Source organism: Peromyscus eremicus, chromosome 12 (genome assembly GCF_949786415.1).
Source record: "Peromyscus eremicus chromosome 12, PerEre_H2_v1, whole genome shotgun sequence".
Lineage (NCBI taxonomy): Eukaryota > Metazoa > Chordata > Mammalia > Rodentia > Cricetidae > Peromyscus > Peromyscus eremicus.
Genome location: NC_081428.1, coordinates 21,522,459 through 21,666,637, shown reverse-complemented (window position 1 = coordinate 21,666,637; position 144,179 = coordinate 21,522,459). Strand labels below are relative to the sequence as shown.

The following is a 144,179-nucleotide window of genomic DNA, read 5'->3' as shown; positions in this document are numbered from 1 at the left end:
CATCAAGATCATAATGAGGAAACCTACAGAGACAACCAAACCAAGCTAGTGGGAACTCATGAAATTTAGATCAACAGCTATGGAACCTGCATGGGACTGGACCAGGCCCTCTGCATAAGTGAGACAGTCGTGTAGCTTGGTCTGGTTAAGGGGCCCTTGGCAGTGGGATCAGTATCTATCCCTAGTGCATGAGCTGGCTCTCTGGGGCCAAGTTCCTGTGGTGGGACACCTTGCACAGCCTTGATGCAGGGGAAGGGGTTTGGTCCTGCCTCAAACAAATGTACCAAGCTTTGCTGACTCCCCATGGGAAGCCTTACCTTTTCGGAGAAGGGGATGGGGTTGGGTGGTTGGGTAGAGGGGAATAACTGGGGGTAGCAGGAGGAGGGATTAGAGGGGGATCTGTGGTTGGTATGTAAAATGAATAAAAAAAAATTCTTAAAAAAGAAAAGAAAAAAAAAGATATCCCTCACTTAAATTCCCATTGAAACATTGCCTTGCATCTGAGAAAATACTCCATTTTTTAAAAGAGGATTTTAAAGTATGACCCTGTCAAGTGTTCTGCTGAAGTCAGACCAGAGGGTTAATGATTGGATGAGAGCTGGAAAACCTGTGAAAACAGTGCTTAACTGTGTTTTCTTTATCATCTAATGTTACAAAATAAGAAGGAAGAATATCTAACTGAGCATGTGAAAGAAAGGAGCACCTACTCTGTGTGTGTGTGTGTGTGTGTGTGTGTGTGTGTGTGTGTGTGTATGTGTGATAGTTTAATAATGCCTAACTCTCACCACGTTTAGTGGTTTACTTAAATGTGTAACATTTCTTACCTACTCTCCTTTTTTTTTCCTGACATTCCATCAAATGACCGTGCTCTGTGAATACAGCTCACATGTTGGCTGCAGTGGCTACAGTTACACAGTTACACTTCTTGTGGTCGTCTTTTCACAAACCCCGATCCTTCACCAATGTCAGTGCTCACCTCTGCAAGTATTAAAACAGCTCTAAAGAGACTGAGCTAAAAATGTAAAACGGCATTCAAGGACTGTCCAGTTACCAAACAGACTGCTCTCTAACACGATTTAAATATGGGAATTAGAATAATAGTATAGTATGTTAAAAACATTCTTAAGGCTTGCTTCGTATATACTTCTGTTTCACTGTTGACATAAATTTAGGTTACATCATCCCCCTTCTCCTATAGTCCCTACCACCCCCAACAAACCCCAACCCAGGAAATTAAGTGATGGCATTGTCCACTGTTACGTCAGAAAGTGATGGTTTTCATATTTTCTGTATTCGTGTATTCAGAAAAATGTGTTCCATTCTCACTCCACTTCTATGCCCTCTTTGTCTTGCTCCCCTGTTCACTTTCTTTTTCTGCAGCAAACTGTTCTTCTCCATACAGTACTGTGATCTGCATCTTCCACACTAAATTGGCACACCCTCATTCCCGTCATGAGCCTAATGTTTAAATTGATTCAATTTGAAAGCCAAAATTTATACTGCTTCTTTACCGTATAGCGACTTTATGTGCGTCACATTCGTAAACAATTGGTTTCCTTTCAACTCCCTTTACCCACCAGTTACTCAGCAACAAGTGTTCTTTGCCCTTTACTTTGTGCTGCTCTTAAACAGTGGACTCTCAGATAGCTGAAACAGAAATTTGTTTGCTTTTCCTATCTTCTATCATTATCATTTACGCCAGTGATTTTTTATCTGTTGACAATAGATGACTCAGTAAGTGAATGAATGAATGAGGCATGACCTTCAAGAAATTGGTGGGATGTGTTAGCACATATAATAAATGTGTAAAACTACATGAAACTTTTATTGGTCAGATGAGCAGAAAATACACAAGTGGCATACTTAGTGAAAGGGGTTTTCACATAAAGTCTCCAAAGAACCTCTGGGAAATGTGTTAAAATTATCTAGCTAGAAGGAAGTATTATAATTCTTCAGGAGCAATGGAGAGGTAGTTGCATACTGTTTCTCTCCAGCACCAGGGATTTTCCTTAAGGACCTCTACTCACATGTGCTTAGGGTCTGGATTTTTGTGACAGAAAAGAATTTCAGGATGATGCAAAATTGGGATTTATTTAAAAAAAAGAATGGATGGTGCATACCCAAGTGGTTGGCTATGAATATCTCAAGAGAGAGAGAATCTTCATTGTCTTAACATTTAGCGCGCACGCGTGTGTTTGTGTGTGTGTGTGTGTGTGTGTGTGTGTGTATACATGTCCACATAGATGCTTTCCAAGTTATATTCTTCAGAGTGCAACCAGAATGAAAATTAAGCAAAGTTTAAAAATTAGGTTGGGAAATATAAGTTGCTTTACTTGATTCTCTTATGGTAAAAGTTTTCCTTTTTGTGAATGAAATGTTGAGGTGGTTTATGTTGTGTGTTGTTTGTATTGGCAGATGAGAGAAGAGTCCTGATTAAGTTAAAAAAAAAATTGAAGGTCACAGTGTGTAAGATATGTGTTGGCTCGAAGCCAAATCTTGGTTGTCAACTTACCAAACCTGGGGAAAGAAAACCTCAATTTAGAAATTGGCTCCATCAGGTTGGCCTCTGGGCATGTCTGTAAGAGTCTGTTGTTGTTTTTCCCACTTGGTAATTGATGTAGAAGGGCCCACTCTTTTCTGGGCAAAGCCATCCCTAGGCAGGTAGGCTACTCTGTCTAAGAAAGGAAACTGATCAAACCACAGAAAGCAAGCTGGTACACAGAATTCTTCCATGCTCTCTGCTCTGGTTCCTGCCTCCAGGTTCCAGACTTGAGTTCCTGCCTTGGACGTGTACGTATGGGGACAATATGCATGCAAACTGTCTTCCTTTTAGTTTTGCTGAGAACTTAAATCTGAGGAAAATTAATTTTCTAATTTAAAAAGAGTGGATTGCAATAAAAAATTAATATAAGTGATCTAATATTTTAAAATCAAGGGCCAGGGGATTAAGAGTCTTGGATGAGTCCACTGCCAGGACTAATACTCCCTAGTGACAGAGGCTGTGGAAATAAAACTTTAAGGTTCAATGGAGGTTAAGAACAAAGAACATCAAACTATATCTATATCCAGCCCAGTAAGTGGCTCCTACTGTGGTGATTCACTAGATAGAAATACATCTCTGTGTGTTATTAATGGGGTGGTTGAACTGCCCAGGATTTAGGATTCTGATTTGTGTCATATGTATACATTTTCTGGTTCCTATGTGTCTCTCATAGCATGTAGTAGGTGCTCCCACAGACATCTGAAATCATCCTGCCTTCTTATGGACTTGTTGCTAAAGCTGGCCTCAGATTCTGTTCTTGGTAAAAAGTGGAGGTCTGGGGACTTACTTCTTTTATGCCATGCATATGATTCCTATTATTTTGGAATAATATTCTAAGAACTTTTATTTTAGGTTTTCAGAGAAGATTATGGACTCCCTTCACTCTGTTGCTATGAGTCTCAAACGTCATGTTTTGTTACACTTTAGTTCAAGGATGTAGACTCCATTAAAATTTCTTAAGAACTTTGAAAAAGATACAACTCAAATATGAAATAAGATAGTCTTAGACCTAATATGGGCTGGTATTAAAGGCATGAGCCACCACATCTGGCTTCAGCAGCTATTTTTTTAAGCCAGGAGTTTACTCATGATAGTACATGCATTCTCACATGTAAATGAACTTTTCTACATCCCTAAGAGACACTAGTTTGCTGTTTAATTTTTTCCAAGACAACACAAACTTCGAGTCACCTGGGAAGAGGAGATTCAATTTCAGGAACTACCTGCATCAGCTTGGTCTGTGGGATATTTTCATGAATGATTGATGTGGGAGCACCCAGCCACTGTGAGCAGTTTTGCTTCTGGCCTGATGGTCCTGGGTTGTATAAGAAAGCAGGCTGAACAAGCCATGGAAAGGAAGCCAGTTGGCAGCATGGGTCTCTTCTTCAGTTCCTGACTCTAGATTCCTGCCCTGGCTTCTCGTCATGATAGACTGTCAACTGTCTGCTGACATAAACCCCTTATAGTAAGTAGTCCCTAAGTAGTTGTTGGTCAAGGTGTTTATCAAAGTAACAGAAAGCAAACTAGGACAACTAGTCAGAGCAAATATAAACCTTACTCTCTAGGATATACTGACATGCTTTTCAGGGGCTTTAATCATGAAGGAAAGCAAAATCATATGTGTCAGAATGGACATACACAGCCCAGATAGGAACTGAAACTTCACTTCATTTATTTTTAAAGATATTTTAATTTTTATTTTACATGTATATGTAAGTGCCTGCATGGATGGATGTGGACCACAGCGTGTCTGGTGCCTGCAGAGTCTACAAGGCAGTATCAGGTCCTCTTGACCTGGAGTTACAAGCAGTTGTGAGCCACTCACTGTGTGTGCTGAGAACTCAATGTGGGTTCTCTACAGCAGCAAGAGCTCTGGACGGCCAGGCCATCTCTCCAGCACCAACTTCTCTGTTTTAAGGAAACGATGAATGGGTATACATTTTAAACATGAGCTATAACCCTAGCGAAATTCTGGAATGCCTTAAAAAAATCTGACTACATGGTCTTAAGCATGTCCTGATGTCTAAGATGTGCAGTTGCATGATGTGGACTACATGTTCATTTTCTCTCCTTTCAGCAATGGTGCTGAATTTCAGTTAAAAAAAAAGTACTAACATTTTTCTCTAGTTTTTAAGTTTGAAACATATTGTGGTAAGCAATGAATGTTTTTTAAAGGATGTATCTTTATTTTGGGGTGTCTATGGCAATCTTCAGTGTCTATTTTCTACTGGATGAAGAAGACAATTTAACAGCCATCCAAGTATTCACCTCTATGTCTTTATTTAATATTTTCATAATTCCTATTTGTTACCAGCCAGGATCTCAATGGTGTTCCAGGTACATCCAAAGAGCAGTTAAACTAAGGATCATTTCTCTCCTAAAATCTGTGCATATGGTAACATTATTTTATTTTATTTTATTTTTAGATTTCTTTTTTTTGTATGCAGTTAACACTGCATTCAAAATTAGTCTCTCTGAGTTAAATGAGCCATATAGAAAGTTACAGATTTGAAGGGATCATGTATTTATTATTTATGTTTAGTCTTATCAAAAGAGAGAACTGTTTCAATATAACACATTATTTTCATTATTAAGATTTGGTTGCTTTTCGTGACTTTTTGAAAGCTGGAGTTGGCCACTGTATTTTCACAAGTCATCAACTGACAGTGGACAATTAGGTGCCGTGTGAAACTGGACCCCACTGTCTCCCCAGGGAGTCAGCCACAATCCTACTCCACACTGATTGAGGGAGTAGAAGCAGGGACAGTGTTTGGCTACTGTCTCCAAGGAAAATACCTGCAAGATCCCCAGGTCTACCTGTTTTAGTTGTAATTTCTAATCCCTGGAAAGTATTTAGATACTATACCAAGTAAAGTGATTTAGAAACCACAGGGATCCCCGGCCAGTGCCTTCCTTGTTCACCCTGAAATATGTACCCACTTAAATTTGGGGATGCTGTTTGTGTTCCTTTAATACATCCTCCATTGAAGCCTTGCCCTCAAGTCTAGTTCCTAACAGAGGGAATCTCTACTGACTGGAACCAATTAAGTCATTTTGGCATCAATTGAGTCATGTTGTTAATCCTTTCACGTTCATGTTCTTTACTTACAGCCCCCAGCAGAGGGCAGGGAAGGACTACCAAGGCGATGCTTGGATGTCTTGTTTACACAGGTCACTGCTGCAATGAAAATGTCACTTCTTAGAGGGGCACTTTTGTTTTGGTTTTTAGATCAGAATCTAGCTACAGAGTAGATATCTCACAGTGTTCTCCAACACTTGGTGATTTACTATTGGTCTCAATAAATAAACAATATCCGTGCTTTTAGGCAATCAGTGATTGAGCTGGCATAAAAAGGGTGATATGCGGGAGGTAGGAGGGAGATAGAGAAATATGGATGATATAGATATAGATGATATAGATGACTTATATAAGTACAGATGTAGATAGATATAAATACAGATATATACATAGATAGATGTAGGTATAGATATAAATGATATAGGTATAGATAATCCATTCCCAAGTGTATAAAGATGAAGAAATACAGAAAAACAAACAGAAGATATGTGTACTGACATGGTACCTTTGATAAAGAAATGCACAGCCCATTACTCCTTGTCTGTTAATTATAGCACAAAATAAAAAATGAACTACAGATTTCATGCATGTCATTTTTGTGACAAAATGTTTTGCCTTATTTTTCTTTATTGTATTTTAATTTTTCCTACCTGCTTTAGAATAATTTTAGGTCATTATTGCCCAAACTATTGTTCTGGTTTTCACTGGAGGCAGGATTTGGCCATAAATCTTAAAGTTTCTTTTAGAACTTAAACTTTCTAGATCACAACTCCATCCCGTAGCTCTCATATCAGTAGGATGGCTATTTTCAAAAGGCCAAAGCATTAGCAAGGGCTGGGGAGACTGTGAAGAAGGGGAACCCTTGCACCCCAATGGTAGAAATGCCAAATAGTGCAGACGTTATCTAAAACTTGGTGGATTTCCCCAGAAATCCAAACAATGGCTGGCATGTGGTGCGGTCATCTCACTGAAGCACTATGCACACTAGCCAAGAGAGAGAAAGCCACCTGTGTGTCCAGCAGTCGGGGATGAGATAAGAAGGTGTGCGCCACACAGGCATGTTGGGATGTTAACTGGTCCTAAAAACAAGGATATCTTGCATTTACAACAGGGCATTGTTTTACACCGAGGTTTGATAAGGCTCAGAAAGACAAACACTGCATAGTCTACCTGATAGGTGCAGTGCATGATAATTATAGAATCAGAGAATACAAGGTGGTACAAGAGGTCAAGGGATACGAAAGAGGGAAAGGAAAAATGGTGATGTGCTCTGGAGAGCCAATGTGCAGCAAGGGGAATGTCATCAATGGTAATGGAGAGTGCATGTGAAGTTTGCCTAGAGATCAGATATTAAATATTCACACCACACTGGAAAGACACTGGAAAGTGATTGTTATGGTAATTAGCTTAATTGTTGTGATTGCTCTAAAATGTATACATGTGTATATATATATTGTATATATATATATATATATATATTTGTATATATTAAATATCTGTAACTTTCTCAGCTATACATCAACAAATCTGGAATGTTCCAATGTTCCTACAGTTACTAATTAACCAGTTATGTGTAATACAAATCTTAAAAGGTCTTATAATAAAAAACCTACAGCCAGATATCAGGGTGAAAGCTGAAAGATCAGAGAAGCAGAACAGCCAGCCACCAGCTGCTACCTCTACAAAATCCTCAGCCTAAAGAGAGTGAGTTCCTGTTTCCTCATACCTTAAATACCTTTCTCTGCCCAGACATCACTTCCTGAGATTAAAGGCTCCTGTGCTTCCCAGTACTGGGATTAAAGGTGTATGCCACCACTGCCTGGCTCTGTTTCCTGTGTGGCCTTGAACTCACAGAGATCCACACAGATCTCTGGCTCCTGAGTAATAAAATTAAGGGTGTGTGCCACCACTGCCTGACCTCTAAGTCTAATTTAGTGGCTGGCTCTGTCCTCTGATCCTCAGGTAAGCTTTATTGGGGTACACAATATATCATCACAATTATGATTTTTCGAGAATAATAAGGAATATTTCCTGCTTCTTCTCATGTTTTTGCATGGATATTTGTTTTGATCCTTGGTCCTTGAAATCACGTTTTTCTGATAGCTCTAATTGATGAACTTACTTGTCATTTTAAAACATTTCAAATTATCTGGTCTATAGATATATAAATACTTTACAGTTACACAATAATATTTAATCACACTATAAACCATAATAAATCCTTTAAACTTTACATTTTAAATAAACCCTAAATAAACTCCGTCTGTTTAATTTGATAGACTAACATTGAGCCATTTGTAAGACTTCCTGAACTCTGAGGAGCTTTTTCCTCAAAATATTGAAACAAACTACACAGGAGGTCAGCACTTACTCACTGCATTCAATATTTATTGGACTTCTGGGTGTAAGGTAATTGGTTCTAATATAAAATGCATCAGTGAATTTGTCTTTCATCCTAGATCATGCCATTGGGTCTACTAATGCGTCTCTCTCCTGGGATAAAACAGGGCTTTCTATACTAAGAAAGAGTATGTCTTCATCCAAGGAGATTTTAGAAAGAATTTTAGTGTGGAATTCTATAGTAAGGTTTGGAGTGTGATAAGATGAGTATACTAAAACTAATAACATTCTTTACACTGTGCTCACACTTTTCATTTTTATGGTATTTTACTGACTTATTTGTTACATGTTTCCTATATTTGAAGCACCTTTTATTTATTCATTTGCCTATTTCAAAGTCCAGATGTATATAGAAAAAAATGTGAAATGTATTTTCTGTGCTTTCTACAATGACTTTATCCTGGACTGCCCATTAAATGTGATCATAACCAAAATGAGAAGTCCCTTGTCGTTTCTCTCCTCTTCTCGTCGTACAATTTGAACAAAGAACAGAAGATTTGGTGTCTGTCATAGGGCTGGTTGGTTCTGGAAAATTATCAGTGCTGCCTGCCCTTCTGGGAGAAACGGGAAAATAGTCAAGAGTTGTCCAAGGGAACGTAGTACCAACTACCCAATTTTTACCATTTCCTAGTTGAAATGGCAATAACCAACTTGTCATCAGTGTCGAAAGGAAGTTGTCAAGTTGATTGAAGAGCCAAAGACTTAATAGGTACCCATAGTTTATAAAAAACGTTTGATATCCATAAAATTGATGGATTATATGGATGGATTAGTAGAATTCTGCTCTCCAAATTCTTCAACAAATTATTTATGAAGGCTCATAAAAAATGTTTGATGATTTTTAACTGAAATTTAACCAATTATCAACAAGTGAGTATGACTAATAATTTGATTAGCTTTCTAATTCTCATTATTTACAAGGTTCCCTATGGCTAAGACTGCTCTAAGATATTTTGAGCTGCTCATGAGGAGGATCTCTGATCAAAATCAAAAAATTCAGAAAAACAATAATACCTTACTTTAAGACTTTGCATTACGGGGTTATGTTGTTCCAGCCATTTGTTCTGTTCTTAAAGACTGAGATACTGTGAGAATTCAGCAAATTCTTAATCAAGTGTATTGTTTGGTTTGAAACCTGAGATCTTCCAGTGAGTTTTTCCTTAGGTGTAATTAACAATTAGGTTAAACACAATCCTCATAGACCCTCATGTGTCTGAAACCAGTTTCTCCTCATCCTTAGCTTATTTTCATCTCTGAGAAAAATAACTCCTTTCCTTTCTAAATAATATCTCCTTCCTCATAACCTTATGTACTTCTTGATTCTCAGCCTTTAGGAGTAGTGGTTCTCGACCTATGGGTTGCAACCAAGGGTCCTTTTACAGGGGTTGCATATCAGATATTCTGCATGTACGATATTTACATTATGATCCATAACAGTAGCAAAATTACAGATATAAAGTAGCCATGAAAATAATTTTATGGTTGAGGGTCAGTACAACATGAGGAACTGTATTTTCTTTTTTTAGACAGGGTTTCTCTGTGTAGCTTCGGGGCCTTTCCTGGAACTCACTCAGTAGCGCAGGCTGGCCTCAAACTCACATAAGATCTGCCTGGCTCTGCCTCCCGAGTGCTGGGATTAAAGCCATGCAGCACCATCACTCAGAGAGGAACTGTATTAAAGGATCACAGCATTTGGAAGGCTAAGAACCACTGCCTTAGAATCAAGGATTTAAATTTTTCATTTTTCTGTCTCATCATTTCTGATACCTAGCCCCAAATCAAATGTGATTCCTGTGAAATTTTTCTGAGAACTGTTCATGAGCAGCTTTTTAATCTACTAATGTAATACACATATACTTTTTACTCATGATGCTAGCTTTATGTTCTTCATGATTATAATTACTCTTGTTTATATTTTAAGATGACTGTAATTTTTTCTGGGAACACATAAGGAACCTATTTATTTTGTTTTTGTTTAGTGCTTTGGGCTATTTATTTTCACTAGAAAAATTATTGAGTATGTAGTATGTTCATCTAGAACTATAGCATGAAATGAGCATGAATAAGACATCTCTTCTTTCACATTTTACAGCCCAGTGTGTTAAAAACAAAACAACAAGAGCAATCTTGACCAATATTTAAGTAAGCTGTTACAAATGAATAAAAGCAAAAAGGCAACAAAAATCTGGTTCATGTAGGAAGAAAATAAAGAGTCTGGAACAGGACATACTTTTACTTGATCTTGAAAAATAACTAGGAATTGATAAAGCTAAAGATGAGTCCAAGCACAGGCTTCACTTGGTGCATTTGCTATAAACCCTGGGGTAAGAACTGATTAAGATGACTCACAAAGACATCCTCAGTTCCCAGAAGAGACAGCCAGTCCCTCAGAAACTTAACTCTGCCAGTGCTTCCTTTTGATGATTGCATCTTTTACTGCGACATTTACGGATTGTTTCTGAAATGGTTAGGTGCTTGTAATCAAAGAGGTCATGGTGATTAAAAAAAAAACCATAACAATACCATTGCTTCTGATCTGTCAGTAGAGATACTTTGTTATGTTAACGTATAGATGTCCAAGTGAAAGAGGCTATGCGTTTTGTGGTTGTTTGTTGGTCTTCAGAAAGCATTTGATATTAATCAGTGGCAAAATTTGGAGTATGTCACCTTAATACATTCCTTTTGTTTTTAAAATCTTGACTTTAATAGGTTTAATCTTGATAATATCTAGTAGCAAAATGACTGTTATAATGAAATGAACCACGTATCATTTATAATTTTTGCACACAACTTTCTGTATTTCATTGTTTCAATTCCATTTGAAAGATCCCCAGCCTCCCCGCCTAGCATAGCTTAGTTTAGCTGTTTTTGAATAAAAGCCTGAGAGGTACTGAGGAGCTCAGTTAGCCACCTGGCCCCAGAGCGGGGGAACAAAAAGGTCAGAAAAACACCCTGTACCCTAGACAGAAGCTAGGCGTGGGCGAGCTCGGGGAGAAACCACGAGCTGACCTGGGTTGAATCTGGCCTCATATGAATCATCCAATCAGAACTGGCCTCATTTGCATCATCCAATCAAAACCCTGTAACCAGGCTTCTTGCTTCTGTACACGAGCTTCGGCTGCCCCATCCCTATAAAAACCCTCTGCTCCAGCCCGTGGGCGCGCCAGTCCCTTGAGCTTCTCGAGAGTCTGTGTCGCCCCGGGTACCCGTGTTCCTGAATAAAGCCTCTTGCTGTTTGCATCTGATTCGTGGTCTCGGTGTGTTCCTTGGAGGCGAGGGTCTCTCCTGAGGGAAGACTGCCTTCGGGGGTCTTTCACATTAAGGCACAAAGTATATCAGTGTTCAAAATCCGAGGCCACTAATTCTCTCTAGGACAACTGGTTCCCCCTGTTTTGCAAACTCACATCAGGCACTGTTCATGCAGACTAATCATTCAGTACTCAGTGTTCCTTGATGAAACAGTGACTTGGTGGCCATTTTTGAACTTTCAAAAATTCCATTTTAATTTATTTCATGATGAATAAGGCCAAAAAGGAATTTTGCTTTACATGTAGAAAGAAAACAAGTAAATAGAAAATTTTGACATATCTCCACTCTTGTAGTTTCAATAAAAGATCATGCCCCTTAAAATAGTAATTTTTTATTAACATTTTTTTTCCTTTATTTTCCATACAGATCACATTTTCCCCTCTCCCCTCTCCTCTCATCCCCCCCCTTGTCTACCATCTACCCCCATCCCCATCTACCCACTCCTCCTCTGTCTCCATTCAGAAAGGGGTAGGCCTCTCGTGGGCTTGAACATAGCATGGCATATCAAGTTGAGGTAGGACCAAGCGCCTTTCCCTGTATACAGAAGGCTGGGCAAGGCAATCCAGCATGGAGAACAGGTTCCCAAAACCCAGCTAAGTGCCAGGGACAGGTCCTAGTCTCACTGTTAGGAGCCTTACAAACAAAACAAGCTATACAACTGTCACACACATGCACAAGACCTAGGTTGGTCCCATGCGGGCTTCCTAACTGTTGGTCCAGAGTCCATTGTGCTCCCACAAGCTCGGGTTAGCTGTCTCTGGGTTTCTCCATCATGACCTTGACCACCCTCTCCTGCCCAGCTCTACAGGGGACTCCCAGAGCTGAGCCCAGTGCTTGGCTGTGGATCTCTGCATCTGCTTCCATCGGTTACTATGGTGCTATTTTATTTGTGCTGAAATGTGGTGATATTTTATTTTTATGTTAATAAATAAAGCTTGCTTGGAGATCAGGGGCGAAAAGCAGCCATTTTAAGTGAACAAGAAGTCAGACAGAACAGGCCCTTAATCCCAATATTAATCATAGAGGCCTGGAGGTCTGTACAGACAGACAGAAAGTGACATAGCTATGTAGGAAGAGGAAGTGAGGGAGCTGGGCTAAAACAGCCAATGAGAGGGCAGAACAGCAAGGCAATAAAGGCGTGGGTAGACAGGAAGTAAGTTGCATTTGGAAGCTGCAGAGTTGGTGAGGTAAGGTTGGCTGGTGGCTTTTCCTATTTCCCTGATCTAAGACCTTCACCACTATATTTGGCTCCGTGCTTTTTATTTAATAAGACCATTTAGAAATGTGTCTACAAGTTACTGGACAAAGGTTCTGTGATGACAATTAGAGTTGTCATCAATCTGATTACAGGCGATGGCCAATTCAGGCACCCTCTCCACTATTGCTAGGGGGTCTTAGCTGGGTTCATCTTTGTGAATTCCTGGGTGTTTCCCTGGCATCAAGTTTCTCCCTAGCCCTCCCTCCTGCTGCCAAACTGCCTCCTGTACCTAGCCCATCCAACTGGATCCCTCAAGTTCCCATTCCAACCTCCCTCACCCCCACCCCCAGTTTACCCAGGGGATCTCTTCTACTTCTCCATTCCCAGGAAAACCCATGCACCCCTTTTTGAGCACTCATTGTTATCTAGCCTCTCTGGAGCTGTGGATTGTAGGTTGGTTATCCCATACTTTACTCCTAATATCCACTTATGACTGAGTACATACCATGTTTGTCTTTCTGGGTCTGGGTTACCTCACTCAGAATTATTTTTTCTAGTTCTATCCATTTGCCTTCAAAGATCATTGTTTTTTTACTGCTGAGTAATACTCCATTGTGTAAATGTACCATATTTTTTAATCCATTCTTTGGAATGGAGAGATGTGGGTATCCAAATTTTGCAGACAAAATGATGGTCTGAGTATAGGATAATTAAGGTCTTTGCAAAGGTTGAATTTGGGAGAAGATGAATTTGTAGGTGACAAAGAGAAGGCTGACTTTGTCCATTGTTAAAATGGTGGTAAATACTCTTTGTTCACTTTATTCAATACCGCCCCTGCCCCGCAACCTGTGGGTTGGGACTATCACAGCAACATACAAATGACTGCAAGTCACATACATATGCCACATTGATTTCTACATATTTTCCTTATGTTTATCCAATGCTAAATCATGACCTCTTCATTATAGAGACTCTATTTCACTTGTATTTGAGTCTCAAGGGCTAGCATATCACCCAAAATGTAGTCATCTTGAGATACTTGTTGAGTGGAAGGATACAAAATACAAAGAGGCAGTGTCACTTTATACGTATGGGTGATTGACTAAGCCCTTTGATGCACTAAGAGCTTCAAAACAAGATCTGTAAGCACAAAATATGAGCTGAATCAGGCGCCACCCCACAATTCCCCATGTGCAGCTATACATGTCAACTTTAATTTTCACATGGTGATGTATATTCATTAATTTAGCCTCTTAGAGTTGCACTGTTGCCAACAAGACTTGTCCCAATCCTTCTATGTGAGAAAATGGGACATGCTGATTACTGCCTTGGTAATTTAGCTATTATTCTCAATTTCCTATGTGTCAATTTAAAAATGATCACTGGTGTCTGCATGTGTAAGGTTGGCAGCTAAGGCTTTTGTTTAGTATTCTTCAGGCATCAGTGTCAAAGGGAGACCTTTGCAAATCTTTTTCTCATTTCTTACCAAATTCCTTTTTAAAGTAAGCAGTTAAAGGAAAGTAAGCATACTGGTTAGTTTGCACAAGTCACCACACCTAGAAAATCAGGCGGGTTAGGCCTAGGAAATCTCTAGAACATTTTGAGTGTTCCTCTTAGGTTATTATCTGGCCATGCCTTCAAGCAGTATTTAGCCATGGCTCCATGTGCTTTCAGAAAAACACTCTTCCTCTGGGGTTTTCCTGTTCCTTTTTGAGAGTGTGAGTATAAGTTGGGGCCAGAAGCATTGTGTGAGTGGGGCCGGGGCTGTGTACAATAGGGCTGACATCCACCTCCTGATGACCCCTTGTCTGCTGTGGATGTTCACGTAAGAAAGCAGAGCTTTGAACAATCAATAGGGTCCCCGTGAGTTTTGAAAAACTAGGTACCTACAATGTCATGTGCCGCTTTTTAGAAGGGTGGGGAGAGGGTCCTGACCCAAAACTTGGAGCCACAGCTAACCTCACCTCACCAACTCCGCAGCTTCCTGTCTACCCATGTCTATATGCCTTGCTGTTCTGCCATCTGGTTTGCTCTCTCTTTCCAGCTACATCACTTCCTCTTCCTGCCAGCTCTGTCACTTCCTGTCTGTCTGTACAGACCTCCAGACTTCCATGGTTAACTAGTGTTGGAATTTAAGGCATGTTCAACCACACCTGGCTCTGTTCCCAATGTGGCCTTGAACTCACAGAGATCCAGACAGATCCCTGCCTGCCAAGTGATAGGATTAAAGGCGTGTGCTACCATTGCCTGACTACTATATAGTGGCTGGCTTTTTACTCTGATCTCCAGGAAAGTTTTATTTTATTGGGAGACACAGTATATTGGGGGACACAATACATCACCACACATCAGTCTCTCAGAAAGACTTCAGTTAGTATTTATAGATGAACAGGATTTGTTTTAAGTTCATGCTTGTCACAAACAAGTATATGTAATTGCTTTTTCATCAGATAGTCTAAGTGAATGTATGTGCCATAGTGAATTCTTTATAATCTGTTTGAATTATGTTTTGAAAAGTGGTATATTGGTACATACTACTTGTCAAAAAAAATTTTATTTCTTGTTTCCAACTTAAAATTTAATATTATTAATATTGAAATGATGATGCAATTGTCTTATAAGGGGACCAAAAATGGGGATTAAGTTGCCTGTGCTTACATGTTGTAATCTTTCCCAACTTTCTTTAGTTCTAGCAAGCTTCTGAGACAGGCAATATTTTTGTTTCACACACAAAGGAATTTCAGGTTCATAATGTCTGAAGTGAGCCTATTAATCTAAGAACTGGAAAAGGTATTAGAAGCCTTATCTAACAACAAACCCATATGTTTTCCTCAAAATGTTTATAGATTTGGTAATATAGAGGTTCTGCTAATTAATACACAAGTCATAAAATGGGTATATCCAAAGAAATAATGTACAGATATCTTTACTTACTGAGATGTGCCCAAGATAAAAATACTTAGTTTAATTGTATTTATATGTATAAAATAATAATTAAAGTTTTAAAAAAGACAACAAATAATGGTTTGGTTTAAATATTCCATTTATGATAGTACCAGGTACTTCAGAGAAATAAGCAAGAATGTAGATATGAAAATGCTTTGAATTTTTTTTTTAAATTTTGATTCATTTTGAATGAGTGAAAAGTACCTGAACTGAAGGACTTGCACTCTATCTTCTAGTCTTGCAAGAGGTTATCTTATGCTGAGAAATCTATAGATGCTGAGTGAGACTATCCAGTTTCTGTAACCTATAGAACGGAATGCTTGCTTTTCATACTCACATGTTAGTGACTCACATCTGCCGCTGCTTGTTCTCACTGTTGTCTTATAAAGTGGCAGCATGGTCCACATGGGAACATGCTAGAAATTCGAGGACAAAACCAAAATCCTCATTAATTTGCTTCAGGACTTCAGTGAACAAGAAAAAGCTAAGGAAACAAAAAATTAAATAAATAAATATAAATAAAATAAAGCTAAGATACAATCTGCTTGCCAATCTTCAAAGCCCACAAATCACCATATTTCTTGCTACACATTTTTCCTTCATTCCTTCCACTTAAGATGGACACTGAGTTTCTTTCTTTCTAAAGTAAAGAAACAAATACAGGATGTGTTGGATATAAAACAAGCTCGTGGCTTTTAAAAGCAAATTCAATGCTTTGCTGCCTGTTTCTTTGTGTATAAAATAACAGATTAGGTGATTTATAAATTCTCTTCAGGTCTAGAACACAATGAGTTTAACAACTATAGTATCAACATTTTTAGTAATAATACGAAGTGTAAACCCACATAGACCAAATGATAAATATATCAAGCATCTGAAATTCAAGCATCTGAAATATAGTACTGCATGTTGAAAGAGAGAGAAAATATTAAAAAGACAATGGAGAAATTATTTGTGTATGTTTTAAGACATAGAAATTTGATCTTTCCTACTAATTTTATAACTATAATCCTAGGATTTGACATTTGGATTCATAGAATTTTCAAACTCAAGGAAGTGGGTCAATCCTCACCTAATACTTAGAACCCAGGGATGTTGAAAATCCAATATCAGTCTAACATCCTGAAAGGTAGATGTCCCATCATCTCCTGTACAGCTAGCAATGTTTTCTTGTGCCCACCATACTACTGTAATGAGATTCCTAGAACTTCCTAGAAAAGTACTATAAAATGTAAAACTGAGTAACTATTTCAAGTTTCATGAGATGTAACACTATGTCTCAGCATTTTCTACATGAAGTCATATTTATTAACTCACTTTATAGCTTTCCTGGACATAAGGGTCATAGAATATGAAACAAGCTTATAACAAAATGAGAAAGATTTATTTTATTTCTGTACCCAGTCATTGGCTGCCATATTTTTCTTTCAGATATAATCGAGTGGACATTAATTGCTTATAATTTTTACTACCATTTTACTTCTTCGCATATTACAAATATTCCGTTTGTGGATGTATTATAATATGTGATAAATCATTGGAAAGAGGGGTTCATTTTCTTCATCTTTGCCCCTTTGGTAGCACATGCCCAACAGACCAAGCACTCTGTAAATCTTTGTTCACAGCTGTAGTGGCCACAGTACTCCTGGGAGTCAGCAGAGTGATATAAATTGGGAATATTATGAGTGGGTGTATCCTTTTTACCATTTATTTTAAAGGCTACATAAATTATAGGTTGTATAGCATGGGAAAGACAGATCTAAAAGCATGGAGAATGTAAATTCTAGGTTTCATATTTAATTTACTGTGAAATATGAACAAGATGTCATATTGAAGTTGGTGGATTTGCTACTGTTTAAATCCACCTTTCCATGCTTTCCTGGCATTTGAAGAATTTTTTTCTGTCTAGAAGAACTCTCTTTTTAGTCTAACAGAATAAAACTAAGACATTTTTTGAAGATAAGCTAATCAATGTAGGCTATCACTTTACCCTAAGAAATATGGTAGAGCTGTAAGAATGTAATTTAACTTTTTGTCAAATCACCAATCTGGAAGGTGGAAAAGAGAGGTAAATTTTGTTCTAGAAATAGAATACACCTTTTTGAAGTGTAAGTTTCTGGGATTTTGAGTTTTGGGCTGTAAGATAGAACTTAAAGGATTATAAATATCAACCCCAAAAAATTTTCTCACAGAAAGAGGTAGAAGATAGATGGTTGATAGATAAAGAGATACTTACAAATAGATACTTGTACCTTAGAATATAATACAATCATACATTTCAATGGTCTAAAACAACCCAAGAAAGAATAGCTAAGATCCTACTTATCATTCAATGTGATATCCCTGCAGCAATGACCTGGCCCCTGAGCTAACCTAGCCATGTCCCATATTCCTGGCCTTAGAAAAAAAGCTACTCTGGCTTTCTCTACCCATCTGTGTAGTCACGTGACCAAGGGATTTGCCAACAGTACTATCCTTTACATCTCACATTTTGTGATCAAATATGGAAGTTCAAGTATTCTTGTCCAAAATGATTTAAGAATCCTTTCCCCTACCCTTACTCCATCTTTCTCTGTGACAACTCTGGATTTCAGGCAAGTCATTTATCTTCTTTGGGTGGTAATTTCCCTTCTGCAAACTGTGAGTGTGTTTGTCTACTCTCTTTACCTTTTGAGCTCATTTTGCTCTACTGTTTGTACAATGCATGTGAAAGTACACCATACATCACAAATATTTAAATTTAAATATTATTAGAGCCCGGGGCAGAAAGCCTGAAACATCTCCAAATTGAATTGTCATTTTTCTAACCCGTGCTCCCAAACATGTTTTACTAAATTAGTGGAGTTCAATCAGATTCTTTCCTGGAGAGGGTGGGCTAGATGATTGTTCTTAGAAGTACAAATAGCCTGCCCTAGACTTCATAGATGAGTCATTGAAGATCTCCCAATCTAAGTCCTTTTTATATGTAGGAAATCTGAAATTCTAGTAATTTGGGCATTATAATATGTGGTTGGAGAATCTACCTACCTGTGGGGTATTTGCCTTACCATGAAATTTACTAACAGATACTTGAACCTCTGTCCCAGCTAGTTCTAGGTGTGAAGCCTTGGTTTAGGTGACCTTAACCACTCAGTGTCTGTCTTTTAGCTGTAGAGTAAGGAAAATTAGTAACTTCCTAATAGGGTAGGTTTGAGGATTAGGAGTTAATTTATGCATGTGGATAAATTATATGAAGCAAAACAGGTTTGGAGGATTTGCCATTCTGCTTTTTTTGAAATTCATAATAATAACCACATATATGTGAAATTTGGTACAATTATGATTGTAGTGTGCATATGAAGGAAGGAATGCATGTCCATGGCATACATGTAGTGAGAGAACAACTTTTGGGCACCGATTCTCTTTTTCCATCATAGTTTCACAGAATTAAATTTAGGTCATCAGGCTTCTTCAGCAAGCTGGTTTCCCCTCTGAGTCACCTTGCTAGCCTAATATTGTTCTTTTTAAGGCTATACTCTTGTTTTTTATTGACCAGTACGTGGCCCTTCTAGGAAAGAACATCACTCTAATGTCCCAGTAAGAACTTCTCTGTGAAGTTTTTCATTGTTAGATTTTAATTTTATCAGTGCATTACATTTTGGGTGAAATGAAAATAGGGAAAACAATTGGGCTTCCAGGATGTCCTGGGAGCTAACTCATATACTCTCTCATCATAGTTGTACTTTATGACATAAAATCACTCACCATCTTCCTCTCCAGCTCATGTATGAAATCAATCAGGTTAGTCAACTCCAAAACTACACAAAAATACCAAATATTGGGATAAAATGGTAAGTGAGTATTAATATATTACCAGGCTTGCAGGAATACTCTTCAATTTACTTTATTTTAGCTTTTAAAATCCATCTTGTAAAAAGGCTACAGATACTAAAATGGACATAAAATGTGCTTGCTTGTTTCTAATTCTAAGCTGTAAGTTACAATGAAGACATTTAATTTTTAAGTAAGATGGATCTGACTTAGTTTGGAAAACATATCTTCATTAGATTGTCAGCTCCCTTTAGTCAACTCCAGTAGCATAAAGCTAATATAATTGGATTTATGCAAAACAATCCCCATTTCCTAGGATCTATTTGCTATGCAGATATGAATTTAAAAATGAGCTTGGGACCTACAAATTCCTCAATGGTCTAGAACAATTACCAGGTCAGGGTAAATGATATAGAAATGTAAATATGGATTTTTTTCTTGGTCCTGAATTGCTCTGCTTCAAACAAAAAAGAGTAGAGAGATAGAAAACAAAGAATATAGAGTAGGTAAGGGAAATAGTACCAAATTGGCATATATGTGTGTGTGTGTGTGTGCATAACTGGATTTATAAATTATATTGTGACTCTTATTTTATATCCTTGATAGACAATTAAAATGAGAAACTGAACAAATTATGCTAATTATTAAGTTATTTTTTCCCAATTTTCTCCCTGCAGTTGCTCAAACAGAAAGTTGACTGACAAAAGGGAATTCTAGAAAAAAGGGAACCCAAAACTAAATGGTTAGAAGCACAGGGTACAGTCACTAGTAATAACTGATAAAATGGGAAGTTGATAAAGGTTACATGGAAACAAGTACTGCAATATCCAATAGCTCAGAATTGTATAAGGTTAAACTTCAATATAGTATTAGCCATTCAACTTATTACTTTTTGACAGGGTCAGATGTGCCAAGGGTATGTGGGTATTACAATTATGAAAGGGTGGAACTCTAGTCTCTGACTCAATAAGGCACGGAGTCATTCCTTGTTGGTTGCGAGGACCTTGGATTGCTCTTTGTTATGGGCTGCATCTGTCCTGATGTCTACATCTTGTCATCCAGTTCTATGTCTTTAAATATGTCCTCTACATGTAATTATTCCAAATATGTGTCCTGAGTATTGCTCTCTCCTCTGGGGTTAGATGACACTGACATTCTTAGTCCCTTCTTTTCAATGTCTGAAGAATACTCAACTTACATGCTCAAAATAGAACTGTTGATTTCACAGGTTGATGCTGGGTCTGTCTCCTAATAAGAGCTAAAATGTATTAACTTATTTTTTGCATGTACAAGGTATGCATTGATTATTTCCTTAAATCTGTCCTAATATCTTTGATTAAAATCAAGTAGAATGCCACCTTAGCATCTAGACTATCACTTCTAGCTTTCCCCCAGGCTTTCCTAATCATTCATCCATCATCGTCTCTACTTCACAACACATAACTAGTGCAAGGATAACAATTTCAGAATCTTACTCCCTTCATACAAAAATACATTGGTATGTGTTATGCAAGTTTTCCTGAGGTTTTCAGATAAATAGAATAAGATTAATTTTAAATCTTTTACCAGAATAAAATAGCTTGCTTTTTTTAAAAGCCTCAAATAAAACCTGCTATTTACAGCAAAGTTTCAGAGTCCAGTGAAATGTTTTTATGGGGGAAAAAAGGCATTTGTTTTAGAAAAGCTATACTTTCTGTCTAGTGTCCAATAAATTATTGGTTTTTGTTAGTTAAATCTAATTAGGAAGACTTAATTCCCTTTTAACAGTTGGATTCCATAGCATTTTATGTCCAGCTACATTAAGAATTAATTTTTTGGCTTGACACCAATGCTAAATTTGCTTATCCAAACAGAAGCCATGCCAAGAGTTTGAAGGATGATGACAGTAATTAACCCAAATCATACACCAGGAGCTATTCCAAAAACAAAAAGTGCCTATAAAACAGTATCTCTTTCTCTGATGCTGCAGTTGACCTACACACTGTGTGGATCACAGCCTTCAATACATGAATTCTTGGTGTTGGTGCCATAGGGAAGAGAAGAAACAAAGAACATCTCATTACAGTAAATAAAATACGAAAGTAATGAAGTGAGAGCATCTTGTGGTTTGCTGAGACATGCATACAGAAATCAGTTTTCTAAAGAATAGCATGACAGTATATGAAGAAATATAGTAAATATACTTAGACTTAGAATGTGTCCTGCTCCTGCATCTATAGAGAGACATTTACAAAACAGGCACACAGTTTCTTCTTTTCAAAAGTTAAATATTTTATTTAATGATTTAAGTTTTTCAGAGATGAAGCATTAGATACTCTTTCAAACTTGTCCTAAAAATAGTCATATTGAAGCAGAAAAAAATCTGTAAGTGGTATAAAGACTTTGCCAAAACTTTTATAGTAAAATAAAATTTTTCTACATTATAAAATATGTTATATTAAAAAATCTAACTTTATTAAGGAAAAATATCAATGTCCTTTACACATTAAATTGAAACTATCAGGTTAAAAAATGTCCGAAATTACATTAAATACAAGTTGTAGAATAATATTTGTATTTACCAAATACATATGGAACAAAGAAGACAATATTCACAAGCATGTCACAACACCTGGTCTCTGAAATATAGATTGTAAATCTGTGTTCTCTTCCAATTCTTTTTCCTCCTCTGTCTTTCTCTTATCCTTTCTGCCTTTCTCATTTTTCTCTCTTTTCTCCATGTGGTCCTTTCCAAGTATGTATTCAGTAGTGTAGCTCTCAATGATTAGGTGGTGCTATTGACAAGGTCTTGTGGATTGTTCGGAAATGCGCTATGACTGAGTCAGAGGATATACTGGAACTCTTTGTAAAGCCAGAGAAAAGTTGGGAGAAGATAGAAGATTTAAGAGAGGGGGTCGTGGATACTTTGCACTCAGAAAGCACCTAAGAGCAGACTCTGTGTACTCAGACTGGAGTCACTACAAGAATGCCATGAGAAGCCATTGTGTGAAGCTGTGAAGGCAAAGCCTGGTTTGCAGAGGAAGTGTGAGACGTGTATTCCAAGGAAATCAGTATACAGGGAGCAGAACCAGCCCAAGTGAGAGATGTGTGCTGCAGGCAGCAAAGCTGGAGGTGTTGAGCCATCTAAAACCCTTCGATATGAAGCTACACATTTGGTGTTATCCTTGTTGGATTTTCGTTTTCCTTTAGTCTAGTATTTCCTCCTCTTTGCCATGAGAATGTATAGTCTGTGCCACTGTATGCTGGAGGTATGTAATTTGTTTCGGGTTTTAGTTTAACAGGTGTCTTAGTTAAAAGAGCCTAGAATAGACTTTAGAGTTTTGAACATTGTTGAGACTGTTAAAGGCCATGGGAACTTTTGAAGTTGGACTAAATGCATTTTGCATTAGGATACGGCTATTACCATTCTGTCAAGGGCAGATGGTTGTGGTTTGAATGAGAAATGTCCTCTATGCGATCATGTATTTGAACACGTACACACAGAAGCACACATGTACATGAATCAAGTGGATGGATATATGTATGTAAAGCACCCGGTAGAACAGAGATGACAAAAGAAGAAAGGAAATCTGCACTGGTGGGAAAGAACTCGGCTGCTCAGTTTTGAGCACACTTACAGACTGTTCATATATTTTCCTATAACAGACAGTGTTTTGAAAGTTTTACAAGTAGTTTAAACTATCTGTAAGATAATTAAGTTATGCTAGGTAATTTTTATATTCCCTTGATGTTCTAACAGCTTATATATTTGAGGTTCTCTTAGAACATTCTAAAGACACCACAGAGTTTTAAAGATCCATGACAGGTAATCCTAAACTCATCCATAGAATCAGAGTGGACTGGCTTTACCAAAGCTAGGCAGAGCTACCTTCCTGGTCAAGAGAATAGACAAATGTTCAGCAATCACAACAGTTGAATGCTTGCTCTGTGATAGAAAACCAAGGGATTCCAACCACAGAGGAAGAGCCCCATTAAATTTCCTATATATGACCTTCTTTGGCTCACCAAAATGGGAGTTTGGGCACTGGGGAAATGGGTCTTTCTGGAAAGCATTTGCTATGCAAGCATGGAGACCTGAGTTTGGTTTGCCATCATCTACATAAAAAGCTCAGCATGCTCATGTGTGTTTATAATAGCAGTGCTAAGGGTGGTGACAAAAACAGGCTGATGGTTGGGGCTTGCTGGCCAGCCAGCCTGCCTGAAAAACAGAGAGATCCAAGTTCAATGAGAGATCCTATCAGAAAGGAATATGATGGAAAATGTTTCAGGAGCTTACCCAACATCTTCTTGTAGCCTCCACTCATGTGATTACAGGCACATACACATGTTCACACACATGAACACACAGATGTATACACACACGTGAATTAAGAAAACATGCCAGTTTCATATGACTCAAACCAACAAACTAGTTCACTAGACCTAGATTCTGATGAGAAGCTCCTTAAGCTTTGGCATTATACTTAAGCTTTTAGTGTCACCCCTTATAGAATGTGGGTATTGCTAACATCATTATTGTTCAAATATTTGAAATAGATTTATGCTCAGGGTATGTAGAAAAGTTCTGAGTAGAAGGCAGAAGTGTAATGAATGTAGTTATTACTTATCAGCAGTGATAAAGCAAATAAAATGACCAACGACATTTTGGAGTTAGGATTTGACATCCTGTTTGCTTGACTTCCAAGCTATGTCCTTAACTGTTAGGTAAAATTTAAAAAAGGGTTTTAGAGCAAACGGTGTGTCTTCTCCACAAACATAGCTCTGTGGTTTAGCAGGTTTAGGAAACATAAATGTGTTTTTCTATGAGCCTGAAATTTGTATTTCCTTAGTTAAAGGCTTTGGGTATTTTACAGTAAACAAAGCTATTTAATTCTGCTTAGCAAAATGCTTTTCAAATCCATTTGTTGATGTAGATACAGATACATATGTATGGGTGTGTGTCCCATAAATATGTCATTAAATATACTTTGGGAAGCTCAGTGGTGTGATACACTGTCATCAAAATAAGACAAAATTATGCTTTAGAAGAAAACACAAATGAAAATGAAACATGAAGATTTAGGGTTTTTTAAAAAAAAGTTCCATTCTGAAATGATGGCAATATGTGAAAAGCAAAGAAAGTTGAGGGATGACCCACACCTTTAGGTATGGAAACATAATCAAGAGAGGGATGGGGAAAGAAAACAAGTTGCAGAAAATTATGCAAATGCTTGAGAATTAAAGACTAAAGAATAAGTATGTATGATGTGCTTGTGTGGGTGTGTAAAATCCTTTAGAAATGATCCTCAAAAGTATAGTAATATTAAAGAAAAACATAGGTAGAATCATTGCATTGCTGTGAGAACAGGAATGTAAGAAGAGAAAATAATAGAAAACCAATAAAATAACAGAGTCGTCTATATAGATGTTGTAATATCTAAAAACAGTAAGAGAAAAACAGATCAATATGCAACAGAGTAATGCAGAATTTTTTCTCTTTACTATTAGAGTTTCTCTTTGATTTGTTAATGTTTTGTCTGTTTTTATTTTATGTGTATGAGTGTTTTGACTGTGTATGCCTATGTAGCACATGTGTGTGCCTAGGGCCAATGCAGGCCAAAAGAGAGTTATTGGTTACCCTAGAAGTGGAATTTTAGATGGTTATGAGCTGCCATGTGTGTCCTGGAAGCAACTCTCTACATGAGCAATCCATGCTCATAATGGTGAGACGCCTCTCCAGAGCACCCTGTTACAGTTTCTTTTCAGCTAGTCCTAAGTGTTAAGGTGCTATAAGACAGATGAACACAGGTGCACGCGTATTGAATAGAAGTTGTCGTGGAACAGGAGCCTGCATACAGTTATGAAGCTTTCAAGAGATGATTCTGGTTTATATACTAATGGACAAAGAATAGTGAGTTGTGGCAAAGCAAGGAAACTATAGAGTTTCCTTAAGTTGCCTTAAGGATCAGAGTTGTGAGAGGTCTGAGTCTAATTGTCTTGAACTTGACTACCTGACCTTGAGCCGAAGAATCAAGCTGTGCTTCCAGCGGTGGTGGTGGTGTGGGGGACACGACACTGCACTCATCTGATGGGAATTCATCTGCTGCTGTGAAGAAGCAGGACCCTGTGAATACCCTTCTTCTACCTTCTGCTTTCAAGTGCCTGTAGCGTAAAACAGCTAGTATGGCAGAGTGGGGTATTTTTCACTCCTCCACCTACGTTTGGTGACTGAAATTTAAAATCAAAGAATACAAAACTCATTAGAGGTCTTGCTTCTTTGTGTTCATCTCTCATTTCATTTCTTTTCCTTTAAATGTGAGACTGTGGAACCACTGATAAGTGACTTAACATGAAGATAAACCAATACTGTGGGACAGGTGTGTCACTCGGCTGATGTGCCCTGTTGGTTATTAGCATGTGATATGAGGATTATCTGTAATGTGAAAGATGGGGTAAAGGGTGTGTTTGATTTTAGACCATTGAGTCAAATTTATTGACTTCAAGGTTTTTCAGTCCATGTGGAAAAAAAGGTAAAGGTGTATAATGTTTATAGGCAAAGGAATCTTCTTTATACACTTGAATCTGTCTGCTTGCGTCTGTCCCTGCATCCACATGAATCCAATGAATCACTTTAGAACATCAGGATAGATTCACTATCCTTTGAAGAACATTTTAAGTGCACTCTTTACATTACTTATTTGACAGAAGACATGAAAGTTCGGTGCTCAAAATGTTACTGTCAAAACATAAACTCGTATTTTCAATGAAGCAGTGGTGAGCACAGGAAGCATTTGTGACAAAGAGAAGAGATTATGGCCTTACCCAATGGAACATTAGGATTTTGTCCTGTTTGGCTAGCTTTCTGTTTAGTGCGGTTTGCCATCACTAGAATATATACATTTTCTATTTTTTCATTTTTAACTCTTACATTTTAAGTCATTTACATTTTCTTAAGGTTATTTTGTTAAACTCCAATAGAAAATTACATTTCTGTCAATGGACAGTGTTCATAAAATGAAAACATTGAATTTCTGGCTTTTTTTTTTTTCAACAAAATGCAGCTTCGGCCTATGGAACTTGATCCAATGAAAGGCTCATTGGTGTCCTCTTAGCTCAATTTAAAAAGATTAAACATAAAAAATTTAATCATAGGCGGGCCGGTGGTGGCACACACCTTTAATCCCAAGCACTTGGAAAGCAGAGCCAGGTGGATTTCTGTGAGTTCAAAGCCAGACTGGTCTACAGAGTAAGATCCAGGACAGACACCAAACTACACAGAGAAACCCTGTCTTGAAAAACAAAACAAAACAAAGCAAATTTAATCATAAAAACAGTGCTGGCAAGGTAGTTCAGGAGTTAAGAGAGTTATTCTTCTTGCAAAGGACCCAGTTCAATTCCTAGGACCCAAATCAAGAGGCTCACAGCTACCTATAACTCCAGTTCCAGGGTCCTATTTCTCCTTCTCGTCTCTTCAGGTTCCTGCATGAATGAGATGCATGTAAAGTCACAGAGGCATGCGCACATGCACACACACAAAAATAAATAAATAAATAAATAAATAAATAAATAAATAAATAAATAAATCTTTAAAGCTCAAGTGCCACTTTCACATATTAATAGTAGAGGTTTGCTATGAATATCACAGGAGCCTAACATTCAACAAAATTGGACTACTGAAGCAGAAAGCTTTACATTTATATTTTATAACAATAATAAAGATCTCACCTCATTTTCTGAAAAAGAAATAGCCCTGAACATTTTTTTCCCACTGGGTCTCACCTATTTGCGTTTGATTCTCGGGGACAGTCTGCACATCCTAAGCTATTGAGCTTTATGCCTTACCATTAGGAGCTTCCCTTTTCTAGGACAACGTGTAAAATATTGATACCGCATTTTCCAAACTCAGTGTTTAAGGAGTGTGCTTTGCTTCCAGTTTAAAATGACTGAGTGGATCATTTACTTTACTTACCACACAAAAGTCTAGTGAGATGACAGTGGATAAATATAAAAGGGGATGCTTCAGGGCATTTCAGAGTGATAAATATCTATGTAAGCGATTATGTGGTTAGAGAACCAAGGTTAGAAGGATCTGTAGCCAGAAATAAATACTGGAGAAGCTGTCGCAGAAGAAGGAGATGCTTAGTCAAGCAATGGAAAAGTGTGAAGCTCATGGTCACAGCAGCAGAGAGCGGAAATGAAATACATGAAAGTTATCAAAGGAATTCATTGTAATATTTTCTGAGTTTCATGCTTCCCTACAGTGCCCACCCACACCAGGGTATCATTCCACAGTCATAGTAACTGCTCAGTGAAAACTAAAATAAAGGTGTTTCAAGAATAAATCTGGATTTCTAAAATGTCTAATAAATACAAAAGACCTTCTGAAAAATGACAGTCTGCGTGTATGCAAGTGACAGTCTCAATCAATAGAGGTATGCAAGACTTCCAGTAACCTATCTTCTAAGTTAAATGGAGCTTGATGCAAGATCTTCCATTAGAGAAAGAGAAACATTAGGAAAATTAATGTGTGCAATAGCATAAGAATGTCACATGAAATGCCCATATCAATCAACTGTGTTTTCCTCATAGGTTTAAGCTGACAGTGATGAAGTACCTTGCATTTTAATCAAACTAACTCAAAATAAAATTTAATAAGTAAAGTGGGCGAGCCTAGAAGTAAAACAATAATATCTGGAATTAGAAGAGAAATTTAAATCTTCTAATTATTATCTTGAAAGATTAAGAATATTGTGTCCATAAAAAAAGGGAATAGTGTGCTGAAATAAATTCAGACTAAGAACAAGGCACCTCTTTTTTCTTTTTCTTTTTTTTTTGGTTTTTCGAGACAGGGTTTCTCAGTGTACCTTTGCATCTTTCCTGGATCTTGCTCTGTAGACCAGGCTGGCCTCAAACTCTCGAAGATCTGCCTGCCTCTGCCTCCCAAGTGCTGGGATTAAAGGCATGTGCCACCACCGGCTTGGCACCTTTTTTTTTTCATTATTGAAAATAGATTCTTCTTTTCATACAACGTATTCTCATTACAGTTCCCCTCCCTCTACTCCTCCCAGTTCCTTCCCACCTCCCCTTCCCTCCATATCCACTCCCTCCCTGTCTCTCATTAGAAAAGAACAGGATTCTAAGAGATAAGAACAAAACATGGCAAAAGGAAATATAAAAAGATGAAGTAAAAACTTCCATATCAAAGTTGGACACAGCAACCTAACAGAAGGAAAAGAGCAGGTAAAACAGTCAGAAACCCACTCATTTGCACAGTCAAGAGTCCATAAATATAATAAGCTAATGGTATTAATATGTACATAGAGGACCTGCTGTAGACCAGTGTAGGCCCTGTGCTCGCTGTTTCAGCCTCTGTGAACTCATATGTACCTTGCTTAGTTGATTCAGAGGGCCATGTTTTCCTTCCCCTCAGACTCTTGCAAGCTTTTTGCCTCCTCTTCCACAGGATTCCCTGAGCTCTGAGAGGAGGGATTTGATGGAGCACTCCAATTTAAACTCTCTGCATAATGTCTGGCTGTTGGTCTTTGCATCTGTTCCCATCTGCTGATGGAGGAATCCTCTCTGAAGATGGCTGGATAAAGCACTAATCTATGAGTAGCTCTTGAGTGATTTTTAAGAATTTCAAAAAGATTTATAGGTATAAAAAGATATATTCTAAGAAATCAAACCAGAGGTACAATAGCAAAAGCAGACATGAAAAATGATAGATGAGACCAAATTAGAGAAATGGTCCAGAAATTCAAGCAGCATATGAAAAACATTTCAGTAAGCAGAAGAAAAAAAATACTAAGTGCAAAATATTCTAAAACATTTCCCGTAACTGAAGAACACAAATGTCTGCCCCAGCAATCCTTCTAGTTTACAGTAGAAAGACTGAGGATCCCAAGGGCGTACTTAGTGTTTCAGATAGGAAGGAGCAGGAAGAGAGAACCAACAAAACAATATCTGACGACTTTGCTGCAAACAGCCCCAAGGTTGGCCAGCTTATTGGAGTGACTGGAAATTAATTACTAGTCGCTGCATGAAAACAGCTAAGACATGAGAAAATGGTGGGATAAGAAGCGTCATAAATATCATAAACTCCACGAAGAGTAGGTGTTTAGTGATAAAGAGAACACTAAGTGTTTATTTAAGAAGAAAGTTAGCAGGCTGGTTTGGTTAGGGTTAGTGGGAAGAGAGTGATAGAGGGTAGGAGGAAAACCAAGAGATTCAAGTCAGGTATTAGTCACTGGAAGATTATGACGTTGTTCTAAATATAAAGAAACCAAGTGAATGAATTTAAAATAATGAGGATCCACTCTTTTCAATCCACCTCATTTCTAACACCATACTTTCAAAGGAAAATGGATCACATTGAAGTACACTTTGCGGGGATTTTTTTTTAAAGTGTGCAATGCAGTATTTCCAGGCCCATGAACTCATCACTGTAAATGTAGCTGCCTGAACAAAACCTGTCCAAGATCAAGCCAGTCAAAATTCTGATGTGGGTGAAGGAGGTGATTCTGTGGTCCCACTCCTAGCTCAGATCAAGCCAGTCAAAATTCTGATGTGGGTGAAGGAGGTGATTCTGTGGTCCCACTCCTAGCTCAGATGGCTGTTGAAGGACAGTTACTTTTTTTTTTTTTTCAGGATATGGCCAGTGGTGGGTTGAACACGCTTCAGGGAATGGCTCTACATCTGTGCACATAGGAATGACACTAGTTAGACTCAGTGGGTTATGGAGGAGGAGAAGGAGGAGGAGGAGGAGGAGGAGGAGGAGGAGGAGGAGGAGGAGCAGCAGCAGCAGCAGCAGCAGCAGCAGCAGCAGCAACAGGAGGAATGAGGAAACAAAGTTGGGAGGGAGATGGGTTTTGGGTGTGTGGAGGGAGAGTGGAGTTTGAAGGGGGCAATTGAGTGGATACAACCAAAATACATTGCATACATGAATGAATTTTTAAAAGAATGACTAGATTATATGATATTTAAAAGATTTAAAAGCAAACTGGCCTTATTTACTGACACTCAAAATTGAAAACCATAGCTCTTTAAAAAAAAAAAAAAGAAGTAAGTAAGGAGGGAGGCAGGGAGGGAGGGAGGAAGACAGAGAGAGAGAACCATAGCTCTTTCGGCATGTCTAATCTGAAAGTCCAAAGTGTCACAGGCTTCTTCATTTCTCCACTCTGTTTCTTTTCCTCGTTGATATCCTTCTCACACGCTGATGAAATTGTATCTTTCAAAGAACGCCCTTCCACAGACAGCTGTTAAATTTCTCTCATTTGAACAATCTCATCATATATCCATTCTTGAAGCAACCACAGTAACAAATACCTCTTTATCTAGCCCTCCCAGTTTCTCCATTTTGAAACTTTTTTTCATTGTTCTTATTCATTGAAATTCTTTATGGAGTTTTCCTTGTATTTTATTTTGTTAGATGCAACTAGCTCTGTTCTCTCCTCTTCCGATAAAGCTGAATATCTTCTTTTTCCTGCCCAACAAACATGCTCACTCTTCGCTCATACCACATGTGCCCCGGTAGGTTAGGAAAGGAATGTTTCTTATACTAGGAACCATTTTGAAGAAACGACTCATCTACCATTTAAATGTTGATAGGCACTGCTTAATAAAATAAAAACTTCTCATGCAATGAGCACAGGACTCGGTCCCACTGCCTGGATGCCTCCCAAACAGATCAAGCCAATCAACTGTCTCACCCATTCAGAGGGCCTGATCCAATTGGTGACCCCTCGGTCGTTGGTTCATAGTTCATGTGTTTCCATTAGTTTGGCTATTTGTCCCTGTGCTTTTTCCAACCTTGGTCTCAACAATTCTCGCTCATATAAACCCTCCTCATTCTCGCTAACTGGACTCCCAGAGCTCCACCCGGGACCTAGCCATGGATCTCTGCATCCAGATCCCTCAGTCGTTGGATGGGGTTTCTAGCACGACAATTAGGGTGTTTGGCCATCCCATCACCAGAGTAGGTCAGTTCGGGCTGTCTGTTGTGGGGGTATCTTTGTGGATTTCTGTGGGCCTCTCTAGCACTTGGCTTCTTCCTATTCTCATGTGGTCTTCATTTACCATGGTCTCCTATTCCTTGTTCTCCCTCTCTGTTGTTGATCCAGCTGGGATCTCCAGCTCCCCCAAGCTCTCTTTCCCTCGACCCTCGCCCTTCATTACCCCCACTCATGTCCAGGCTGTTCATGTAGATCTCTTCCATTTCTCTGTCATTGGGCGATCCCCCTGTCTTTCTTGGGGTCCTGTTTTCCAGAACCTCCCTGGTCATGTGAGTAGCAGTCCAGTCATCCTTGTTCCACATCTAGTATCCTCCTATGAGTGAGTATATACCATGTTTGTCTTTCTGAGTCTGGGTTACCTCACTTAGGATGATTTTTTTTCTAGATCCATCCATTTGTCTGCAAACCAGGCAGTGGGACCGGGTCCTGTGCTCATTGCATGAGTTGGCCTATGCAGGGTTGCTTGGCTTGGCCTGGGAGGAGGGGACTGGACCTGCCTGGACTGAGTCTACCAGGTTGATCTCAGTCCGTGGGGGAGGCTTTGCCCTGGAGGAGGTGGGAATGGGGGGTGGGCTCGGGGGAAGGTGAGGGGAGCCGGAGGGGTGAGAACAAGGGAATCCGTGGCTGATATGTAGAACTGAATTGTATTGCAAAATAAAAATAAAAAGATTATCACTCAGAAAGAAAAACTTCTGCAGTCCTGGCACCAACAGTTAAATTCTTTAGCTCACCAACCACAAGAGGGCAAGCAAGGGTGCAAACACATCAATTGCTTTAAAACCCAGAGGGCTTGGAACTGTTCAGGTAATAGAACTAGTGATCACTGCATTGTTCTGCAGGACATCCTGTCATTCATACGCTGTGGGAATTCTCTCATCTTCTTTGCATTCTTGTGATCATGAATGCGGAGAGCTCTGCACTGGTGTCATGGAAATGTCAACATCAAGGGCGTCATAGACATCTAACTTTATTTTGATTTATAAAAGTGCACTTTAGAGTCTGATATTTGGGTTTTCAATTTACAAATATGTCATTGTAAACAAACTTGTTTTGAGAACCAAAACATGAAATTTCTTTAAATTTTGATTCTGACCTGGAGGATCCTTTGTGTTTGTGTCTCTTTGTCTGCTCAGGAGCCTATGTACTCACCAGAGGACCCCTGGATGCCTCTGGAACTTTGGAATCTCAGCTGATGGACAATGTGTTGCACCTCCATCCTCAATATTTTGAACCCAAACCAGTCATCAGTCTGTTACCAAGGTATGGAAAACTTTCCATTGTTAAATAGCATGTCTAAAGATGATAATATGTATAGTTGTTATGATATCATTTGTAGAAGTATATTGTTTATAGATATTAGTATAGATTACATAGGCAAAGATTTTAATAATTTTTAGGCCATGTATAATTGATGTATACAAATGTCACATTCCCAAACATATAATTAAGAAAACCTTGAAATGGTTAAAGAAGTCAGAAAATTCAAATTCTTTGATATCTGAATTTCTAATTTTCATATGCATTGAGTTTTACAATCACTGATTTAGAAGAGGAACGAACATAAAATAGAATGCCTCATGGAACTATCTGGACTTTGATGAAACCCTGTCTATAACAAAACTTCAGAAATCACATATGGTGAATGAGGAATGGGTGAAGTTTTCTACCATGCACTTGCTTGCCTTAGAGATTTCCTTACTGTGTTAACTCTGAAGGGCTTACAATTATATTGTACAATAGATAGAGTGCAAACAGAATTAAAATTTTCTTAGTAGCCACAAAAATAAAAAGTCAAAATAATTATGAGAACATGTTATGAAATGTAATATATGTTTACATCACAAATTGTAATCATTATAAAAGTAACAAATCAAAATGAACTAATAAGATCCTTAAATATTGGCTTGTGTTATGTATGTTTAGCAAATTTCAATTGTTACTGGCTTATTTTAAATGTTCACATCACTATATTAGTAATTGTTTCTGCATTAGATAATGTGGGCTTTAATCTTAACATACGTTAATATGACTATGTGTACGTGCAAAAATAGCATGTCTATGATGAAAGTAAAATAATATGAGAATACATATAAAATATATTTCAATTGAATATTGAATTTTGCTAAACTATATTAATACACATAAGATTCTTTGCCAAATTAAAGAATTTTCTAGCAATCCATCATTCCCAATGGTTGCTTCCTACTACGACCTTACTGAGTAATTATCATTTTTCTCCAGTAAGACTTAAAGTGCTTATGTCCATACACCAATGAAACTTCTGCAGGATAAATTCGGAAGCAGTCAAAAAGCTGAATATGGGAATGATAGTTTACACTACTTGGTGTGCAAGACAACCAGGGATACTGCAAAGCAGCACTAAGGTAACGAAAGGTGAAGATGAAGACATGGCTCAAAGGATGTGAATTTGGATCGCAACATCCTCTTAAGGCAGCTCAAAGCCACCTGAAATTCCACCTCTGGAGGATGCAATGCCTCTTTTCTCTGAAGGCACCCACACTCATGTTCACATGAACTTCCCTCGACACACACACACGTACATGCATACACACCATGAAAAAGGAAATGACTTTTTTTTTTACAGTACCATTAAAGTTCCCTATCTACTTTGATACTAGTTTTGTCTCAGACTGACTCATCCTTTTAAGGTTCTGAGACTTTTAGCTCATGGATCTCTTTGGTTAAGCCTTGTACTGCAAACACATTTGAATAATATATATTTTAAAAGTATGGATCAATACTTTCTCATTATCCTTCTCTCTTTCCTATTGTCTTTCACTTTCACTTTTGTGAAAGAAGGTAATTTTTTTTTCAGATCTCTTCTGATAAATCTAACATCCAGCACTTCAGAAATGCACTGGGCAGTCTGCTAGAGGATGAGTGTCATTGGGGTACTAGGAGTATTTCAACAATTTTTGAGTCATAACCAGAATGGAATCCCAATGTTCCAAATACTGGATTTTGAAAATGTAAAGACTGGAGTTATAGATTTTAGATTTTATTTTTTCACACAAAATATTGACTTTAATTGTATAGATTTAATTGATAGAGCATTGTCATTAAAATATATAAATTGCTTCACCATAGACATCTTGTTACTAGAAAAGTCTTTTAATTTTTACAGTTGAGTGTAGGAATAAAATATGCTGGTGTGTGCAAAGACCATGTAGTTAGACTAAAGATCATAAAATTACTATATTGGGTAAGTATTTTGGTTTTGTTTTCTGTTAGACTATATATTTTTTCTTTCTCTCTATCTAAACTGTGAAAAGCATAAACTAAAGTTGCCCACTGGGGGCCATGTCTGGGTCTGTGGTCCTGCTGCAGTGTGGGCTCATATTAATGTCCATGGTCTGTGTCACCAATGAAAGACATGTGGATGTTTGTGGTCTGTGCTTCAGCCTGAAGCCATGTTGATGTACGTGGGCTGTGATACTACCCAGGGCCATGCAGATGTGAGTAGCCTTTGCTGACCATGTTGATGTTCATGGCCAATGCTGCCACTAGGAGATACGTCTGGGTTCATGGTTCTGCTATAGCTAGGAGCCAAGTAACTACAGAAAGCAATGTGGATGTCTTCCCTCTGTGCAGTAGCCTGAAGCCATGTTGATGTCTATGGGCTGGGATGCCGGTGGAGGCCATGCTGAGGTCTGTGGCAGGGGCTGACACTGGAGGCCAGGTGGATATCTACTATCCATGCTGTTGCCAGATACCATGGAGAATTCCCGAACCATGCGCCCGTTGACTGGACAGGACAGGGAAGTTTCTTCTGCAATGATATGGAGAGCTGCAGACTCACAGTTGAGAAAGAGGGACATAGAGGGCTTTTGTGACAATCCCCACCCCACCCCAAAACAAAGTAACAACCTAGACAGAAAGCCATCGAAGAAAACTCTTGAAAACTGTGATAAGGATGCTGAAGTGTAGCTCTTCACAATAGATTGCTACTGGCAGGGGTTGGGGTGGGGAAGGACTCGGTTTTCTTTTGGGTGCTGACTACTAGGAGTTTTACCATGCTCCAGTGATTATGTGGATAACACAAATTGGACTTTTAAAATCTGTTCTTTACAGGAGAGGCCACAAGGGTCAGGAGGGCAGACATTGGAGGAGTGGGAAGTAAGAGTGATTGGGATGTATTATGTGAAATTCCCAAACAATCAATAAAAAATAAAAATGAAAACTATAGAGGCCCAGTATTAATTTTCAGGAAGTACTTATAAATGGTACATGCTTCCGTTCTTATTTAAGGACCTGGTAGAACTGTCCACTGTCCACTGTGGGATCTGCACAATTCTGGTCACTGGGGAATTCTACCATTCTTCGTCATGGGTGTTGTTCCTTTAGTTTACTTCTACCTCATTATGCAGGGAAGTAAGTGAAACTTGAATATTTTTATTTGCCCTAAGCTTTTAAGTCTACAGATTTTAAATCTGATTTTAAGCTGCTTGTTAGTCTGTGTTCTGCAAGAAGCAGAGTCTAATAAGCGATGAGAACATCAGACACTTTCCGGATGAAAGGCATGTAATGATAATGACGAGGGCCCATCCATTGCTGTGTTATGGGACTGAGGCAAATTCATGATAAAAGAGCATATATCATGTAGTGGGGAGAAAAACGTTCATCTCACGGCATCCAGGAAGCGAAGACAGCAAGAGGGCCAGAAATAAGACATTTCCAATATAACTAATTATATCACTAATCACACCCCATCAAAAATTTCCTTCTTCTCCAATGTTGAAAAAATTAAGAATTCATCTATGAATTAATCCATTGATTATATAAGAATCCCCATGACCCGATTACTAGTTGAATTCACCAGCTCAGGGTGAGTTCGTCAATGTGACTGTTGAGAGAGATAGTTCATACCTCAACCCTAGTTAGAGAGGAGACAGAAGGTGGGCTGCCAGAGTTTCACACCATGGTGCAAGTTTGGTTCCTGTGATGGAAAAGTTGGAAGGAAGAACAAGGCAAAAATACTTAAGGAATGCAGGTATGTCCATAAAGATGGTAAAATCAAAGGAAAATCATCAAATCAAACCAAAGTCATCAATTAGAAAGTCTCACTTTTCCCTAAAAATGGTTTTCCACCTGCCTTGCTTACTCATTGCCTTAAAACAAACATATAGAAAGAGTGGTCTCCATGTTCATGCTTCATTTTTCCAGAGCGTCAGCCTCAGGCATTGTCAATTACATACACTTCATGTACCACAAACCTCTATCTTGTGTGTATGTCAGCAGACGTTTCATTTGCCTGCTTACCCGACACAAAACAGAGGCGATATTTATATTATTATATCCCAGTCATCACCACAGATTTTCTGGAAGTGCTAAGTTTGTCTTTCATGATACTTAATGTTCTCTCTTCATGTTAAAATGTCACCAGTCCATTTGACTTCCAAAGTTAATGTCACGGTAAAGCTACAGTAGAAAATAAAATTTCTCAGTGTGAATTTTCAATTAAATATAGAAGTATTCTGAGGCTATCTTCTCAAAAGATGGAAGTTTTTGGAAACTAGTTCTTTCCAAACATTTTAATTCTTTAAATTTATATTGCAATTTAGTCTGCTCAAGACAGAATTACTGGTAATCATCACCTTCTGTGACAATGCTATTATTATTCCTCCAACATAATGTATTTTCTCTCTAAATCTTACTTAACTCTTCATACACTTGGTAATACTCCATTTTTATGTAATTTATTCTTCAAAACAGTGCTAAAAGATCTGACTCCTTACTTGATCTATTATAGGCCTATTGCATTGCTAGTAAACAATATTTTAGAAAAACAAAAACCATCTTTATCGAATCTGTGCATTTTCTTGATATAGAGATCATGTCTCATATTTTTAAAATAGATGTAGATATAAAAGAATGATAATAAGTATTAATATTTTATGATTTAAAATAGGTTGCAAGTACAATTTATTTGGTAATGTCATGGTGATGTTTTTCCACCAGCAGTGGAAAGAAGTTTAATGATCAAACCTCATTGGCAACAATGAGCCAAAGAAGCCCTAAATGTCTGTTCAGGAACCCCGAGTTCTAGTCACCTTCCTGATCCCTGTGTTGGCCATTTCGTGTTCCTTTCTGGGTTTCATTTGTCTCCTCAGCAGAAAAAAAAGACTTGGTTTAGATACATGCTGTTCAATGTGTTTCCAGCCATCCCTCTGCCTACAGAATCAAAGTGGCAGTGTGGGAGCCAGGAGTTGGCATTTTCACAAGGCTTCTGTGTGACTCATCTGAAAGTATGAGAAATGTTGAGCTATGCTAAAGATTCTCGAACTAGATTCCCTCGAGTACGTGTGGAAGTACCCCATAGCTTCCACAGTTCATTTAAATTTCATGAACCCTATACACATGTGTACTACTTATCTTTAGAAAACTGCCTTCCCTTGAATTAGCTACCCTAACGATATGCATCCCCCAAATCATTTCCAAATTACACAACCTATTAGGGATACTTTCATTTTGAAAGCCCTTTATGTTCTCCAGGGCCCTTAGCACCAAGAAAAACCTGGGAACCACAAAATAGTAGTCTGTGTGTAGCTTGTTTAAATTATTCTGTAAGTTTGTCTTACCAAAGAGCCTTTTAAACTTTACATAGATTTCCAGGTCTGGAGATTTTCTTTAAAAATGTGGCAAAATTTGATAACCCCTGCTTTTCAATTCTAGTTGGTCTCAGTTGTCTGGAGTTAATGAATAAAGATTCCATTAACTAGAGGTACTTCCTTCCAGCTCTCCACAGTCCTAAGTAGACCCAGTTGTCCCCAGCCTGAAAAAAAAAAAGGAGAGTAGCATAATTGTAGTCATAGTTGGACATGTGTACTTTAGTGAAGGAAAATGAATATTTGCATAATTGTGTATAAGTGAAAATATTGTATGTACTCTTGGTCCTGTCCCTCATTTGATGTATAGACTTCATGATCATGTTTTCAACAGGTGCCACAGAATTATTTCCATAGGAGGTACTCAATAATTTCATCTGAGAGAACTATCAAAGTGAAAGTTTGCTGAATTATGTTCTGGTTGTTCTTATTGTTCTAATGGAGGATTTACTTAACAAGCCTCTCATCCACTAAGTACCACAGAAATCAGACTCTCACAATTCTGGAGAAGAGAAGTCCAAAATCAAGAGGTGAGCAGGTTCTGGAGGCACTGAGGGAGAATCTGCTTTGTCTAGTCGCTCAGCTTTTGCTGGGCTGTTGTCAATCTCAGGCATCTTCTTGACATGGGGATAAATCTCTTTAATCCCTGTCATTGTGTTCCCATGGCCTTCTCCCTGTGTGTCAGTCTTTTTTTTTTTTTTTTTCTGTTCATTGATACTTAGTATTAGGGATCAATCTAAATCTGTAATGAACTCATCCTGAGAACCTTTCTTATGCCTGCAAAAATCCAATTATTTCCAAATAAAGTCCCATTCATCATAAAAAGCATTAGAACATGCTAGACTTTTTAAGGGTCTTACTCTTTAGCTAACTACACAAGGGTGATCCAGGTTTTTTGTTTGTTTTTTTTTAATCAGCAAAGCAAATTCTGGCTAATCTATCTAATTGCCTCTTCCTGTCTTCTGACTAGATATTCTGTGCTGCAAGCTCTCCACCAGTCCTGCTGTTGTGGGGAGCAATCCTTTCTCCTATCATTTCCCACTTTACTGAGAACTTATGGAGAATATCTATTATTAGAGCATATTGACATCAGAACTTAATCCCTCAAAACAAAGAGATAGTGAATGAGAACATGGTCTGTAATTTTGAACAGATAAGCCACATTAATACATAAAACTCAAGATGAGTCTCTTAGATACGGTCACTGATTTTTTTTTAAGTCAAGGAGAGTCTGGGTAGTTTATTAACTTAAAATATACATTTAAGTCCTAAATATTTTAGTATATATGAAATTATATTGACTTAAATTCATGCAAAAGTGCACATTACTTTGTATGGAAACAAATTTTGAAAGAATAAATAAACTATTATTGAATGTTTATTAGGAGTGCCATAACACTTTTCACTTAAATTTATAATCTCATGTAAAAGGAGAGTGTAAAATTATATATATATATATATATATATATATATATATATATATATATATATATATATATAGTAGCTGGGCACATTTTAGTTTACAGAGAATAATTTTATTATGAATATGTAATGCATCTAATTCTGTAGTAAGTATAATTGGAACAGTGATTGATTTTCGCAGTAGTTTTTTTTTCCTCTCCAGTGTCATCTATCATTTTAGCAAGTGTTCTTTCCTTTTACTTTTTAATTCTGATTGCCTTTTAAAGCCAAATTCTGCAAAGTAAAGTGCATTTTTTTTTATGCAGAAGAATTCTTTAAGCTGTCATCATTGTGACAATGCTCTAGCTGATTGAGTCCTAAATAACTGGGAAAGAAGCAGAAGGCAGTTCTTGGTGTTTATTTTTCAATTTCTTAGAGAAGAGTTTGGACTAAGTGTACCCAAAATTAGGCATCTCTGCAAGTCAGGCACTCATCCCGTTGATTGCAGGTGGCTGTCTTTTGGGCTTGAATTCCTTGGCAGCCTACTGGCCTTCTTTGCTGCACTGGGGCTGGGCTGGCTTGCAGTTCCTTGGACTCAGCAATAGTTGCTTTATCTATGTCCCATACCCCAAATGTAAGTAATAATGATTTTGTGGTACATGGTATGTGTATAACCCAATTAATTAGACACTCATCTCCATTGCTTGTCTGAAATATAGATTGCATTAACCAAATAATGAGAGATAAAGCTGTATTTCCCTGGAGGCTCATTTCTTTTACTTCCTGGATACCAGTAGCTGACTCAGCACTTCAGCTCACAGAAAGAGTAGGCTAATGCCCATGATCAGCCCTAAAGGGCCAGAATGCTCCTGTTGCAGCACAGTTACCAACAACTCCCCTGCTCCCTTAACTACATAGATTTATAGACTGTTTCAAGATTGGGCCTTTCTCCACCAAGACTGGCACATTCATGTCATCTCACCTGAAGAGATAACTTGAGCTCTAGGGACAGTATCTGCTCTGGCTTCTGGCTTGGAAAGATTTTTCCTAGTAAGTTCTACCTTATGTGAATTCAAAAGCAGTAGTGAGATGAATATTCCTGAGCCCCTTTTATAAACAACCAAATACCTTAAAGTGCTCAATTCCACCAGCCATTCATCTAAACCCTTGAGGCTAGTCATGTTTCAGAACTAAGAATTTAGGTGTCTAGAAAATTAATATGGTACATCTGCACATGTAGGGTCTGTAGCAGATACCCATAATCAAATATTAACATTTCTATGTTTCTGATAAAAAATATATTTCTAGTAAAATAATTGTCTTTGGTGGGTTAAATAAAACCTTTAAAGAGCCTCAAATCCATACTGTTCAAGTTAAATGAACCATCAAATAGAATAGTCTCAAATTCAACCAAATAAAAACCCAGGCTGGTAGAGCACTTACAAGCATGTGCCAGGTCTTCAGTTTGGTCCTCAGCACTCAGAAGAAGTCAAATGGTACAGAGAGGGAGCAGGGAATGGTGGAGTCTATAAAATCTGTCCTCTACCAATTCAGGGTAGAATATCCTATGCACAATAACAATTTCTTTGGGTTTTACATTGAGGAAATTGCCTTAATTTAGTCAAAATTATTCAATCTTCACAATTTTTAAGTTAATTTATGTGGTGTTGCCCACACTGACAGTTCCATAGATACATCATCAACATTTGGGAATGAGAAGGACACATAAAATAAATCAGCTTATTTTGTTCATCTTAATTAACTATCAATTAGAAAAGACAAGAGTTAGAATGTTGACAACATATAATATGTAAGTTATCCATATACTTTTGCTTGTATATAACCATTTATTAATAAACCAAATTTTCTTAAAGACAGGCTTGCATATGTAAATTTTTGGAACTGAAAGCATGTGAAATTGAAACAAATGCAATTTCCATTCAAAGAGTATGTGAATTTGAAAATATGGATGATGAAGTAAGTATTTCTGTAGTTTGATTCATTTTTTGAAAATGTGGTATCATTATAGAGTCCAGATTGGCCTGAAATTCACAGATCCTCCTGCATCTGTAACCAACTGTGGGATTACAGGAATGAAAGTGTGTGCTAGCACAGCCAGGAATTCCTAAGTAATCAAGAGATGACAGTGGACTTAAGTGTTGTCACACACCTTGAATTGACAGGTTAAAAGTATATTTTAAATAAAACATACATTCCTAATTTTCTGACATAATATTCAGTATTTCAATGTCAGTCATGAAAGCCAAAATAATTGTAAAATAAACATATTACTGAAAAATTATTATATTAGGACACATACTAAATTATATGTCAATGAATTATTACTACCCTGTTGATGTTGCATAAAACACAATATTATAACTTTGTGCAGATGTTACACTGCAAAAAATTAATATAGTCATCTAATAATTATTAGAATCAGTACAATTTTAATTACACAATTGCTTATATATTTGGCTTTATGTGTACAACATTAACATATAAATGAGTGTATTTTGATTATTTTAATTAACCACAAATAGGGAAAACAAAGAGACTCTTGACAGAGACTCTTATTTAATTTATCTATTTAATATTTAATTTATCTATATCTTTTGCTCATAGGTCAATTCTGTCTCCAACTTCCAATAACTACAGGGCAGATGAAAACAAGCTAGTTAGGGTTTTGTATCTTCCTCAAACCACTTGAGTTATTTTTCTCTTTTGCACAGTAGTCTGAGGAATTGAGAGCTACTGCCAACTAAACAATCTAATACTTCTGTAAAGGGATTGTTGGTGCCATGTGGGCCAGAGTCCAAGGTGTCTGGTTCTTCTCAAACAGAAAATTGGACACCCAGGGAAAAAACTGGTAAAGATACAGAAAAGGAGAAAATGGTGTTTATTGAGGCAGAAAGCAAAGAGCAGAAAGCATCCAGTTAGGAGGGGTGGGTTCTCCAGAGCCTTGTGGACCACCTAGTGGTCTCTGAGCAGGCCTTTTTATGGGGCCCCAGAGCCTTTTCCTTCATTTTTCCCACGTTTCATTTTCTCCTCCTGGACTGAAAATACTCCAAACAGATGGTGTTGTTCAACCCAAACAGTCAGAAAACCACAACTTATTGTCCAAAGAAGGGCCTTGATTTTGACGGATGGTCCTGTGTGATTGATGGCCTTGTTTTCTAAGCCCATTCCATGTGGCGTGCGGGAAAGCGATCGCCTTCTAAGGTGGGAGTGTTATTCTCTTTCCTGTCGGACTGTTATCTTTTTGCCCCCATGTCTCCTGCATGCCTATCCCCTTACTACCTCCTCATTCTTCCCGTATTATTATTTGGTCATAGCTCTCACTGTCTCTCTCGGACCTTACTCTGTTAACCACCTGTTTCATTTCTAACCTTTAAGCATCCCCACCCTTTGCTCCTCCCAGCATGGTAACATGCTGAAATATCCTCTACATAGTCTCCCTTTCACTTAAGTTTTACATATCCCTGCAGATTCTCTCTGGTCTTGCCTTTCCTTATACGTATGAATTTCACAACAATCAGATCATCTTTGTATTCTGCAGTGTCCAAAAATCAGCTCACCCAGTCTATTGGCTATATGGTCTTTGGCAGTAGTATTTTTCAAGACTCAAATCAGGTTACATACAGAGAGATTTTTGTTTATAAAATGTATGTATGCTTTCATTGGACTGTTTTCCATAGTAAGGAATATATATTCTGCTAAAACTATTGATGTGAAAGAGGCAAGTTTATTCAGAAACCGTAGAGCCTCCTTTTCACGTTCACTTTGTAGAAGATTCTGAAAAAAGGTTGTTGTCAATGACTTCCTTTTGCAGTTTTTGGACTCTGTCATTGTTGGACTCTCTCTAACTGGCGTTTGATGTTGCCATTCTACTGGTCATGCCTTATGGAGTTCACAAATGGCCCCCATTCAACCTTCACTTTACCAGACTCGGCATTTGACATTAGCAATCTCTCTTCCACGAAATGCTTTGCCTCATTGCTCAGGCACCTTGCTCTCTTATGTGTTCTTCCACTTTCTGATATTCTGCAGGTCTGCCAGGAAGGCTCCTGTCTTGAGTCCTTGGCACAAGTAGCTAGTTCCCTTTTCACAGAGTGCTTACTTACTAAAATCTACAATGCAGACTCCTTTACCATGTCAAGACTTTTCTAACTAACCTACTGAAAAGAAAACTCTCCTTTCAATAACTTTTCCTCTTTCTGGTCTTCCAAAGCTTACCATTACTGAACACTCTTGTCGCGTCCGCCTCGACCAGCAAGGAAGACTCAACACCAGGCTCTTCTCCAAGCAGTTTATTCAGGAACCTTGAACAATCTTCTGACCCCGGGGAAAGCCATCTTCTCACTCCGGGGAAAGCCAGCCCACGCCCTTTATAGCCACTGGGCAACCAACCCCGTAGTGCCACGTGGACAATGCCGATAGGGTCAGACATAACGCAAGCAAGCCAGATTCCATGTCCAAGCCAAATAAGGAGTTGTTTATCCTAGAGAACACCTGCCATCAGGAAGGTGGAAGCCGGACGCCGGCACCATCTTTGAGGTGCAGCTGTGCACGGCTCTCTACACACTTTGTCTATTTACTTATATGGCTTCTGTCTCATTCTATCTCTCCCCCCTTGGCATGCATATTGTATAAGGGGAAGATTTTTCAATCTGTTTTCTTGAATGATGACCTCTAGTACTTTAAATAACTACAATCATTATAAGCACTACCTAGTGCAGTGGTTTGAATAAGAATGGCCCCCATAGGCTCATGTATTTGAATGCTTGTTTCCAAGTTGGTGGAACTATTTAGGAAGGATTAGGAGGTGTGACCTTGTTGAAGGAGGTGTGTCCCTGGGAGCAGACTTTGTGGTTTCAAGAGCACACGCCAGGCCCATGTTGCACTTGCTCTCTGTGTCCATCTTGTGGATCAGATGTAAACTCTCAGCACCATGCTGCCCTACCTGCCACCACACTTCCCACCAAGATGATCATGGACAAAATCTCTGAAACTGTAAGCAGGCCCTAATTAATGATTTTTTGTTCGTTAAATAAGCTGACTTGGTCATGTTGTCACTTCACAGCATTAGAACAGTCGTGAAGACAGAAATTGGTTCCAGGGAGTTGCATATTGCTATGCTGCCTTTTGAAAAAATTGTAGACTTGGATCTCTTGAAGCAGTTGAATGTCAGAAGTGGGGCTTAATGGGCCTCAGTATTATGAACTTGGAACAGTAGTGCTGAGAGCAATGTAGACTAGGGACTACAAGCTCAAGTAGTCTGAGGGGAATAATATTAGTGATCATTCTTGTGATATTTTAGCAAAGAATGTGGCTGCTTTCTGCCCTTATCCAAAAGAAAACTGCCAGAAGCTAAATTGAATTTTTGGATTAAAATCATTGGCAGAGGAGATTTCAATACTGCCTAGTACTGATTGTGCCATTTGGCCATTAGTGATTACTCCTATGCAGATCTACAATGAAAAGGAAGAAGCTAGACAAAGAGAAATACAAACTAGTTTAAAGAGACAAAGAGCACCAGTGAATGTAGTGTTGTAGCCAAGTACTGTGCTCAAGGAAATCAGAAGTTAAAAGAAAGGCCTGATGCTAAATGGAATAAAGGGAGTGGCGCCTTCAAACAAGATCCTACACAGCCAAGCTTCCAGCTCTTGAAAAGAAAAGCTTATTCAACCAAGGAAACCATCTAAAAGCCAAGGCCTATGTAAATATAAGTCATGGAAAGGGCCACGTTTCAGCCCAAGCATGCAGTAGAACTTATTATGATTTTTTTCCCTAATATGCTGCATCCTCTTTTTTTTTCCCCCTTGAGTGTTATCTTTGCACAGAGATTTTCATGTTTAATTTCTTTATCCTTTCATTTTTAAGTGTATGAGGGTTTTGTTTTTTGTTTTTTGTTTTTTGTTTTTTTTTTTTTCTTGCATGCATGCCTGCAGACCACATCCATGCAGTGCAGTGCCCTTGGAGGGTGTCAGGTCCCTTGGGACCAGAGTTACAGATGGTTGTGAGCTACTCACTGTGTGGGTGTTCAGTCTAACCCAGGTCCAATTGAATTCAGGTCCTTTGGCAGTTGAGTGGGTGATCTTAATGGCTGACCCATTTCATCAGCCTATTTTTTGTTTGTTGTTTGTTTTTGTCTCTTTTATTGACCATTCCATCCCCAGAACCTGGATAATATCTGATATTCAGAACTGACATAACCAACACTTTTGAATAAGAGAATAAATGAAAAAAAATGTGGCCTAAGAATGAGTAACAGTATCTGGAAATTAGAACTGGAAGTGGTTATTATAAAGATGACCATTGGAATTATTTTACTTTTAATTTGGTCAGAGTTGGACAACGGCAGCTGGTCTATCTTGTTTGTGATTTCTTCTTAAAACAAAGTTCTCATTTTAGGTGAAGCAACAGCCTCCACTGATTTTAAGATAAAAACTTGGTGCTGAACACAATCAGGAAATAGTTGTTTTTTTTTTTTTTTTGTTTTTTTTTTTGTTTTTTTTGCTGTACCATCTTGACAATTACTCACAGATTACATCCTATCATTGATTCAGGCAAGTACATTTTCTTTCTTTGTAAAAACAAAACGAAAGGAAACAAAAAAACCCAATTCCTTGGCAGGTTGATATCGAACATATGGAATACACTACTTACCATGGGGCAAGGATTTTTGTTTATGCACAAAATGAAATGTTCTTCCTAAACATATAGAAAACACTTTCCAAAATAATTAGAGGAATATTTTATTGATAAAAGAATGCTAGAAAATTGTTTCCTGCACTAAGTAATATCTGCATTTGGAACCGAAATAATTCATGTGGTAGCTTAAACTTTTCCTTTGGAAAGGTGAGGTGGAAAATCAATTACGGTTTATTCAATTCTATTTTCTTTACATTGCAGGATGGTTGTTCTGGAGTCCAGAATTATGGAATTCAAGGTGCCACAGAATTTGACTCATTGTTAAGGACTTTTCTTTCAAATGACAATAGACACTAGAATAACAATACTCAGGGACAAAGAAATGAGTTGTTTTAGTTGTGTGTTGACTATCCTGAATGAAATTACTGTAGTGCATCAATATTTAAAAATAATGGCAGTGAGAGATGCTCAGAAGCACGTCTCTGGGTTTGAGCTGGTGCATGTACCAGTTAAGTGTCAAACTTCACAGCCATCCTGGTCTCTGCTCAGTCTTCTTAGTTCTGTTCAAACCATCTTTCTTTACATTACTCAAGGTTCCGTCTGCATTCACTTCCTCAATAAACCCGTCCTCTCAACCTCTTACCTGCCTGCGTGATCTAGATGCAACTTTTCTGTGTGCATTCATCCCATGCATATACTTTCATCATGCTTGGACCATACATAGTTTAATTCCTTAAGTTTTAGTTTAATTCCTTAAGTTGATGTCACTTGCTAGAAAAGTACTATTCAAAGTCAAGTGCCTGGTTTCAATCAAACTTGGTATGACATGTTAGCAGCACAGTCTCTGTAGCATGTATTTTGGATTCCTAGGCTGTAAAGACTTATGTACGCATATGTGCTGAGCAACTGTCCAATTTATGAGATGAAAGGGACTCAGAAAAGCCCTTGAGCAGCTTTTATAAAAAGAGGCATTGGCTTGTAATTCTATTCTTACTGAATCTTACTATGTTTAAAATAATGTTTTATATTAATTACTTGCCTTTGAGTAAAACAATATTATATTAACGTTCAGGCTGGATCAACCTCAGGGAGATACTGTCAGTATACATTCGAGAGAAAATTGTTGGCTTGTAATACTTACCATGGTTTGGATATAATATTTTAATAAGCATATTGTTTCTGTGATAAAAGCAACACTGTATGTCTAAAATACTAAAATATGAGGTATTCAAACCCCTATGATATTTTTCTTTCAAGAGTATTTCAAAAATGTTCTCAGTATTTACCAACTTCTCTTTTTTATTTCCCTTCCTCCTTCCTACACAATCTTCTAATATAACTTGGAAGTCAGAGGAGGGTGTTCCAATACTCTGAGACTAAAGTGACAGAAGGCTGTGAGCCACTATGTGGTGCTAGGAATTGAACCAGGTGGTCTGCAAGAGCAACACATATTCTAAATCCATTCAGGCCTCACGGCCTATTTTTAAGATACAATGAAATGAATTTCGTAAGACAAGAAACATGTTTTTTTGTCCAAAAGATTGACACAAACTTTATTAGAAAATTATGAAGTATGAACTGTCAACTGAAAGATGACATATGGTATGCAGATTTATTAACTGTGTGGATCAAGTCAGCACTTGACTCCACTAGTTAAAAGCGATGGCTTGTTAATCAGAGTTCTAAAGAAACTGTTCACAGAAGAACTAGCTCTTCTAAATTAGAAATATGCGGAAAATATAGGAGAAATCCCAGGAGATGTATAGGATGCAGGAAGATGTGATACTTCCGGAATTAGATCACTCTCTACAAAGTCTGTACGCATTGCATCAGCTCTATCTTCTTCTGTATTTATATACATCAAAAATATACTCCACCCCAGTCATGGGTGGAAAATAAACAGTTTAAAAACAAAACTGCAAAATGGTATGCGTTTACAGCAAAATGTGAATTACCTGTACACACATATTTAAGAGGCACAATCTGTTCTATACAGTAACTGTCATACTGAGTTCATATTATACACAGTGGTATTTGTTAAGTTAGTGGTTTGAGTGAAAACACAGTCCCAAAACATGGATACAAAATAAATTACTTATCACTTAGTATTTTTAAAGCTACCTACTTCAAAAAAACAGTAGCCAAATGTACAACTAAAAGGCTCATTTTATGAAAACTGATCTCAGATTTTAACATTTGTACCTTTGAAATAAACTACACTGATATCAAGATTAGGTATACATAACTCTGTCACCTATGACTGAAGACAATTCCCTTCATTTTTTTAACATTGTAACTATACTAGAGAAGAGGATGGAAACTACTTATCCCCAACTCCAACACCACTATTCTATTTTTTCACAGAAATTATTTACCTTCCCATTTTTGTATTATTTATCTGGTCCATTCTGCAAATTGTTCTTGTTCATGTCTTGAGAACCATCAATTATCTGAGATGTTCAAGTTTGCTGTCTATAACCCTACATGGCTTAAGAGAAAGTTGAAAGCGCATATGGAGACTGTAGCATAACTTGAATACTTAGTCTCAAACATGTTCACACAGATACTTTTCAATATAAAATCAAAGATTCGTAGTCTTGAATATTTTCAGAACGCTGTTAAGGGCTTGTCTTTGGCATTTTCTCTACTAGTTCTAAAAGAAAGCACAGAATTTTCTATTTTTCTCTGTACCTAATGCATACTTTTGGTGCATGAAAATGATTGAACAGCAACTTCACTATTGAGCAACACTTTTCTTCATAAAGCTGCAAATAATAACACCTTTCAGCATTATACTCTAGGAAGCTGAAGAGCTTCATCTTGTTGAAATTGTCTCAGTTCTCACAACAGTGTTAACAGGCTACACTTTAGCTTAATAAAATAGCCAGATTATAATTCTTACATGCCTTCATTAAAGCAAAAAATGATCCGTACCTTCCAACACGGCCAGCACAAAAACTGCTGGGTTTCCTTCGCTGGCCCCTGTGTCCATCTGCCTTGCCTTTTCTCTCCTCCGATCACTCCCTACCTCCCTCTCTCCTCTTCCCTTGTTATTCAGAGATAGGGACAGGGTCTCACTAAACTGCCCAGGATGGCCTAGAACTTTCTGGGTAGCCCAGACAGTCCTGGAACTTGGTATGAGCACCCTGCCTTAGTTTCCAGAGTAGTTGGATTATATTCTTGCACTTCTAAGTTTGGCCCTGGGAAAAAAGGAAACAAAACAACATAACCAGATACAAATAACTGCTACAATATTTGATCTGTGCAAAGGTCCTGGATAGCAAAAACCGAGAGGAATGCAGCTTTATTGTGACAATAGCACTTTGAAAAGGCAACTGATAACACCCTACTGTTTTCTTAACAAGCAGAATGGTAAAAATCCAAGCAGAGAATGACACATTGAAGATAAAGGAACTATAATATAAACCGGGAATTTCTACTATCTGGCAGAAAAGATCTGAATAAATCTGTAGCTATTTTAGGAAGAAAAACTGGTCTTTTAAACACTTTAAAATCGGTAGATTAGGAGAATATAACACATAAAAAGTGAATTTTTGAAAGTACAATTTATATGGCAGTCGATGAATACTATCTATGCAGTTTAATAATACTGCTAACTCCCAGCCAATGTAAAGACCTGACATCAACAGTCCTTCAAGTATAGACCAAATTAGGAGTTACATGTAATAACCAAGTAAAGAACTATCAGCCCCTAATAAAATTCAGTAAAAACTGGGGGCCTTACAGTTGGCACTATTTACTGTTTCCAGAATAGTGTGTGTGACTGGTTACCTACTTCCAGAATCCAGAGAAGCATCTAACCTCAACTCTGTCACTTTAGAAATACGATGAGAGTTCTCCAAACACAAACAGGACTCATCTGATCATATTCGATTCTAAAATAAAACTGTATGCAAAATTTTCCTGTATAAATGTCCTCAGGGTAATCTTGTGAGCTGTTTCATGTACTTCTTTTCAGGAGGAGGCTTCACAATGGACAGCATCAAAATCACTAGAGCAGATCACAGTTACCAGCACTCCCCTGAGTTCAGTTGAAATTGGTTTTCTGTAAATGCTTATTGGGAATTTCTAAAGCACTGACTTGGAGAGGCCAAGAGCCGCCGTCAATGCCCGCCTGGATGGCCACTCCCGTCACCACTGCCAGGTCCGGGTCTACAGATGTGTTGGGATCCTTTCCAAAGAACTCTTGGATGACTTGGCGGATCCGGGGAATCCGAGTCGAGCCCCCAACCAGAACCACCTCATCAATTTCCGTCTTGTCTAGGTGGCCTTCTTTTAACACTTGCTGAATGGGCACGAGGATTTTCTGAAAGAGATCTTCGTTGAGGGTGTCGAAGAGCTTGCGTGATACTTCTGTCTCAAACAACACCTGACTTTTTCCACTCTTGCTTTCGGAAAGGCCAGATCTAAACACTCTGTCCACATGGTGACCATCCCCTGGGGTAAGCTGGTCTTTTGGCAGATTAGTGTCACTATCCTGAGGTGCCTGGCTGTCCTTTTCCTCAACAGTGAGTAAAACCGATACCTGGGCGGACTCATGAAGTGTCAAGTTTAATTTGACCATTTCCACAGCTTGTCTTAATCTGTGGATTTCCTCTTTCCTGGAAGGAAGAAAGCCGTATGTTTGATAGATCTGTTTATATAAATACTGAAGAAGCCTCTGATTGAAGTCTTGTCCCCCAAGTTTATTGTTTCCTACAAGAACAATTAAATACTTTGTTATTCATATGTGCACATAAATATGTACTCTGCATGTTAGCATATTTTAAGAATAATAAATCCTGTAATATATTAAGATTTTATTAACATATGTATTGACTAAGAAGAACGATGTTAAAATCATTTTAACTTAAACAGTAAGGACAGCTGTTATCTGCTTCTACAGATCTAGAAGCAATTTTACCTCACTCCCACTGTGTCTATATCCATCATCTACTATTGATAAACAAAGCCAGCAAGGTTGGAAAATCTCAATGATTTAAGAGGAAGCATCTCAATGACATCAAATAATTTTTGACAAGAGAATGATGTCATAGACTGCCTTGTTACACAGCTATCTGAAACACTAACATCACTATTCTCAACAGAAGAAAACGATTTTTAGGGTTAACAGTGAACATACATTTTATCTCATTGTTAATGATTAAAAGCTTAACAGAAATAGTTCTATAGGAAAGAAAAACATAATATAAACTCAATAGGTATCTTGGCTCTAGTGAATCTGGTTAATGTTAGAACAATTATACAATTCAACATAAACACCCTTACATTTATAATCTCAAAAGCACAAAGCAAAAATCTTGAAAAGATTTAAAGGGAAAGAACTTATTTCTTCAGTGACATTAAAATTGCATTTCTGAAGACATTTACTTCATGAAACATAAAACAGATGAACTGATCTGAAACTCTTCACTTTAAAGTTTTCTTCCTCAATGCTCCTTTCACCCTCACAGGAAAGTCCTGAAGGAACTTCCTTATCTTCTGACTTGTTGGAAGTCTAGCCATTTGATTTTGACAGTTAGCTGTGATCTGCACATAGATAGGAGCAACACTACACAGAAAATCACAAAATATTCTCAAAACCAAACCAACCTGCTACATGCTAGGCGTACTAAGGGCCACATGCCTGGCCCTCTTTAATTCTGTCTTTGTCTTACCAGACATTGCTCGTGTTAGAAACATCCCTCCTTGTTTATTCAGCAAGGACACATCAAGAGTTCCTCCACCCAAGTCTATGACGAGCACGTAGAAGACATCGACCTTGTGGAGCCCATAGGCCATTGCTGCTGCCGTCGGCTCGTTTATCACTCTCAAGATCTTCAGTCCTGAAAGACCCCGGAGAGCAAAGCTTTCTACTCAACTTGTAAGAACAACATGCTTGTTTCCCCTTTAACATGCACTTCACCAAGCAGCGACAAGCGCAGTGGGAAAGACAGGGCTATGGAAACAGCAGTTCTTCTCACTAGTGTAATTCAAATTAGTATTACAGAGCACAACAGTAAGAAAAGAAAAGCCCGAGTTTAGTAAGCTGACACTTTATTAACAACTGAAAAAAATCTCTTCCAACCTTTTCTAATATTGATAGTGTACAGGGAAATATAGAGTATGGAACTGTGATAAGCTGATCTTGTGAAAAGATCACGTTACCCTGACTAAGATCCCTGCTTTGAACTAACTCCACCCTTCAAGTGTTCTCTGTGAAATAAGGCATGAACTTCAGGAGCCACATCAACATTTCAAAGTCTAAGAATTCTACCAAGGATTCTATGCCCTTCCCTTTAGTTATAAAACTCAGTAACTCTGCTCTGGTCATGTCAGGGTCCTGTAGTCAAAGACTTAAGTGTCCCTCTTTCAGTGGGGCACACCTGATCGCTCTATAAGGCATCCCTGTGCTGACTACCCTCTGGCCCTTTCTTCTTCCACTCATGTTATTTTCTGTTAAAATCTGCATCAGGAGCTCTGAACAAGACGTGATTTATCCTTGTGTGTGAGTGGGAATGAACGTGGACACTTGACTGCCATCCATCAGGAGCGGGGGATACAGCTACTATTAGTAAAGAGGTAAGGATGAGTATAAGAAGTTCCCAGAGTAAAAAGTGACATTTCGCCGGGCGGTGGTGGCGCACGCCTTTAATCCCAGCACTCGGGAGGCAGAGGCAGGCGGATCTCTGTGAGTTCGAGGCCAGCCTGGGCTACCAAGAGAGTTCCAGGAAAGGCGCAAAGCTACACAGAGAAACCCTGTCTCGAAAAACCAAAAAAAAAAAAAAAAAAACAGTGACATTTCAGGCTTATTCTATGCTTCTTGCTAGTTGAAAACAAGCACCACAAAAACAGATTTTTGTAGGATGGCGTTACATTCTTTTCATCTTGGAAAGTCTGGAAACATAAGTCACCTTAACAACAAAGAGATCATATCTTTTAACAGAAGTATAGAAGTACTCATGTTCTCTCCCAGTCTTTGTCATATACCTCATTAACTTAATTTTTGTTCGTTTGTTTGTTTTCTTATTTTTTTTATTTTTTGAGGATATGTGTGTCCTGGAGGATTTAACCCTGGCCAGGCCTTATCTGCTCTAGAATGTAATCTACGAGAAAGCTACATCCCCATCCCCAGACTGCTTTCCCCCCATAATATAAACATTTAATATTATACTACAGGGTTTATAATTATTATCTGCAAATATATATAAGCAGACAGCTAATTCATCTGTCACGTAGTTTATGTGCCTACAGTTGATTTACAAAATGGTAATTCTTGCTACAGAAGACTTTTGTCCTAACAAAATCCTGAGAGAAATACACATCAGTCAAGGGTGCTATTACCGGCAAGGTTGGCAGCTTGAACTGTTGAATTTCTCTGTTTTAGGTCAAATTCTGCTGGTACAGAAATGACAGCATTGGCAACTGGCATTCCAAGGTACTCCTCTGCCATTTCCTTCAGTTTTAGCAATAATCGAGACCCAACATATTCTGGAGAAACGACGATGGTTTCATTACTTGTTACAGAAAACTCAGCCATTCCATTTTTGTGTAAAACCTGTGAATAAGATTTGGAAAACAAGAATGTCAAGATATACATGTATACACATACATGCATTTACTTTCACATGTACATACTGGATTTATTCAACAAAAACCTTTATGAAGTTATACAATCCACTAGAATCTATCCAGTACGTTTTTCCAGATTAGCGTTTCCTGAATGTTGACACTTAAAACTTTATAAAATAAATCCATGTTATGGCTTTCAGTAATAACCAAATGAAAGTCAAGAATTTAACAGGAACCTAGAACCCTCTCACTACATACTTATTGGAAGAATGAATGACAACATGCAGGAGACTCGCTTTATTGGGAGCTGAATGTTTCAAGACCCTCAGTGGAAACCTTTTCACTTAGCCAAAGCACTTTACAGCTTCTCATCAACATATTCAAATAGCTGTTATCACTAATACTGCACTTAGGGCCATTACTTGGTTAAAAAAAAAATCTCAACAAAAACATTGCAACACCTGATAACCAGGACGGCCGCTAAGTGAGTAAAGGCCAGACAAAATATGCAATGAACAGGTGAATGATACGCAGTCTGGGTAAGAGTAAAAAGAGCAGAGAAAGAGTTCATCACACTCCTCTTAAACAATGTACAGACTGGTGATTCTGGGATAGTGTATTCTGTATTCTTACCTAGTCACTGAGTACAGCAAATTAAAACCACAGGGAAGAAAACTATAGGAAGCAAAGCCACAAAGGAGGCGAGAATTTATTCAGTAAGCTGTGATGATACAACTGTCTGGGGACTCTAATTCATTTGAAATAGCACTTCATAATTTGGAATAAAAGTCCCACACGGGATAAACAAAAACAAATTAAATGTTAAAGAGAAACCACTTACAAATAAATACATAAAAGCATTAAGATGGAAAAGAAAAAGAAAAAAAAAAAAGATCAAACCAGTGAACCAATAGAAAGGATGAAAGTTCCTATTGATTACCATAAGAATCAAGGCCATTCTTCTAAAGTTGAGATTTCATGAATGCCTAATACTTTGACAAGAAACAACAAATTATGCAACATAAAGACAATAAAGTGAAAAAAAAACACGTAAAAACATATTTTATTGTCAATAAAGAAAAATGAAACAAGTCCAAACAGGACAAAACAGAAGAAATGCATCATTAAATAAAATAAAAATACAGGAGGCTGAGGCAGGCAGATCTCTGTGAGTTCTAGGCCAGACAAATCTACAAATTGAGATCCCGCTTCAAAAAAAAAAAAAAAAAAAAAAAAACCCAGTAACAAACAAAACACCATTTTGCTGGAAAACAAAGGAATAACAGTTAATCCAAAAAGCCATTTTTCATTTGAGGATTGGCAAACAAAATAAACTGGGCATGGTGGCACAGGTCTATAGTCTCAAAAGGGTAAGGCTTTCAGGTTCAACAACACCCTGGGTATATAGCAAGACCTACCTCAAAAAGTAAATAAAGTCATACTACCTAACTCCATAAAAAAGAATGGGTAAGAGCATGTAATCTTTCTGGTTTACAGTTAAGGAATATGAATAAAATTCTTTAAACACACACACACACACACACACGCACGCACGCACGCACACGCACACACACACACATCCAACTCATCAATTCTACATGGCAGACAATTTCTGACTTACACAGGTATATCTATATCTTTATCTATCTATATACATATATATCTTACGGAACTTCAAAAGTTAGTATGATACCAGGAAAGTACGATAATGTAAGAGATACTGATGAGTTAGATCAATTATGTAAGAGAAGTCGTAGTTCCATAGTCATTAAAAATAGTGAGGTGTGCTGGGCGGTGGTGGCGCACGCCTTTAATCCCAGCACTCGGGAGGCAGAGCCAGGCGGATCTCTGTGAGTTCGAGGCCAGCCTGGGCTACCAAGTGAGTTCCAGGAAAGGCGCAAAGCTACACAGAGAAACCTTGTCTCGAAAAACCAAAAAAAAAAAAAAAAAAAAAAAAAATAGTGAGGTGCATCCACTTAATGCCTGACACACTGTTGCATTTCAAATATGCCAGAAAACACTAAAACAAGTGTACACAGTTATATGTATACAAATATGTACATAGATAGAAAATCTCCATTCACAGCCTAGGAGGGTTCCTCACCCTTCCTAAAATATCTTGAAAGAACAAACAGGTTATTAGGAGGATGGCAGAACAGGCACACAGCGAGTCCCATTTCCTTGACTGGGACATTATTGAGTTTATCCACCCTGCAGCTGCTGTGAAATTTCTTAGTGAGGGAATACAACTCCCTTACAGCTAAATCCAGTTGAGATACAATGATGTGCAATGTGCAGCCAAAGCATTAACAGAAATCATATGATACACTGACACAGAGTTTAGATTAAATTCATACCTTAAATGGATATCTGCCAATTTCAGCCTCCAACTCTTCCGGGGTGAAAATCTTCCCTATAAACCTTTTAGCATCATATATTGTGTTTTGAGGGTTTGAATCGGCCAGCTCCAGGCTCTCATAGCCCACATGCACATCACCATCAGTAAAGGATACCATGCTGGGTATGCTGATATGCCCATTTTCATCGGGAATCACCTTTACTTTTCCTGTCCCAGGAAAAAAGACACCAACGGAACAATAGGTGGTACCCAGGTCAATGCCAATCACTTTTGGAGTGGGCAATGGTAAATACTGTTGTGCCAAGTAGCCAGCCAAGAGGAGAGTCAACACAGCTGAACCTGAAAACAGACCAAGTCAAAGACACATCTTTATCGAGCTACTACTATGTGCCGTTCCTACAGCAACATCTCTTCAATAACACTCCTGAAGCAAACAAAATATTTTACTTTGTAGGATTAATAACTACTTTTCTAGATATTAAGTCATACATATTTCAATGGGTTATAATTAAAAATAAAACAATCGAAAGCCCCCAAAACTGTATTTCTGTGTATTTCATTGTATGAGAATAAAGGAATAAAATGTAAAGGTATTTCAGTAATAGTTAGGCTGTTGCTGAATGGAAATATAAATATGAAGCAAAAGCTGGCTACAATCCACTTTTCTTGACCTATTGCTATTTAGATTGATAGCTTCATAAAGAGTTTTATCTGTCATTACTAAAATGAAATTCCATTATAAAATTCTCACAGCAAAAGCTTTGGTATTGTAAGGTTAACCTCTTTGATTATCATCTTTACCCACTGAAAAGGATAAAATAAATAAGTTGGATGCACTGATTTTTTAAAATTGTTTAGGTATTACTGTTACCTCCAAACAGAGCTCACTGAGTGCTTTGCATATTTAAGTATGAATTAAGGTCATATTTCTCAAAGAGGTAGTATTTAGATAAGTATACAAGTGCTAACCCTGAGAGCAACAACATGGAAGTTTTCTGAAGACAAGTTTGTTCACAAGTGTGTGTGTTCCACGGCAAGAGCAGAGGCTCAGCAAATATCAATTAACAAACAAACAAACAAAAGATCCAATACAAACGTCATGCATATTGTACCCCAAAGCCAGTAAGGGCATCGCTCTGAATTCGGAATTAATGTCTTACTCGGTTTCACTAGTCTGTGTTATACATCCATTCCCACTCAGTCTCATGCTAAGAATCCAGAACGTCAGTCTGTACTGCTTGCCGTTGGCAATTGCGAGCTCAGTTCAAATCAAAGCCTGGCTCATAGCAGATCAAGAGCCTACCCACTTGTCTCTTCTAACCTAGAGACAAATCTTCAAAGCATTTCACCGCCACTAGCAAGGGAATGCAATCCCCAAACGGTTAAGTTCGGAAAGAGAATCCAGCTACACAGCACAAGGACCAGAATCCCCTCCCAAATCAGCATCCCCGAGTGCAGCCCAAGAGTCTACATCTGGAGATCCGTACCCCCCTCTCAATCCACGACGGGTTCTCGCAGCCTCCAGAGAACCGAATCCAGCTACTAATTCAAGACGGAGGTCTTCTGCAAAGAACTCATTCCTAGGCCCGGGTCCCTCAGAGATGAGGCCGGCGGCAGGACCCCCAAGAGGCCTCCATCAGCCAGACCCCCGGTTCCAGGCGCCCCGCCCCCACCAGCTCAAACAGCCTCAGCCGCCTTTTCAGGTTCCCTTCGGCTGTGTGACCTGGGTTCAGGAGTTGAGACAACCACCTCCTCTGCCCATCCAGACCTCCTCAAACCAACCCTTCGACTGCCACGGCAGCAGGGACCCCGGGACACAGACCTAAAATCGTCATCTCTCCGGCCATCAGTCCCGCCGAACCAGCAGAGAGATGACTGTACCGACGGGAGGCACCGCCCCCTACCCCCCGGCCGTCCCGCAGCCTCCTGGGAAGTGTAGTCCGGCCGGTCCGAGGCAGACGGAGGAACTACGTCTCCCATCACATCAGGGACTCCATCTACCATGAGGCCGCGGGGTGGAGTCTTCGCAGGCCCGTGAGGAAATAGTCGGCCTCCCCACTCACGAAGGCCCAACAAACCAGGCTTCGTTGGGGAGCCGCCTCCAGGAAAGGTCAGAGTTTGTCATTCATTAAACCCCAAACGCCGCGAGCCTACTGGCCTTACCGCAGTTCCCGTAGCCCCTCCTCGCCGCGTTGTATTGTGGGAGTTGTAGTTCTGGACTGCCCAGAGGTTGGAAGGAGAAAGAAGGAAGCTAAAACCTGTAAGAGTCTGAGGTGGGTTGCCTTGCCAGCCTGGCGCGGGATTCAGACCTTAAGTTTTTTTCGTTCCGCCTCCTTTTACGGTTTACTCCTTTGCTCGAAATCGAGATTCTAGATAGCGTTCTCGTAAGCCCTCCAAAGTCCCCTTAGTATTTCTAGAAGAGGCTCTGTAGTGATGCAGTCCTATAAGACTGTCTGGTATACCTGCTCCTTGCACTGTGATTCCTACAACAGATTGAACTGTTGTCAAGTGGAACTTCTTGAATCGCATCTAAGATAGAAACAGATTTAAGCCTCTAGGACCTTAGACGTTCATGAACTTTCCCAATATTAATAGTAAACTCATTTTCAGAAATTCGTTAGATTATATCAAATATTTAGACATACCAGTCTTAAAATCATCGCCAGCTGGGTGCTGTTGTTGACAGTAAATTAATTCAAGTGATGTTCAGGAATGAGGTTTATCCAAGACAGCAAGGGCACATTTTTGAATCTAATACTAACATTCAAATACGCTGTTAAAAACAAATATGAAACAATAAACCCTACTTCTGCTAACTATATCATAAATGGACAGAATTGTCTTCCTGGACAGGTCCTATCACATGTGCTAACTAATCATATTAGTTACTTTTCTCCTTGCTGCTACGACATACGTTATCAAAGCAATTTGAAGAAGGCAGAAGGATTTATTTCGGCTCAAAGTTAAAGGCTACAGTTCATCACATTGAGGAAGTCATGGTAGCAGGACCTTCAGCCAGCTGTTCACATTGTATCCAGAGTCAGAAAGCAGAGAGAGGAAATGTTTCCATGATGATTCTGAATCCTATCAAGTTGAAAAGAGTAACCACAGCTATTGAGGGTACTTGTGGTTTTTAGTGTATAAAACCTGATTTTCACGTCTAATATTTGATATAATCTAATGACTTTCTGAAAATGATTTTACTATTAATATTGGGAAAATTCATGAAGACTTAAGGTCCTAGAGGCGTAAATGAGGTCCTAGAGGTGTAAATCTCTTTCTGTCTTAGATGTGATTCAAGAAGTTCCACTTGAACAGGTCAACCTGTTGTGGGAATAAGCCTGTACTGGCATTCTGCTTGTGTAAAATCTCCTGTTTATCTCTCTGTTATCTGTCTAGCTATCCCCCTGCTTTATCATATTTTAGCCTATCTATCTATCTATCTATCTATCTATCTATCTATCTATCTATCTATCTACCTATCTATCATCTTATCTATCTATCTATTTATGATCTAAATAGACATTATCACATATACATACATTATGGTTTTAAGTCTGAATTATGGCTAACAGAGATCCCTTATAAAACACTTTTGTATTTTTAAACACTTTGTTATGTGAAATATGAAACATGTGAATTTATAAGTACTATTCACCAAAATTCTTATGAAGAAAGCATAATTCAAACATCCAATTGATGATTTTTATGGGTAATGATAGTTTGACAAGTAAGTTTCCTTATTGCGACTTTCCCTTTATATTTTTGATTAACTTTAACAAATTTGTCTCTATTGTATATATACTATAACTTGATAGTTGAACAAGGATGGTTTTTCTAATTGATTTTTTCCTTTGATTATGTATTTTTATATTAATGAGGATAAAATAAGTTGAATTTCTAATACTAAGTACCTGAGAATGTGAATTTATTTGCAAATGGGGTTGTGGAACAGGTAATTAGATATTATGATATAGTTGTCCCTTTAATATTAGTGTCCTCTTTAAAAGAAAATGGCTAAGACATAGGTACAAGAGATTTAATGTAGATGTAACCAACCGTCTTATTAAATAAGAAACACAGAGCCGATTCAGAGAAGAAAGCCAAGAGGTCAGAACTAAGAGCCTTACCCTTCCTGTTTCAGCTATCCTGCTTCAGCCAAGAGAGCTCTCCGAAAAAGGGGCCTACTTCCTGTGTGTATGCCTTTTTATAGTCTAGCTGTTCTGTCTTCTCATTGGTTGTAAACCTAAACACGTGACTGCCTTGTCATTGTCTGTATGTACCGTCCTCCAGGTCCTTAAAGGCCTGCGCCACCACCGCCACGCACTTGTTATGGCTCTAAAACTCTGACCCCCAGGCAACTTTATTTATTAACATACAATTAAAATCACATTTCAGTACAAGTAAAATACCACCACATTTTCATATGATAACCAATGGCGTTAAGCATTGAGTGGCTCATGCCAACGTAACAGTAGAAATGAGGAAGAAAGAATGATCCTATGGGCTTCAGAAGGACCTGAGGCACTGGTGGCATTGACTTTACACTTTTTCTTTATAGTTCTGCAATGATAAGCTTCTCTTATCTTAAATCATATAATTCTGGGCCCTTTATTATAGAAAATCCAGAACAATCTACATGATCTAAAAGGAAAATATTTCAATTACAGTAACCTGTCCTTGTGAGTGGAGTCGCAGCTGTTCACTCAAGGTCTCTAGGGAGTGCATGCAGGAAATGGTCATATTGACTCATGGATGAAGACATAACCTTCCAGTTATTGCCATGATGAGAATAAATGATATTGCTTTGACTCAGGGATGGACAAAAAAGAACAGAATATATGGAACAAGTTTCTGACTTTGGAAAATAGGTAGAAAATGACATTGATGTCTGCATTACCTGACTAGAGGATTTGTTCATTTTCCCCTTATTTGGTGAAGTAAGAGTCACAGTTTGCCTCCTCCGTTCTGCATGCTACTCCGAGACTGAAATGTCTACGTTATCTTCTTTCTTTCTTATTAGAATTGATTGACTACTGTAATGAAAAGGCTTTTAAGAACACTTCAAGAGTAGAATAGCTACCACAATTAATTAACAGTGCCTGCCATGGGATTGGATAGGAAATGTGGCACACCTACTGTTCCTGTGTTTAACTACACTATTTCTTTACTAGTTATAGAGCATGCCCAAGTTGAAGGAGAAAGTAGACTTAAAAATACAGTTGTTTTGTTTTCTATTGTGTCATCATTTCCTAGAGTACGACTAACTTCATTGTGAATGTTTAATATAGTCACAAAAGGAATGAATAGAAATAGTAAATACAAATAAAAGGGTTTACATATAAAAGCATGTTAAGTAAGATCTTTAAGTGTTTGAGTGATGGCTGCTTATAGGATCTAGCATATTTAAGTATTTCCACAGCATGCCCTACTCGCAGATTAGATACTTTTAAATGAGTGATTGAAGGGATGTGTGTTGATGGAGACCATCATAAATGTTTCTAAAAGAGATTTTTTTATATCTATTCTATGTGCTTTTTTCTAATTATCTGTGTTTTCAGACACTGGATTACTTCAATATCAAATTTATGTAAGTGTATGCAAACAAAATGCTTATAATATAAAGATAGCTAAATTTGTTCTTCCATTTCATGTATGACAGCTGCTTTAAAGAAACACTTATTTTGTAAAAAGAGACCTTTTGATATGATGTTAGGTTATGATTTACATACAATTCTTGTGGGATGCATTATTGTATTGGAGGTTGTACCTAGGACCTCACTTATGCTAGGTGAATATTCTAGCACTGAGCTACAACTATCCAGCTCTACTAGATTTGTTAAAGAAAATATTTTATTCTTTTTGAGTTATTTTTACTGTAGCAGGAAAGAGAAATGTAATTGTTAGTGAGTTGATTTCAATATAAGTAAACTACCTTTAACACTACACATTTATTTATTTCATTAAACTTAAATTTAATATTTATATTAAAATATATAATATAATAGTGTTATATCATATATAGATGCTAATAAAAGTAATTGTATTTTTCCTAGAACTTACCTTCAGCACTATTCCAGAGATGATAAGCTTATTTCAGTGCTGTCTACTTAAAGAATTTCAAGTATTAGCAATGAGTTGTATTATTCATGAAGATGATGAGCTCAGAGTACCTAGTAAACTAGACTGATGCCATAGATTTATTCTTTTATTGGTGTGGATTTTTTTCTTCTAAATTTTAGGACAGCTGAAAACATTTATTTAGATAACATATTGTAGAAAGTTTAGACATCACAGTCAAGAAGACTCTGAAACTAACCTGCTTCCCTCTATGTTGTATTTTCTTGATTTTCTTTTTTGTGGCACAGATGTATGTAACATATCTATACAGTTTTATCAACAGTTGTGCTTATAATACATACGATACATATTTTTCTATAGTTTGTCACACTTCTTATGTATTTATTATGTATCTTGTTCAAATTACAGATTTAACATAAGAATATTACAATATATTATGAGATTTATCTTTAAGTTTTCAACAATCTTCTTCAATATTTGCTAGTTATATTAGTATTTATTGATTAGTCTTCCTTTCTTTTTAATTTAATAGCTTATTTTCGATTCATTTCTTATAATACTTTTTGTTTGTTTGTTTTTGCTTTGTTTGTTTGTTTGTTTGTTCGGTCTTGTTTTTGAAACAGTATTTCCCACCCAATCACTCACTTGATCCTCCTACCATAGCATCCACTATGTGTAAACCACCACAACCAACTTCTCACTGATTATTTTTGAATTATTTTTGAGATTATAATATAATTACATTATTTCCCCTTTCCTTTTCCTCCACCTAAAACTCCCCCACAATTCCCTCCTTGTTTTCTTTCAAATTCACAATCTTTTTCTTCCATGAATTATTGTTACATATGTACATGTGCATGCATGTGTGTTCCTAAATAAATACATAACAGTATGTCCAGTCTGCATAATATTACTTGTTATATGTTTTAATGCTACATAGGCCATATATATAATTTCCCTCTGATGGGACAGGCCTGTAATCCTGTGTACTCAGGAATTTGAGACCAAGTTGTGCTATACAGAGTAAGTTCAAAGCCATCCTACATAACTAAGCAGGATTCTATCTCAAAATAAAAAAAAGAAAGAAAGATGCAGCACAGTGGTAAGCTGCTTGCCTCAAAAGGAGGATCCTCTAGGTTCAGTTCTTAAGGGAGAACCAAACTAACACACAAAACCACATACTTAGTCATGCAGACCTTTTCTTGATATTTGTTTCATTTGATTATTGTAGGGCAGTAACATACTGCTTTAATCAGTGGAACTTTATCATAAATACTTACATCTGAATGGATAAAATATGCTTAGTTTTTCTTTTAACGTTTTTCTCTGATTTCATCTATTTTTCTGCATAGCTTACAAATCACTCAGTTCCTTTCCTTCCAAATACTGTTATAATTCCTTTAAAATTTAGAGTAAAACTTGAACTTCCCGTGTTGATTAGAGGAAAATGCACATCTTTACAGTGGTGGAATGTCTGTCTGGGAAAAAGGTGTGTTTCTGCTTTAATGAGGACTTCTAAATACTTTTCTTCAATGGACATTACACACTTTGTTACTTTTATTCCAAGGTACACTAACACTTGGGCTGTTGTGATATAGTGTTTGTTAGAATCACTTTACCAGTTAAAACATTTAAACTATTAAATTCTGATACATGCCTTTAGTTTGCTTCATTGATCAAAATAGCTGTCACCTCTAGATGCTAAGAATTAATTTCTGCTCTGGCATGAGAAAATAATGACAGAACAGCAGCTGTAGATGCTTACACACATTTTTTTTTCCTCTCTGTGTACTATGATGGAAGAGAGTGGGATGGGGGCACTATTCTGTCACATTGCTGGCTATGAGGACCACTGTTATCAAAAACAGAATCTTCTCTAGTTGTGGCTTTAGCACATATGACGGACAAGCTGTTCTGTTATAAACTCAAGGGTAGAAGAACGTGTTCCACTCCTAAATTATGCTGATCACTCTGTGGCTTCCTTCTGCGTCTGCTCGTGTGTCTGCCCTTTGCAGTTTCAGAGGATGGTTTTCTTTTAGAGATGCCTCAGAAAATGGCCGTGCCTTCTGCTCTGCTCACTAGAATTACTGAGATTTTTTTTTTCTTAGACTGTTTTGTTTTCCTTTCGCTCAGTGCTTACATTTGTTTTGCTGCGTGTTTTGTTGATTTTTTTTCTGTTCTGTTGTTGAGACAGTGACTTGACTCCATAGTCCAAGCTGGCCTGAAAAACAGTGCTTACTAGCAGACTGCCTGAAAACTCACTGTAAATGTCCTGGCTCCATGTCCCAGGCTGGGATTACAGGTGTGAGCCACCACTCCAAGTAGCATTTTTATGTTCCTCTTTTATAATATTTTATACATACAAGATTATATACATGGCTTGACTTAGTTAGTTTTAACTGTCAACATGACACAGCATGGAGCCATTTAAAAGAATAAGCCTTCACTGAGGAATTACCTATATAATATTAGCCTTGGGTAGGTTTGTGAGATTTGTCTTGATTATAACTAATTCAGGAGGGCCTAGCTCATTCTGGTTATGCTGGAACCATTCCATGGGCAAGTTGTCTGAGCCATATAAGAAAAGTAGCTAAGCATGAGCCTGAACCGATGAGGGAGCCAACAAGAAGCATTCCTCCATGGTTCCCGCTTCCAAGATCCTGCCCTCAATAATGGGCTATGACTTAGAAGCCTAAGCCAGGAAAATCCTGTCCCCGATAAGTTGTCTTTAGCCATGGTTATTTATCACATGGTTATTTAATCTAGCTGGATTCAGCTAGAACAGAAACTGGGACCAGGAATAGGGCATTGCTGTGGTGGACGTGACCACATTCCTTTTTGTACTTGTATCAGTTACTTTTCTATTGCTGTGAGAAAACACCATGACAAAGGTGATTTATAGAAGAAAGGGTTTATTTGGGCTTATTGTTTCACGGGGAGAGTGCATCATCGGGAGGCCAGGCAACAAGAAATAGGCAAACTTCCAGACCAGGAAGCTGAGGCAGCACATCTTCAGTTACAAAGACACAGAGAGAGCCAAGTGAAAGGCCTTCAAGGTGTGGAAGCCTCCATATCTGTTCCTGTTAGTGCACTTCCTCCATTAATGCTACACCCCCTTATGGCCTCAAACCAGGGGTCAAGCTTTCCAACAGACATTGTGTAGAAACTTGGAAGATAAGAATGCTAAGAGAAATGTGGCCCATTGAAGCTTGACTGGTAAGGTTTCAGAAGCAAGGAAGGACTCTATCAGAATGAGGGTTGGGGTCCTTTGTGTGGTATTTTGCCTAAGAATCTGAGTGTGCCGATCAGCTGGGACTAAAGAATAAGCTGTGGCTGCTAAGACATTAGCACCACTGAAGTGAAACTTTTTGTATATCATTGGGAAAATAGTATTTTCTCAGAGTCATAGCACACAAGTGGTGGGTGGTTTTTTTTTTTGTTTTGTTTTGTCTGTTTGTGAGTTTTGTTTTGGGGGAGTTGCTAGGCTACATTTCAAGCTCACAGCCAAACTTGGTAAATACTATGTAAGGTCACACAGATGGTTTTTTTTTTTTATGTTAAGAAAACATAATATAATATTTAATATTAAGCATGACACATCCAATAAGCAGTATTAATGAAAGATTTTAAAATCTCTTCTTTGCACTAAATATTTTTAAATAATGTTCATTTTATTACATATATTAACTGAATGATTTTTTTTTAATTTTTATTTTGCAATACAATTCAGTTCTACATATCAGCCACGGATTCCCTTGTTCTCCCCCCTCCTGCCCCCCTCACCTTCCCCCCAGCCAGCCCCCCATTCCCATCTCCTCCAGGGCAAAGCCTTCCCTGCAGACTGAGATCAACCTGGTAGACTCAGTCCAGGTAGGTCCAGTCCCCTCCTCCCAGGCCGAGCAAAGCGATCCTGCATAGGCCCGAGGTTTCAAACAGTCAACTCATGCAATGAGCACAGGACCTGGTCCCACTGCCTGGATGCCTCCCAAACAGATCAGGCCAATCAACTGTCTCACCCACTCAGAGGGCCTAATCCAGTTGGTGACCCCTCAGCCATTGGTTCATATTTCATGTGTTTCTGTTCGTTTGGCTATTTGTCCCTGTGCTTTATCCAACCTTGGTCTCAATAATTCTCGCTCATATAAACCCTCCTCATTCTCACTAATTGGACTCCCAGAGCTCCACCCAGGGCCTAGTCATGGATCTCTGCATGCAGATCCCTCAGTAGTTGGATGAGGTTTCTAGCACGACAGTTAGGGTGTTTGGCCATCCCATCACCAGAGTAGGTCAGTTCGGGCTGTCTCTAGACCATTGCCAGCAGTCTGTTGTGGGGGTATCTTTGTGGATTTCTGTGGGCCTCTCTAGCACTTGGCTTCTTCCTATTCTCATGTGGTCTTCATTTACCATGGTCTCCTATTCCTTGTTCTCCCTCTCTGTTGTTGATCCAGCTGGGATCTCCCACTCACCCAAGCTCTCTTTCCCTCGACCCTCGCCCTTCACTACCCCCACTCATGTCCAGGCTGTTCATGTAGATCTCATTCCATTTCTCTGTCATTGGGTGATCCTCTTGTCTTTCTTGGGGTCCTGTTTTCCAGGTAGCCTCCCTGGTGATGTGAGTAGCAGTCCAGTCATCCTTGTTCCACATCTAGTATCCTGCTATGAGTGAGTACATACCATGTTTGTCTTTCTGAGTCTGGTTTACCTCACTCAGGATGATTTTTTCTAGATCCATCCATTTGTCTGCAAACCTCATGATGTCATTGTTTTTCTGTGCTGAGTAGTATTCCATTGTGTATATGTACCACATTTTGTTTATCCATTCTTCAGTTGAAGGGCATCTAGCTTGTTTCCATGTTCTGGCTATTACAAACAATGCTGATATGAACATAGCTGAACAAGTGCTCTTGTGGTATGGTTCAGCATTCCTTGGGTATATGCCCAAGAGTGGTATAGCTGGATCTTGGGGGAGATGGATTCCCAATTTTCTAAGAAAGCGCCATATTGATTCCCAAAGTGGTTGTACAAGCTTGCATTCCCACCAGCAATGGAGGAGAGTTCCCCTAGCTCCACATCCTCTCCAGCATAAGGTGTCTTCAGTTTTTGATCTTAGCCATTCTGACAGGCATAAGGTGGTATCTCAGAGTTGTTTTGATTTGCATTTCCCTGATGATTAGGGATGATGAGCAATTCCTTAAATGTCTTTCAGCCATTTGAGTTTCCTCTGTTGAGAAGTCTCTGTTTAGTTCTATAGCCCATGTCTTAATTGGACTGTTGGGCATTTTGATGTCTAATTTCTTGAGTTCCTTATATATTCTGGATATCAGTCCTCTGTCAGATGTGAGGTTGGTGAAGATCTTTTCCCATTCTGTAGGCTGTTGCTTTGCCTTGTTGACCGTATCCTTTGCTCTACAAAAGCTTCTCAGTTTCAAGAGGTCCCATTGATTGATGTTTTTCTCAGTGTCTGTGCTACTAGTGTTCTATTTAGGAAGTGGTCTCCTATGCCAATGCGTTCAAGACTACTTCCTACTTTCTCTTCTAGCAGGTTCAGAGTAGCTGGATTTATGTTGAGGTCCTTGATCCACCTGTACTTAAGTTTTGTGCACGGTGATAGATATGGATCTATTTGCAGCCTTCTACATGTTGATATCCAGTTTTGCCAGCACCATTTGTTGAAGATGCTTTCTTTTTTCCATTGTGCACTTTTGGCTTCTTTGTCAAAAATTATGTGTTCATAGGTGTGCGGATTAATGTTAGGGTCTTCAATTTGATTCCATTGGTCCACATGTCGGTTTTTATGCCAGTACCAAGCTGTTTTTATTACTGTAGCTCTATAGTAGAGCTTGAAGTCAGGGATCGTGATGCCTCCAGAGGTTGTGTTATTGTACAGGATTCTTTTGGCTATCCTGGGTTTTTTGTTTTTCCATATGAAGTTGAGTATTATTCTTTCCAGGTCTGTGAAGAATTGTGATGGTATTTTGATGGGGATTGCTTTGAATCTGTAGATTGCTTTTGGTAAGATTGCCATTTTTACTATGTTAGTTCTGCCTATCCATGAGCATGGGAGATCTTTCCATTTTCTGACATCTTCTTCAATTTCTTTTTTCATGGACTTAAAGTTCTTGTCATATAGGTCCTTCTTGGTTAGTGTTACCCCAAGGTATTTTATGTCATTTGTGGCTATAGTAAAGGGTGATGTATCTCTGATTTCCTTCTCTGCTTCTTTGTCCATTGTATATAGGAGGGCTACTGATTTTTTTGAGTTGATCTTGTATCCTGCTATGTTGCTGAAGGTGTTTATAAGCTTTATCAGTTCCTCGGTGGAATCTTTGGGGTTGCTCAAGTATACTATCATGTCATCTGCAAATAGGGAAAGCTTGACTTCTTCCTTTCCAATTTGTATCTCCTTAATCTCCTTATGTTGTCTTATTGCTCTGGCTAGAACTTCAAGTACTATATTGAATAAGTATGGGGAGAGCGGACAGCCTTGCCTCGTTCCTGATTTTAGTGGAATTGCTTTGAGTTTCTCTCCATTTAATTTGATGTTGGCTGTTGGCTTGCTGTAAATTGCCTTTATTATGTTTAGGTATGTTCCCTGTATTCCTGATTGCTCCAAGACCTTTACATGAAGGGGTGTTGGATTTTGTCAAATGCCTTTTCTGCATCTAGTGAGATGATCATGTGGTTTTTTTCTTTGAGTTTGTTTATGTGGTGTATTACATTGATGGGCTTTTGTATGTTGAACCACCCTTGCATCCCTGGAATGAATCCTACTTGATCATGGTGGATAATTGTTTTGATGTGTTCTTGGAGTCTGTTTGCCAGTATTTTATTGAGTATTTTTGCATCAATGTTCATGAGGGAGATTGGTCTGTAGTTCTTTCTTTGTTGTATCCTTGTTTGGTTTAGGAATCAGGGTAATTGTAGCCTCATAGAAGGAGTTTGGTAATGTTCCTTCTGTTTCTATTGTGTGGAACAATTTAGAGAGTATTGGTATTAACTCTTCTTTGAAGATCTGGTAGAATTCTGCGCTGAAACCATCTGGTCCTGGGCTTTTTTTGGTTGGGAGACTTTTAATGACTGTTTCTATTTCCTTAGGGGTTATTGGACTATTTAAATAGTTTATCTGGTCTTGATTTAACTTAGGTATGTGGTACCTATCCAGAAAATTATCCATTTCTTTTAGGTTTTCCAGTTTTGTGGAATAGAGGTTTTTGAAGTATGACATGATGATTCTCTGGATTTCCTCAATGTCTGTTGTTATGTCCCCCTTTTCATTTCTGATTTTGTTGATTTGGACTCTCTCTCTCTGTCTTTTGGTTAGTTTGGATAAGGGCTTGTCTATCTTGTTAATTTTCTCAAAGAACCAACTCTTTGTTTCATTAATTTTTTGTATTGTTCTCTTTGTTTCTATTTTATTGATTTCAGCTCTCACTTTGATAATTTCCCGGCGTCTATTCTTCCTGGGAGACTTTGCTTCTTCTTGTTCTAGAGCTTTCAGGTGTGCTGTTAAGTCACTAGTGTGAGATTTCTCCATCTTATTTATGTGGGCATTTAGTGCTATGAATTTCCCTCTTAGTACTGCTTTCATAGTGTCCCATAGGTTTGGATATGTGGTGTCTTCATTTTCGTTGATCTCTAGGAAGTCTTTAATTTCTTTCTTTATTTCTTCCTTAACCCATTGGTGAATCAGTTGGGTATTATTCAGTTTCCATGAGATTGTAGGTTTTCTGTAGTTTTTGTTGTTGTTGAAATCCAACTTTAGACCATGGTGGTCTGATAGAACACAGGAGGTTATTCCAATTGTTTTGTATCTGTTTAGATTTGTTTTGTGGCCAAGTATGTGGTCGATTTTAGAGAAGGTTCCATGGGGTGCTGAGAAGAAGGTATATTCTTTTTTGTTAGGATGGAATGTTCTGTAGATATCGATTAAGTCCATTTGAGTCATGACATCACTTAAGTCCTTTATTTCTCTGTTAATTTTCAATTTGGGAGATCTGTCCAGTGGTGAAAGTGGGGTGTTGAGGTCTCCCACTATTAATGTGTGAGGTTTTATATGTGATTTAAGCTTTAGTAATGTTTCTTTTATGTGGGTGCCCTTGTGTTTGGGGCATAAATGTTCAGGATTGAGACTTCATCTTGGTGGATCTTTCCTGTGATGAGTATGTAATGCCCTTCTTGATCTCTTTTGATTGATTTTAGTTTGAAGTCTATTTTGCTGGATATCAGGATGGCTACACCCGCTTGTTTCTTAAGACCGTTTGATTGGAAAGTCTTTTCCCAGCCTTTTATTTTTAGGTGGTGTCTATATTTGAATTTGAGATGTGTTTCTTGTATGCAGCAGAAAGATGTGTCCTGCTTTCATATCCATTCTGTAAGCCTATGTCTTTTTATAGGTGAATTAAGTCCATTGATATTGAGGGATATTAATGACCAGTGATTGTTCATTCCTGTTATTTTTTGGTGGTGATGTGTGTGTACTTCTCTTCGTTGGGGTTTACTGCTGTGGCTTTATCTATTGCCTGTGTTTTCGAGGGTGTATCTAACTTCCTTAGGTTGGAATTTTCCTTCTAGTGCTTTCTGTAGGGCTGGGTTTATGGATAAGTATTGTTTAAATCTGGCTTTGTCATGGAATGTCTTGTTCACTCCATCTATGATGATTGAAAGTTTTGCTGGGTATATTAGTCTAGGCTGACATGGTCTCTTAGTGTCTGCATTACATCTGTCCAGGTCCTTCTGGCTTTCAAAGTCTCCATTGAGAAATCGGGTGTTATTCTGATAGGTTTGCCTTATATGTCACTTGGCCTTTTTCCTTTGCTGCTCTTAATATTCTTTCTTTATTCTGTACGTTTAATTGTTTAATTATTATGTGGCGAGGGGACTTTTTTTGGGGGTCTAGTCTGTTTGGTGTTCTATAGGCTTCTTGTATCTTCATAGGCATTTCCTTCTTTAAGTTGGGAAAGTTTTCTTCTATGATCTTGTTGAATATATTTTCTGTGCCCTTGAGTTGGTATTCTTCTCCTTCTACCCCTATTATTCGTAGGTTTGGTCTTTTCATGGTGTCCCAAATTTCTTGGACATTTTGGTTCATGACTTTGTTGGCTTTAGTGTTTTCTTTGACTGATGAATCTATTTCTTCTACTGTATCTTCAACGCTAGAGATCCTCTCTTCCATCTCTTGAATTCTGTTGATTATACTTGCATCTGAAGTTCCCAATCGTTTACTCAGATTTTCTATTTCCAGCATTCCTTCTGTTTGTGTCTTCTTCATTTTTTTCTATTTCCCTTTTCAGGTCTTGGACTGTTTCCTTCATTTGTTTCATTGATTTTTCTTGATTTTCTTTCAGTACTTTATTGTTTTCTTCCAGGACTTTATTGATTTCTTCTAATTTGTTTGCCCTTTCCTCTAGTTGTTTACAGCATTCTTCACATTTTTTTGTCTTTTCCTCTACCCAAGCCTCTAGCTTCTTCATGATGTCATTCATAAGGCTATTTTCTTCTGCTTCTTCCAATTTCTGATGTTCAGGTCTAGGTGTTGGAGGAGGGCTAGGGCCTGGTGATGCTGTATTGCTATTCATTTTGTTGTATGTGTTTCTGCCTTGACATCTGCCCATCTCCTTATGGTTCGTTCTTGGCCTTATCTGCACACTTGGTTCAGACAGAGCTGACAGATTCAGGAAGTCTCTCTCTCTTGTCCAGATGGGAGCTCTCTTGTCCAAATTGGAAGTCCGGGGCAGGATGGGAGCTCTTGTCCAGAAGGGAAGTCCGGGACAGGATGGGAGCTCTTCTCTCTCTCTCTCTCTCTCTCTCTCTCTGTGTGTGTGTGTGTGTGTGTGTGTGTGTGTGTGTGTGTGTGTGTGCTCCAGAAGGGAAGTCTGGGGCACGATGGGAGCTGGGGGCCGGCCTCTAAGTCTCAGGAAGAGGCTTGGGCATGGAAGCAGGGCGTGGAGATTGCAGGGTCTGCCAGGGGTAGTGGAGAAGGGGATCCTTCCCGGTGGGGCTAGAAGGGAACCTGCCTGGTGGCCAGAACCTGGGGCCAAGTTGGACAGGTCTTCCCCGGAGTGGCTGGTGCCCAGGGATGGGGTCCAGGGCAAGCTAAGGGACTCACCTGTGCTCCAGAAGGGAAGTCCGGGGCAAGATGGGAGCTGAGGGCCGGCCTCTAAGTCTCAGGAAGAGGCTTGGGGCTCCGGTTTTGAAAGCATGAAGGGGTCATGCAGAATAGTTGAGGCCTGCCCCCATGTGGTAGAGTCAGAACCCCTGTGGAGCAGTGGTGAAGATGCATCCTTGGTTGATGTGGGGACTACAGGATGCTGGAGATGCCAGGAATGTGGGACAATCTCTAGGTGTATAGAGGAACAGGCCTCTTGCCTATAAGTCAAGTTATGTTTGCTGTGGATGGCCAGAAGACTGCCCAGTGAGTGAGTACCACAGCTTTGGGTTTGCTTTGCTTTGGTTTGTTTCTATGCCTAGGTTCTTTTATGGAATAAAAAGTATTTAACTTGTATTTTATTTTATCGGAGCCCAAGGTAAAAAGACTTTGGACCTTTAAAAAGACACTAAACTTTTTAATCACTGGAACTTTTAAAGACTGTGGCACTTTTAAAGGTGTATTATTTTATGCTATTATAATAACATGGGACTGGAGGACAAGGAAGTAAAGTGTACGGTTTAAAGTGGTATGTTTTTGTGTCAAGTTGACATTGACAGCTTTAGCTGTCAACTTGACACAGCCTGGAGTCATCTGAAAGGAGAAACCCCAACAGAACACCATCGTATTCGCCAGTATTTTCTTCTCTCCTGAAAGGAGAATGACGGGTCTCTGTGACATAAATTTGAATTTGCCTAACTTTTAGGGAAAAAAAAGTATTTTTGTGTTTATTTTCTTTTTTCCTTGTCTGTTCATACACATTTGTACAGTTTTCTAATAATTTTCCTTTCCAAATTGTGGCAGCTCTTTATATTTTAAGTACCAGTATTTAACAAACAATATGTGTTGTAAATATCCCAAATATTTTCATGTCTTTTAAGTTTATTTAAATTATTAATTATGTAATGTAGTTGAGTTTATAATTTTTGCCTTTTGTATGTCATTAACTATTTACCTCTACCAAAGTCACCAGGATATTCTTCCATGTTATCTTTTTTCGACTTTCATATTGGGTCTTTAATCATCCTTGGACTGATAGTGTGTTAGGATGCTACTCCTTTTTTCTTTATAGATATTAGCCTAGGACTGTTTACTGAACATAATTCCTGTAGTGTTTTAAATGGCCTTCTTTGTTATCTACCAAGTTGTAGGGTGCATAGGTCTGTTTCTAGCTCTATTCTGTTTTACTACCCAGCTGATCTAATATTTTTATTACAGCTTTGTACTAAAGTTGTGCTGTTTCTCTGGACAAATATATTTGCTTTATTATTTCTAAGACGTTTGTTGTCTGGCTTTATTCTGTTTTGTTTTGTTTTTTAATTCAAAAGGAATGTGAGAGATGATCCAACTTGATGAGGGCAGGAAACTTGGACCCACATCGTCCTTCCCAAGGTCCCAAGGTTTCCACCTAATCTGTGAGTCTTACCATCATCTTCCTTGCCCCTGATCCAAGATCTGATGTGTTGAATTTGACGTTGGCCTTCAGGGCATCTCTGCTTTTGTGAATTCTTTTCGGCTTTCCTCTTGAGTTTCAGAATATTCAATTTTTTAGTTCCTTGGAGATTTTCTTCAACTTCCTAGGAGCTTAGAATTTAGTGCAGCAGGACTTTAAACCTGTCTTTATTTTCTCAATAAGAGGCTTTTTTATTTTATCTAAGATGTGCTTTTCTAGAGGTATAAGTTCCCCCGATGTCGTATGTCACAACCTTAAAACTCGGTCAAATATGCAGTAATTTGGACTACTTGATGATGTGTGAAATATCAGTTCTTATTTATGGGTTAGGATCTGTAAGAGGGATGAGAGGCTTCATGTTCTGCCATTCAAGTCAACTGACTTATCTTCTCTGTATTGCTTTTTATTATAGAAATCATGAAGGATTGTGCACCTGCTTATTATTATAGAAATCATAAAGGATTATGCACCTTTATGATTTCATAAGAAGCTCTCACCCTTTTCCTACTTATTTAGAAGCTATAAATCAGAGATTATTTGCTATACTAATAAGAATATCATCATTATTAATAGTGAAAATCATGAAAAATGAAAGGCAGCCTTGAAAAGTTAGTCAGTGGTTAGTATGAAGTACTGTGGAACTAAGCCAGAATGTAGAGTTATGGGAGTGATACCTCCAAAACGGAGAAGTAACTAAAGCAAGCCTAGAAATGTATCAGACAGTTTGGCTGTTCTTATCTGGTATTCAATGCCAGGCTCCATTGTGTTTCTAGAATGCATAGAATGAATTTTGTAATTGTGAATTGGAACTCTGCCATTTGACTCCTTGGCCAGACTTGGCTATCAGTACTCATGCTTTCCATGATTGGTGCTGGAGAAATTCACCCTCAGTTTGTCACAATATCAATGTGGCTCAAAGTAACTTTTGAGTTTGACATGTGACATTATGCTAATAAATCAAGAACAAGAATCATTGTCTGGGTAGGATGATGCAGGAGACCACAAGCTGTGGGACCAGAAGGACCTGGCTTCACACCCCAATATCCAATAGGAGGGATCTTTCATTCTCTTTCATTGTGAGCCTCAGAGAACTTATTTCCTAAACTGAAGATCGTAATGCTTCGCTGGCCCAGGTATTGTAAGATGAAGTGAGATGGTATGTGTGCTATACCTGAGAACTATAACAGGGATATAATTATATCCCTACACTTCCTAAGGAGATTAGATGAATAAAAGCAGAATGGTGATTGTCCTGTTTTCTTCTATCACAGAGTGAAAAAAGCAGGCAGAAAAGTTTGGGAATCTGTTTTTTTGTTTTGTTTTGTTTTGTTTTTGTTTTTTGGTTAAACTTCTTGTTTAGTTGTCTTCCTCATTTATTATTCATGGAGACACCAAATAAATAATTTAACCATCCTGTAAAATATATAAAGATATATGAAATGCTTTCTTTGTAGATGAATTTTGAATCCAAATATTATTAGCAAAGTTACTCAAGTGGAACCAATCCATATTAGACCACTTATGGTGAATGTTGCTGCCAAACTAATCTTCCTTAAGGACTAAATTTATTAAGTTTCTCTCCTTGAATTTATCAAAACTCATCTTATACTTTAATGCATCAAATATAAATTTTACTGTCAGGATTTCAAGAATTCTTTTCATTGGCCCACTCTTTCAAGCCAAACATTGTAGCTGTAAGTTTTCCTGTGTTTCGGCTGGCCAGCGGTCAGGACAAATCTCTCCCACTCGTGTCCCCCAAGTAAACACACAGAGGCTTATATTAATTATAACTGCTTGGCCAATAGCTCAGGCTTCCTACTGACTAGCTCTTACACTTAAACTCAGCCCATTTCTGTTAATCTATACCTTGCCATGTTTTCCGTGGCTTTACCTGTGTGCCATTACATACTGCTCCCTGGACAGCGGGCTGGTGTTTCCTGACTCAGCCTTCCTCTTCCCAGAATTCTCCTTGTCTGCTTATCCCGCCTATACTTCCTGCCTGGCTACTGGCCAATCAGCGTTTTATTAAACCAGTGTACAAAAGCATTATCCCACAGCAAAACATTTCTTATTAGACCCACAAACCACTCTCTGCTTAAAGATATATACTCCTTACCCACAACATTTTTCGACAACTGTCTCTTTTCTGTAACTCCTAGTGTTTTTTCATAACTCCCCTTCAGTTCCACAGTGAAGATAAGATTCTGGAAATCACATGAAATAAAGTTCCCTAGATGTTCTTCCACACAAATCTAGCTTGTTCTGCTCATGCCAAGAGCTCAGAGCTCATTTCCACTGGGACCATTGCCCCGAGTAGCACAGCACTCATGTAGGAGCTTCTACGTGGCTTTGGTGAATCATCGCTTAATTTAGTTGATAATTAAATACTGACTTTTATTGCACACTATTATTAATGTGAAATAAGTGATATATCCAATTAAAACCTGGGCTCTTTGAAAAGAGAGTTTCTTGTAATTCTTCATCTGTGTGTAAGTGCAGTACTGAACACAATGTGAATAAATACTTTTTAATTGATGAGTTAGTTGATTAAACTAAGCAACTTCACATGTGTACACTATGAATCTAGTCAGGTATATTATCTGACTTACTAGTTCTGTGTGTTGTTCTAGATTGTGAAAAGCAAGTCAGTTTGTTTACTCCCCTTAAAATAGTATAAGATGGACTTTCAGTACTCCTGGGTATTCACAGTTTATATTGCTTTCAAACACAAAAGCTCCTAAACAAGTGACTTCGAAATATTTGTTGTATAATTTTTCATTTTTGTCGACCATGCTGTTACTGTATGCCTCCAGAAATCAAAGCAGTAGCTTCCCCTGTGGTGGGCTGAAGTATGATACACTGTTATATGTCTTCTGGAGGGGTTCTATACAACACAGCTTCGGGAAAATGGAATTAGCATAGTTGTTTAGCTGGCAGAGTCCACTTCCCCTTCATGATGTGGTATAAAAATACATGAAATTCATTTCATTATTATCTTTTTCCTGTGGCTTGCTCCTCATGTTTATGCTTTGAGTTTCCAGGAGATTAAAGACTTTGTGTGGGAGTGTGGTAGGAAGAGCAAAGGATCAAACGTACTTGGGCTTTGAGCAGTGAACTATTTAGTGACCAGCAGGTGTCTCTGTTACACAATGAAGAAGGCTTTCCAACTTGACCCTATTCCACATCTAAGATCCCTTTTCAATTTTCAGCTATTTGTTCTGTTTTTCGTGAAGAATCCTTGTTCCTCTTAAGTCCTTCATATCAAAACTCAGTTTCTTTTAAATGCTGCATCTAAAACTATTTCTTAACATCTAATGTCTTTGTTTATCTTGTATCAACTTTTAGAATGGAAGCTACATCAGGATCTTTATTTAGAAGCCCTAAGAACCGAAAGGATCACAAAATCATATGTGTGCAATTAAATAAAAACAGTGGCGTCCTGTAAAAAAACCAGGAAGCTTGGCAGTTGTTTTTTCCCTTTAGCTAAAACAGCTGAGTAACTAAAATCTTTAACTAAGAGCTAAGTAACTATAGCCCTCTCTCTGTCCCTCCCGCTCACTTTCTGTTGCTTCATGACAGTATCTCACTATATAGTCCAAGCTAACCTTGAACTCAACATCTTTCTGCTTCAATATCCCATAGGCTTGTGTCACCATGCCTGGCAATGGTGGTTTTGTAATATACCAAATATAAATATTTGAGATATATATATATATATTTGGCATATATATGAAAAAAGTCTAGTAATACTATACTCAAGCTTTTTGAAATTTAGTCTTCATTTTGCAGACCATGTAAAGGAGAGGTCTACACTCTAGTTCTTAGTAGCATCAAATACTTGTCTGTAATTGTCCCACAGTTTTCCCATTTTAATGGTTTTCTCCTTCTTTATTGTCATTGTTTGAGGTTTCCCAAGAGACTTACTTCTGCTTATTCTTTGGAGGAGAACAGAGTGTATATGTGTTAAGCAGAGACCTCCTATAATTCTGTTTCCTTTACTTTTGTTCCTGCTTGTATGAACAGATATTCAGGCTGATTTAAGGTATGTGAATTATGCCATGAAAACATGTGAGAATTATTGGATAAGAATCATCATCATCATCAGGTTTGAAGTCACTGAACACTTTGGATAGTTCAAATCTCTGCTTACCTCATAAATTTAAATTGCTTTCTCTATGTGGGAGGAGCTTATTGAATTTCCAAGAATGTATGAAAATAATAACATATGTAGAATGTTTTGCATTTTGCAATTTCCATTACCAATGTTTGATAGTAATAATGAATTTCCATAAATAAAATCGCTGATTTTCCTGCATCTAATTCATAGTCAATATTTTGGAAGTATTATCATTAAAACACATCATGAAAGAGCTTATATGACAATATGTATGGGGTCATGATAAGGCAGTTCAAATTAACACTGCAGTACCTTGGCATCTGAAGGTCAGCTGACTATGCCGATATATGACCTGTAGTTGTCCAGGTGTCTTATTAATAGAAAGTTATTTGTGGAGAATAAATGCAGTTTTTAGCCTTCTTTTTCTCCTGGTGGCTAAGAACGATCCAATTCACGTAAACTTCCTTAGTCCACCAGAATATCTACAGGAAGCATATTTGAACATCATAGCTGAGCGTACTTGGAGGTTGATGAGGTCAACTCCTCAACAATGTTAATGAGGTCAGGGAGATGGGAGCTTTGTTCTCTCCCTATCTCCATGCCCACACCATACAATTAACTCCATTCCTTCATTTGTCAAATGCTGCAAGATAACTAGGCTGAAGTTTGTTTACAAATCAAAGAAATCTAGTACCTATACATGTACACACTCACACCATCTCATATGACAGCCAGAGCTTTGTATGCACCATGCAATCAGTAATTTTGAAATAAATACATCTCTTTTCTAATAAAATGCAATATGAACTAAGGCAGGTGAGAGTGGCATTAGAAAACACTTAAATCTAGGAATCACTTCATATTTGCTGTGCTTTAAAATATTTAAATATTTAAATCAAATTTACTAGTGACTCTTATATCTCTTGGAGGCTGTATCTCTCTCCTTAAGACAAAGTAGAAAATTACTATTCTACATAGTTTTCCTTTCTCTTTAATAATTTTAATTGTATACCCTTTAGAATAGATAAAAGAAACAAGTTCGATTTTCATCTGCTTGCATTCTTTTTCCAGCAGACAGAGACTATTACAGAGAGCTGTGGAAGTGCCAACCATAAGTCACCATGGAGTGCCCATCCCTCAGTGGACATCTACAGCACCACACTTACACCCAAGGGAAAGTCACAGAACAGGGGGCAGAAAGATTGTAAGAGCCAGGGGACTGGGAAGACCGCTGTAAAATAGTGTCTTCTGGGCATGACCGGGATGTTGTGCCCATAACTTTTGAGTAGCATGATTGCTTGTAGAGGAACATACCAGTCAACAACTAGCTTGTATAAGGAAAGGCTCACAAGGCCCCACCCCTGGTTGAAGAGCCATAGGCTGTCAATGGGTGCAGGGAAGGGGAGGAGGAGTTTTCTTCAGGAGTGAGACCCCTTATAGGTTGATCACAACCACAGAGTCAGCCTTATATTACATATGGTCAACACTGTCTAGATTCAATAGGATCTCTCTGTCTCTCTCTTCCTCTGTCTCTGTATCATCTCTCTCTGTGTATATGTGTGTATAAAAAATAATAATAGGGATAGAAAAAAAAGATAGGAATTAAGGAGGGTAAAGTAGAAGATGCAGGAGGATTTGGAATGAAAAGTGTGGTTGTGAAGAGAATACATTATAGTCATGTATAAAATTCTCAAAAATAATAAAAACATTTTAAAATGCCTTTAAAGATGTCAGGTTCTAGTAAATCATAAAATGCATATTTTATTTTGTACTTGAAAACAATTAAACAGAAAATCAGTCATTGAAATAATATGTGACTATGTTTTTATCTCATGCACATAAATTAATGTACATTAAATGAATGAAAATAATCTGCACTTCCACAAGTCTAACTGCAAGAGTAAGATTGTCACAAAAATATTTCAAACACTTTCAATTTTGTATAATTTGAAAGTATTTCATAAATAATTTTTTCAAGTTGTTGGGTTTTGCTGTCATATGGAGTCCCTCCAAATTGTTGTAATGTGCATTCCAATGTGGAAAGCAAATCAGTCTGTATATCACAGTTAAGTGCAGTAAGATGTTTCCATCAGCATACATAAAGAAGAGAACAAAGCATCACATATAATTATTTTGCTCCTGCAAACAAAAATATAATATTTTTAAATACCCAAAGGTTCCTAAAAGGAACAGATTTGCCATAGTGCCAAAAATGAAGAATCAGCTGATCTCCAGGGTGTAAAGTGCATCCATTTACCAGACAATTTTCAGGAGTTTTGTAATTAAGATTGTACTTAAGACTCACCTGGGAACTGGACAGAAAGCCTGGCATCTGACAGGCCTTGGAATAATGAAAATACACAAGCTGAAACCCTTAAAATTCTAGGACTCAGGGAAGTATACAGAAGGAGGAAAACCCGTTTCCAGGATCTAGAAATAATGGAGTTTCCTCTACCTGGGATTGAGTGAAATGTAAAAATGAAACAATAACAATTGTCTTTAGTACACAATTAAAATCCCTGTCTCTGCAATGAATAAGTTACACAGACACAGACACACTTTATTATTAATTCTGAAATGATAGTCAAACTACACATGTTAGTCCTGGCGTGGGAATACCAATGATTCAATAACAGAATTCTTTGCAAAAAACACTGAAATAGAATACATAATCCATGGTTCCATGGAAATATGCCCCTGAAATTGCAAAATATAGGAGGAAGTAGAGAACTTTCAGACAATACACAAACTTGAAAGAACTGTAATGTCATTTTCTTTCTGTAACACAAAAGAAGGGGTTGAAACCACAAGAAAGTAATACTGTTTTAAAAAAAGCAGCCAAATGAAGCTTACAGGAAAAGGCTTGTTTCACCTGTTTCTAAGAATGACAGATAAGGTAAAAGATATTTACAGAGAGATATATCCAGATAACACCAGGATTTTGTTATTCTGTCCTCTGTCTTCCCTTTCTCCCCTTTCATATACCTAACAATTTCACTTTTACATCCATGTCCTTTTTTTTTTTCTCCCCTAGATTCCCTAAACGAGAGAACTTGTGATACTTATCTTTGTGGAACTGCCTTTTTTCAAGTAAAGGCTAATCTCTAGTTCTATTTGTTTCTCTGTAAATGACAAAACTTTACTTTGTGTGTGCGTGGGGGGGTTGGGCGTTCAAGACAGGCTTTCCTTGTGTAGCCCTGGCTGTCCTGGAACTAGCTCTATAGACCAGGCTGGCCTTGAACTCACAGAAATTTGCCTGTCTGTGCTTCCAAGTGCTGGGGTTAAAGACATGTGCCACCACTGCCCTGAAAAATTTTATTCTTTATGGCTTAGTAGAACTCAGGAAATAAGAACAACTACTAACGATGAGCCAGTTAAGAAGCTTCTGTGACACAAGCATATGGTCTCTTCAGCAATTGGGTCTCAATATCAGGTTCTGGATGGTAGCCAAGAGTATTGGTATGCATGTTATGGGAGTAACCAACCATTCTCTGATTGGATCTAAGGCCCTCTACATGAGTTGGAACTCATAGCTAACACTGTTAAAGTGGCCAAGAACCTTTGGCTTCATAGGTTCTAGGCCCTAGAGGAGAACTCAGTACTGTTGTTCTTGTCACTGGATATAGTACGACAGTGACTCCTGATGACTTATTGCTGTACCCACAGATCAGAGAATCTCTCTATCCTCATCAAAGTAGCTTCTCCTTGCAGTTGATGGCAGTTAACACAAAGATACTTAGTGAGTCAATGTGCAGAGAATCAGAGACTGTAGACTGGTCAGCCCTAGATGGGACATACACCTGTCCCCTCATTGCTCAGAGATCTCTACAGAAGAAGTGGCTGTAAAGATTGTAAGAGTCAGAAGTGGAGAAGAATATCAAGGAAACAGGCTTGTTGTTGTTGTTGTTGTTGTTGTTGTCATTTTCTGGACATATCAGGGAAGCTGCACATATGAACTCACAGTAATTGTGTCCACATGCACAAGACCTGTGCAAGCTCAAGGAAGAAAGGTCCCAGGATAGAGGGGTCATGTGGGCATGAAGTCCCACTGCTAGCTGAGGAGCTATGGGAATTTGATAGCGGCTGGAAGAGGGAGAGTCAGTTTCCTTTAATGGTGTGATGTCAGGGTGAGCCCCACTCAGAGGACTAGTTGCGCAATACAAACTGGACTCCACATCCACAAACGAGCACACATGTAATATTTTAAAAGTATGTTTTCAATCATAAACAAATTTTAAAACTACAAATAACTCAATATTATGTAGCTAAGACCACTAATGAAATAAAAATAAGTCTGTAGTACAAAAATGCTATCAAGAAGAGCCGTGTGCAATTGAAAGTTTAAACATATAAATAATTCATTGATTAACAAATCAGAACGTAAATAGAAATAGAAAATGTTTTCTAACAGGTAATAATGAACATGTTGTATAACAAAACCTGGCAGAAGTAAATAGTATAATTAAAGTGTATAGCTTTAAATGCATTTAACGAAAATTTAGAGTGGAGAATAATGTCAGTAGTGCTGAACCGCCTTGTAAATATGTATGGATACGCCCAGAGACAATTACCACTCTCCGCCTTGATGAGAGATGCCTCTCTTTTTAGTATAGTGCAGGACGTATGGCTTCTCAGGATGCTGAAAATAAGTGGCAGTTGAGTGCTCACCCCTAAAGAAGACATTTATATAATTCTTCCCAAGGTTCAGGGAATACTGTTAAAGAGCAAATCAGAAAGATTTTAAGAGCCAGATTATAGAGAGTCGTTGCCTCTTCTGAATAAGACACAGCTGTTGCAATCATGATTCTGAAGGACTACTGTAGAATATTATTTTAAGGTGTGTTACTTTTGTTTATGTTGCATTTGTTTAACTCTGTGAAGCTGTGTGCCTGTCTTAAACACCTGATGGTTTAATAAAGATTTGAATGGCCAATAGTGAGGCAGGAGAAAGGATATGCAAGGCTGGCAGCAGAGAGAATATATAGAAGGAGAAATCTGAGAAGAGAGGGGTAGGAGCCAGAGAAGAAGGAGGACTCCAGACGCCAGCCACCCAGCTACATAGCCAGCCACGGAGTAAGAGTAAGATTTATAGAAGAGAAGGGGAAAAGCCCAGAGGCAAAAGACAGATGGGATAATTTAAAGTTAAGTAAATCTGATTAGAAATAAGCCAAGCTAAGGTTGGGCATTTATAATTAAGAATAAGCCTCTGTGTGTGATTTATTGGGAGCTGGGTGGCAGGCCCCCCAAAAGAGTGAAGAGCCGAAACAACCAACAACAGACTGCCGATGAACACAAGGGGCCTAAACAAGAATGGGCCATCAACAGCCAGGTGTTGATGGAAGAGTGGCTTTTGGGTCTTTACCCCTCATTGCTTAATTGCTTGCTCCTGAGCGGTTCAGGGAAAGGAAGAGTCATTGACTTTAGTTGTGTTTCCATGGTTACTGTACCAGGCTCAAATGCACAGTCACAGCCTAGTGCTCAAACAGGTATGGTTAAACTGAATCAGAAATAAAACTACAAATAGGAATCTGGGAATGTGGCAAGGAGGAGGGAAGATTTGAAAAGATGAGCAAACGATAAGAGAAGGTAAAGGGGGTGAATGAAATAACCAGAACACATATTATTTATGTATGAGATTGTCAAAGAATTAATTAATTAAAAATGCAAAAAAATTTTTACACGTATAAATAATGTAAGGAGCTGTGGTGATTTGAAAGAAAATGGCCTCCAAAGGGACTGGCACTATTGGGAGGTGAAGTTTTGTTGGAGTAGGCATGGCCATGTTGGAGGAAATGTGTCACTGTGTGGGTGGGTTTTAGATTTCCTATACTCAGGATACTGCCCAGTGTCTCAGTGGACTTCCTGTGGCCTGCAAATCAAGATGTAGCCAGCATCATGCCTACCTGCACGCCACCATGATGATGATCAATGGAACCTCTGAAACTGGAAGCCAGCTACCCTAATTAAATATTTTCCTTGTAAGAGTTGCTGTGGTCCTGGTATCTCTTCACAGCAATAAAATCCCTAACTAAGACAGAAGCGTAATAGAAATATAATGGTGTAATAACATTCAGAAAATCCATAAAATGAAACCTTAAAAAGAAAATACAATCAAATGGATCACCAAATGAGCACACTAACTCCTCAGGTTTGCTTTCCCCACTCTAATCTTTTCTGAGGTTTTAATTTTAAGAGATTGCCAGTAAACTCTGATGTCATGAAAACAGCAAACAGCATATCCTCACATCAATACAATGCAAAAGGATTATTTGATAAGTGGTTTTAGAAATTTAAAAGTATCTATGGAAATATAGGTCTAGGTGTGTACATCTTATTTTATATGAAAATACTCTATACAGGAATACTGTTAAAAGCTCCATGTGAAAAATAAAATAGGCATTTTAGAAAAATATACTTAGATTAGTGTTGTAGGAAACAACTTATAAATCAGCTACACACAGAAATTTTAAGAGTGAGATGTAAAAATTTACAAATATTCTCAGGATAATTAGAGGATATAGATGTTGCATAGAACAATGAGAAGCTGGTATTTTTCTAACACTGACTAAAATCTAAAGGACCTGCCAAATCTGGATGTGGGATTTCAGTCACTTCTGTGCTGTTGGGAATGTGACATGTGATACTTTGCAAACATAGTAGCAGTATCTATTCTAAATTAATGCCTATGTTATAGCCAAGAAGATCCATACATTCGGCACTGTCAATCGCAATAAATGTATTAAATTATGATATTTTTATCATTTTAAACCAACTATCCCAGGTATGGTGGCACAAGCCTATAATTCCAGCATTGCATTAAATCCTCCAGTATAAGGAGGATCATAAATTTGAGGGCAGCTTGGGCTAGCTGGTAATACTGAATCTCAAAAACGAAAACTAACTGAAGAATGATCACCAAAATGAAAGTAGATTAGCTATATAAAGAATGAACACCTCTGCTTCCAACCATATGGATGCATCTTACAACATGGAACAAAAGAAATTGGGTACATAAGTAAACGATTGGTTGCTTCTATGACATTTGCTATTGTTCTGATGTGGTGTGAATGTATTACCAACAAAGCTCCTACTAATTATCTTTAGTACAGATGGTTTAAGTTCTCCCCTCAAAAGACAAAGAATGTGTGAATTAAAAATATTTCACTGTATGCAGCCTACAAGAGAATCACACTAATTAAAAAGTGCACAGCTTAGAAGTGAATAGTATAAAAAGATACTTAATGCAAATGATCACTAATTGAAAAGAGAGGGCTAAAACAAAATTCTGATGAGACAAAAGTTACTGGTAATGAGTTAGCAAAAAAATATTATAATTGAAATGTTATATGCCCTAACATCAGATCTTTTAAATACACAAAGCAAATATAAGGAAAAATTGCAATGTAGTAGTATAGTGGACTTTAATACTTTGACAGTGGATGGATCTTTCAGACAGAAAATCAATAAGGAAATGTTGGGTTTTAATAGTAGTTTAGAACAAGCAGACATAACATACAGGCACTGAATATTCTGTTCAACATCAGCATAATGCACCCTCTTCTCAAGCACACACCAACATTCTTTGAGAGAAATGATAAGTTAGGTCATAATGAGTCAATATGTTTAAGAACATAAAATTGTATTAAGCTTATTCTCCAACCACAATGTTATGAAATTGGAAATAGAGTATAGGAGGAAACTTGGAAACTTCATAAATTTGTAAAAAATAGTCAATAACATGCTCTTGGAGAAAAATGATTCATAGAACAAATTCAAAGAGAAAATGTAAAAGCCTTGAGACAAAGGTAGAAATGCAATATACTCAAACCTAGGTTGATGCAACAAGAACTGTCTTTTTTTTTTTTTTTTTTTTTTTTTTTTTTTTTTGGTTTTTCGAGACAGGGTTTCTCTGTGTAGCTTTGCGCCTCTCCTGGAACTCACTTGGTAGCCCCGGCTGGCCTTGAACTCACAGAGATCCTCCTGGCTCTGCCTCCCAAGTGCTGGGATTAAAGGCGTGAGCCACCACCGCCCGGCCAAGAACTGTCTTAAGAGGAAAACTGATACCTGTGTCTAAACAAAGCTGAGAAATATGAACAACCTTACATGTGATAGAATGAAAAAGAATCCAAGGAAAATCAGAGGAAGAAATAAGGTGAGTAGGAAAAAGCATGATTTTCTTCTTGATTAACCTTCTCTGCAAGCACCCATGGTCATGACCAGAGTTGTAGCTCTTAGTGGATTCTGAGTTCAATCAAATTAACCATGAAAGCTGGTCATTGAATCCCTTTCAGTGCAGCACACATCTCATGGCTTTATTCTATAACATTCTTCCACTAGCACCTCAAAAGGCTCGTGGCCATCACATGATACAAAATGCTTTTAGGTCATCTCTAAAAGCCCTGCAAGTCTTCACAGATTGAACGCTGCTCAGAAGCCAGAAGTGCAAGGTCTCTTCTGAGACTCAAAGCTACATGTTAAGTGTGATCCCATATAGAACAGAAGCACAAGTGACATGCTTCCAGGATCCAATAACGTATAAAAAACATTCCTTTTCCAGAAGTGAGGAATGAATGTATAGAAAGAAAAGATTAGACTAAAACAGACTGAAACCCAGAAAGGAAAGCATTCCACCCTGCAGCTCCATTTCCAGACCTAGGGCTCTGGTGGCATAAACTAGGCTCCACAATTTTTGGGTGGCCCTTTCCTTCCAGTTCTGCTGCCTGCAGCACATGTGATCTCTTTCTTAGGCCAGATCAACTGCATGTCTGCAGCTTTCTTTTGTAAATATCTCATGCTTCATATATTTCCAATGTTCTGGAATCTCCCTGACAACTTAGCCCTTGTCTTTATAGATTAATGGAAGGTCTTTTCATGGCCTTCTTGGAAGGAATATGATCCTACTTGTATAGCCTAATTGCTGTTCTGGAACTATGATACAAGTCTCCATGATCCTCTTTCTCTTACATTTTGAATACCAGCAAAGCCAGCACCCTCTGGATGATCCTGAGAAGTTATTTTGCTAGCTCAAGATGTAATTTGTTCCCCTGATAACGCAGTTGAATTGCCCCATGTATCTCCCTTGGTAAACATAAGAATACACTTCTCTAGATTAATCACGGAAGCCCTTCAGTGGCATGTTTAACCCATTCTCTCTCCTTTCAAGTGAGTTTTCACTTGTATAAGCTGGGGCCTTCAATGGGTAGAATTTTACTCCCATAAAGTTTTTCCTATTTTCCCAGTGCAAAGCATGAGGTCTCACCTTACTTGTTCTTATTTCTTAAACATTTACAGTTGCCTCAGTCACCCATCTTGTCCACAGCTTAAACTTGCTCATGCTCTTTTCCACACCAAACTGCACATTTTCATATCGATCTTCTCTATTGCCCCTCGCTTCTTTATAACCCAGAAAAGAGCCCTGAGTGGTAATCAAGACACAACCTGAATCCTGTGCTGTCTTGAAATTTCCTTTGCCAAGAAATTATTCTATTACTTTTAAAATCCAACTTTACAAGTTTTCAGGACAAATCATTCCAGAGGGAGGTTTCATAATGATGGGGGAGGCATGACAGCAGATGGCAAGGGCAGAGAGTTGAGAGATCACATCTGCATCCAATGCAGGAAGCAGAGAGTGAGCTGGAAGTTGGGTGAGGCTATAAACTTTCCAGCCTCACCGCAAGGGATGGATTCCCTTCAGCAAGGCTGTATCTCCTAAACGTTCCATAACTTCCCAAACAGTACTACCAACTGGAGACCCGGTATTCAAAAACATATGCCTACGGGAAACTTTCTTATTCAAGTCATTGCATAGGCCATCCAGTCAATTAAGACACGACAACAGGAGTATACGATTGCTTATGGACATCATTTTGGTGAAAATCAGTAAAATCAGTCATCATGAAGCAGAGAACAGGAAGTTCTGGCACTGGTGCTTCCTCTTTTAATTAGAAATTGAGGCCATTGATATTTAAAGTTATGATTGAAAGGTGTGTGTTCATTGTAGTCATTGTGCTGTTGATTTTTGGTGGTGTTAGTTTTGTTCTCAATAGTACTTTGCTTTTCAGTAATTATACCTTCCTATGTTTAAATTCTGTAGTCTTATGGCTTTGCTCATTCTGAATATCAGCTCCAAAAATTCTCCCTTGTTTTCTTTAGGTTTGGTCTGTTGAGTTTAATAGTTTTAGGTTGTTTATATCCTGGACAGTTTTTCTATCTCCTTCAACTATGGCTGGTAATTTTGAGAGCTGCATTAGTCTAGGTTGACCATCATGGTCTATAGGATTTGGAATGCATTGCTTCAGAGTCTTTGGTCTTTTAAAGTTGCTATTGAGAAGTCAGTTTTTTTTTTTTCTGATGGGTTTTCCTTTATATGAGACTTTTTTCCCTTCTCTAGCTTTCCATACTATTTTGTTGTTTTTCTGTATACTTAATATTTTAACTATGACATGCTGTGGGGAGTTTCTTTTCTGGCCTGACTACCTGGTGTTTGTGTGCTTGTTGTATCTGTTTGGGTATGTCATTCCTTAGTTTGTTGACATTTTCTTCTATGATCTTATTGAAGACCTGGTCTGTGCCACTGACGTGGGAATCTTCTCTCTCATCTATTCCTATAATGTAAAAGTTTGGTCTTTTTATGGTGTTGCACATTTCTTACATTTTCCTTTCATGTGTGTGTGTGTGTGTGTGTGTGTGTGTGTGTGTGTGTGTGTGTGTGTGTTTAATTTTTCATGTTCTTTACTAATTTCGACTAGATCCTCTACCTTATCTTTGGACCCTAATAGTCTATTTTGTGTTTGATTTATTTTACTTATAAGGTGTTCCCATGATTTTTCTCGTTGGGTTATTGAGGTTTTCATCCTATCTTTATTTTATCTACAGTTCTCTTCAATCTTTCTATTTTTTTTGTTGTTGTTGAATAATGTTTTCAAGTCTTGGACTCTCTTCATCATTTCTATCAATCTTGTATGTACTTTCTTGTCTTGGGAATCACTAATATATTTATTAGTGATAATAATTTTTTTCTTTTAAATTATGAGTTCTGAGTTCATCTAGATAATTCATATTGGCATGCATTTCTAAGACTGAGATATTTGGGAGATGGGGAGACATTGCCTTGATCTTTCATATTCTTTGCATTTTTGTGATGGTGTTTAGGTATGTGAACTTCTTTTGCTAGTTCTGCATTTCATATGGACAGAGCAAATTTGGCCTGAAGGTTGGATATGGCTTAGGTGGATTGGGGCCGAGGAGACATGCTAATGCAGAAATGGGAAAAATCTTAGTGGGTTCTACCCCTATACAAAGAACTATGGGCACTAATGACTACTGGGAAATGGAGAATTAGCCTTTTCCAGGCGTAAGCCGCTGGTTGATTTTCCAGACAACAAAATCAGACTCAGCAAGTTGTATTTATTCATTTGTGTATATAGTTGTGTGTGTGTGTATGTTTGTATTTAACAATCATAATTAACAAAAAGAGACTGTCTATTTGAGAGTAGGGGACATAGGGGGCTGGAGGTAAGAAAAGGAAGGGGTAAGTGGTATAATTATATTTTACTTAAAATGTATTTTACAAAAATTAATTAAAATCACCAACAGATATGTGAAAAGTAATTCAATGTATCTAATTCTTAGGGAAATCTAATCAAATCATTATGATATTCCACACCATGCCTATTATAATAGCAATTAATAAAAAAGTAGGAGATAATAGGTGTTGGGGAAACTGTGAAGAGTGAATTCTTATACATTATTATTACAGTCGTCACAAAAGTCTATGTGGAAGTTCCTCACAAACTTAAAAGTGGAACTTTGTTATAACCCTGTAGTTGTCTCTCTAGGCTTATCCAAACTAAGTCAACACAGAGATATTCTTTCCCCCATACTTACTGCCTTGGTATTCATAATAGAAAATCATGTAAACAAACACAGATATTGTGAATAGAAAGGCAAGTTCACAAATCAAGACATATGTTATGGACTATTTGATGTTATACAGAAGGTGGGCCTGCCATTTGAGACTATATGGATTAAAGTGGTAGACCTTATTCTGTGTGAAATAAAACTGGGACAGAAAATTATTTATCTTCCTTACCTGTGGAATCTAAAAATGTGAAACAGATTCAAAAGTATTTTAAACTCCAGTGATAAGGGAGAAGAGAAAAGAGATATAAGGTGAAGTCAAAAGGTACAATGTTATAGTTATATAAGATGAATAAGTATATAGAATGAGTAAATCAAGTCTGTTTTTGAAAATTGTATTACAATTAATAATATTCTATTACATATTCAAAATTTAATGAGAGTAGAATTTAGATCTTTTTTTTTTTTTACAAAATGTATAACTGAGATAATGGGTATGCCAATTTTCTCGACTATAATAGCTATTTTACCATATGTATGTAATAAATCATGTGTCATATCTTAAATAAATACAATAACCGTTTGAAACATGTCACTCTTATAACCAACAAAAGGTGGTAATGTATAAAGAATACAATGTTAATACAAGTAAAAGTTCTCACAAACCGTGCAAGAAAAAAGTAGTCAAAGGACACGGATGAGATCTTATCAGAAAAGAGCTTAATGCCCAGTAGACTGCAAAGCTAGCTACTCAAGCTAACCACTAATTAGGAAGTGCAAATTAAACCAAATTGAAATATCATTTCACACATATCAACTGGACAAAAATAGTCAGGTAATACAAGTCTTGGCCAAATATAATTTTCTAGAAACTCAGAAAAACTACTCATGGGTAGATATACTGATATGCTTGAGATAGTAATTTGAAAGTCCAGGAAAATGTAAGATACACATAGCATTCAAAGGGTTATTTTTCTTTTTTTAAAAAAAACAAGGTTTTTATTTTGTTTTTGTTTTTTTTTTTAGATTTATTTATTATGTATACAATGTTCTGTCTGCAGGCCAAAGAGAGCACCAGATCTCATTACAGATGGTTGTGAGCCACCATGTGGTTGCTGGGAATTGAACTCAGGACCTCAGAAAGAGCAGCCAATGCTCTTAACCGCTGAGCCATCTCTCCAGCTCCCTCAAAGGGTAATTTTATTTCTATGTTTATAACACAGAAATATTTTCCAAAATATTCCCAAGGAAGTATATAAGCTATAATAAAAACGTGGAAAAATTTATACCAATGGAAACAAACTTTTTTATCTTTATAAAATATAATACAATCATCCAGTTAAAATAAATGAAAGTCAACCTCTACCGGCATATATGTTTATCAATCAAAGTATGTAGAAGAAAGATGAAGTAGAGCATGATACTACTTATGTAAATTTAATACAAATATTTATGTACATACACATATATTTACTAAATTGTGAGAATAGTATACATACATTCATGATAGTAAGTCTTTAAAAGAAGACATTGGAATTTCGAAAGTACAGTTTTTTTTAATATAAAACAAAATAAATATGAAAGCTTTTTTGTGGGTTTGTTTTTTTAAGACAGGGTTTCTTTATATAGCCTTGGATGTCCTGGAACTTGCTCTGTGGAGCAGAGATCTGCCTGCCTCTGCTTCCAAATTGCTGGGATTAAAGGTGTGTGCCAACCTTGCCCAGCCTAAGAGCTTTTTAATGCTTCATTTCTTAGCCTGCATGTATGTATGTGTACTGTGTGCAAGCAGAGGTCAGAAGAAGGTGTGGGATTCCCCAGAAATGGAATTACAGATGGTTGTGACATGCCATATTATTGCTTGAAACTGAAACTAGGTCTTGTGTAACAGCAATAATTGTTCTTAACTACAGAGTTGTCTATGCTGGTTAGTGTTGTTGTTGTGTTGTATCTCAACTTGACCCAACTGAGGTAGTCTGAGAAAATGGAGCCCTAGTTGAGAATACTTCTCTGTCATATTGGCCTAAAGACAATCTGTGGGCCACTTTTTGAATGATGATTTTTGTGGAAGGGCCCTGCCCACAGTGGTACCACCCCTGCGTAGGTGGTCTTAGGTTATATGAGAAAACAAGCCACGAGGAGCGAGTCAGTGACCAGTATGTATCCACAGTTTATCCATCAGTTCTTGCCTCAAATTCCTGCCTTGACATCCCTCAGTGACCAACTGTGATTGGGAAGTATAAGCCAAATAATTCCTTCCCTCTCCAAAATGCTTTTGGCCATGGTATTATCACAGCAATAGAAAGCATACCAAGATATCACCTTTATAGCCCTGCTGCAAATTTTTAATTACTAAAAAGAGATAATACCTTGAATTTCGTGTAAAGTTAATTTGTTGGACCTAACTATCAATTTTAGCAATTTTTTTTATAAAAGGTGACAGAATATTAACATTACTATAAGGAAATTTGCATGCCCTGCACTATAATCACCTTTATATATTTTAATAATACAATAGCTTCTTCTTGAGCCAGGATGACAGTGGAGGAACCCAAGCCTTGTGAAGGAGTTAGCTTCTAATCTTAAGTTTTTATTATTCTTGATGAATTACATCCTCAAGGCTTTGGATTCTCTCTTTTATAAAATGATGAGTTCGGACTGCACCAAGGACTTAATTGTGTTCCTTGTAAGTCAAAATATCAAAGCTATAGTTCTAGTGTATAACATTTTCAAATTGTTCATCAGTGTGTGGCTGTATTTGGGGAAAGCCCCTTTCAAGAAGAGATAAATGAGGCTGATGGCATGCACACTAAGCCCTTCCGTCCAGTCTCACTGATGTCTGTATTATAAGAAGGAATTTAGACCAATTAGGGGAACATACCCATAGAGGTCTTTTTGCCCTTTACCTCTTCTCTAATGATTACTGGTGTATTAGTTCCTTTTGTGTCATTTTGATTATAGTACTCCACTAAAAGCATTTATGAAAGCCATGACTCAGTTTGGCTCATAGTTCTCAGGGGTGTTAAGTGTGGCATGGTAGAGTGACTCAGTTAATGGCACAGGAAGTATGTGTGTGGTGGAGGTTGTTCACTTCGTGGCTGGTAAGGAAGCAGTGAGCAGGGCTGTGGTCAGGAACCAGTCTGGTACTTTCTTCATTTCTTTCCTTTTTTATATTTTATTTTTGTTGGACATTTCATTGGCAACGTTGTATTTGATTTTTTAGAATTTTGAAGGTTAGAGTCAAAGACCTGTTACCACCAGCTAAAGTGATATTACTTATTTTTCTCATCTGTGTCACAAAGTTCCTGACAGATTTAGCTTTTATTCAACATTGAGTCCCTGAAGTCCTAACATTCCCAGTACAGTTCAAAATTCCAGCATTCAGTCTTTTCTGAGACACAAGACAACTCTTACCCATAAGCCTGTACTAACTCAAAAGTAAAATTATATTCTTTTATTATAAAGTAGCCCAGGATAAATATTCCCATCCCCAAACAGAAGTGCAGAAAGACAGCAAGGGAAGATTTGACTCAAACGGTACCCAAACCCAGCAGGGCAAGCACTAAGTTCTGTATCTCCACAGTCAGGGTCCACAGCATTTGGTGTCCTGTAGGCTCTAGTGGCTTAGGATGCTCCACCCTTCCAGGATGCTCCACCCTTCTAGGATGCTCCATCCTTCCACTGTTATCATCTGCAGCATGTGGAACCTCTCTCCCCTGAAGTTGCATTTGGGACCTGCACTTTCTTTTGTAGATTTTCTATGTTTCTGGTATCATCAAAATCTTGGGGTCTCCAATGCACTTAATCTGCATCTACCGAGCTTCACCTGTCTTCCTGTTGGGGTCTCCTCATAGGGAATCCGTCTCCATTGCAGACTGCTTGACCTTCCTGGCTTTTCTCAAAACCCACAGAAGCAGCTCCCATAGCCCTCTAATTCTGCTTGCCTATAAAGTCAGTTGTGAATAGAGAGCAGACAGCAAGTAGGCTGCCTGCTGGAATAGCTTGACCCGCTTCATTACTAGACTCATCCAAATTTATCCTGAAAACCCGTCTCCAGAGCCCAAGAACCACATGGTCAAGTTTATTTACGGTAGTAATCCAACTGTGTGTCAGTGTCAGTTTGCATCTCTGTGGCTAAGACACTGAACAGAAACAAACTGAGGAAGGAAAGATGTATTTCCTCTCATCATGGCTGGGAAGGCATGGCGGAGTGGTTCAGGTCATAGTGTGAGGACTGTGGCCAAAGCTATTCATGTCATAGTAGACTAGAAAGCAGAGTGGAAGGATAAAGCCACAATGTGGGGAGTAACTTTCAAAGGCCTCCCCTAAGACACCTCCTTCCATCAGCTAGTTCTCAACTCCTAAAGGATCTATAGTCTCCTAAAAGAATGAGACCAGTGATGGCATCATCTTTCAAAGCATGAGTCTGTTGGGGACATATATTTAAGCCTTAACAACGGGTACCAAAAAAGCCTTTGTAATAAAATCTTTATGTATCATCATTTAATTTCCATGATGTCAGTTTCTTTGGCTTTCCAGTATATTATTACCAGATCATTATCAGTTTTCCTTCTGCATATAATAAATTGTAAGAAATTTCAATGTTTGTTTTATTCTGTGTTAGGTTGTACAGCCAGGATGCTTAAATATATTACATGTTTTCATAAAAACAACTTCATGATAATTAGTAATCCTTAGTGAAATGATTAATTCTAGAATTTGGCAGGAAATATTGAAAATGAGACTAAAGAATACTATAATGCCATGTACATACTGATGTGTACAGGAACCAACTGGAATAGCTGGATTCATTTGAGAAATAATATAACACAGTATTAGATAACAGTGACTTAAGAGCTTTGCCATGACAAATTATTAAGTCAATTAGTCAATCAATTAGAAGCGATATGTCTATTCTAATATAGAATTGTGAATAGTTTATATAGATAATCCTTTCTTAAAGGAATAAAATAATAAACTCTCACTAAAGTGTGAACTGCTCATAATAACTTCTTTCCAAAGGATACAGTACAAGAAATCGAAAGCACACTTTAGAGTGAGCATGCTTGGTGACAGTTATCTTACTACAGTTATCAAAATCACATCAACAGTCATAGATCATATTGTTAGTATACATCTTGACATACTGTGATAAGAGCGGTACTTATGTGATATCTCTATACCCAAACCCAACAAGTTCAGGACAATCATGAGGAAAACACACAATGAATTTCGTTATAGAAATAGCTCATAAAATACCTGGCCAGCACACCTCGAAGCCATCTAAGTCATCAAGTAAAAACCAGGTCCAAGAGCCTGTCACAAGAAACATGGGTGAAAGGTGACAGATCCAACAACCAGTTGTAATATGGTATCTTAGAAATAACTTAGAAGGAAATATAAAATCATATGTTAGGAAAAATCTAGGAAATGTGAGCAAATTAAGAACTTTAGTCATGGCCGGGCGGTGGTGGCGCACGCCTTTAATCCCAGCACTCGGGAGGCAGAGCCAGGTGGATCTCTGTGAGTTCGAGGCCAGCCTGGACTACCAAGTGAGTTCCAGGAAAGGCGCAAAACCACACAGAGAAACCCTGTCTCGAAAAACCACAAAAAAAAAAAAAAAGAACTTTAGTCATTAGCAATGTGTCTATTTTGGTTCATTGATTGTAACATGTGATATTAAAAATTGGACCACTAGGCACAAGACACATCCAAACTTTTATACTGTCATCTGTTTTTCTGTGAATCTAAACTTGTTTTTAAAAATAGTCTATTTTTAAGAAACTGAAATCACAAATCAAGGATTCTAACATTTTGAGCATGCTGCTGATACTAATATGAGATAAGGATTAAAATATTTCTAAAATGTTGTGAGAGATGATGTGAGTGCATACTAATGAATTTTAATTAACTTAAACTTTGGCTTAGTTTTTGAAGCCTATAAGGAAGCTTACTCTGATTCCCTGCATGTTTTTAGGCTTTTCTCCAGCATGATGACTGTATGGGAAATGTAACTTAGTAGGACATTTCACTTTTCTATTACTTCTGTTCTTTGAAATTTGCCATTAGGGAGGTGATTTGATTATTGTTCTGACCTTGCAGACAACAGAACTAGCACAGTCCAGTGAGGTGCTTAATGTCCTAAAGCTAACAGTGTCAAGTCAGACCTGAACCCAGCCCTAAGGCACACAGCCAAAAGTTCTTTTTAACCACCAGAAATCTCCAAATATTGTATTGCATATAATTACCAGAAAAATGTTCTAAGAGACACTTCCACTGTATGTTTACATATTTATAAATTACTGGTATTTATTTCTGAATTAATTTGAGGTACAATATAGTCTGGTAAATTTTAAGATTATTCAATAACAAGTACAATGATTTCTGTTGTTAGCTTGAATACCAGGTAATTATTTATGTGACTTTATTAATAAATTATTTCTGAATATCAACTGTGATTATTAATCTGAGAGGATTTTAAAAATGCATTTATTTATTTTGTTTCAGAATTCATGTGGCAGGTTGGAGGTATGGAACTCAGGTTTGTTAACAAGCACCCTTAACCTGATGAACCCAGCTTGACAGGATTTAGGAACTCCTAGAGACTAAGCTGTGGACATGACTGTGAGTATATTTTAGAAAGTTTTGGTTGAGATAAAACAATTGACCTTGCATGTTGTGGATAGGGTCCGAGACTGACTGAAAGGACAGGACCAACCTGCTGCCCCTAGCGCTTGCTGCCACAACTGATCCTTGCCACCTTCGGTTCCGCTGACAGTAGAATGCACCTTCAAACTCTGGCCCAAAGTGAACAACTCCTCCTTTAAGTTGTAGTAGGAATGAGGAATGTAACTAATATGTGAGCATTCTGATTATTTCTTGACACATAAACTATCTCTAAATAGTATGGTGGCTCTTAAAACCAACACATATTTTCTTAGCATCTCTCACAGATCTCTGATTAGCTGTGTTCAGCTGAGAAGGCCTCACATGTGCTGGGGTCACATGGTGACTTTTGAGTCACTTGATTTCATGCTCATTAGTTCATTGCTCCTGAACTTGGAAGATTCAGAACTCCAATGGCCTTAGGGTCTTTGAAGTTCTTACATGGTAACTCAGAGTTCCCAGCCATATGTGTCCCAAGATAGAGAGAGCTGGGCATGTTTTCTTTGCTCTTTTATCTGACCTAAATCCAGGCAGCATCATGGTTGTTCTTGTTTGTTGAAAGAATTGTTATGTACTCAAGGTGGAGGAACTTGGACTCCTACTTTGTGATGGAAGGAACATCAAAGAACTTACAGGTATATTTTTAAGTTATCAAAGTGAGAATCTGAACTCAATTTTCTTTTATGAAATAAAGACCTTATCTAGCAATCCATTGGTTCAGGGAAATAATCCAAATAGCACCGTGTGTTCCTTATTGTTACCTGCCGTAGCCACATCTATGGACATTCTCCTGTATTTATTAGAGAAGAAAATGTACCAGGCTTTTTCTTTTGGGCCACCAACCAGCTCCCAAATGATGACACAGAGACTTACTAGTTTTGAATGCTTAGCCTAGCTTAGGCACATTTCTGGCTAACTCTTTTAACTTAAACTAACCTGTTTCTCTTCATCTACCTTTTGCCTCGGGGCTTTTTACCTTTCGTACTTCTGGAGATCTTACTTTCGCTGCTTCTCTATATCTCTCTGTTTGGTGTCTGCCGGGCTTCTTGCCCTGAGCACCTCCCTTTCTCTCCTTTTGTTCTTCTTCTTGAGCCTAGATTTCTCCCCCTATTTGTTCTCTCTGTCAGCCAGCCTCACCTATCCCTCTTCTGCCTAGCTATTGGCCATTCAGCTTTTTATTAGACCAATCAGGTGCCATAGGCAAGGTAAAACAGCTTCTCATAATTAAACAAATGCAACATAAGCAAAAGTAACATACCTTTACATGGGTGAAACAATATTCTGCAGCATAAACAAATGTAAAACATCTTTGCCGTGTTAAAATCATATTCTACAACAGGGAAAGAAATCTCTGTCCTCATCTAAGCCTAGGAAGGCCTTCTAGGGCCTTTCCATCCCAACTCTAAGCTGTCTTTACCCTGCACCAAGACTATAAATACTGTCTTGGGTGCTCCCTTTCACTAAGTTTTAATGTTTATTCTTAGTGTTGGATTAATTATGGGCTAATCACCCTTCATCACTCACTCATCATATCCAGGGCATTATTTTCTAGATTGTTTTTGCACTCTCCTAAACCAGAAACAATCTCAACAATAGAAATTTCAGGCAGCCAGGCCATACTGATGCATAGACATAATTCTACCACACATTGTTCTCAGTGATGGTTTATTCCAGGGTGCTGTGGTGTACACCTGCCCTGAGGGTGCTTGGAAGACATAATGAGTATGTTTTCCTCTACTGAAGTTCCATTTTGTTTTTATCTTCTTTGCAATCTTGTGCATCTCTAATAAAATTTGTAATATTGTACATTGTGACAGTTAAAAAATGCCTCATTTTAATAACTAATTTAATCCAGTTTATTCATATGAAAACTTCATATATAGCTAAATACTGTTTTTTTTACTCTGACCAGCTACAATCTAGAAGTCACGTAGAAGGTATAAAGCCCATGTCATTGAGCTCTTCTCTCATACCCTGTTTGCAAAATTTAAAGTACTTATAATATCAACATTTTAATCACTAAAATATTATTTACTATTATTTTCTGTCCACTCTTCATTGTAGTCACTGGAGAATTACCTGATAATTATAAACTCTTTCTGGGGTCTTTTCAGAGATACTTTTATTCTTTGTGCCCCTATCTTCTCTGGACAGTACTACATGGGTGTTGACCTTGGGATGCATTTCCTCTCTCTGCTTCTTTCTCCATTTTTAACCATGTATTTATGGTATGTTCTGGGGAAATTTTTCCACTTCTGTCAATGTGTTTATCTTCCCTTTAGCTTCGGTTATTGAAGTCATATATTAAGGTGATTTTGTTCTTGTTGTTTTGTTTTAAATAATATTTTTGTTAATTCTTTAGGAATTTCACCCAATGAAGTTTTGCATTTGTTTTATTTAGTTTCATAAAACTGGTAATACATTTTCTATAATCTATCCATATTTCTTAGATGAAATATCTACCTGAATCATCTTGAGAGTCTTATATTTTAAGTATCTTTTCTTGTTGTGTAAGCAGTTATTTTTATTCCTTTTGATTTTATTCTCTCCACCCTAGTTTTCATTCAAAACTTATGTGTAGATTTGCGAATTTTTGCTAAACTGTCAGAAGTCAGCCTTGCGGGGAAGGGTAGAACCTGTCAAGGGTGTAGAAGGCACTTGGTTTTCAGTTAGAAAGGGAAGGGGTTAATATCTCAATGCTGGTTTTCAGTTCTAAAATCTGTCCGTCTTTCATGGCCATCATCTATTGGAATTACAACCAAGCTTCTTTGTCCTGAATGGTGTTCATTTCTGGAGACAAACACAACTATAACTGTAGAAGCATCAGTGGTTGGTGAGGGCCATATCAATTAATCTTCTCCGTCTCCCTGTAGTAACCAACCAATATTACCCATAGTAGCAGGCTGGATAATAGGGGGAAGATTTCTCTTAGATTTTTGTTTTTAATTTTATTTGTTTTATGTATATGGATGTTTGTTTGCGTGTGTATGTGTACTATGCAACTGGACTTACAGATGGTTGTGTGATGCCATTTTATTTCTGGGAATTGAACCCTGGTCCTACAGAAGAGCATCCAATGTTCTTAATTGATGAGCCATCTCTCCAGCCCTTACATCTGGCTTTCAGCAGTATATTGAGGACATATTTGGAGTTAACTTCTTGATTCTTTTTGATGGTTGCACATTACTCTATTCTTAAACTGTATTATGATTTAATTACTCCTTGCAGATTTTTGTTTCTAGGATTATAATCTTGAATCATATTTTTACTAAATATTCATAAAACAGAATCTTACAAATTAAATTACTGGATTATAATGTGTGCATATTTAAAATTATTTTGTATCTCCACCACAAATATAAGAGAATATGAAAATACTTATCAGTTTGCAAGCTGATACCTGAATTGTGCTGTGTGGCTGTTCTGACCTGTATTGCTTCTATTATAAATTTTTTATTTTATTTTTCTTTCCAGCATTACTAAAATTGTATTGTATTGTATTGTATTTCATTTATTTATGTATAGATTGATACAAAATCCAATTATTACTTTCCTATGATGACTAATTTTCTTAATTCTGTTTATTGAGTAAAATATTCATTTCCCAGTGATTAGAAATGTCAGATTTATCATTTCTAGATTCTGATATATACTTGTATGATTTCTGAACTTTATTGTGGTCTACTGACTTGCTTGTCTGTTCTTGCATTTAATCCAGACTTTATTTTCACGACAACAAGGAAATCCATTTGAATATCTGACAGGCTGCATAGCTTCTTGTTTTTCTTTTTCAATATTTTGTAGCTTTTGTGCCTCCTTGTCTATTTCAAAAAACAAAAACAACATGTCAAGCTTCTCTTTGGTGTATCATTGGGTTTATTTAAAGCTTGGAAGGGATATTGTATAAATGGAGTTAATTCTTCTTACTTGGGAAAATTATTCTTTTTCTTTTGCAATGCTGTATAGATTTTTCTTAAGAGATTTGATTGTTTTCTTGTTAGTTTCATGCTATCAATGTTTTGCACATGTAAAGTGAATCCTTTCCAACATTCTTATACTTTTTGATTAATAAAAAACTGTTGGTTCCTGTCAAAGAGTTGATGAAGAGTTGATATGACCCTATGAATTTTCCTTTTGATCCTCTATTTTATCACTTCTATTTCACAACTTATTTTATTGAAAATAATTTCATTTTGTCACAAACTCATAAAAGTTACATGATCTGAAAATGATAGTAGCTTGTTTTTTTTTTTCTTTTCTGAGGTTTAATCACTTAGAGAAATCTTTCCCATAATTGTAACATAAACTGAACTCTCCAAACTACTTGGATCACTTGGCTAATTCCTGTCTTCTAGTATTTATTGGAAACTCTCTTAATACATGACTTATTTATTTGTCTGTTTTCTGATCTACATATGTGTGTGTTCCTGTGTTAAAAGCATTTAGAAATATCTGACATATTTCTCTGAAGAACTAGAAATAATCTCACATCTGCTGAGAAAACACATGCGGACTGAATTCTTTTGCGAGGTGACATGGAATTCAGTTTTCCCAAGTGGTCCTCAGTATGATATCTACCACTTAATGTTATTTTGTTGTTACTTTTTACTTTATTCTTATATCTTTAACCAGAGTTCTCCAGATACTGAGACTTTTTCAAATGAGTTCCTTTTGAATGCTTGGTTTTCTTCAAGATTTCACCGAACGCTTTCTGTGGCCATGTGATACTGTGACACTTGTCTCCCGTTCCAATCCTCCATCTGGATCTATGCTCTACTTGGCAACTCTTCTCTGTGGTAGCAGCAGCCTCAGCAGCACTGGGGAGGGAAAGGGAACTTTACATCTTCTTTGGCAGGAGTAAACATTTCCTGCATGGTGTCCAAAATGAAAATAAATTACCCACTGTGCAGAAACATGGAAGTCATGATATTCTCGATGAAATATCATTAAGCAGTCTCCTGGCAATCATGCTTTTGGGTGTTACTGTTTATAATACCATAAAGCTTATATTTCTATGAGGTATAGAATGATTTAACAAATAAATAAAACTTGTTTATTTTGTGAAGTTTAACTTTATTTTATACACTTTATTTACAATTGAACATTTTTTTGAGTGTTCAGGGATGTCATCCAGTATATTTGTGTCTAACTGTCATTTATGGTAGTGGTGGGGCACACAGAATAGAGGTGACTCAGGCATATGTATCAAGTAAGATGCATTGCATATTATCATAGCCATGATTTTCAAGTTAGTTCTTCAAAATGAGACCTTTTCACACTCAAATAAAATTGGATAATTGACATGCCCTTGTGCATTTTCTTTTGCAACAATAAATCCTATTAGTAAGATCATTAATGCATGATTCTTTGTCCTTTGCTTGAAGTATAAGCTGATTCTAAATCTTCTGTCTTCCCTTGACCTTTTGCCTTGCTAGTTATTTTGTTTTTCTTGTAAGTAAGATCACCCTATTCTCACAACCCTTCTTTATTTATTTAACTTTTTAATTTGGTTCCAGCTTCTTGGTGTACTTTAACAAAGAAAACCCAAAGAATACTGAAGGCTTTTAAAATACCAAGTAGGGCAGAAAAATTACCTCACTTGTTTTTATGTGTGATACTTATGAACAATCATCCAATTCAGTATTTGTTTTTCTGGCAGGAATATTCATTATTGACTCATCCTTTCTATTCCCTCCCTTGTAACCTTGAAGGTAATGCACGGTGAATAGAAAATGAAATTTAAAGCATAGAGAAGAGATTGGGGGTCACAAGAAGGTGGTATTATGGTTTCTCAAAATTAGCTTAGCATCTGTGATATTTGTTAGGCAAACAAACTTTAGATATTAAATCAACAGTATATTGACAGTGGTTCAAAATTCAAATGCCACCCAGACACTCTTGTACTTCAGCAGCAATGTAAATAGGATCACATTAAACATTCTTATTGCTGATGTTATCATAATTTTGATTTAGTTCCTACAAACAATTTTATAGCTTTTATCTTTACACTTCAAACTAATCACCTCATGCTGTCGTTTCAGCCTTCTGGGTAAGAGTTCCATATTTGAGTATAGTGTGAATTCAGAGGTTTACATCACTTTACAGTTTATAAAACTATTTCATACACATATTCTCATTTGAATTTTACAGCCTATATGATAGTCATAGAAGAGTTTGTAGATCCATTTTACAGTGAAGCATGGATGATCCAGTGATTTGGGAAGTAGTCTAGAAGGTTGACACATAGTCTAGAGGCTAAATCCTCTGGGCACCCAGGGCCTCGGATGGTACATATGTCCATTGTTTCCTTAGTCTGTTGTTTTATTAAAGTAAAACATGGTAGAAAAAAAGTTCAGTCATACTGTGTCTGTTGGTTTCATTTTTGAACTTTGATTGCAGCACCAGTCAATGGCCGTGTTCAAGACTATATGGAGTGAGTGTGAGCTACAAACCTGAAAAGGGAAGGAATAAGGAGAGTGAAGAGAGGAAGCTGCACGAGCACGATGTGATGCAAATGGCTGGGAGCACCAGAGATGCCATCATCACATGTTGCCACTGCTGTTTTAATAACCAGTTCTGTGGAGGACATTAGCGTTGCTCAAGTAGAAGATAAAAGTAGGGCATACGTGGGTGCCTTTTGTTTCTAAAGCTAATATTCACAGTATGCATGTGCGATTTGTATCTGTAGTGATGACAAGATTGGCCACTGTTATAAGATAACCTTCATCTTGGGGCTGGAGAAGTAGATGGCTTAGAGTTAAGAGTACTTACTGTTCTTACAGAGGACCTGGGTTTGTTACCCAGTACCCACCTCAGGCAGCTAGAAATTACTACATTTCTAGGAGTTAAGATGTCTGGCATCTGAGAAGATCTGCAAGCACATGGTGTCCTGGTACACACAACACAACTTACGCACACACACACACACACACATGCACATATATAAAAATATTTTAAAATGTGTGTTTTTAAATGAAACAATAAAAGCCTTCCCTATAGATGTCAGAAGCCTGCTGTAGAGCCTACTTCTTTGAAAGGGATACGTGGGACTCAGGCACTCACTCTAATAGTACTGTAGGTGCTACAGACTTGGGATTGGCCTGGGCATGGTGCCTCCACAGTGAGCTCTTGCCTCGTAGCTTCGTTGCTATAATGGTAAGCCACTCTATACTGTTTCTTTCCATCTACTTTTGTCAGTGTGAATGTTACAAATTTTTGATAAAAATGAAACACTTGATTCATGTCAAGTATAATTCTTACTTTTGAATGTGGCTATTTGAATTAAATCAAAGAACTAAAATGCAGGGATTTCCTGGAGGTATGTTTAAACTTATATTTTACTCTTATATTTTAGTTTGTAATGATCCTATAAGAATATTGCAGAACTGAAATATAACTAATCTATAACTTTAGTAGTAGCATCTAACTTTGAGTGAGTTATATTTATACTAGTTAGACATTAGTCTAATGCAGAGACTTCTCTTCCCTGTGATGTTCTGGCTTCCACTTCTGGCTTATTGCCACCATCTCCCATGGCCAGGACCCAAAGCCTTGGGAAGAAGGGAGAAGATGCTATCAGTTCTCAACATGCCTACCTTTTGCACCTGAAAAATCACAAGCATGCTAGCAGATGTTTTAGTGAATTGATGAAAGGCGAAAGCCAAATTGCATAGCAATCCTTCTTTAAATGGAATGAGTTCAACTGAACACACCTATATCGGCAAGCACTCTCTAGGTCTGGCACAAAGCGTATGGAAACGAACAATTGTTGGCTTTAGCAGAGGCAATGATAATGGAGGGACATTTGGTTTACTTACGAATAAGTATTCTTCTGAGAAGACCATCATCACCCCAAAGGGAAGATTGCCGCTGCATCTCCACTTGAATTCTCAGTCTTTTGTCATTGTAGGAGGTGGCATAAGGAAGGGCTAAGGTGTTCCTGTACCTCCACTTGGAGTTTTAGCACTTCCTGCAGGTAATGTGGATTTGCCTAACACTCTTCCATTTTGGGGACAGTTGACAGCTAACAGTACTAGGTGTTGTGGAATATTAGTTGAAGATGTATTACATTTGTTTATGCTGTGGAACATTTGTTTCATGATGCAAAGATGTGTTGCATTCTTTTAAGTTGCATTTGTTTAACTCTGTGAAGCTCTGTTATTTGCCTGTCTCAAACACCTGATTGGTCTAATAAAGAGCTGAATGTCCAATAGCAGGGCAGGAGAGAGAAATAAAGAGGAGAAGAGAAGAAGATCTAGGAGCAAGAAAAAGGAGAAGAGGAGGACAGCAGGGGTCAGCCACCCAGCTACATAGCAAGCCACCAAGTAAGAAGTAAAGAAAAGATATACAGAAATAGAGAAAGGTAAAAGCCCAGAGGCAAAAGGTAGATGGGTTCAAGTTAGTCACTGAGAGATGGAAATGAAGAGTTAGGGGAAGATTTAAACACAATGAAGTTACCCATGAAGGAGCTACTAAGGAAGCTACTGTTTGCAATCCAGATGATAATAAAGATGAGATAGCAGAACATGTGTGATATGAAAGAGCAATGGGAGAGAGAATACTGAGAGCCAAGGGACTCAAGCAGGAACAGGGAAAAGGAGGGCTAAAAGGGGGCTAACCAAAATGAAGGATGTCTGAAGTCTTCTGAAGCCTCAGTAGTTTGTAAGCTAACTAAAAATAAAACGTTTTAAAGGAATTTGAACAGAAGTGTCCAACTTTCATGAACAATTCTCTTTTAAGATGACATGGGTTATTAAGTAAAAATCTCAGTGCTAAGCACTGGGTATCTCCCTACAAATTTTTGGTCAAAGTGGCCCCTGTGACACTCAGAACAATACTGGCTATTGCCATTGTTCTTGATTGCCCACCATAACCAGATCATAATACTCTATTACTGAACACACCACAGTCTTTGGTTGCAGGACACAGAAATCAGTCTTGAGCTGATCAGGAAAATATCCTTGCTGGCTAGCTTTCATAATACTGGAAAGTATTATGTAGGCTTCTGTGGGTGAAAAGACATCAGTGGTCATACCAAGTCCTGAATGCTACATAATATAATACTGACCTACTACTGTTATAGTTGCAAGACTTTATAAGGTTAAACCAACCACTCTCTTGATTGGATTTGAGGTCTGCTCTGCAGGAGGGAGTTCATGCCTATTAATATCAACTTGGTTAAAAACCTATTAGAGAAATCATAGGTCCTAGGGATGATCATATATATTAATGTTTTTCTAAATGGCCATGTTGTCAAACTGTCTTTGAAATATTTCTGTTTGAATCCATAAGTTTGTGTTGCTCCCAACCTTGGTCAGAGAAGCTTCTTATTGCAGTGGGAAAGGGCCAATACAGAAGTGCATTGCTGTTTAAACTAATGGGATTAAATGAGTGTGAGGGCTCAGGACTAGATGAGACTAGACTAGAGTAGACTAGATCTACTCTCTTCCCCCAGTGCTCAGGGAACATCATGGAAGAAGGGACAGAAAGTGTTTAAGAGCCAGAGGATGAGGAGGAGTGCTGTGAAATACTGTTCAGAACAGTATTTGTGGACGGCTGTTGGACACATGAACTCACAGCAGCTATGGTTACCTTCCCAAGTTACAGTTAAAGCTAATCAAAATTCAGATATGGATTGAGGAGGAGGCCCCGATGCTGTACTCCTAATGAAGAACTGTTGGCAGTGGGTGGCTGCTGGAGAAAGAAGAGTCACTTTTCACTAGGATTGTGGCTACTGGTAGGTGGTAGATTTCCCATACCCCAGTGGATAAACCCGCACCTATATGCACCTGGGCAGCACTAATTGTATTTGTGAGTTAAAAATAAACTAACAAAAGGAGGGCATGAACTTTGGACATATTATCTAGGGGACTGGAAGGGAATTGGAGGTTGTAACTGAGTGGTAGATATGATCAAGATACATTGTAGACATGTACAACATTTTCAAAGAATAAATAAAAAGAAAATGTTTAAAAGCTCTCATAGACAGATATATTTGCACAGCACTGAACATAATAAGCAGACAGAAAAGTTTCTTAAGATGACATTGTACTATTGAACTACACCAGGGATTTACACAAAAGGGTATTGTAAATAATAACCAATTAATTGTTGCAGAAACTTTAAGTATAAATCAGTGAATAGCAGGCTTACAAATGAGTGATTCCATGAGTCTGTTCCATGCTTATAAACAACTTCTAGGTCCTCTGTTGTCAGGGTTAAAGCTGTATTTGTAGTTCTGCTGGCTAGAGGCCATGGAACATCCTGCCTCCCTGTCCTGCCTACAGTCAGGATACACCAGAAGCACCTACCCTTCCTTCTTTGCTCACAAACAAAGCCTCTAAAACCAGGTTGACAGGAGGTGAGTGCCTCCTCCTTCCGTGTTCGTTTTGCTTGAGGAAACAACCAGAAGCCCCTGGTGAGGAGGTGAAGATCTATTGTCCATGAAGGATCTGAATTTCAGCTTCGTGCTCAGCACTCCTGCAATTTGCCTTCATTTTTACAAGATGCAAATAGCACTCACTGGCTTTGCTGACTTTCTGTTGCCCTTGTCATTCCTGCAGTCATGTTAAGAAGATGACATCTTCACAAAAGGTCAGACATTTGCTGTGTGATAAACTGCATTTCTTTTGCTCAGAATTATTTCAAACTATAAAGTACAAAGTTAGGTTACCCAATCTCTACAGTCCAGATTGTGGGAATCGTAATCAATGCACCCACGGTGTGGACACTTAGAGCTGGTTTCCTGGAGGTGACCTCTTGTTGGATGTTTTCAGGTTTGTTTACACTGTCATCTTTTTGGACCTCTAGTGGGCATTCACAAGTCTCCCATTTGTGAAGATTTTATAGGATATGGCAAAGCATTCATTCAAAAAATAATAAGAGGAAAACTACAGCATCTTCAAGGACATGTGTGGACCTAAGGAAAAAATTTAAGTGTTCAGAATTAGCTACCTCCCTATTCATTTAGAGGACAATATATAGATATTTGCTCTCTTGGTCCATTTAATGTTGTCTATAACAAAATATCTGGCTGGGGTACTTTGTGGAGAAAAGAACTTTGTTGCTGTTATGGAGACTGGGAATTCACCAGCATTATGGTCTAGGGAGGATCTCCTGGCTGTATGACAACAGGGTACAGAAATGAGGAGGACTGGCCTCACTGTAGATGGCCAAGCACATTGTGTGGCTAGCCTTACTTTATAACAACTGAGTCTTAAGAGAGCTAACTTTTTTTTGAAATGACCATCAGTTCCCTCTAAAGGTAATAACTCTAAGCTCTATTCATTTCCACCAGCTCACGTCTTTAAAACTCTATTTTTATTCTTTGACAATTGCGTACATGCATACAATGAACTGAAATTCCTCTCATCTTCTCTTGCCCTATCTAGCCCTCCCTTATTCAAATGCCCTCCTACTCTCGTGCCTGTATCTATGTGTGACCTACTAAATTAAAATGAGGTTTCCTGAATGAGCATGCCTGTGAGGTTATTTACTGGAGCACCAGCAGCTCTTCCGAGGTTACAGCACTAAAGAAAAATGACACCATTTATCTCACCTGTGATTAACTATCAGCAGTCCCTGAGGTAGGGGTGCAAGCTCACAAACCCTTCCGTCTTCCATGATGAAATGCTGACTCGCCCAATCTTGGTCAGGTAACAACAGGTGTGGTGAGTTCATGAGTGTGTTGGCTGGCTCATGTTCAAAAGACCATGCTTTGGAGCAGGCCTCTCCAGTCTCTGTTTCTTACATCATCTCTGCTCCCTTTCTGTGATGTTTCTTGAGCTTTGGGGCATGTGGTAATGATATAGATGTTCGAGTTAGAGCCATGCACTCCAATCGTTTATCCTCTACACTTTGTCAAGTTGTGAGTCTGTAACAACTGCCATCCACTGAAGAATAATCTGTGATGAGGGATGAAATCTGCACTCATCGATGGGTGTAAAGAGAAGTAGTTAGAAGAGCGTTTGATACTGTGTCTATTTAACAAAACAAAGCAGTTGATTTCCCCCACCCCCTGGCACATTTGACTTTCCTAGCTATGGCTTCTTGGCCAGGTTCACAGTAACAAACATGAATTTCACCTGTGAAGCAGAAAGTAATGGGTTACTCCAATAACATTCATGCTGTTATTGTACCAATAGGCTGGTCTCCTCACACAGTCATTATTGTAGATCATAGGGTTCATGACTGGATAAGACTGTTGACTTTTGGTTAATACTCTGGGAGTATTTGTCTCTTTTGGCTTCTGGGAGGAGCATTCTCCTATGTATCCAATACCATTATCCAAACTCTTTTTATTATGATGATATGTATGTTTTTAGTTAGCTTATAAAATAGCAAGTTTTTATATTGCTTTTCAAGCACCCTTGGTGTTAGTTATATCTCCTATAAATCCCTCTGTTTTCTCCTCCCCTTGTAGCTGAAGTTTTCCTGGTCCTTCCCAGCTCCCGAAGCCCTATGGCCACTTGGACCCAAGTAAACACACAGAGGCTTATATTAATTAAAACTGCTTGACCATTAGCTCAGGCCTACCACTGACTAGCTCTTACACTTAAATTAACCCATAATTCTTATATATGTTTAGCCACGTGGCTTGGTACCTTTTCTCAGTTCTGTCTTCACATCTTGCTTCCTCTGTGTCTGGCTGGCGACTCCTGACTCAGCCTTCCTGTTCTCAGAATTCTCCTCTCTGCTTATCCTGCCTATACTATACTTTCTGCCTGGCTACTGGTCAATCAGCGTTTTATTTATCAAGCAAATCAGAGCAACACATTCACAGCGTACAGAAAGACATTCCAAACATCCCCTCCCCCAGTTTAAAACTTCTCCTCCCATTCCTCCCTTTCCCCAGTTTATACCCACTGTGTTCTACTATTCTCCCCCCCCCTTTAACTCCCTCCTCCATAGCCCCTTTGTAGTTTTCTGGCTTCTACAGGTGCTTCAAATTAAACAGACAAATTCTGGAGTCAAAGTTAGGATCTGTTCATGAGAGAAACTATGTGATATTTGTCTGTCTGGATCTGGGCTACCTTACTCAGTACAATTTTCCAAACTTTATCCATTTACCTGCAAATTTCATTTTTCTGTACACATGTATAAAATTCCATTGTGTTTATGTACCACATTTTGATTATTTGTTCATCAGTTGGTTGGCACCTAGATTGTTTCAGTTTCCTAGCTATTGTGAATGCAGCAGTCTCTCTGGAGTAAGATATCAAGTCCTTAGGGTATATGTCCCTGAGAGGTATAGCTGAGATACATCATAGTTCTGTAACCAGCTCCTTTGAGGAGTCTCCATACTGACTTCTGTAGTGGCTACATGAGTTTTCACTCCCACCAATAGGGAATAAGTCTTCACCTTTTCCCACATCCTCACCAGTACTTGTTGTCATTTGTTTTCTTTCTTTTAAATATAATGTTTTAAATTTAGATTATAATACATTACATAATTTCTTCTCTCCCTTTTCTCCCTCCAAATCCTTCCATGTACCTCCCTTCTCTCTTTTAAATTCATAGTATCTTTTTTTGTTATTACACATATCCATGTAATATATAGATATTCCTAATAATATATATTCCTGAATATAGAAATACAACCTGCTGCATCCACATAATGTTAGTTACATGTTTATGTTTACAGAACTGACCATCTTGTGTTGGCTAAACAACTGGCTTGACCTTAGCCATTCTGACTGAGATAAGAGGAACTCTCTCTCACCTACCCTGGTGCACGAACTGGCTTTCTGGAGCCCATTACCTGTGGTGCCACACCTTGCTCGCCCTTGATGCAGGGGGCTTGGTCCTGCCTCAACTGAATGTACCAGGCTTTGCTGACTCCCCATGAAAGGCCTTACCTTTTTGGAGGAGGCGACAGGGAGCGGGTGGGTGGGGAGACTGGGGAGGAGAGAGCCAGAGAGGGGGATCTGTGGTTGGTATGTAAAATGCATTAAAAAATTAAATAAAAAAGAGGAAGTCTCAGGCCAGGCGGTGGTGGCGCTCGCCTTTAATCCCAGCACTCGGGAGGCAGAGCCAGGTGGATCTCTGTGAGTTCGAGGCCAGCCTGGTCTACAAAGCGAGTTCCAGGAAAGGTGCAAAGCTATACAGAGAAACCCTGTCTTGAAAAACAAAAACAAAACAAAACAAAAAAAAAAACCAAAAAAAAAAAAAAAGAAGAAGTCTCAAAGTAATTTTAGTTTGTAGTTTGAATTTCTATGGTGATGAAGGATGTTCTACCCATTGAAAATTTTATTTTGGTCATTTGTATTTCTTTTTTGGGAACTTGTTATTCAGTTCCATTTCTCAGTTTATTTTGTTTTTGTTTTTGTTTTTGTATATGGGTGTTTTTGTCTGTATGTGTATACATGATTCATGTGCATGCAGTAGCCCATGGAAATAAGATGCCATCATATCCCCTGGAGCTGTAGTTATAGACAGTTGTGCAGGTCCTGTGACTCAAACCTGGGTCCTCTGGAAGAGTAGATCCTGCTGATCCATTTCTTCAGCCCTGTAGCCCATTTTTATGAATTGGTTTATTTTCATGATGTTTAGTTTTAGAGTTCTTTAGGTATTCTAGGCCCTAATTTTCTGTAAAATGTATAGCTATGAAAATTTTCTCCCATCCTGTGGGCAACCTCTTCACTCACTTGTCGTTTTCCTTTGCTGTACAGAATCTGGAAAACTTCATGAAGCCCCTCTTGGTGATTGTTTAGCTTCTTCTCCTTTTAAGGCTTTGCTACAAGGCCATGTTGAAGAGCCAGTTTCCACTCTAGGAACTTTGGGAGAAATGATTCAAACCCAAACCATACAGCCCCTGTCAGGGCAAAACACAGTGATTTCAAATAATTTTAAAGTGTTGTTGTATTCATATTCATAATAACAGTTCAGATACATTGAGCATTTCTTACGTTCATTTGATATTCACTGTCTTATTAATGCATTATATGAGGCTGTTGCTCGACCTTTTCTTAAATCCTCGTGTAATTTGCCTATGAATCACTTCACCTTTACTGTCACCGCTGGTCTGGTGATTCTGCCTCCAGGAAACAAGTCTTACAGGGTGCTTGGCCCCACATTCAAGGTCAGCTGGCTAGTTTTGGTAGCTGTCACCATTCGTCTATCCTGCAATAAGCCAGACATGAGCCTGGTCTAGAAAATATGGAGATGTATGTAACTTACTGGGTTGTTTTCTGTTACATTTGTCTTTGTGATCATGTGTTAGTGTCTCTGTCCTTACTAAAATCCGTAATAACAGAAACTATCCCAGGTGTGCTCAGAGGAACACTTCTGATGCTGACTCATGAAAATAGATAGTAAGTTGTTCTTGAATAGAATGACTTAAGATGCCAGAGTGTTAACACAGATACTATGCTCAGGGTTTTATTTTCCATGGTTTTGGTTGCCAGTAATTAATCATGATTCCGAAATATTAAATGGAAAATCCCCTACACAAGCGATCGATGAGTTTTAGGTTTCACATTGTTCCCAGTGCATCATTATTTATTTCCTTTATCATCATGTAGGATGAGTATGGTGCAGTAAGATGCCTTTGAGAAACCATATTCACCTAGCTTTTATTACTGCATTTTATGTGTTTTGCTTTATTATTAATTACTGCTCATCTTTCTTTATGTAACTTGTAAATGAAACTTTATTATGTATCTATATAGGGAACAAAAACCCAATATGTATAGGGTTTGGTTCTGTCTACAGCTCTAGACTATTGTTATACACCTAGGAAACTATCCTCCGCAGGAAAGATGATTTAAAAGATCATGGTCTTTTAAAATAATGCTGCAAAATCCATGTCTGGTTTAATTATTTTAGAATATGTTGGAGATATCTTTAAACCTTAAACAGAGGTAATTTTTTGTAAGAAATACATAAAGTATATTTGGGGAATATTTTATATTGGTGACAAACCTTAAAAAACACTCAGACCTAGCCGGGCGGTGGTGGCGCACGCCTTTAATCCCAGCACTCGGGAGGCAGAGCCAGGCGGATCTCTGTGAGTTCGAGGCCAGCCTGGGCTACCAAGTGAGTTCCAGGAAAGGCACAAAGCTACGCAGAGAAACCCTGTCTCGGAAAAACAAAACAAAACAAAACACTCAGACCTAAAAGTTGAGCACAGAAGAAGCCATCATGAAACTTGTGGATGTGCTTTCCTAGGAAGAGAACTACTAATCATTTTTCGTCCCACCCTCTGCCTCTGCTTATCACATTATCTAAATCTACAGGGTGGAAAAAAAAAAACCACCCCATGATCATAAGACAAAATGATGCCCAATAAAGTTGAAATTTCAAGGAGTTGAATAGCAATTCCCTGTCATAGCAAGAGAAGATTTAAAGGTATGGACTCCTGGCTGTGAATACCCTGTCTTTACAGAGAGGGTCACATGGCCTCTGAGGTTCATGTGCAGTTATGCATCAAAAGGATATTTGAAGGAGACACACAGAAGGGATGATGTGCGGCAGTGGTCTGGCCTTGCCACTGTGAAAAAAAAAATGCTGCCCCAAGGCATTCTTTGTGATTTCTGAGTGAATCTGTCATTCACACTCAAGGAAAGGAAAGTAGTTTTTGAAAATTGCCTGTATTTCTCAAATTATCAATGGTGAGCCAAGCCCTTACTAATGTACCCCAAATGACTCCCAAATTCATTGATAGACCAAAGTAATATGATCAGAAGGTATACTTTCCCCTCAATTTAATGTTAATTAATAGGTTAAATTTTAATATATGATAATTTACAACATTTGGAACATAAGAAACATGTCAAGGTTATTTTAAAAAAGATCTCCACTGAAATTCCATAGCTATTATTTTAATAAACGTATGTGAAGAGGGTATGCATTTCAATATTCACTCATATGTTTACTACGTAACTTAGGAAATGGGAGCTTCATTTTTCTGTGGAAGATGGAATCTCATATAAATGGCAGTGCTTCATTCTGAATAGAGACCCTTTTATCTTTCACTGGATGGGAGAATTGTCATTGGTTCAAATTATACCAAAAGACTACAGGGAGAGCTTGCTTAATGCCAAACTTTTTAGGTATTCCTAGGCTACTGTCTGGCATCAGGGCTCTTGTCTCCATTATGAGACTACATGAACATTTATGAAATTGCTGTAATTCACTTCTACTGCTATTTTGCAACCACAAGACTCTTCTTTATTCCAAATCATATACTTTCCAAACGAAGAGAATGAGACAGAGTTCCAAACAAGGCTGGAATGTGAAGATTTTGGCTCAGCTGCAAAAATGCTGCATTTTCTTTAGAACCATGACGTAGCCCATATTTTTACAAATATGTAACTACCTTGTTGGACTGCCTATTTGTGACAAACTGTTCTTCCTTCAGCCTTCAGAAAATAAAAGAAAAATGGCTATAATAATTTAAAGGTGCATCTCATCAAATTTAATTTGGATGACATAGTTGAGGTTATCTAATTAGCAGTTTTCCTGGGTTGTTACAATAAGGGAACACAGACCAAGTGCCCTAAGTAACAGAAATGTACTCTTACAGTTCTGTAGGCTAAATGTGAAGGATCACAGTATGGTTTATAGATGGATGCTTTTTCTGATCATCCTGTGATCGTCCCACCTTATCAGTGTTCTAATTTCTTTTTCTCATAAGGAGCCTTTAATCCCAGCAGGCTGGATTAGGACTCACCAGTGGGCTTCTTTTAGTTATTTATTTACAGACTGTAATTCTAAATGAAGTTACATTCTGAGGTTTTGGAGGTGAAGAATTCAACACATGACTTTGGGGAAAACTTCAGCGGGATAAGGCATCTTATAAATGGAGTTTCTGGTGTTTGAATGTTGGATGTTTGGCTTCCAAAGTCCAGATTTCCCCCATTCACAGCTCCCTGGACCATTCATTCTTTTCTTTGCTGCTTTCATTCCACCTCATTAAGCGATTTCATTTGCTACCATCCCAAGGTGCTGCTAGTAGCTCGTTTGAAGGAATTAGAGCCCTTTGTCTCTTGAGTAGACAGAGTGGAGGACTGTAAGAGAAAGAAGCAGTAGTCTGCAAGTTAAATTCCTGGAGTAAGAATTATAATGGTTGTGTACACAGTCTGAAAAGTCCATTTATTAAATGAATATGGATGGTTTGAAATTCTCAACTAATGTGCTCTAGCTTAAGGAGACAACAAAATCACCAGGTCCAAGTAGCCATTGCATTATTTGTTCTGCTCTCTAGTCCTCTAGGTAGGGAGGATTTATATTTTATCAGCGTCAAGACAAGGAGTTGAAGCTTGGAGAGTTTGTATGACTTGCTCACGTGGGACTAGGACTGCAAGCTGCTTCTTTTGATTCCGAGTGCCATGATCTTTGCCTGCATTAGCTCTCCCTTCATTCAGTGAGCCTGCAGGATGCTGAGTACAGTTCTGTAGGTAACATGGAGATGCACCACAGGATATGCTCTCAAAGAACTTCCTTTATAAAAGATCAAACAAAGCCACTCCTCACCCCTTCACTCTGTTCCCACTGAAGCCCCAGGGCACAGAGACAGATCTACAGATCCCTACTCACAGAGTCCCTACCTGGTGTCATATTGCTTTCCATTTTCTGCAAGTGAGACTCTTATGTGCTTGTAATGAGCTAATACACAGGGTTATTGGACCATTCCAAAGACAACATCCACCCTGTTATGTATGTATGCTTATGCACTTAGATTTTTACACCTTCTCTTTTCAGTGGATGCTAATGTCATAAATAAAATTGAAGAAAATGATTCTCAGTTGTTGATGTATCTGTTCCTTTCTTTGGAGTAGTGTGAAGTAAATTCTGTGGATCAAATATTTAAAATATAAAGTAAAATAATACAAGCTAAAAGATGAACTGAAAAGAAATAATTTATGAAACTTTTTTCCCTTAATTTTTGGGACCTGCACAGTAGATTCAGATGAAAAGATTTTCTTGTTGGGTGGCAGTGTAAAAAGTGGTTAAGAAACCATTTTTGTAAAGATTAACTATGAGTGGTGGAATATAGTTAAATGAAGGAACACTAGCCTCACCCGTTCAAGACCCTGGGATTCGATCCCTAGTGTCCCCAAAAGAATGGAAAATCTACACTATTTTATTTAACTGAAGATTATTTTGATAATATGATACAAGCCATGTCTCCTCAAGATAAGAGCAGAAAATTCCAGACATATGCTTTGGCTAAAATTTGAAAAGGTGTCGACTACATATGACTACCATCCATGAAGCTCACATTAAGGACACTTGGTCTAGCTAAAATAGCATAACTTCCCTCAAAAGAGAAGAAATGGCCCAAGAGATTATCTCTAATATCTTTCCCCAGTCTTGAAGTACATCAGCCGCAATGTCTTTAGCATTTTCTGGCTAAGAAACAACAAAAGAAGAGAAGAAAAGTCCACCTCATTGGGTTAAAAATGTTTTAACAATAAACTAAAGCTAAGCATACAAGGCTGTGCATACCAAAGCACAGTAACTCTGTGTGGCTTACTTTCAAAAAGACAAGCAAGACAGTAAGCAGCTAACAAGTGAATGACTTAACACTTGTCAGTAGAGTTTCTGCCTATAATAATTAAGACTGGAGTGGAGAGATACACACTAGAAAGGAGGTTGGATAGTTGAGTTATGGCCATTGATTTTGTTTTGATGTTGGGGAAAATTGTTTTATTCGATGAATTGTTATATATTTGGGGTCATGTTTCCTCCACTTCTTTAAACCTGCGTTTTACAGTATTGCAATCACTTCATGAATAGTTATTGATTTGTAATTTTATTTAAATTTTCCAGGATTTATTGAGAAAACAATCATGGCTCAGTCTCAAGGTACTGGCATCAGACTGCCTACACTAAACTCTTTGCATGGTCCATCACTAGATTGAGCACAAGATGCTTGATTGTGCTGACATTAAGTTTCTTCAGCTTTGTGTCTAAATTGAATAAGAGACTGAATTCACCTACATGAATTGGGATATTATGAGAATTGAATAGATTTACTCATGTGAGGACCTCATACACTATCCCTTTTGACGTCCATCTCAGACAGGCAGCATTAAACATCATTTTTATGAAAATGCACAATTATCTGCATCAGGACTATAGACAAAGCTCAAAGGGACAATTCTGCTTCATTCTTCAGCTTCACTAGCTTAGGTCACATTGTGGCAATTAGCTAGAAGATGAGCTAGTTGAGGGATGGCCCCATGACTGTCCTCATATTTGTGATCTTGGTGGCATTGCTGGATGGCTAGAGAGGTTGACCATTGCGCTACAAACTTATTCACCAAGCCCTATCCAGGTAGTTAGGAGACTCCAGGCTCCAAAAGAGTGTTCTAAGGAACACAAGCAGGTGTGGAGAGCTTCTTGGGAGCTCCATCCAGAAATAAACCCAGAAACATTTAAGCTATATTTGGTCAGTCAAGGCAGTCAGGACCCACCCTGATTCTGGAAGGAGCAACAGGCTCCTCCTTGGCATGCAGTAATAGTACAGAATTTATATTTATCTTCAAACTTACACATCTTCCACAATATATAAAAATGGCTTGAGATGTCTAATTCATAATTACTATATCTTTATTTCCCACTTAAAATCTTGTCATAGATTTGTTTCACTTTGTTATGCAAAACTAAACTTTAGTCTTGTCTTTCTTTTATCTAACTTTAAAATGTGGGATGAGTATGTGCATGTAAGTACAAGTGCCCATAGGGGCCAGAAGATGGTATTATATTGCCTGGAGCTGGAGTTACAGGTGGTGGTGGGCCACCCAACGTGAGTGTTAGGACCTGGACTGGGGTCTTCTGCAGAAGCAGCAAGCACTCTTAACACCTGAAGCATCTCTCTGATCCCTTTCCCTAACCTTTTAAATAGCTCTCATCAGTAGGTGTCAGTGGAGATTTAGAGACATGCACACAGTTCTGAAGCCACTAGATTAATTATGTACATGTCCCTCCTTTGATAGCAGCCAGTTTTTTGGGTTTTTTTTTTTAATGCCACAAGATCCACAAAACTCAGTTTCAGTTTCTTCGCTGGTAGCTCATAACCTCATTAATACAGCCTCACAGTTGTGTGAGCATCTTCCCATGAGAACAAGGACAGACAAAAATGGCCACATGTGAGCACATCACATTACAATTCATTTTCCCTGAATCATGTATTTCTTGACTGAAGAGAAATTTGTTGCTTCTTTTTCTCTCCAATACTAGCAAACATCTAAATTAAAAGAGCAGGGCAAATCCACATAAAGTGTTGTGCAAGTTCTCATTTTAAAATGTCTTGTAAAGACCAATATTGGTGTGATATTAATCTAAGAAGACTTTTCTTGTAACCACTTAGGGCCCATAGAAGTCAGCAGCTTAATGGGGTCCCATGTTTATCTCCTGCTTTAGCTGTATTTTTAAACTATTGTTTTGGCTATACTTTTAATCTACTGGTTTGGCTCTATTTTTTATCTGTTGGTTTGGCTGTCTAAGTGAGTATTTATTGTCTTTAGACAAGTCTGTGTATTCTTTTTATTTATTTTTCTCTGAGATTTTGTACTGTCCCAGTGGTACACAAATCTTGGTTTTGGTATGGTCAGGTCATTTAAAAGTGAGTCCCTCCAAAACCAAGCACTTTTGTGACTGGGTCAGCTAGCTCCCTGGACCTATTAAGGCTTTTGAGGTGTACATAAGGAGAAGCAAACTGATAAGCCAGGCAAGGAACTCCTGCAAATGGAGAAATATTGACCATGAAAATGTAGTGTAGTGGTATTTATTTGGGGGAAAATGATGCATTATATCACTTAATTCTTTGTGTAAAAACAAAAACAAAATTTAAAAAAAAACATTATTATGGAAACAATCCCACCCTTTCACCACACCCCACCTACCCAGCAAGCTATGATCTATCAGTTGAAGGAATCTTGTTGTGAGGTCACATTCTCCCAAGCTTCCCAGGATGACTACTCCCTCCTCTCAAACCTGCTTTACTTTGTGTAGCAAGGCCAGTTCAGAAAGGAGTATTTGCTAGTGGGACTATTGATTCAGTAAAAGAGTTGTAATTCAGTTGTGGTGCCAGAAAGCCTATTTTTCCTGTTGAGAATGATCAACATATTTAGATTGTGGATGGTAAAAATGTGAGCATGAAACCACCTGATTATATTTGTGACATTACTTTTGGCTGCTTAGGCAAAGAACTTCTTGGAAGTTCACAGATTTGGATGTTTTAAATACCTTTCTTTCTTTAGAGAAGAAAAAATGCCTTCTTCAAAATTAAAATTGATGTTCCCTGGAGACCACCTGCCATCTTATGTGCAACATCTTTCCCGGCATCGTACTGTGACTCTCACAGACTATCTGAAGCCAAGTTTGGTTAAAGGACCGTTAATTAGGAGCCAGGAGGCCTGGCGTTGATACTTTCTTCTGCTCCTCCATGGTTGCTGACATAGGAGTAATCACTTAACTTTCCTGGGGGTCCTTTTCATCTGTCATTAAAACAAGGGTGTGGAAATACATAGTCGTATTCATCCTTTTCAATTCAGGCAGTCGAAAAAAGCTATACCAAGCTTAAAATGTTGCTCTTTAACATAAATTTAGGAAGGGCAGGATCAAGAAAAAGACTTCAACTCCCCTTACCTTTAATGCATTCCTTAGTGTTCGGCTTTCTTGATGACACACTCTGAGAACCTTTCCTGGGGTGTGAAGATGGAAACTGTTGAGCTGGTTTCCTCCACTCAGCCACCTTTAACCCACACAGCAACATTTCCAATCAGACTGATGTTCACTGTTCTATTTCTGGCAGCAAACTCCTTGGCCACAGGGTCTGTACAATTTCTGCTTTTTCTCAACACAGCACTTTGCTAGTACATGTAAACTCTGTGTTAATTATTTTTGGCTGTTAGCTGAGAAAGAAGAAAAGCTCACATTTGCTAAATAAAGAATGACAGAGTGGATTTAGAAGTGCTCTCTCTACAAAGTGGTTTCCACTGTGGAGCTAATGCAGACTTTTTCTCTTTGCTTCTATGTGCTGCTCACAGTTATCGATTAATCATTTTTCTTTATTAGCTAATGTCTTCTTGGTAGTTTAATGTGTTTGACTTTCCTTCTGGCTCTGGAGAGTGTGATGCTATAAACTTGACATTGTCAGCAAAAGGATTCCAGAGATAATTTCTTCTACTAAAAAGTAAATATTAGAAGGTGATATTTTTCCTTCATGTCCTTTTCAACCATGTGCTGTATGTACATGACCCACCGTAAGGCAGAAGACACTGCTGATATCGTCCCATTTTATTCTGTTCATTATGGTAGCTTCCACAGTGGTCCAAGGATATACTATTCTGTGTCTTTCAAGAAGGGATGGAGACCCATCCTTAGAGCTGTGATGTAGCCAGAGATTTTCCAGTGCTACGTGAAGGAAAGACTCTGGTAGAGGTCTCCCCTTTAACTACCTATGTATGTAAAACTTCTAGGTGATAGTGAAAGAATTGATCTGCTCTTTTGGGTTACATTTCACAAGAATCGTTTTATCAGTGAGAACTCAATAGTTGAAGAAATTTAGTTTATTATAAAAATGGAAATTCCTAGGACAAGGAAGTAAGAAGTTACCCCAGTTGTTACTCCCCCCACCCCCAGTGTCTGTTCCCTAAGGAATCCCTGTGGGATGGAGTATCCTCCCACCAGGTCTTAACCAGTCCCCCAGTAATAAGTGTACTTACCTAACAGGCCTTTATCCATTGTCCTGAACTTTCATGGTGTAAATCCAAAAGTAAAATCAAATACATGTTCCCAATTGATTACTCTATGTACTTGTTATGGTGGGAAGATCCTTTGTGTCAATGTCAGAAGGAAAACTCAAATCTGAACACATGGTCCTATTATCATTTCTTTTAATTTTAGATATAATTTGTTGACTTTTCAGTGTAGAAGAGAGGAATCTTGTTCCTTGTGACATTGAACATCCTTACCACAGAGATACCCAGTGCTAGTCAGCATACCACTCAACATATGGTCCCTTCTCGTACAGCACATTTCCTATGCTCAAGTCATCTATGATTTTGGATAAATTTGCAGTTAATGTTAGAAATACGCTGGTGTTACTTACATACAACTATTCATTAGCCAGAATAGGCTGATCCACATATACAATACCAGAACCATTATGGATTTGGCTCATGCTAACTTTGTTCCACATCTAGGGGTGACGCTACACTCATGCATAGCTTCAGCAGTCCAGAATGTTCTAATATGTGGCTGTCCCAGCATACTACTTATCCCAAAAGGCAAGGAAATAGAGGAAATGAAGGTGAAAATCCAGGAGCTTTTCACTGTATCATACTGGAGGTGACTATCATCTGTTCACACTTATTTGGTTCACACTAGTCACATTGACTTTGCATGTTGTAAGAATGGGATACATAATTCTCAGGTAGAAATAAAAAATGGGGTGGTAGTGATATCTGCCTTATGGGTGATAACTTGCATTAGTTTTGTAATTATTTTATTTTTTTAAATGTTCTGAAGTTCATACAGTGGGTTATTTTCTTTTCTCAAAAATTCCTCTTTATTCCTTAAATGTCTTTCAGCCATTTGAGTTTCCTCTGTTGAGAATTCTCTGTTTAGTTCTATAGCCCATTTCTTAATTGGACTGTTGGGCATTTTGGTGTCTAATTTCTTGAGTTCTTTATATATTCTGGATATCAGTCCTCTGTCAGATGTGGGGTTGGTGAAGACCTTTTCCCATTCTGTAGGCTGTCGCTTTGCCTTGTTGACCATATCCTTTGCTCTACAAAAGCTTCTCAATTTCAAGAGGTCCCATTGATTGATTGTTTCTCTCAGTGTCTGTGCTACTGGTGTTATATTTAGGAAGTGATCTCCTATGCCAATGCATTCAAGACTAATTCCTACTTTCTCTTCAACTGGATCAGGCCCTGTGAATGGGTGAGACAGTTGATTGGCTTGATCTGTTTGGGAGGCACCCAGGCAGTGGGACAGGGTCCTGTGCTCATTGCATGAGTTGGCTGTTTAAAACCTGGGGCTTATGCAGGGTCGCTTGGCTCGGCCTGGGAGGAGGGGACTGGACCTGCCTGGACTGAGTCTACCAGGTTGATCTCAGTCCTCGGGGGAGGCTTTGCCCTGGAGGAGGTGGAAATGGGGGTGGGCTGGGGGGAAGGGAAGAGGGGTGGGAGGGGGGAGAACAAGGGAATCCATGGCTGATATGCAGAACTGAATTGTATTGTAAAATAAAATTAAAAATTAAAAAAAGATGAAAAATAAAAAAAAATTTAAAAAAGTAATAATTAAAAATAAAAAAATTCCTCTTTATTTTTATTTTTGTTGTGTGTGTGTGTGTGTGTGTGTGTGTGTGTGTGTGTGTGTGTGTGTGTGCCTGTGTATGGGTGGCAGAGGAGACCTGGAATTAGAACCCTTGGAGCTGAAGCTACCAATGATCAGGATCTGCCTGATGTAGTTGCTGGGAAACGAACTCCAGCCCTATACAAGGACAGTGCTCTCTTTTAATCTCTGAGCAATCTCCATAGCCCCAAATAATACTGTCTATTTTAGCTGTGGAAATTAAAGAAAGACAAATTGTCTTTATCAAGCTATACCACTTGGGATTGTAATTCAAGACCTTTAGAAATTCTGGATGATTTGAGTCTGGCTACAACACCATTAATGTTACCCAAGAGGACTAATAGGAATTTCCATGTAAATGTGTAGCTATTTACTTGGTTACTATGAATTCTGTTTGGAGTATCTGATTCAGTGACCTAGCATTGACAATTTCTAATACTGAAAATTTCTATCTTCCACACTTAGTCAAATCTGTGGTTAATTACACAGACCTTCTGCTGAGGAGTATGGCAGAAGAAATATATTTATTCATTTGGGACAAAGAATAGACTGGCGCCATCTCACTAAGTAGGCCAATGTGGCCTCAAACTCTCAGCAATTCTCCTGTCCCAACCAGTCACGTGTAAGGAGTAGAGCTGTGTGTCACCATGCCTGGTTTGGTCTAATTGCTTCCCAGACAATCCTCCTGTTCTTAGCTCAAATTCAGTTGTAAATGCTCCACTTTTTGGAGAATGTATGAACTGAACTGTTCATCAGATTCACCAGTGCTGGCATTAAGATTTATCTTCTTAGACCCTCTAAATCATTTACAAATCAGTCTATGTTTCTATTTTTTTCCTCTAACATTTTCTGTCTTGTATTGGTACATGTTGTGAATTAAAGCTTGAGTAAAAAAGCCAAGTAATGTTTTATAAATTTTATAAATATGAAACACTTCTCAATGGAAATAGAGTTCAGTTATGACATTTAGACTTAATGCTCATGAGCTTCATTCAGATTAATATTTTAATCAGAAAAATAATGTGCCTCACTCTGAAATGATACCAGAATCTTTTGTGATCCTTAGCACAGTTTTAATTGCTTTAATTAGGACTATTTTCTCAATGAATCATTGCTACTCTGAAAATGTAATTATAATTTTAAGTAAATGTTTAAACAAAGTACAATATTTATTCTTGAGTATGTATTTGAGATTTAATATAGTCTTTTCACTTCATTTATATGGAAATTCTCTTACTTAGCACTGGGCTAAGAAACACTTCTTAACATTTTCTTCTTCCTCCTCTTTAGCATGTTCTTCCATATTAAATGACCTGTAGGTAGTTAATTATGATTTGTAAGTGTCGACCCTAAGGCTGAAATCATGAGAAGTTCAAAATACTCAACTTGCTTTCTAGGCCACTACAAATTAAGTATACTTTAGCACCAGTAACATGCTTAGGGACTATGATGTAGAGGAGGCAAAAAGGATGAATCCCTCCAATATGTACCTGCTTCCAAAATCTCCACCAATGGCAGCAGCCTGAGACTTCTCATTTTCTGGGAAGTTTCCAGCCTGTTTGTAGAGTTCTGAGCCTAGTTCAGCAATGGAATAGAGAGACAGAAGAACAGAAATTGCAAATCACAGGGGAGAGAATCTGACAATAGAACCAACCAAAGTTAGATTAGTGTGTATTTTAAAAATTACTTTCATTGTAAAGGATAGCATGTTCACAATGCAAAACGTAAACCGCCAGAATTAGAAATGTCCATACACTCATGCTGTAGAGAGCCATTATTAAAATACTCCATGTTTCTGTTCAGGTTGTCCCCAGTACCTGCTCATACATATACAGCCTCACCATGTTAAGGAGTAGCCCATGTCAATGCTATGATAAGCTCAAAACATAGTAAACCACAGTGAATTTAATCTACCAAATGTAATCTAGCAGCACAGTACAATAGAGAGGGTTGGCTCGATCACATAGGCTAGAAGTCACATTCAGCTTTCCCTGGCCAAGGTCAGGAGATATACTTTCTTATTGGCTGGCTGAATACAGCCAAGATCTGGGGAAAGATCAGCACTCAAAATTTCAAATACGGTTTTTTCTTAATAAGTATCACTTTTATGCAATTGTATAGTCGAAAAAAATGTTAGGTAGAACCATCAACAGTCACTGATCACAGGTATGTATAGTTGAATATATTCATCTATATACACACACAAAATAAAAACAAATACATGAATATATGCATTCATCCAACTGTATATTGTTCTAAAATTGAAAATATAATGATATATGATAATCATATTCCAGTGATGTTTTATATAATCTGAAAAAAATCAGTGAAGCTAACCATTTCTTGATTAGACATTTTAGGTTATTAATTACTTACTAAATTCCAGCTCTTTACGTGATGCAGAGGTTGTAATTTCTGCCCTAGAGAGCCATCAGTTTCATAAGAATAAACACAGTTTCTGCAAGTGAGAGAATTCTTAGGGTGACATGAGAAAACATGGCAGGAAATTAATCTGCACTGAGGGTATCCAAGGGTGTCTTTTCAGAAAAGATTAACAACTAAGCTAAGTCTCAAAGGCTAAGAACTTCAGCAAAGATTGGTGAGTGTCTTAGAGAAGACAAAAAAAGCTGTTGATCGTTCAAATATCATGTGCCTAGATCACATGGAAAAAGTGGAAGCCATCTGCTGACAATAGGGGATACGTTAATGAGGCAGAGGTGGTAAATTTATGGACTGGAGGATTAGGTAGAAATGGACCATTTAAGTCAGTCTGAATGAATACTTGGATTTCATCCAGATAGTATGTAGGAAGCAAGAAAGGATTCTTAAACTGGGGTGTTGTATCATCACTTTGGGATTGTAGAATCTCCACCAGCCTTTGAATAGACTAAAAGAGATAAGTATGGAATGATAAAGGTTATTTATGATGATATCTAATTGATTATATGTAAGTAAACACTGAGGTAGAGAGGATGAAAAGAAGAGAATACAGGGATTAAATAGGTTTTGTTGCTAACATTTGCTGTAACTGAATGACTGACTGCATGTGAATTATGAGGATGAATAGTGGTATAACACAGGGTTTAGAAAGAAGTTTCTTTTTGACAGCTTAGACTTGAGGTTCATGTGGGATATATTGAACAGCTGTGGTTGACATTTACATGAAATATTAAAATAAGTCACTGGGTTCTAATGCTTGGCTAAAAGTTTAGACTGAACATGACTAAGAGCCATATATTCTCAACTTTGCTATATGTACAAACATCAAGATTTAAAAAAGTCTACTGCCAAGACTATGTTCTACATCAACTTAAATAGATTTTAAAATTCCCTGGATGGTTCTGATGGACACATAAGACAGGATCACAATCTGGTGGCACAGACCTGTTCATTTCAACCTTTTTTGTATATAATGAAATAATTTGAAATGCTTTTAAAATTCCCAAGGCTCAGAACACATTCTGTATGAACTAAATTGAAGTATATGGAATATTTTGCATCATGTCTACTGAGACACAGCGCACTAGGAATTTTATCATTTTAAGTTTTTTTTAATTGTCCATGTGGTTGTGTGGCAATAGGTATACAGGTGTATAGGTATATCTGGGGATCAGAAAATGGTGTCAGATCTCCTGGAGCCTGGTTTATAGATGGTTGTGAGTCACCAAACATAGATGCTGGGAAATGAACTGGGTCCTCACCATGAGTAGTTTATGCTCTTAACCACCGAGCAGTCTTTCAGTCCAGATTCATAATTTTAAAAGTAGAAATTTCAGTGTATGAAGTCATCACATCCCTGGTTTCTCTCTCTCTTAGAACAGTGTTTCCAAGGTTCATCTGTTTGTGGTAGCAGTAGTAGACTCCTGCCCAACCTACGTAATTTTCCATTGCAAGATTTCTGCCCATTCATCAGCAGAGGAGATTTGGGTTACTTCTTCATTTTGACAGTGGTGAATAATGTTACTAAGAACCTTTGTGTCTATGCTCTGACGTGAACTTTTTTTTTCAGTTGTCTTGGGTAATACCAAGTATTGGAATTGCTGACTCATTTCGTAACTCTGCCTTTAACTCTACAGGAGCTTTTCTGGAGGAACTGATAAACTAGTTTTTCAACCATATACACCATTTTACATTCCTACCACAGTGCATCCCGGTTTCACGTTTCCCTCCTGCTCAGCATCTTTCCTTTTAACTCTAGCTGTTCCATTTGGTTGGGAGTAACATCTCGTGCCTTTTTGATTTGCATTTCTCTACTGTCTGGTGTTCTTCAGTGTGCTTTCATGTACTATGAAGCCATTCATATATCCTCTTTGAAGAGATGTGTGTTCAAAACTTTGTCCACTTTTATTTGAGCCTTTTTCCCCTTGAATTTTAATAATGTGTATTTTTCGATTGTTGTGGAGTATTTTCTTCATATCTATTGGGTCTACTTGTATTTATTTAGTGTTATCAAATGTTTCTATTTCTTGCAAGTCTTTAACATAAATCTTTTCCTGTACATTTTTTTTATCATAACTAATTGATCTAGTATTGAAACAGTCAATCTATTTCTCCTTCGGATGGACTGTTTTTCACATCTTTCCCCATATGTTCACTCAACCTATCTGTGTCTGTGACTTCCAAGGGTGTTACATATAGACAGCCTGTGGTTGAACCACATTTAAAAATTCATTGTGTCCAGTTGTTAGACAGAGCCCAAACTGGACATTTCTTGTCACCACATTAAGCTTCCAGTACCAGGATTGGGTTACATCTAATTGAGTTGTTGGCCAAAGGAGTCCCATGGAAATCCCCAAACAACTCAGGCTGTTGCCAAGATTGCTCTCCACAGACTAACAACAAGGCATCATTGCTCAAGAGAACACCTATACAACTCATTGAATAGAGAAAAGCCAAGCTGGGGCCTACATAGGGCCTTCACCCCTATGCTCTAGAGTCTGTGGTATATACGGGAAGGTGTTCTGCACGCTACCAAAAGAGGAACGTAAACATCAAGACAGCCACAACCCCTTTGATCTACAGTGTTTGCTGTCTTGCCTGCAAGATATGCTAGGGAATGGTAGCACAAAGCTTATGAAGGTAACCAACCAATAACTTATTTGGCTTAAGGTCCACTCCATGAGATGAAACCCATATCCAGAACTTCTTAGATTACCAAGAAGCAAAGACAAGAGAGCCCGGGGAACTACGATAAAACCAAAGACTACTCTCACAGAGACATTTTCTCAACTGAGGTTCCCTCCTCTCTGATGACTGTAGCCTGTGTCAAGTTGACATAAAACTAACCAGAACATCACCTACACTGCCGGAAGTAGTCCCGATGAAATTTGTTGGTTCTCCAAACTGGCCTTTGGTGGAATTACTGCTTTGGCCTGTCATTGATTCCCTATCTGAGAAAAGCAATAGTCTCCTCAGGAAAAGTTACATAACATTCCTTTGAGGATTTTTGTCATTGCTGTCAGTTTGTTTTTATAGTTTATTTTTTAATGATTGCTTTGAGAATTACAATTAACACCCTAACTGCAAAAGTATCCTTCATATTATAGCGACTTAATTTAAGTAGTATGCATTATGCTTCTGCTTCTATAGCCTAAATATCTTTCCCAGGAGAATATTATTATCATGCAGTTGCATTTTTATTTATTGTAAACCCATCCACGTTGTTTTATAAGTATTTTTTTTTTTTTTGGTTTTTCGAGACAGGGTTTCTCTGTGTAGCTTTGTGCCTTTCCTGGAACTCACTTGGTAACCCAGGCTGGCCTCGAACTCACAGAGATCCGCCTGGCTCTGCCTCCCGAGGGCTGGGATTAAAGGCGTGCGCCACCACCGCCCGGCTGTATAAGTATTATTTTACTAAACTGTATTACTGTATAATTTTGTAATTGAAAAATAGAAATCTATATTTATAGAATATATAATGCTGTGATCTATGCATTTACTGCAGACTAATTAACATATTCATCAATTCATCAACTTTTTTATGAGAATACTAAAATCTAGTCTTTTAGCCATTTTGAAATACACAATTAATTACAGTTAATTTTGGTCAATGTGCCACTCTATAATGCTGACTTTTTGCCCTCCTCTGAGACTTTCTACACTTGGAGCACGTTTCCTTTCCCCATCCACTGGTTTGACTGTGTCCCTCCAAAGTCCATGGCATGGAAACCTGGTCTTCAGTGAGGCAGTGTTGCTATGGAGACGTTTTTAGGTGGTTGGACCTTGTGGAAGGTGGCTGTGTGATGGGACAGCACACAAAGAAGGAAATGATGCTGTTTCTTTAAAGCAGACTGGTTCTTGAGAAAATGACTGCATTTAAAGCAAGGTTGGATACTTGGGATCCCAGTCTTGCCTTCTTTCTTCACTAGTGAAATGGTATTATAAGAAATGAATTAAGGATCTGGAGAGACGACACAGCCTTTAATGTCTGCTCCTCTAGAGAACGCAAGACTTGGGTTCCCATCACCCATGTGGCTGCTCACAACCATCTATAACTTCAGTTCTAGAGTATCTGACCTTTTTCTGGCTTACATGGGTACCCCCCCCACACACACACACAGTGCATAGACATGCGTGCAGCCAAAACATCCATGCACATAAAATTTTTAAAAATTAATTTTATAAAAGAAAAAATAAGGAAATGAAGTAAGGGCCAGCAAGGTGCATCAGGGGATCCAGGAACTTGCTGTGTAAGGCTGGAGACTTTGATATTCAGAATCCACATAAAACTGGAAAGAGAAAACCAACTCCACAAAGTTGTCTTCTGACCTTCACACCAGTGCTAGTATATGCAAGGTCACACACCTGTCACACACACATACACACACACACACACACACACACACACACACACACACTGGCAATATGTAAATTTTTTTAAAAAGAAAGTGACAATAGATCTATACAATGGATATTACAAAATAATAGGGAAATATTGAGGAATCAATATATGGAAAGATGTTCCATTATCATGAATTAGAATAAATAATATTATCCATACTTCCTGGAACAAATCACTTTCTATCAAATATCCAGTACAATTTCTATCAAAATCTCAAATAAATAATTTTACAAAAATAGAAAATATAATTAAAATTGTATAGAAGTAGAAAGGCTACTGAATAGTCAAGGTGATCTTAAGCAAAAAGCACAAAACTGAAAACATCACACCCCATTATTTCAAAACTATTTATAGTGCTATTGTAATCCAAACAATGTGGTACTGGAATAAAACAGACATTTCAAAAAGGGGACAGGATAGAAAACCCAAAAATAAGCCCATATATTTATCATGAATTGGGTTTTTACAGATGTGCTGAGAATGCACAACAGGGACATGATAATGTCTTTCATACATGATGCATAGAATATGTGAATTCTGCAATCTCCCCACAGGTACTGGCTACATGGCTTTGTCTAACTTCTTCGAGCAGCCACACTTCTACCGTTTAGATAACGCTTGTATTGCAGGTTTTTCTGGAAGATGAACAGTTGCTGTACAGGTTTTGCAGCAAAGACTCCTCATTCTGTCTCTTGTACATTATTTGAAAATGGAAGATAGTTTTGTAATGTCTATTTGATCATATATAATTTTTTTAAAGTGTGTGTAATCACTCCATTTTCTTCTACCTCTAACTAGTGGGCCTTTGATATTTTTTTTTAGTTCAACACTACTTGTCATATTCCTTGTGGGCTGAGATCTATTTAGAAATTGCTTGCGTTAAGCCACTCTGTATATGATAGTTTCATATACAGAATAAGAAAAGGCATTTAAAATCTCAAGGAATCAACACACAAGTACACTTCAGAAGACATCTCCACCTAACTGGAGAGGCATTTCTAATAAATGGGCTCATTTCTGTGACATATGAGAGAATGCTCAATAAAGATTAAATCCTTTCAAAACAGACACTGAGAAGAGGCGCATCTGGCACAGTGCCAGATGTTGGAGAATGGAACTGTGTTTTCAGAGCTCCTGAGCTGATGTTGTTCTTCAGATCTCTGGGAATGTTTATAACTGCTGGTGGAGGGTGAATGGGGAGACTGGAATAGTACGCTCCAAATGGAAGAAGGGTGAACCTGAATCCCTAGCATGTCCGAAGGAGAAGTAAAGAAGCAGAATTGCCATAGGATGCAGGTGGATGGAAAACAGAGAATAAGAGGACCAGGATTAAATGATCAGCTAAGGGAACCAGGGGAGCAGGAAAGGAGCTGCCCTCTGAGCTGACCCAGACAGGAAGAATGGGACACACGGAATTCACCTTCCCAGAGCTGGAGTCTTTGCCACCAGGATAAAACACTATCTTTCTTGTTGTTTTGTTTAGTATGTGTTGAATTCTCCGATGTGTTTTAGAATGGACAGTGTGATTTAACCCCTTACCACGTTTCATGCCGGAATTTCAAACATTTGCTCATGATCCACTTGTGGGTTACTGTTTTAAATGCTCAGGAAAAACAAAACAGAGAATTGTTATTGCTGTTGAAATTATTTGAGCATGTGTTTTGCTATTTAACTGCAACTAGCCTGGAATCCATGGAGTAGCAAGTTGACTTCAAACCTGCAATCCACCTGTCTCAGCCTCTCAGTCCTTGCATTACATAAATGGATCAATATATTTATCTCTAATTCAGTTTCACCTTAAAATGTTTTATTTAACAGTTTATTGAGGCACTCTCTTGCTATGTAGCCTGGACTAACCTTGGCCTCACTATCCTCTTGTCTTAGCCTCTTTAGTGCTAAGATTTCCGGCATGTGCCACCACACTCAGCCAACTGTCATTTAAAATGAAATGAAATTATGAGGAAATAAAACTGAGGAACATTTCATTCATTGTACTTCTATTAAAGTCTGCTTCCTATACAACCTTTAGAATGGTATCCCAGTTGGTACCCCCATTTTGATTATAAAAGTATACCTGTTAGTATTCTCTTTCCTTCTCTTGTTCCTATCAGGTGGCCTGTAACATAGATTTATTCTTTAAATTAGAAATGGTCAGTCAATTTTCTTTTGGAATATTCTAATTCCACTCTACTTCTTGAGTGAACTGTTCGAGGCATGCTTGAATTCCCTATCTATATTGGCAGCTGTATGGAAGGCATTCCGTTCTCCCAAAGCTGATTTGTTCATATATACTATTTGGCAAGAGAGGGGAGCTGGCCTGGCATTGGACGGCCCCTCGTCTACGTGTCTACTATGACTTTGGCTGGTGCTGTTGATCAGTTGGGGATTTGCAGGCAGCCAGGCAGTGCTACTGCCCTGGAGTTCTTCCTTAGCAGCCTGCAAATGACACTGACACCATGGAAGATTTCTTCCCAGACAGACGTTTTCAATTAACCAAATTACTCTAACAGGGCGTAGCTCAGGAAGATTTAAGGCAGCTCTGGTGGCTATACCAGCCAAGGAGACTGCTTTGCCAATTGAAAGGCAAGCACATCGCTCGCTGCCAGCTTGCAGGGAGATGGTTCTTGCAGGGATAGCAGATCTACCGTGCAGGTTTGATTTAAGGCCCTCTATTACCATACCTTTGTAATTATCATCAGGCAATGATGAGTCCTAGGGTAAGTGTGGATCTTAGATTTGAGACTCCAGAAGCCTAACCAAAATGTATCATATAAAATGAAATCTCCTTGGTAACTTCTTTTCAACTAGTTAGTTCTTACTTGCAAAAAAATAAAAATAACATAAACAAATAAAAAATAAATAACAGTTTGCCAATAATATTAATTCATTTTCTCTGTTCTCATAAAAGTGTTGTTTCACAAGGCCCTGACAGAGATTCCTCAAGACACCTTACAGAAAGCTTTGCTTTCCTTTAAGTTTGTTGGCATAGGTCCCATATTTCATAGAAAGCTGTGAAAAGATTTGGAATAGTAAATTTGCTTATTCTAAGGATGGGTAGCACACTCAGTGATTCTAAAAGTCAAGCATATAATAATGATATTTTTTATTCTGTTACTTAAGATCATTGATATGCAGACTGTTATGGAATGTGTGTGTGTGTGTGTGTGTGTGTGTGTGTGTGTGTGTGTGTGTGTGTGTGTGTGTGAAGTCAGAAGGTATAATTCCTCAGGCACAAGCTACCTGTTTTTGTTTTTTGTCAGATAAGGTATCTCAGTCGGACCTGGAATTAGTCTAGTAGGCAAGGCTGTCTGACAGTGAGCCCTAGGTATCACTCCCTAGTCTGACTCCTCACCTCCAACACTGAAATTATAGGTAAGTGCAACCATGCCTGACCTTTGAAACTTGGGTCCTGGGGGTAGAAGTCAGGCCTTGCTTTTGTGGTAAGCACTTTACTGAATAAGCTCTCCTATCATTCTTTCTATCTCACTTTTGTGGTTTTTCTTTTTGTCTCACCTTAGGAAAATTTTCTTCTTGAAAAATATATTTAAGAAGATTATAAGAATGAAAGAAGTTATTAGCCTCATTATTTTTGGATGATGCCTAACTTCAAGCAGGAGAAGTTTGCTAAATATCTAACTTTTCTCAACATTCTGTCCTGTATATGATTAGACAGCATAGTATGAAATAGCTCCAGCTTGATGCCATATCTCCATGCAAATCTGAATTCTTCTTGCTTGAGAAAAGACATGATCATAGACAGATTGCTTCATTCCTCTAGGCTCAAACCTCTCCTTTGAGGAAGTGACATTGAACTAGACTACATTCATTCTATTTCAGACATTTATCATTAGGACATGGTGCAACTCTCCTGTTGGTGAGTTAACCAACACCATGCAAACTGTACTCTGTATATAATACCATAAGATAGTTATTTAAGACATGCTATCAATAAATGGAAATTCTTTTCTTCCAGGATTTTACCTGTGGTATTATTACAAATAATGGAAATTTTGTAAATTGGAAGTAAAAAGTTTAAATATGAATGTCTTTCTCATGTTTCTATTCACAGGGTTAGAATAGAAATGGTTCTTTTTGGCTTGGGTACCATTACAACTATAGAGATTCTTGTGTCTAAAGGATCACTTAGCCTTTAGACATATTCATATTTATATATTCATATTGTATGTTACTGTATTGTATATTGAATTCTGATTTCTCTGTTAGCAAGGAGGACAGTGTGGGGCTGGGAGTGCTATTTTGTGACTCTAAATCTCTAAACATCCTCAGTTCCCACTATGTGACAGCTGGCCCCACAACTAATCACTTAGTAAACTGTATTTCACTTTTTAAAAGGTAAAAATAAGCTTATAAAAATACTGACACTGGCAAAAGATCTTTCAATCACTGAAATGTAAGCAGTACTCACAACTCAATCAAAATGAAGTGAATATAGCATTTTGTTTACTGTAGTGAACTAAAACTCATTCTGTAGTAATTATGGTCAATTTATTTCAAATTAACAATTGCTCTCATAAATTATATCACATATAGCCAAGTAGTTGTGATCTCACAACTTACTATACTTTTACAGTAAGTGTTTGTATGGTGCTTTTTCTTTTAAGATTATATGATTAGAAAAAGAATATGTAAGCAAGTTGTGTATTAAAGGCTATAATGTCATGGCTTAGAAGGTAAATATCTAACTATGGCAGTTGATAGGTCTTTCTGTCTCCTCGAAATGCCACACTTTTCCCTTGTTTTGTTGAGTTGGCTCTGTTATACATCTTTGTTCATGATTGTGTTACCATTATAGTCATTGATCTCGCACTTACATCTGCAACTAGGTTAGGAACTTGTTGATAGCGATGACCATGTTGCTTATGTTTCATTAAGTCAAGTGTCTAATGGACTTTCTGTGTCTAAAAAGTGTCAACTGATATTTGCTGGAATTTTATAGGCAGGGCCATCAACATTTTACACCCTGAAAGCTCACAATAACATCTACAAGTGTGTATATTTCCCTTATGCCAAGTGATATGCTTTGTTGGCCTGCTAAGATGACTCAGCAGATAAAGCACTTGCTGGGAAAGACTAGTGCCATGAGTTAAAAGCTGGAATACCCACACTTAGGTGGAAGGAGAGAAAAGACTCACAAAGTTGTGCTCTGGTGTACACACCTCCTCAACACCATAATCCACAGGCAAAGACAATAAATTAACTGATCTCTCTCTCTCTCTCTCTCTCTCTCTCTCTCTCTCTCTCTCTCTCTCTCTCTCTCTCTCTCTGTGAGCGCGAATGCGCCTGATACCACATGCATGTGGAGGTGAGAAGAAATTTGCAGGATCAATCCTTGCTTTCTGCCATATGGGTCCCAAGGATCTAGCTAGGCTTGGTAGGCTTATCAATAATGACTTTTCCCCACTGAGCCTCTTGCTGGCCCAGAAATAATTTTTAAGAATACATTTTGTTCCTTTAGGCGTTTCCAGAGTTTAGTATTGAATCTTTTGTAGGTGTAGGATATTTCAATACTGCTAAATACCCTAACCTGTCTAAAATAGCAAATTTACTAAATAAATTAATTATAAAGACAACAATGTACATTAAAGCATGAAGCAACTTTGAGCTTACTGAGAAAGGGTAGAACTATATTAATAGTCATGTTCATGATGTCTGAATCTTATCTCAGGATGTATTATAAACCAGTCTTAAATTTATATCTTCAATCAGGTTTGAAGAATTTGAAGTCTTCATTCAGAAGAAAACTACTCCAGACCTTTTAAAGCATAGTAAGTGAAACACAAAGATATGGAGCCTAAGAACACTCCAGAAAATCTAAATAAATCTCAGTGCCTATATTAACATTTAATATTCAAAATAAGGAAGTAATTTCTCTCATTGAACTTCCTTGGTGTGAAAGTTCAGTCTTTCATAAATGTGTAATGAGTTGTTATTCCCTACAATTTAGAAGTAGATAATTGAAACATTGTAACATATGTATATATATTTGCTGTGCAGAGAAATGGAGTATGAGGGTACCTGTGACTTTGAATGTACCTTGGGAAAAGTCAGGGCAAGAGAATTCCTAAGTTTTAGAGAGGGAGAAGGATGTGGGAATAAACTCGAAGTCACCTGATGTAAATACCTCTTCATTCTTAGTTCTTATAAGCATTGTTATTAGTGCTAATGACACCATGTAAATAATGAACTTGGCAGAGGAAAATCCTCCTTAGGTGCCTTCCTTGTACGAGCTCAATATAAACATCATGTAGACATTAACATGACTTTTACCTCTGAAGAAGGGAGATCTTAGGTGCTTAAGCACTTGAAATAAGTACATGAGAAAATTAAGCCTCCGAGCAAACCTCTCCCATTTCAATGGCCATGCTCTTTCCTTTTGTAATGCTGACTTGTATGCGAAGGGAAAGCTCTTTTGACTTTTGCTGTCTATAATTTAGGTAGCTCTTTGCATACTGACTCTGGCACTGTATCACATAGGAGCTTCCAATAACTGCCAGTCACATAGTGACAATTATGCTTGATTAAGCAGATCCAGTAAGTACTTGATCGACTTTTTCCCATAAATGCTGACATTCTGAAGCCAAAGGGAAAAGAACACTGGCCATTATCCTGTGCACTCTGGCCATCTCCCCTTGTACCTCTGGATAATACCAAGCTCTGGGCTTCTTAGGATCAGTGTCCCCAGATACTTAGAGTCATCCAGACCCCAGGGCTTTTATCAAATGTGTCCTTAGGTAGTTTGAACTTTTTGCAGTCTGTGACTCTTATAAACAGAAATGTGATGATATATAAGATTTGAAGGGATATTTGGCAATGTATCATTTCTTCTATTGGTCATATTAACCTTGATAAGTGACTTTGAAGTTTTCACAATGTTCCAGAATCCTCTAGAATTACAGACAAAATAAGTGTATACATTTAAAAATGATTGTGATTGATTCCTTTATGAGAACATAAATCTTGGCTATTGGCTAGCACATTGTTTAATCATCCACTGAGAAGGCAACTTTAACATTTTCTGGAAAGGTAACCCAAGGCTTATAGGTGTCAGGGTTATTCAACAAACTTGATACTCCCATCTTTCATCATGCTCTCATACTAGGTAGCAGAAGAAATTAGTCTAGTTTTATATGGCATTGTGGCCTGGATCCATATCATTCACAAATGACTCTCCTCAGAAAATGGCCCAGGGTTTCAGGTTCCTTCCTGAGCAAGCTCTGTGCTCCTTGTCTAGCCATAGCGGGTTCATCCTTAGCAAGCTCCATGCTCCTTGTCTAGCTGTATAGGTGAAGGGGTATAAGGAGTCCATGAAAGAGTAAGGAAAACTGTAAGAGCTGGGGAGAGGAGTCTCAGAAGATATTTTTATGGTCCAGCCACGGCCTTTGGCCAGAACTCATCACATGGACTCAAATGACTGGTAGAGAGCTGAGGTATGCCCCGGAGCCTAATAAACACACTTTGGTGAACACAGATCATTTTCTCTGCCTCATAACTTACATGAGTGAGGCTCTCTAGAACAGGGAAAGCAAAAGCAAGCAAGCGTGAAAAACTTTGATCATAACAATTTTAATGGGTACCAAAGAATGCCATTATAGTTAATATAAGCCTGTGTACAGGATACATGAGCCCAGCCTCTTAGGCATGTTATTTCTGTTTTCCTCATGTACTGTTACAGTTCTTGAGAAAACTCCATTTGGAACCCTTGGTAAGGAATGCTTGAAAACAGCCATATTTTAGGTCTTATAACTTGTTTTATTGACTCAAGGCTGTATTCTTACAAAGGCTAACACTTGGTTTAAATCTCTACTATTCTGTCTTAAAATGCTTAATAATTCTGAACCAAGACACCATGCATTTTCTTTTGCACTGTCCAGGAGTCTAAATATTCTGAGTATCTCTCATTGTATATACCCCACTTTCTGACTTGCATGTTTCATCAAGGACAAAAACTAATGCCTCAGTAATAAGTTCAGGATAAAATACTCAGATGTATATCACTTGCATCCACCCTTTATAGTTTAGAAGAGAAGCTTTGAGTGTGGACATATATACTCAGAAGCATGTGTGTATTTGCCCATGTGCAAATGTGTATTTTTCAGGGCAAACTTTATTAAGAGCAATTTGTTTTAATTGCTAGTCACTGGGCTTCATTCCATTGTTTATTGTTAGCTACTCATGTGTAGACTTGGTTGATATCAGTAGCACAAACATTTGTTTCAGATAAATGGCGTTTCAGTTGGATAGATTTTAATTAAGCAACCTTTATTGTACAAGTGGTTGCTTTTGAAACTATGAGAAAAACTACTTTAATTCTTTACTTCTGTTATCCAGAATTGGAGGTTGTTCAACATTATCTACTATGACTTTGAATAAGATTTTGTCTGTGAGTTTCCAAAATATTTGCACATAAAAATAAGGAGTAAGAAATGTTTCTATTGTAATACATTAGGCTTTTCTTCTACTGCAATGTCTCTGCATAGGTGTGTGTGTGTGTGTGTGTGTGTGTGTGTGTGTGTGTGTGTGTGTGTGTGTACCAGAGGTTCATGTCTGGTGACTTTTTTCTGTTGCTCCTTAGTGAGCTTCCTGGATTCACCATCTTCAGCCCCGAATGCTGGGTTACAGATGTGGGCCATACTGGCCTTTTATGTAGGTTATGGGTATCTGAATTCAGGTCCTCATGCTGGCTCTGTCATCTCCCCAGACCTTTTCCTCTGCTTCATATACTGACAATTATGATTGTATTTAGGGATCCATACAATCAAGCCTGATATTCTTTTCTCAAGATCCTTAAATACATTTCCAGGGACTCTTTACTCACGAAAAGTAGTACAAGCAGGATTCCTTGATTTAATGTCTTTGCCCTTTGGAGCAATATTTCAGTCTACTACATTTGCTCCATCCACTCTTCATTATTGACCAAACAGGGAGATACTAGATGATATACAATAGTACATTTTTTTTCCCTCATGGTCACTGACACAGGAGTAATTTGTGCTGGAGAATTACACACTTAGCAACACCATGAAGGAAATTCTGCTGAAGCAGTTGGCTCAGTTGGCTTTGGCATCTGCTAGGATCCAGTCATCACACTGACATTGACCTACACAAATGTTAATTGTCTAGCCCAAAGCAAGGTCAGTATGTAGTTGATTGTTCCCATCTTGAGAATTTATTTTGGTCTCCCTGTGGCCCTGTATTTGCAATTGTATTTACTTGTTACTCATATGGGATAGAAACACCTCCTGGTAGATTCATTTTGGCGTATTTCATCTACAAGTATAACAAGAGGATGGAAAAATGACCAACTAGGCTATGATAAGCTCTGTATCAATCAAAGACAAAAAGTTCTAGAATGATTTCAGTAAGTATCATTTGGAAACACAATTCTTAATAAATAGAAAGAATGTGTTCTTACCCTTCTCTAGATAGAAACTGCTAAACTTCTAGGAACCTTGCTGCTGATCAAGGAGGAATCTTCAATTTCATTTTATTTATTTTATATTTGATTGCTGAGTAAGACTATTGTAACCATGAAAGAGAATAACTCCTCCTTCGGTGTATTTTTAATTAATCTCCTACTATGTGGCAGAGATTGTGTACAACATCCTATTTAATACAGTTTCTGTCTTTGCCCTTATGTTTATAATTTTCTATATAATTTGCAATTTACTCAAAATAGCAAAAATCTCTGCATAATAATTTAAAACAACCAAAGTCACAGAAAAGGACAGTTCATTTAGGAGAGGGTAGGATAAGGCAAAACAAGAATACTCAAAATCACATAAATGTCCTCTAGCTCTTTCATGTTCAGAGGGCTAATGTACTGTAACAATTCATCAGTCATTCTAATAGTCTTTTAACTTCTGTCAGAAAGCCTACTAAATGCTAACATCTTAAATGCTTAATATTCAAAATGTATTTTCATTAATCATGCAAATTATCTGGGCATCCATATTTTGAAATAAATTCCTTCAAAATTTAAAGTTCTGAGGTTTTGTATGTGAGAAACCCATGTTAGTGAGTGATACTGTATAACAATATAACTTTGAATTAAAGCATTTTAGATTCAAAAAGTTGCTAATATAATCCTAGTTGGCATCTGATATCAATTTTATATAAACTCTAAAAATGCTATTAATGTCAGATATTTCTGATTCCGTAATAATCAGCTAAAGTATGCACTTGCATCGTTCTGTTTTAGTACATAGTTGGTGGGTGAATGTTAATGTTGGTAGATCTCTATTGTTCTAATAGAAATGACCCCATATTTCATATCAAGGAACTGTGGGTGTGGTTATTACTAAGAGGGTGTTTCTTCTAGATTTGCCTGAGCAGCTTTGTGATGATATCTTAGATCCTGCCAGTTGCCCTAGTTTCTTGGCTTCTTGCAAAAAGAATTACAGATGTGGGCCTCTGAAACAGATAAGGTGTTGAAAATGTACAGGACCTATGTTTTGGTGGTATAAGTGGAAAAGTTTTATCTTTCTCCTTTTGGTTACTGGAGATCCTTGACTGTCAAAAGAGATGGAGGCTGGGAGTGAAATAGAAGTAAATGACCTGAGACCATTTAAATGTAGATATAGAAGAGGCACAGAGCATTGCTCATTGGATTCATGAGTGACCCAAATAACTGGCAGTCATGAGGGATAAAGGATGAATGTAGCACTCTAACTCCCTACAGAAAACAGATGGCACAATCAAATAAGGATCATTTAAGGGATCTCATTGATAAGGAAACTAATTATATAAGCAGAATTGAGAGTAGAAGAACAAAAAAAGAAAAGAAAAGAAAAAAGAAAAAGAAAAAAACAAAAAAAAAACTAAAGCAAAAATCCTAAAGTCTAGCAGATAGTGTGTGAAAGAAAGCCTTAAGAGGTGAGGGAAAGGAGACATTATTAGAATCTAAAAAGAATCCTGTGTAAAGATACCTGGCAAAAACTCACGACTGACTTTTTATTAAGTAGAACAGCTAGCACAAGTTAATTTTATGGGTAGAACTGATTTTATTGGGTCTACATTCCCATCTATCTCTCCAGTCTCCTGATGGAGCTACCCATTCACTGAGCCCAGGAGGTACCACAAGTGCACAGACCCAGGACGAAGGCCACGAAGATGAGCTCTGAGTGGATAATGGAGCTTCTTTACACGAGGCTCCCCATGTTCGGAAATCTGCCAATGTTTGATATTCTAGAACATATTTCTTTAGGTTCTCTGGGCATCCATGTTGAGATTCAGAGTCCTGGATGAAGTAAAGTGGATAGAGAAGCATCTGCTTTGGTATGAATGTCACTTCCCTGGTTACGGCACCGAAACTCACAGCTACTTTTGAGTGGTTTTCCTTTGCTTAACCCTTTTTGTTTAAACTACAGTCTATATTCCCCCAGGTTTCTTTTATGGCTATTTTGTTATTATCTTACCAAAGTTTCAAGCAGTGTTTCTGCTTCCTCAGTGCACTTAATGAACTTCCTTTATCTCTAATTAATCATATGTATTTAAAAACAGACAAGCATGAGCCAGACAGTTCACTGTTATTTTCTATCAGTTATTTTGTTGGGCATAATAGTGTGACCAAAATGTCTATAGTTTGTATTGCTGGAGCAAACATTAAGATTTCACTTTGGTATGTGATTTGCCTTCTAATTATAGTCTCTAGTAAAGTTCTTAAATATTACTTCCTGAATCTTGGATTCTAAGGTACAATAAAAATTCAAAGGGGGATATGTTTGTTTGTGTAGAGAGAAGCAGATTTTTTCCCAGGGCATTTTCAATGACTGCTTCCGGAAGACATGAGTAAAGGTTTGAAGAATAAACAGTTGCAGAAAAACAAGTTAGTGCTCTGTGTAAGTCCCTGTAGCCTCTGGGTACGAGCTCTTATGTATCTCCTTTTGTTGAGTTCTCTGTATTTTTATGAATATGCATACAGGGAAAAAACCTCCCATCTGCTTTCTTTTAGCTGATTCTATCACATTTTGAGTTGTGCATCATTACTGAGCTTCAGAGAAAGATGATCATTTACATTACATATGGATATAAAAGAGAGATCGAGTTGATGAATTGCAAACAAGTATAATTTATATGGACAAAGTATGCCAGAAGTGCTTTTCACCCCATTTTCCTCTGCAAATGGCATGGTTCCTGCCCATTTTGTTGGCCTGGTGCCCAAGAACTGAACGAGAAAATGATCCTCTTAGCCTGTGCATCACAAGTCCACTCCTGCCCTATGAGGAAACAGTATTTGGCTCTTAGGATCACTTGGGATCCCAGAAGGTCAAAAGGCATCACTGAATATACTAAAGCCATTTTTTTTTTCATTATGGTTTTAAAAATTTTAAATATAGCACAAACCAAAACTAAGTGTTGGAAATGGAAATGTGAGGGGTTTTCATGATGCAGATGTAGAAGGGGAGTAGTGGACAGCACATATACATTCCTTGTAACCTGGTAGCTCTTTGATTTCCCATGACAATCTTTTCCCTAGATGTGTATAAGCTTTCTGTATATGTTAATATGTACATCTAGGTTGTCTTCTAAGGGCTTCTCTGTTGCCTGTAGCCCAGTCAGCTGAGGCTCTGTAATTTATGAGAAACCAAGGTCCATGGCAATCACAATCCCAATTTTAATTTTTCCATTCATTAAACAATCATTTATATATTTAATAATTCATTACTAAAATAATTACTCATGCCATGTGTTGAAAGTATAGAGCTAAAGCTAAGTGCAGTATAGTCTCTCTCTGAACTGATCAGGTGTAAACAAAAAAATGATGTGCCAGGAAAAACTCACTGAGCCTAGTTCTCTACAACCAGCTGACCCTCCCTCATTGCTTCTGGCCAGCACAGTTTTTCAGTAGACCCCAGGCCATTTATGTTTGAAGACTTTCAAGATACTCTAAGTACATACCTGGATGATCATAGAATGAGTACTGCTTCCATCTTATAGCTATGCTAGGTAGGGAAAAATGAAGTTGTGGATATAAAAACCATAGTGACTTTTATACAAACACTACATGTACTGTGTAGAAAGCCTCTTATAAATATACTGTAATTTTTATCATTTTTAGATGAAAAAGAATCACTTTTTGGTGATAAATGCCTGGGTAGAGTCCTACGTTTCTCAAAAGCAGATGGTTCAATCTCATAACCGTTAGTCTGTAGGTCTGCATACACAGAAAGTACTCAGAGGAATGCAGTTGTAAAATGAAAGTAGAACAAAGTCGGAGTGAATTCTGTTTTATTCCTCCTGCTAAGACACCTCTTCAAAGTTAGAAACTGCTATTATTTTTACCCTCTACTTAGATTCTAATCACTTATCTATGAGCCTTCTCATAATTTTAGCAGGGTTTCTCACTTTATCAAGAGTATTGGAAACCTTAATGCTAATTAGTTATGAAGTCTTTTGGTGGCAGTACGGAGTAGTACATGTGTGTAAGCTGAGGGAATGTCTCAAAGTTTCTACATATATTTTTCTCAGAACTTATGCTTACAGCGGAAATTTCTCAACGTTAAATGTCATCAATTTTGCCACACTCAGGAAGTTGCAAGACACGTGGCTATAAACTCAGTGAAATGAAACTAGTCTGAAACCAAATAGTCAGCTACTGATCATTTTCTTTAAAAATTTTTGATCTATCCCCCTTGGCAATACAATTAAAAAAAAAAAACCCAAAAAGATGCTAGTAACATTTTCAATTGAAGATGATATTTGGACTTAAAAATATCAGTTATAGAATAAATGGAAAACCAGAACTAAAGTGTTCTTAATTTTGTATTTATCAAAAAACCAAACCAAACTAAACAAACAAAAAACTAAACTGGATTTGATGATGCAGTGTGGAGGGGCTACCCACCAGCCCCACATTTCCCCAGAATGCTCTTGAGTAGGAGCAGTAGGAAATATTAGGTAGAAGGATATAGAGGGGCGAGATAAAGATAAAAAAAAAATGCAGGATAGCCTTGAGAGGGCCTAGAACCTATTCCAATGGGCCCCGACTGCCTCTGCCTCAGGGTATATAAAGGAATGCCAAGGGGTAGAGCAAAAGACCTCCCCCGAGTACAGCCAAGTGCAGACCATCTCAGACACCTGCACTCAGGCCCTGGGTCCAATCATCCTCTCTGTGCAGATGTGCTGGGTAAAGCCACTAGGAACCTGAAAGTGGTCTTCCACAGTGCAGGACTGTAATTCCAGCTACTCAGGAGGCTGAGGTAGGCAGATCAAAAACTTAAAGCCACTCTGGACAATCTAGTGTACCTTATAAATAAATAAACAGCTGGGCGGTGGTGGCACATCCCAGCACTAGGGAGGCAGAGGCAGGCGGATCTCTGTGATTTCAAGGCCAGCCTGGTCTACAGAGTGAAATCCAGGACAGGCACCAAAGCTACACAGAGAAACCCTGTCTTGAAAAACAATAATAATAATAATAGATAGAAGTGAGTTGTTAGTTCTTGCCTTACATGTACATGGTACAGGATTCAATTCCATGTATTGAAGATTGTTTTATATTAGAAAATTTGGTGGAGCTGAAATTTCTCTAACGTTATTGACTGTCATAGCTAAATCTACAAATATAGGAAACCTCTGGGATTAGGTAATCCCTGCACACAAGAAAGGTTTTACAACTGTATAAAACTACCTGTACACAATTAGTTCCAACAGGTGGATTCTGCTGTCTTCCTAGTGCACATTGTTTGGTCCAAAAGACCTTTATTGACCAAGTCTAAATAATGCATGTGATTGGGCATCTTGCCAGGTTTAAACCTACAGAGCCAATAAGAATGTCCTGTAAATATTAGCTTTGTGGCTTTCTATCTCCTCATCTGCTTTTAAAGAACTCAGACTCAAACTTCCTTCTAGAAACAAAGCAGAAGCTACAGTTCCCTTAGCCCACCGCCTTTTGGTGATCTCTTGCTTTTCTGCTTCTTTCCATTCAGTGATCCACATATGATCAACAGGCGGATTGATAGGTGAGATTAATAGGTGTTTGTCTGACCTCCTTTGCATTGAGCAGATGGATGCTCTAAGTCCAGGGACTTCGTATTGAAGAAATGCAGCAGCATCTTGGATAGGGACATGTTTCTGTAGAAATGTCCTCATTAGGACAGGTCTCCATGTTCAGTCCTTTCCCCTGGCTACTTTAGCTTCTTGTTTTTCTCCTTCTCTCTTGTCCCTTTTGTAAGAGCCCAGACATTTCTTTGCTATTGTCTCCTTAAAGGCTACTTTCAAAAGGATGCCCTTAAATCCTCAACTGGTAGGAAAGTTTCATTTTCAAGGGATAGGAATTGTGAAAGAGTTTAACTCAGTAGGAGATTGGCATTGTTTTATTATTAGTTGGTTTCACAGTTATTTTCCAATCTAGAGTTTCCTTGCATCACCATAAAAATGTTACACTCTCTTGAACAAACTGAGAGAGTAGGGTTAGGACAGTTCAAAAGAAAAGCTGAGGTCAGTCTCTGTGCTGTGTCCCAAACCAGTTCTGGACTAATCTACTAAGAGTGGTAACCACAGTCAGGAAAAGCATACTTTACTGAGGAGGAAATCGAGGTAAAAGTGTGCGTCACACCTGCTATGACACTGCTTGTGAGATTAGATGTGTTAACAAGACTAGAACTACTGTGCTGTCCTCAGCATTCAGAATAACATTTTATCTTGCCTGGCCTTTCTCTATTACCTTTTATTTCTTATTTTTTAAGATTTGTTTTGATTATTTTAATCATGCGTTTGTGCATGTCTGGGTTGAGAAATGTTCATAGGAGTGAAGTGACATGCAGAAGCTAGAGGAGCTGGATCCCACTGGATCTTAAGTCTCAGGT

The 144,179-nt window shown here is 38.0% G+C and overlaps 1 protein-coding gene and 2 long non-coding RNA genes across 4 annotated transcripts; 1 reads left to right on the top strand and 2 right to left on the bottom strand.

Annotated features, from left to right (window-relative positions):
* Window positions 1-37,838: 37,838 nt before the first annotated feature.
* On the bottom strand, window positions 37,839-43,628 carry LOC131922514 (uncharacterized). The gene is made up of 2 exons (XR_009382299.1): window positions 43,538-43,628; window positions 37,839-38,067 (listed from the first exon to the last, which is right to left on the bottom strand). It is a non-coding gene; the product is annotated as an uncharacterized LOC131922514 (long non-coding RNA).
* Window positions 43,629-47,477: 3,849 nt separating this feature from the next.
* Window positions 47,478-58,034, bottom strand: Hspa13 (heat shock protein family A (Hsp70) member 13). Its single transcript, XM_059276898.1, has 5 exons — window positions 57,709-58,034; window positions 55,885-56,225; window positions 53,300-53,513; window positions 51,634-51,801; window positions 47,478-50,671 (listed from the first exon to the last, which is right to left on the bottom strand). Exons 1-5 carry the CDS (start codon window positions 57,731-57,733, stop codon window positions 50,004-50,006), a joined length of 1,416 nt encoding a protein of 471 aa, XP_059132881.1. The 5' UTR covers window positions 57,734-58,034; the 3' UTR covers window positions 47,478-50,003.
* LOC131922176 (uncharacterized) lies at window positions 57,154-102,829 on the top strand. 2 transcript variants are annotated; one of them, XR_009382227.1, is made up of 4 exons: window positions 57,154-58,159; window positions 66,563-66,629; window positions 96,045-96,161; window positions 102,603-102,829. It is a non-coding gene; the product is annotated as an uncharacterized LOC131922176 (long non-coding RNA). The 2 variants fall into 2 exon arrangements; XR_009382226.1 differs by lacking the exon at window positions 66,563-66,629 and having other exon boundaries at window positions 57,168-58,159.
* Window positions 102,830-144,179: the final 41,350 nt, after the last annotated feature.

What these genes read in the sequence shown, in the direction of transcription:
- Hspa13 (XM_059276898.1), bottom strand. Translation starts at nt 57,733, where the DNA reads ATGGCCGGAGAGATGACGATTTTAG. An exon ending in TCAAGCTGCCAACCTTGCCG is followed by an intron (nt 51,802 to 53,299) that starts GTAATAGCACCC and finishes GGGGTCTTTCAG; the next exon opens with GACTGAAGATCTTGAGAGTG. An exon ending in TCTAACACGAGCAATGTCTG is followed by an intron (nt 50,672 to 51,633) that starts GTAAGACAAAGA and finishes TTGTTCTTGTAG; the next exon opens with GAAACAATAAACTTGGGGGA.